General features: G+C 40.1%; 12 protein-coding genes across 15 annotated transcripts; 5 read left to right on the forward strand and 7 right to left on the reverse strand.

Annotated features, from left to right (window-relative positions):
- Nucleotides 1–999: 999 nt before the first annotated feature.
- On the forward strand, nucleotides 1,000–7,363 carry tnfrsf1a (tumor necrosis factor receptor superfamily, member 1a). Of its 2 annotated transcripts, none has more exons than XM_080896127.1 (10): nucleotides 1,000–1,529; nucleotides 2,660–2,861; nucleotides 2,956–3,070; nucleotides 3,179–3,304; nucleotides 3,424–3,579; nucleotides 3,673–3,751; nucleotides 4,476–4,519; nucleotides 4,735–4,922; nucleotides 5,013–5,127; nucleotides 5,234–7,363. In XM_080896127.1, exons 2-10 carry the CDS (start codon nucleotides 2,793–2,795, stop codon nucleotides 5,521–5,523), a joined length of 1,182 nt encoding a protein of 393 aa, XP_080752253.1. In that variant the 5' UTR covers nucleotides 1,000–1,529; nucleotides 2,660–2,792; the 3' UTR covers nucleotides 5,524–7,363. The 2 variants fall into 2 exon arrangements, with proteins under 2 accessions (XP_080752253.1, XP_080752252.1); XM_080896126.1 differs by having other exon boundaries at nucleotides 1,017–1,529; nucleotides 5,010–5,127.
- Nucleotides 7,364–7,892: 529 nt separating this feature from the next.
- plekhg6 (pleckstrin homology domain containing, family G (with RhoGef domain) member 6) lies at nucleotides 7,893–25,879 on the forward strand. Its single transcript, XM_080895750.1, has 15 exons — nucleotides 7,893–8,012; nucleotides 12,446–12,650; nucleotides 13,182–13,310; nucleotides 13,608–13,745; nucleotides 14,155–14,250; nucleotides 14,358–14,408; nucleotides 14,688–14,837; nucleotides 16,779–16,889; nucleotides 18,846–18,995; nucleotides 19,119–19,253; nucleotides 19,784–19,903; nucleotides 20,015–20,147; nucleotides 20,244–20,359; nucleotides 21,805–23,273; nucleotides 25,244–25,879. The coding sequence occupies exons 1-15, from the start codon at nucleotides 7,993–7,995 to the stop codon at nucleotides 25,419–25,421; spliced, it is 3,201 nt and encodes a 1,066-aa protein (XP_080751876.1). The 5' UTR covers nucleotides 7,893–7,992; the 3' UTR covers nucleotides 25,422–25,879.
- A 197-nt stretch (nucleotides 25,880–26,076) lies between these two features.
- lag3 (lymphocyte activating 3) lies at nucleotides 26,077–28,535 on the reverse strand. Its single transcript, XM_080896832.1, has 8 exons — nucleotides 28,417–28,535; nucleotides 28,198–28,327; nucleotides 27,804–28,012; nucleotides 27,365–27,619; nucleotides 26,965–27,300; nucleotides 26,630–26,878; nucleotides 26,399–26,520; nucleotides 26,077–26,279 (listed from the first exon to the last, which is right to left on the reverse strand). The coding sequence occupies exons 1-8, from the start codon at nucleotides 28,475–28,477 to the stop codon at nucleotides 26,184–26,186; spliced, it is 1,458 nt and encodes a 485-aa protein (XP_080752958.1). The 5' UTR covers nucleotides 28,478–28,535; the 3' UTR covers nucleotides 26,077–26,183.
- A 4,718-nt stretch (nucleotides 28,536–33,253) lies between these two features.
- Nucleotides 33,254–38,480, forward strand: mrpl51 (mitochondrial ribosomal protein L51). Its single transcript, XM_080896322.1, has 4 exons — nucleotides 33,254–33,430; nucleotides 33,619–33,721; nucleotides 37,597–37,704; nucleotides 38,092–38,480. Exons 2-4 carry the CDS (start codon nucleotides 33,631–33,633, stop codon nucleotides 38,286–38,288), a joined length of 396 nt encoding a protein of 131 aa, XP_080752448.1. The 5' UTR covers nucleotides 33,254–33,430; nucleotides 33,619–33,630; the 3' UTR covers nucleotides 38,289–38,480.
- Nucleotides 38,481–40,048: 1,568 nt separating this feature from the next.
- Nucleotides 40,049–45,058, forward strand: LOC308406559 (synaptobrevin-like). Its single transcript, XM_080897639.1, has 5 exons — nucleotides 40,049–40,795; nucleotides 41,814–41,961; nucleotides 42,165–42,323; nucleotides 42,733–42,784; nucleotides 43,153–45,058. Coding segments are annotated over exons 1-5 (378 nt in total). The 5' UTR covers nucleotides 40,049–40,793; the 3' UTR covers nucleotides 43,170–45,058.
- A 2,819-nt stretch (nucleotides 45,059–47,877) lies between these two features.
- Nucleotides 47,878–52,268, reverse strand: tapbpl (TAP binding protein like). Its single transcript, XM_080896804.1, has 8 exons — nucleotides 52,048–52,268; nucleotides 51,538–51,747; nucleotides 51,183–51,452; nucleotides 50,887–51,087; nucleotides 49,572–49,739; nucleotides 49,385–49,488; nucleotides 48,759–48,984; nucleotides 47,878–48,305 (listed from the first exon to the last, which is right to left on the reverse strand). Exons 1-8 carry the CDS (start codon nucleotides 52,109–52,111, stop codon nucleotides 48,238–48,240), a joined length of 1,311 nt encoding a protein of 436 aa, XP_080752930.1. The 5' UTR covers nucleotides 52,112–52,268; the 3' UTR covers nucleotides 47,878–48,237.
- Nucleotides 52,269–56,918: 4,650 nt separating this feature from the next.
- Nucleotides 56,919–66,239, reverse strand: LOC308405765 (complement C1r subcomponent-like; the record flags this gene model as incomplete). Its single annotated transcript, XM_080896500.1, has 13 exons — nucleotides 56,919–57,489; nucleotides 57,685–57,899; nucleotides 57,992–58,197; nucleotides 62,443–62,517; nucleotides 62,839–62,973; nucleotides 63,077–63,155; nucleotides 63,255–63,373; nucleotides 63,470–63,617; nucleotides 63,727–63,932; nucleotides 64,259–64,399; nucleotides 64,484–64,667; nucleotides 65,565–65,778; nucleotides 66,139–66,239. The coding sequence occupies 13 exons, from the start codon at nucleotides 66,237–66,239 to the stop codon at nucleotides 57,123–57,125; spliced, it is 2,190 nt and encodes a 729-aa protein (XP_080752626.1). The 3' UTR covers nucleotides 56,919–57,122.
- On the reverse strand, nucleotides 58,280–60,665 carry c1r (complement component 1, r subcomponent; the record flags this gene model as incomplete). The annotated part of the gene is made up of 8 exons (XM_080896172.1): nucleotides 58,280–58,384; nucleotides 58,597–58,715; nucleotides 58,807–58,954; nucleotides 59,045–59,250; nucleotides 59,396–59,536; nucleotides 59,631–59,808; nucleotides 60,006–60,219; nucleotides 60,577–60,665. The coding sequence occupies 8 exons, from the start codon at nucleotides 60,663–60,665 to the stop codon at nucleotides 58,280–58,282; spliced, it is 1,200 nt and encodes a 399-aa protein (XP_080752298.1).
- Nucleotides 66,240–70,845: 4,606 nt separating the features above from the next.
- On the reverse strand, nucleotides 70,846–75,969 carry c1s.2 (complement component 1, s subcomponent .2; the record flags this gene model as incomplete). The annotated part of the gene is made up of 11 exons (XM_080896833.1): nucleotides 70,846–71,669; nucleotides 71,751–71,825; nucleotides 71,912–72,046; nucleotides 72,134–72,218; nucleotides 72,325–72,440; nucleotides 72,541–72,691; nucleotides 74,227–74,420; nucleotides 74,628–74,753; nucleotides 75,312–75,492; nucleotides 75,591–75,789; nucleotides 75,956–75,969. 11 exons carry the CDS (start codon nucleotides 75,967–75,969, stop codon nucleotides 70,846–70,848), a joined length of 2,100 nt encoding a protein of 699 aa, XP_080752959.1.
- On the forward strand, nucleotides 75,792–87,521 carry LOC308405766 (tumor necrosis factor receptor superfamily member 5). Of its 2 annotated transcripts, XM_080896502.1 has the most exons (9): nucleotides 75,792–75,826; nucleotides 76,741–76,828; nucleotides 76,972–77,097; nucleotides 77,881–78,027; nucleotides 78,140–78,233; nucleotides 78,643–78,719; nucleotides 81,763–81,873; nucleotides 84,055–84,183; nucleotides 86,307–87,521. In XM_080896502.1, exons 2-9 carry the CDS (start codon nucleotides 76,771–76,773, stop codon nucleotides 86,483–86,485), a joined length of 921 nt encoding a protein of 306 aa, XP_080752628.1. In that variant the 5' UTR covers nucleotides 75,792–75,826; nucleotides 76,741–76,770; the 3' UTR covers nucleotides 86,486–87,521. The 2 variants fall into 2 exon arrangements, with proteins under 2 accessions (XP_080752628.1, XP_080752627.1); XM_080896501.1 differs by lacking the exon at nucleotides 75,792–75,826 and having other exon boundaries at nucleotides 76,451–76,828.
- Nucleotides 87,522–87,588: 67 nt separating this feature from the next.
- On the reverse strand, nucleotides 87,589–91,251 carry rbp5 (retinol binding protein 1a, cellular). Its single transcript, XM_080896503.1, has 4 exons — nucleotides 90,824–91,251; nucleotides 90,241–90,425; nucleotides 88,690–88,791; nucleotides 87,589–87,863 (listed from the first exon to the last, which is right to left on the reverse strand). Exons 1-4 carry the CDS (start codon nucleotides 90,897–90,899, stop codon nucleotides 87,810–87,812), a joined length of 417 nt encoding a protein of 138 aa, XP_080752629.1. The 5' UTR covers nucleotides 90,900–91,251; the 3' UTR covers nucleotides 87,589–87,809.
- Nucleotides 91,252–93,476: 2,225 nt separating this feature from the next.
- Nucleotides 93,477–113,271, reverse strand: ptpn6 (protein tyrosine phosphatase non-receptor type 6). Of its 2 annotated transcripts, none has more exons than XM_080896959.1 (16): nucleotides 112,598–113,271; nucleotides 112,203–112,228; nucleotides 110,651–110,773; nucleotides 109,056–109,250; nucleotides 105,660–105,843; nucleotides 104,336–104,452; nucleotides 103,929–104,057; nucleotides 102,454–102,550; nucleotides 102,261–102,340; nucleotides 101,986–102,132; nucleotides 99,846–99,977; nucleotides 99,587–99,741; nucleotides 95,878–95,945; nucleotides 95,594–95,745; nucleotides 95,231–95,295; nucleotides 93,477–93,758 (listed from the first exon to the last, which is right to left on the reverse strand). In XM_080896959.1, exons 2-16 carry the CDS (start codon nucleotides 112,208–112,210, stop codon nucleotides 93,662–93,664), a joined length of 1,749 nt encoding a protein of 582 aa, XP_080753085.1. In that variant the 5' UTR covers nucleotides 112,211–112,228; nucleotides 112,598–113,271; the 3' UTR covers nucleotides 93,477–93,661. The 2 variants fall into 2 exon arrangements, with proteins under 2 accessions (XP_080753085.1, XP_080753086.1); XM_080896960.1 differs by having other exon boundaries at nucleotides 112,203–112,280.
- Nucleotides 113,272–122,887: the final 9,616 nt, after the last annotated feature.

Below are 122,887 nucleotides of genomic sequence, written 5' to 3' on the forward strand. Positions count from 1 at the left end.
ACACAAAATATAAAAAGGTCCACAACTGCTCAGGGACCCTGGGTCCCTCAGAACGTTTTTTAACGTTTCAACGTTGTCTTTAATTAAAGAGTAGTTAATAAGCAACCCCGTTTACAAAAAGCAGCTGGCACACCTTAATAATGTAAACAACATGGCCTGCAGAGAGGTCAGTTAAACATCCATAGCAGATGGCAGCACCTGCCTGCAATGATGGTACTTGTGACACAAATGTGAAAGCTACATACATGATATGTAGTAATGTCCCCTCCCTTTCATCACTGTGCTGGCTTTTAAATTCCTCTTTATCCCCTGGGAGGCAATCTTTTACCTTTTCATTCATTAGATCACAGCTCAGGCCCCAAAACGCTTCTGGATCGTCTTTGGTTATGTTTTTTATCTGGGTCCGTCCTTTGGGAGGTTTACGGGCTTGCCCAGCTGTGAGCAGACGCACAGAAAGACCCAGAACCCGTTTGAGACATACATAAATACTGAGCCACCAACACCTACACGTTATTATTACAGCTGTTTGGCCACGCCATTAACTCTGCAGTTATTGAGTCAGCGGAGCGTTGGCGACTTTTCTGCACAGTGTGGCTCAGCACTCTGTAACTTCACTTGGTCTCGGCTTCATAGATAATTTCTGTGATTCCTTAATGGCGCCAAAAGATTAAGGGGTGTTGTTCAATATTTTGATATATACGATGCCCTCCCCCGCAATGACGAAGTGGAAATCGTTGCTGGAGAGAAGACTGTCTGGAATATCCTGCTTAGTCTGCTGCCACTACGATGGAGGACTGATGGATGGATGCCAGATTTTAGCACTCACACTGGTGCGTGGACGTGCAGCGGCTTGCAGTCCTTGCCACTTGTATACAGAGGTTTTCTGAATATGAAAACCTACAATGCAATGCTAGTATGAACTACTAGCCCACGCAGTCTTTCGCACCGAGGTGAACCCCTCCCTGTATTTGGGAAAGACTAAATCACCCTCTCTCCGAGATACTCTTTTTATCCGGTCAAGCTACTGGCCTATCGATGTTTAACTCTATGTTTTAGGTTGTGGATTGTTCCCTTAGATATCTGTGTATATATAGTCTAAAATTTAATTTAATATCTTTTTTTAATGTAGAAATTTCCAATTCATTTTTTTTAAAAAGCTGAAAATGATCGTAGTGTGCTTTTATTTACAGATAGCTCCACATCCCAAGTGTTTTATGATTCTTGTTATTGTCCTTATTGAACTGAAGTTGACTTGTCTGCTGGTTTAACGGCTTTCCTACAGGTTTGTTGTGTTTTTGAACCTCAGGTGCAGTTTTGCCAGTTTGCCTGTGAAACTAATTCCTGTGAAACGTGCGCGTCACAGCATTTCCCGTTTGAGACCGCCTCCCCTCTTCAGAGACTGGGCAGCAGCAGTTCTGTCGCGCTGCTTTCTCTAAAATATATATGTGTACTTCAGTAACTGAAATGCCGATTTCCACGCAAGGAGCTGAGGTTAAGAAATATTCCTCAGAGTGACGGTGGTCGTCCAGGTAAGTGACAGTTAAATATCTAAGCAGTGTGTCTGTGGGAAGGAGCGATTCATATCAGACTGTGGTGGGCGTTTGTGTGGTGGGTAGTTAAATCGAAACCAGTGACAAGAAAAAAGTTAAATGAAAAGTGCAGGTTAAGTTCTCAAACACGTCAGTGTAATCTGTAAATACGTAAAAATAAGACACGTCGAGTTTTTGTGCGCTTAAAAACACTCGAAAAAGTTTCTAATCTCAGCCTTTGACCGCGACAGGGAAGCGAAGAGGGAAGCTGCCCAAACAAGTGGCGCAGATATGCGACCTTCGTTTACTGAGCACAAAATCAGTCTCTCTGTGAATTATTTCTTTAGGGATCACACTGTCTTCACAGTAGTCACACCCAAACTCGTCCTCTTTAAGGTGTTTAAATTCATTGAATTAAGGGCTTGTTAACGGGAGAAGATGCATAATGTGCAGTATTATGTGTAGGATTGTATAAAGCACCGCTCTGCTAATAGTCAGCTTTAATAAAAAATCCAGGCGAAAACATTTGCAGCCTCAGCCCCCGCACGCGTTACATATCCGTATACCTGTGGCGTTACATTTGTGAGATAAATGAGATAAATTATTACCTGTGCAGCGGCTTGGAGAGAGTTTCGTTTAATCTTCTCACCATGCTGGGAAAACCACTTCTGATAATTCAACCTCTACCACACATACCATTTCATCTAATCTATTTAAAATTTCTGTCCAATACAAGTCTATAAAAAATAATTTTTAATAATGCTCCACATCTCTATGCAAACTCCTTCTATGTTATCAGGAGTTGAGCAACCAAACTTGGCAGGTCTAGGGGTTCTTATCTATCATCAGATGTTATGATGTCATTTGGTTGCCTAGCATTCACCTACCAACTGGATTAAATAGCACATTTTTAGCATTTATGCAACCATAACACCTGATAAAAGCACAGTATGTCTTAATGTTATGACACAATACTGTAGCATATGAGTAGTTCTAAAGTGCACAAGCAAACATGGTAGCGGCTGACGCGATTAGAGCTTTAAAATGCATTCTGCTCTCTGCCAAAATCCTGCTTTATGATTTTTGTACTGTGCCTATTCCTAAAATCCTTTTTGTTAATTACCATTCAGCTGACCAGAGAACAGACCGCAATCCTACACAGCAGCCAAGGGGCCAGTGTGAGGATCGGGGGCTGATGGAGTGCAGCAGCTATGCTATGCAACTACACTTCCTCAAATTAGTGGACTTTGGGTCATTTTGATTATGGAGGCCCTTCGGCACAGAGGACAGAGGAGTAAAAAAGCCTCTTTTGGCACCTTACTTTGCCTAATGGTGAGAACACCTTAAAGGTCACTGCATGAAGAAATGAGAAATTCCCTTGTTGGGAACTTCTCTTTGGATATTCATTGTAAATTCTTTGTTTTAGTGCATGTTCATCACCACTTTGGCATCGTTACCAGAGTCACAGGAAGTTAATAAGAACTGTAAACCTGACGAGTTTCACACTGAAGATGGAATATGTTGCAACAAATGCAGTCCAGGTACTGTATGAGCCACTGCATGTCATATATATCCACAGTGACAAGCAAATAATCTGAGACATCATCAAGCTAACTTTTTGTTTTTACACGTAATTTTCCTGTTTTCAGGTTTTAAGCTTCAAGAAAAATGTCATGGTCCCAAAGAGAGATCAACCTGCACACAGTGTCCGGGAGGACAGTACTTAGAATTTATGAACTACTCCCCCAACTGCCTACCTTGCAGAACCTGCAAAGGTAGAGCAACTTTATCCTTTCCTGACTCAGTCTAACATGTTAGATTTAGAAGTATATCTTCAGCTTCAGGTTTGCCTTACTTGATTTTCTTTTGTGTGTGTGTGCGTTCCTTTCTGCAGCTTTAAAGAATGAAATCCAGGTGTCGCCATGTTTAGGAAACCAGAACACTAAGTGTCGATGTAAATATGGATATTACAAGATTAGAATTGACAGCGAAACCTTTGATTGTCGCAGATGTAAAACGTGCAAAGCCGATGAAGTGGAAATGCAGAAATGTAAGCCTTAACTTATTCCAGTACCCACTAAGTCATGGCCCATAATGCATTTCTTCATGTGAGTCTAAATAGAAACAATCTTGCTGTTCACAGGTACACCAGATAATAACACTGTGTGCAGATGTAAGGACAATTACTACAAAGACAACGGCAAGTGCAAACTGTGCGAGAGGTGAGCATACGACTGTTGTATGTGAGCTTTGTGTGTGTGCGCATTGTTCCTATTTCACTGTTTGGGATTGTTTGTTTAAATGTTAACGGGGAAGTGTGTTTGTAGAATTGAAACTCTCAGCACATTTCTCAGTCTTTCCATTTGTTGGCAACAGAGAAGTTATGACACATGAAAACCTGAGATGTGAACAGTCACTGAACAAGTTCTCATTTGTTAAACACACGGTCTGTCTGTCCCACTCAGGGAGGAAGTAAATGTTTATAAGTCTTAGAAACACTCGAGTCAAGCCGATGTAGACAGATGTCTTATGTGGATGTCTTATACTTAAAAAAATAGAATTATGAATGTAAAAATCATGGCAACCCACATTTTGTGTTAGTTAATAATTTAGCATGTGGATAGGTACAGTGGTATTTATCATGGGAAAAAACCTGAGAGCCCAAGGGAACTTGCTGCCCGTACTTTCAACAATCCCGAGCTACATTCTTTCTAACAAATAAATGTAGCAATTAGTAGTGATTGTGACAGCTGAATAAGTGTTAATTCAACACTAATTACTTGCTTAGTGGTAACTTTGAAACAGTACTGAAAGTGTGAAAATGAAATTGCTTGAATTCATATGATGATGTAAAAAAGGCATCTTGGCTGTCATGTGAATCGTTTCCTCTTTAAGATGTGCTACTTCCTCGTCCGTGTTATGAAAAGTGTTCTCTCTTCTCCACAGTTGCTCTCCTCAGTGCAACCACTTGTGTTCAAAACCCACAATAGGTGAGCACCAACCAGGCCCTCTTTCTCACAAAAGAGTGAGCAAATAGAATAATCATAGATGTACTTAAGCATATTATAATATTATTAATAATTTTGTTGACTAAGACATAATGTATGTTTTTTCAATTCTCAACTCCAGTAAAACTTTACATTTTCTGTACATTTTCTTTTCTTATGTTTTAATATGGATCTATTTTTTTTCTGTAACTCTCTAGCTACTTCAAAAGAAAATACGCCCAATGAATCGGACTCTTTTGTCAGTATAATTGCTGGAGCTGGAGCTGGAATATTAGTGTTGATGGTGTCGGTGGTTTTAATGACGTACGTGATCACGAAACGACAAACCAAAAAAAGGCTACTACGGTCCTCCCAGCGATCTGACACTTCCCAGGAATCTTGTGAGGTACGTTGATTTAACTGCCGGTCGTTACTTTTCTCAGTTCGGTCTACAATTTGCAGACAATAAATAGGATCTGCTCTTGTTTTATAGCAGGTCTTGGTGAAGAGTGAGGAACATTTGGAGACCATTGTGACAGAGGTTCCTCAGACTTCTGTGGCCCAAGTGGAGACGTCCAAACTGCCTGACTGTGTCCCGCTGGAAATCAATCGTGAGTGTATAGCTCGTCATCAGAGGTCCAGTGTGCAAGCTTCAACAAAAAGTGCTCAGTTGTATCGCTTTTGCTCAATACCCCTATTCATTTCTCCCCCCAACAGTCTCTGAGCTGATCTATGCCGTCCTGGATCTGGTACCTGTGGTGCAGGTGAAGCAGCTGGTGCGTTGTCTTGGTGTGACTGATACAGAGATTGAACAAGCAGAGATGGATCACCGATCCTGCCGGGAGGCTCACTACCAGATGCTGCGGGTGTGGGCCTTACATTCAGGTGGAGGAGGACGAGGTGGAATGCTGCACAGGCCACTGTTCAATGAATTATTAGAAAAACTAAGAAATATGCACCTGGGGAAAGCAGCTGAGGAACTGGAGACAAAATATGGCATTCAGTAACTCTGTAAAACGTGCCAAGAGGAACAAAATGCTTATGAGCCCAAGTATTGCTGGCTTTAAGGACTCAATCGTGGATGCCAAACTGGCCTGGTGCTACAACAAAAGCAGCAGCTTTATTTCACAGTACACATATGAGACTGAAGACTTTGGGTCCTTCTTTGACAATCACACAGCGAGATGACGGGAAGAAACAACTAAGAACAAATGAACAAATGGCTGAAAGCGTCGCAGAAAACGTTTGCATTCAGATCATTTTCAAAGAGCTTTTTACAATGAGTAGTTTTTTACATTTTGAAAACCAGGATTATTTCTTTATTGCTGAGCAATATCTGAGAAGACTGATGCTACTCTCTTCACATTATATATAATCCTACAGCTATTTTGTACCTTTAAACCAAGCCAAGCTATACTCCCCAAAGCAAACTATATTTCCCAAAGACGCAGACATTCATTAACATGACCAGTGTTAAAGGCTAGTTGTTCCTCTGGCTCTAGAATGACAGTCCTACGCTGCACCAGTAGAGAAGTCCCAAGTTGGGCGTTGAGACAGTTTTGTGACCAAAAGTAGCCTCAGGAACAAATCTGACAACTTAAAAAACAAACAAACCCAAAATGAGCAATGTAAGTGTAGCGTGAGACAATGTGATGGTGCAATTGTAGAAATGCCAAAGCAGACAAATAGATTTTGAGGTAAAACATGCAAAAAGAAATGTTTGAGATTCCAAAAGAAGGTCTAGTTGAGTCATGCCAGGTAAATGTTGGCACGTACGATGGAAGAGTGGTGGAGAAATTGCACTCATTCGTTGTAGCGTAGGATTCAGGAGGCGTTATCACTGTGTGATCGGCATACCTCAAACTTAATATCCTGCTAAAGCTTTTTCCTGCTAAAATCTTGCAGTCTGAATGCACCTTAACCAATGTGTTATTTCTTTATTATCACTATGACAAGTCTCTTAAAATGGTTGATGCATTTTGTACCGTATGCATTTCTATGTAGTTTTTATTAACTTTTAGGGGAGTAAAATGTATCTACTTTACTAGTGTGTTTAACTTAAGCTACCCATTTTTTTTTATTGTAAATAGTTGCAATTAAAAAATAGTTACAAGTTAAACTTATTATTGCAAAACGTATTTCTTTCTAGAGGGAAGTGGTGTATTTAATCCCGGTACCGTTGAGTTAACAGGTAATGTTTTAATAGGACAGTGGTTCACAAACATTCTGTGGCATGCTTCAACTTAAAAATCAATTTATCAACCCCCCCCCCCCACCCCCACCCCCACCTCCTTTCCCTTGCAAGAGCTCGTGCACGGTTTCTTTCTGTCACTCATTAACATCGATGAGGAAGGAACTTAAAAAAAGAGGGACAGAGATTCTAGTTGAATTTCAGTCATATGAAGGTCAGCACAGTAATACTGACAAGCTTTTTACCCCTTGATTGTGCATGTTCTTCCTCTGGTGCTGCACCCACACAGGGAGGCCCACCTTGCAGTTGAGGACCACTGAAATTGTATTGGAAACTTTGTGGTTCCTACTTACAGTAGGGCTGACTGCTGCCACATTCAATGATAAGCTTTCAATGAAACCCTATCATGCAAGCATTATTCATACTGCTATAGAAAAGAGGACACACCTGTTCCCAGTGTCTCTCAGCTGAGCGACTTTTATAATACAGTTGTTTCACCGTGCAGATTCACATAGCAATCAGTAACATTTGAATTGAAAAGTGTATTTTCAAATGGTTTTATACTTAAAACAAAAATATTTACCGACTGGATGATGATTGTCAATCAATGTTGCGCATCAATCAAATGTAAAACTCAAGTTTTAATAAATGTGTCATGTCTCTTTCTCTGTGTGTCTGAGTTACATGTGTGAAAAATGTAATTGTGCATATTTCACTGCAGGCACGCTGCCAGTCTGCATTCCAACGGGGCTTTAATCATTAACACGAAATGTTATCTTTCTGTGGCTTTAAATGGAAGGACGTTTTGCTTTAACCTAACCTGATAGTTTTATAAAAATTCTATTTCTTTAGCTACATTCCTTTGCCTAGACCTCTTCCCCATAACTCCCTGTGCATGCAATATAAAACACTGAATCTCGTCTCTGTATCCCTTATTGGTTTCTCATATAATGAATAGCTGAACGAACACGCACACACTCTGCTGCTGTTTTTAAACTTTCCTGGTTGTTCGGGGTGATCAATAATCCTGATTGACAAGAAACAACAAAACAGATCACCTTCAAAGAAGCAAGGCACCACCTCCGCTTCACTAAGCACCTTAACTGCGACACATTAACCAACCCTCAGTGCTGATTTGTTGACTGCAGAATCCAGTCGTTCCTGTCAGGCCAGTTGCAGAAGGAAGGGGTGCAGATGAAAAGAGTAGGGAGGGAGGGACAAGCAAGCTAGAAAGAAAGGAGGTGGAGAAAGCTAACAGAAACCAAAGATGACTCTGTGAAACAAAATGGATTCAGCCAAGTCCAGGTAAACTTTATGATTTTATCTGTTAAAACAGCTGTTGGTTAAAGGGTAGACACTTCTTTGAAGGAACAGTTTGTTTTATGTGTTGACCACAGCAAGGCCCTGACACGTCAGAGCTCATGTGTAGATTCACGGACTCTGATTTGATTTGTTGGCTTGCTGAAGTTATAAAATTACCAACATGCTTGTCTTTATTGACTAATCATCATGTTTTAAAGAAGATCCAGTGCTGTAATTCCGATATAATTATAATTCACTGATCACTGAGTTACAGTAGGATATAGGCAGTGATTGTAAACAAGTATGACATGGTGATGAAAGCACTTGAGTCAGTGCGCTGATGTTTGACAGTAGAGTGACAGCAGATGCGTGCGGTGTACTGAATCTGTTTGCTCGTGTGAGAATCTTTGCTTTTACGATACTTTCTCAGACTGTCCAAATGAGAGTAGGAATCCTAGTAAAAGTGTTAATGTAAAACACACCTGAAGCTTTAATCCTGGCAGTGTAACAATGACACCGCAGGCTACAGCTGTAAATGGTGCAGTGGGGAGTGGGGGCTTAAGCTACTGCAGGAAATGTTACAAGGTAGAAATAATGACAGATAAGTCCAGGTGTGACACCCTGACCCGCACAGCTGTGTAACGACACCTGGAGTCATTAAAAACTGCTGGTGTCCTGTTTTAATCAGTGCGATCAGCAGTCTGTTCAGACGGCTCACTGCTGGTATTCGCCGTGTCACTCTGATCCTTTAAAGTCAGAATGTGGGTCAGTATTAGAGCATCGCTCACTTCAGACAGGAGCTCACGTGTATTTGACTGGTTTTGTCATCTGGTCTTTTTTTTTTGTGACTGTCCTGCTTATTTAATCTTTTTTATTGGAAGTAAATACGTTTGTCATTAAATCTGCCATGTGTCTTAATAATAATAATAATACATTTTATTTATGAGCGCCTTTCAAGTCACCCAAGGACACTTTACAATAGGATAAAACATTTAGTAAAACAATGGCAGAATAAGAACAATAAAACAAAAGCACAAGATAAAATTAACAAACAGTGGATTCACAGTGAATATGCAGATTTGAACAGATGAGTTTTGAGTTGGGGGAGAGAACCAATGTTTCTTATTTCTGGGGGCAGAGAGTTCCACAGCCTGGGAGCAGAGCAGCTGAAAGCTCTGCTTCCCATGGTGGTGAGGCGGAAGGAAGGTACAGCAAGCTGGATAGAAGAAGAAGATCGAAGTGAACGGGCAGAACAGGTAGTGGTTAACAGGTCAGAAAGGTAAGGAGGAGCGAGGTTATGAATGGCCTTGAAGGTGACCAGAAGAAGTTTGAATATTATCTGGAATTTCACAGGGAGCCAGTGAAGTTCCCGAAGAACAGGGGTGATGTGCTGGTAGGAGGGGGTTCTGGTAGTAATGCGAGCAGCAGAGTTCTGAACCAGTTGAAGCTTATGGAGGGATTTTTGGGGGAGACCATGCAGAAGAGAACTGCAGTAGTCAATACGGGAGGTAACAAGACTGTGGACAAGAATGGACGTAGACTGGATGGAAAGAGAAGGAAGCAATCTGTAAATGTTATGTAGATGGAAGTAGGCAGAACGGGTGAGAATATTGATGTGAGATTTATAGGAAAGTGAACTGTCTAGGATGACACCAAGGCTCTTAACCTGAGGAGAAGGGAAAACTGTGGAGTTATCGATGGTGAGTGAGAAATGGTTCGCCTTCAAAAGGTTGGATTTGGTGCCAATAAGGAGGATCTCAGTTTTATCCTCATTGAGCTTTAGAAAATTAGAGGCAAACCAGGATTTTAACTCGGATAGACATTCTGAAAGGGAGGAAGGTGGGAGGGAGGAATCAGGTTTGCAAGAGAGATATAACTGGGTGTCATCAGCAAAACAGTGAAACTGAAGATCAAATTTGCGGAAAATTGTACCTAGAGGGAGGATGTATATTATGAAGAGAAGAGGGCCTAAAACTGAGCCTTGTGGTACACCAGAGGGGACAAGGAATAGACGAGAGCGGAATGATCTTAGTTGAATAAACTGGGAACGGTCGAGGAGATATGATTGAAACCAGGCGAGGGGTGTGTCAGAGATGCCGAGAGAGGAAAGTCTGCTTAGAAGGACAGAGTGAGAAATGGTGTTGAAGGCTGAGCTCAGATCTAAAAGGACGAGAATGGTGAGAAGACCAGAGTCAGCTCCGATTAGAAGATCGTTAGTGACTTTAAGTAAAGCAATTTCTGTACTGTGACATGAGCGAAAACCAGATTGAAATCTCTCGTAGATGTTATTATTAACCAGGTGTAAATGAAGTTGACCTGCAACCACTTTTTCGAGTATCTTAGAAATGAAGGGTAGATTGGAAATCGGACGGAGGTTGTTAAAGTTGTTAGGATCTAAAGAAGGGTTTTTCAGTATAGGAGTGACTGGAGCAGTCTTGAATAAGGAGGGAACGATATCGGTGGTGAGAGAAGAGTGAATGATAGCAGAGATGAGTGGGAGTAAAGAAGAGAGGCAGGATTTCACAAGCCCTGTGGGCATGGGGTCAAGATGACATGTGGCAGGCTTTGATTTACATATGAACTCGGAAATATCAGATAAATCTGGAAGATGAAAAGTGGAAAATGGCTCAAAAAGGAGAAAAGGTTCTGGAGAGGGCGCAGACACAACATTTGATCTGAGTTGCTGGTGGATGTTATTGATTTTCGTAGTCCAGAACAGCATCAAGGAGTTGCAGGTTTCAGAGGAATAGAAGTGCGGTGGTAAAGCGTTGGGGGGTTGAATTAGTTTGTTGAGAACTGAAAACAGTCCTTGCATTACCCTCATAAGAACTGATAATACCAGAGTAGAAGCTTTGTTTGGCCTTGCTGATGGAGTCTTTATACTGAAGTACGTGATATTTATAGATTTCTGAATCAACAGTTAAACCAGATTTCTTATATTTACGCTCTAGCTGCCGAGCTTTGGCCTTCAGAGCTCAGAGGTCAGAGGTAAACCAGGGAGCAGAGCGAGCGAAGGAAACAGAGTGGGTTTTTACAGGAGCCAGAGAATCAAGGACAGTGCATAGACAATTATTATAATATAACAACAAATCATCAGGAGTAGAATAGAAGTCCGGAATCTGAACATTGTCCAAACTGGTAGCGAGAATGTCCATATCAATGTTCTTGATGTTGCGGAACGAGATGAGACGGGTTGGCTTGGTAGAAGAGCAGCAGAGAGTGAGGTTAGATGAAAGGAGGAAGTGGTCAGTTATGGGGATTTCAGTAGCAGAAAGATTCGAGGGAGTAAGACCAGAACAGCAGACCAAGTCCAGGGTGTGTCCTTTAGAGTGAGTGGGGAAGTCGATAAATTGCTTAAATTCAGAGCCTTCGAGACAGGAGGAAAAGTCTCTGGTGAGCAGAAGGTCATTATTGTCCACGTGAACTTTGAAATCTCCCACCAAGATCACATTTGGGGAGAGAGATGAAAAATGGGTTAGTAAATTAGCAAAGTCACTGAGGAAGACAGGGTTAGGTTTTGGGGGGGGGGGGGGGAGGTATACAGTAGCTATGATGGTGGGAATGGGTCCAGTCAGCTCACATGCAAGGACCTCTAGAGAACTAAAGGAATCAACATTAACTGACAGGACTTTCAAGTGCTGGTGAAAAAAGATCGCGAGACCACCCCCACGACCTGAGCAGCGGGGTTTGGAAAAGTAAACAAACCCCAGAGGAGTAGATTCATTTAGCTGAGAAAAGTCATCAGGTTGTTGCCAGGTTTCAGTTAAGCAGAAAAAGTCAAACTTACGGTCCGATAGGAGGTCTTGGATGAGAGGTCCCTTACTCGTCAATGAACGAATGTTTAGAAGACCGAAGTTGAGTGGAGTATTTTCTTTTTTGCTAATCGCGGTGGGCGCCTTGGGCAGGTGGGCTAGAGATTGATGGTTGACAGCCCAATCAGGGTTCCTGCGAGGGCGGCGAGCAGCAGACCAGAACGACACTTAAATAAACTTAAATTGTTTAAGTTAAATTAAATCTTTAAATAAATGAACACAATTATAAGTTCTGACATGTATTGAGTTTTCTTAATTTTACGTATTTTTTTAAGACTATTTAAAATGAAACAAGGCTCTAAATGGCGTACCTTTTGCTGTGCATTTATGTTGGACTGTTAGCTGTTCATTTGGACTGATTGCTTACACTCAAACTGTGTCACTGATGGGAATCCTGAAAAGTATTTTTAAAGTGGGATTTGCCATGAATGATCTGGAGCTTGCCACTGAGTTTAATGATAATTCAGTTTATCATTATATCTAGGTTGTGAGTCTGATGTGCATTTACTCATTGGATTTAAAAAAAAGTCCTAATAAAAGTCCTGTGAAAGGACTGTTTTCTTTTTGAAGAAGTCATCACACACTTTATAATGGCACTGAGTAACTCTGTGTGCTCCTCTTTAGCCTTATCCCAAACGCACAGCATGTAAACAACGGAGGGGGGAGTGAATCACCAATGGAAGAAACGGTGCTGCAGACTGTGGATGGAGAGAGGCAGAGGGAGACGGAAACCAGAGAGCCTGATGTCGTTGACGGGAAAGCTGCAGACCTAAACATCCACCACAAGAGGGCAGCAGACAAACACAAGTACAGCACAATCGGCTATCAGGCAAGTGGAGTGGGACAGAATTGTAAGGATGGGGCAAGCCTACTGTTCTGGCACCAGTGGGGGTTAAATTAAGTAGATTTACTTGAGTACTTTAATTAAGGTAATTTTCTTGTATATGTTTATAGGCTGAAACCCATTATTCCTTTTTTGTTTTGCAGCTTATTGACTTATTCTGGACAACTTAGTATTTAAAACCAGTTGAAGTATTTTTCATACATTATACTGATTTTTATAGAGATCAGCACTTTATGCAACTTAAATATTAAAAATATGTCATTATGAAAATTATAAATTGGCACTTGAAGCACTCTTACTTTGACTATTTAAATGTTTTATTGATAAAAATCCCTGTACTTTCACTAAGATGTCAAAAACCTTGACTTGTAAAATACTTCTTCTGTACCGAAGTACCGTGCATTAAGTTTAGATTCAGTTCTAGGTGTGTTACACTGTTTCAGTTCATTTATTTTCATTGCAAACCTCTCTTGTGCATACATGCTCACATGTCCCGCTGCATTTTTGTGCTTCCAGAGGCGAACGAAGCAAAAGGTCGCGAATGACTTTGGAACTCTGAGTAAAGGAACTTCTGCAGGAGCCAAACCCAGAACTGCACTCAAACAAGTCCTGTTCAGCCAGGGAGTGTCTGACAAAGCGTCTGAGGTATTGTGCTGTGCTCATCAAACTACATACTGGTTTTCTAAGGAACAGATACAGACTTGCTGTAAAGGCAACCGCCCACTCAAACGCCCACTCAAACGCCCAAATTCACAGCAGCAGTGCAGTTCATTCTGTTCCACTGTCATACTTTTAGATGTACCTGTGGCCAAAACTAACATCTATTTCTATTAAGGAAGGACTGATTCAGTAGAGCGTCATATTTTCCCCTCATTTCCCTGCCTGATTATTTTCTTCTTCTTTGTTATTTATTTATTCTCATGGTTTATGACAACTTCCCAGGAGCGAAGTCAACTGGATGGGTTGAAGCAAGTCCTGGAGGCCTTCTCTCTGTCAGAGGATCTCAGGTGGAGATGGAACGAGGAAAGTCAGGGAACCACGCTGGAGACGAGCTGGACAGATATAGTGCAGTCTCATTCAGTACGGGCCCTATCGTTATATATATATTTCTTTTTCTTACTGCCAACAAATCAAATTAAAAGAACAAAACAGATCAATTCATTGGCCAAGGCCTGACATCCTGTAGTTTATTCTCATGTGGTCTAAATGAAGTCCACAAATTGTTTATTTCAGTAAACCATGCCATTGTACATGCTTCTTATGCACTGCCTTTTTAGGAAATAAAAGCACATTTTACTGGCAGGAACAATTGAGCTTGTGTCCCGTGTGAACTGTTGGCTGTGGGGGTGGCAAACAGTAATAGAGGAACTGATACTCTGTTGGCCTTATTCTGGCTGTGGGACTCGTTGATGGCAATAATCATTACACAATATGCACATTTGACATTCTTTCTGATGACCCTGACATTTCTTCTGCTTCCTCTTTTCAGACAATGTCAAAAATGCAGAGACACCAGCAGGAGGCGCTGTGGGAGTTTGTCTATACTGAACTCACCTTCATCAACAAGCTGCTTATTATAAAAGACGTAAGATGTCACTCTCTAGCTGCTTACAGTCAGTTACATTAAAGTTTCAGAGCGGAGAAAGGGAGTTTCAACAGGATGTATAACAAAGTTGTGTCTGCCTCCCACAGTTGGTTATTGCGGCTCTTGTCCAATTGCACCAAAAAGGATTTCTCCAGGAGGTCAGTGTGCAAAGCATGCATTATCATTTAAATACTAAAAACACAACAGTTTGCTGCACAGTCACTTCACCTGCAGGACTTATTTTCCGCTGTTCTGCTTACCACTGACATAGATTGATTAACAACGAGAACATCCGCTTAAGATGAGGCAAAATACAACTCGAGTGCAAGTGGAACATGTAGCACAACAACACATTTCCACTGAGAAGTCGGAAAATATAGCAAAGCAGGGGAGTTAAACACATGTTTTTATTTTTGTCGCACTTCCTGTTTTAAAAGGTGACCCCCGAGCAGCTTTTCTCCAACCTCCCCTCCATCCTCGAAGAACATCAGCAGTTCTGGCAGGAGGTGGTTTATCCGATGTTACAGGAAGCGCGAAAAACAGGCAAGCCCTTTGACCCCATGAGGTTAGACCCTGGATGTCTCCAGGTAAGTCCCCCCCCCCCCTCCCCTCCAGTCTGAATGATACTGTACGTGCAGACAGTTTATATTACCGGTCAGTTATAGAGTCTCCCCCCTTCATTTGCACCTCTTACATCATGCTTCACCTCTATGTGGGTACAGGTTTTGTTTCCACATGAGTTTGCTTTTCTGCACGTTGTTTTGGAACAAAACATCCACCAGATGTATGACATATAAGCACATTTACTCACGTACAATGAAGTAATACATAAAAGTAGTCCTGCAGGTGGAAACACTTGGGATATGTTTATATATTCTGCCATTTTTCTAGGCCTACTTGTATAAATTTATGTGCATATTGTTTTAGGACAAAGACACAGTTTTTGTGGTTTTGCCTCTGTACACCATCACCGTGGATTTTAAATGAAGCAGTTAAGATGCAATTGAAGAGCAGACTCTGAGCTTTAATTTATGGGTTTTGCAAAAACCTTGCATAAACTCTTTGGGGCATTACAGACATTTGTATACAAAGTCCTCCATTTTTACAAACTTGTAAAAATGCACACCTGACTGATGGACAGTTTTATGGCCAGCTGATATCTGTTGGCTTGTTCTTTCATGGCAAATGAACCAGACACAATTTTTGAAGTGCTGGGTTTTTGTTTTAAAGCTTTTCAAAGTAATTTTAAATATAAGGCCCAAAGTTGACAGTGCAAGTGAGGGAGGCTGTCACTGAAAACTCCACACAAACTTATCAGAGCGACAGTACAAACAGTAGACCGGAAAGACCACAGAAGAAAATGGCAAAGTGCATGATGACAGAATTATTTCCACAGTTAAGACAACAACTAACCGAGTCAAGAACATAGTATGAGGGTGGGGAGTTTGTGAAGTGGGTGGGGGGGTAAGTGAAGTGGGTGAGGGGGGATATCATTATAAAGATCTACGCCTTCTTGAACAATAAACAGGTTTATAACCAGATGCAAACCGCTGGTTATGCGCAAGAACAGGAAGGACAAATTAGACTGCTCCAGAAAGCATCGAAAGTCAAAGAGGTGTCGATGCAAGTGAGGGAGGTCATCACTGGACTGAAAAAGAAAAGAAAACCAAGACAGATAAATAAACCAATAAGTAAAGAAGGTACAGTCTTAAAAATAAAGACTATGTGAACCAGCTCAGCTCAACCAAAAGAAAGACCGAGGAAGATAACTAAAGTGCATGATGACAAGGTTATTATCTTATAATGCTCATTTTTATATTATTACTGTATATTATTATTAGTGAATTACTTCCATGATTAAGAAAAAACAACTTCACAACATCTAACCGAGTCAATAACACTTGTGGGGAGGTAGGTGTACTATTGTCACCGTCTACAATCAAGTGACGCCTTGATGAATTTAAATGCAGAGGGTTTACAGCAAGGTGCAAACCGCTGGGTATACTGAAGAACAAGGTAGCCAGATTAAACAGTACTCAGCATTCATCCATATGTTGTAAAACTGATCAGACTGCAAAAGGATGAGGACTAAAAAAAAGCAACCCGAGGGTTTCTCAAAGCAAAGAAATGGGATATTCTGAAATGGTCAAGTCAGTCACCAGGTCTCAACCTGAAACAGCAGCTTTTACAGTTACTGTAGATAAAACTAAACCAAGTATCCAAGTCTGCACTTCAATCACATGTTTATTATTTGAGTAATAATTCACTGCGGTGGTGTACAGAGGCAAAACTGCAAAGAAATGGTGTCTTTGTCCAACAAACTATGGGCGTAACTGTTCATGCAACAGGGAAATTTGAAGCTCTTCATGTGCGTCACAATGGAGCAAAGTGAAGTATCCAAGGGTTAAAAAGGCATATTTAACTAGATGGCGGCGTTAAAGCTAGCGCTAACCTCTGCATCGTTAATAATAATGATAAACATACTGATGTGACTTTATGGGGACTTATCCTTTTCTTTTTTCCCCCAGTTTCATAAACGCTTCTCTTCCTATCATGAATACTGCCTGAAGGAGGAAGACAATCTTGAATTCTCGCGCAGGCAGATGGAGAACAACCTACATTTCTCCACTTACGTCCAGGTACAGTGAAGCAGCAGTAACATCCATATACAGCCTGTGCATGCATTCTATACATCTGAAGATCAAAGAATTGCTCTCCCACACTAACCCAGTTATTATTTCAATGTAATTCATTTTAATGACTGACTAAAAGTTCAGTTGCTATTGGTTGTGTTTTGTGGTTTGTAATGTTTTCATAAGCTTGTGGGCGACTTCTTAGAGCTGCTTCCTGACGGGCACCAACGTCTTCTCCAAATGATTCAGCCTTAACAGCGGTGTGAAAGATATCTAGTTCACAAAGATTTGTGCAGAAGATTTATGGGAAAAGAGGCTGCAAGAAGAGTGTGACCTACAACACCTCTTACATATTTGGCTAACAGGCAAACGATCCTCACTTTGTCCCTGAGAGAAGAAGCGAAATCCTTGTGGGGATGGTCACGTCTGGTGTCGAAAAAATCAGAATCATCACAAACATCGCTGTGACGAGTCAGAAAGTACCTTTAGATGAACATAATCATATTTAAACTAAAACCAGTTCTATATTTGTAGATATTTCCAGCAGAATCAGCTAGTGCTACCTTGTGTTTAACAGTTAAAGCCTTCCTTTACCAAGAACTGGCGCTTACTGGGCAATGAGGGTGTGGCTGTTAAAACAAAAATAACTCATTTAAGGTTTTTTTCTTTTTCCAGTTATAGTTTCATTCAGAAGGTTTTAGAGGTGGTTCTGATATCAGTCACAGAGTCTTCTGGCAGTTCATTAATAAAATTATAGAGAAATCAGAGACTTCTGTGAATTGTCTTCACCTTCTTGTTTAATCACTGTGAAGTCGATGATTTTATCAAATATATAATTAGTGCATTCGTTAGATAAAGACAGGTTTTTTTTTTCAATTCTGTCTCTCCACATCACCACAGTGGGTTTTTAATCAAATGATCAATATGTGATTGAATTGACTTTCTTTGAATCTGCTCCTTCCATCGATTACTCGTGGTGGTACAGCAGGACTTGCTGTAATTCAAAGGGTTTAACAAAGTGTAGAAGCCATGGACATCATTAAATGCTGTTTCCCTGAGATGCTCTGCCAGGCCTTCAGTGAAGCAAAATTCAGTTGCTGCTGTTTGTGGTTTTCTTTTTTCCGCCTTCCGTTTTATCTTCAGTAACTGAAAAGCTGCTCTGTTTGATGTGACTGACTTGACCATTGCAGAACGTGTCGTGTCTTTGCCTTGAGAAACTCTTGGACTGCTTTTCCAGTTTGCTTCGGGTCACTATCCATTTGCACTGTGAAGCCCTGCCCGATCGGTTTTGTAGCATTCGGATAAGTCTGATATATGTAGCATATGTAGTTTTATGGAAAAATCTAATCTGTCCTTCCTGCTCTTAAGCGTACCCAGTGGTTTGCGCATTGTTGTAAATGTGCTATATTTGCACTCATGGAGGCGTCTGTTGATTGTAGATGTTGATAATGATGCAGCCACCTCCTTGACAATGTTTATGACCTGATTAGTTGCTGTGTTGTTGTTGGTCTTGTTTGTCTTAAACGTGGAAATAATTCTGTCACACAAGACATTGTGACAGATCTATTTCACTTTCCCTCACATCTCTTTGGGCCTCGTATTCAAAATTACTGGGAACTTTGAATCACTTGCAGATATTATGACTGCTTCATTGTGAAGAAATAACAACAGACCATGAAACTGTTTGTCACTCTGTCTAGATGCGTAAAGAAATTTTTTCTAAATTGCTGAATAATTAATTTTTTTTCTTGAACCCATTGAATTGAAGTTGAATGCCTGCTGTTTAGTCACGTAACATCCGCTGTTGTGCTGTACAGAGGCAAAACTACACAAATTCTGCATTATTACAATGAGTCTTGAACTTAACTGGATAGTTTTAAGAAACTTGGTTGTCAGGCTATCAGTTTTATTTTGAAAGCATCAAGTTGAGTTTATATTCTTGTGTTTTTTTGTCCTTTCCAGTGGGTAGAGAATCATCCTCAGGGCGATCGGATGCGTCTTGGAGACATGCAGGCCAAACCCCATCAGAGGATCACAAAGTATCCCCTGCTGCTCAAAGCTGTGCTCAAACACACTCAGGACCCTCCTGTGGAGCACACACTCAGAGGCATGGTGAGGATTAGATACCTTTAAATAAAATCCTTTTAAATTCACCACAGAATGTTTTTCCCTTTATAGATGCAATATGTGAGTCATTGCATCACACTGGCCTCCTTTGTCTGTTCCCCTGTACAGTTGTTCAGTGTAAATAATTTTTTGGAAGGTATCAATGACTACCTGCAACTAAAAGATGAGCAACACGCACTCAACATCTCTGCTCAGAGGTTGGATGGGTATGAGGTGGATGGACTAAATGAGGAAATCGACAGGGTAAAACACATCTTTGTCATCATTTTGTCACTTTTTTCTGTTCTTTGGAGTTATTTTGTAGCTTATGGATTGACCTTTCAACAAAAAATAAACAGACTTACTTCATTCTTAAGCCCAGAGGACATTCTGTGTTGAAAGTGTACTTTTGTTTTACTGCAATAAAGTCTACACAGTGCATTATACATAAAAAGTGCATTGATGTTTGTGTGGCTTGAAATCTGGAGAAGAGAAAAAGTTTAATTCAAAGATGCGAGAGCTTAGATGTCACATCTGTGTTTACCTTGTTTTGTGGATGTAAAGCACGAAGTGCTGTAATGACTAAGTTCTGTGGGCACTGAGTTTATTGTTGTGGTTTTCTAAATGGTGGGATTCACACAAGAGTGGGTTACATATTGGTGAGATGCAGCAGGTCAGTGTTGAGTTTATAATCACTAGTGCGTGTAATGTAGTGAACAGGAAACTCAAAAAGATATTACCTCTATTCTTTTGAAATGCTTTTGATATTTACATGAGGTTGATTTCATTGACAGCATGTCCGAGAAGTCTGCAAGTTTGACCTAACGTGCCCCATCAAAGGTGTAGGTTCTGAAGTTGTACGCAAGCTGCTGCGTGAGGAGAGCTTGAAGGTTCGAGGCAGGAAAGACAGTAAAGTGAGCAAAAACTGTGCACTTAATTATTATGATTTTAATTTGCGTTCCTCAAAACTACTACAAATTACTTTGTATTTATTAATTTTTTCCCCTTTTCTTGGTATGATGTAGCTGGAGTTGGTGGCTCTGCTTTTCTCAGATGTGCTTCTACTCACCAAAGTCCAGAAGAAAACAGAGCGGCTGAAGGTGGTTCGACCTCCTCTGGCTCTCGACAGGATGTACTGCATACCACTGAAAGATGGCTGTGTGTAGCACTTTCTTTTAGACTAGAGTCGAGACACTTGGATGTAGCTTAATTATTATAAAAAGAACAATCTAACTGTCTGTCTGCTTCTCTCAGATTCATTTCTCCTTGTGGAGGTAGGTGAGCTTCAGAGTGCTATGAATGTCGTCATACTTGTCGCCAGCACCTCAGAGAATTGCTCCATATGGGTGTCCACCATCGACCAAGCGAAGGTATCAGAAAATAAAATAAAATATTAGAAATTTTGAAATCTTTGTAGTCTGGCTTAAACTTTATCTGTAAGAGCACCATACCCTTTGCTATGAGAATGACAGTGTCAGGTTTTGGTTTAGACCCCACATAGTTGACAGAACTTTAAAAGCATCTTCTTATTGCAGCCATTCAGTGTTACAGTGTTGCTATTTTAACACTGATATAAATAAGACACAAGCTCAGTGACCTATTTTCAGTCATGACTCTGGATAGTCATGTTTTGGAATCTTTTTTTAAATTCCTCCAGAAAAATATTTAATTCTGCCAGATTTCCAGAAGTGAGAGCAACTCCATCCCTGGCCTTGTTAGCAGAGAAACCCATATCATTTTTGGACACTACTCAGGCAGCCAGCTGTTTAAGGAAAACTAAACATGTCACTACTGGTCCAATTGGGGAGGGGACCAGAACAGCTCAGCTGCTGTACACTGGGGATAAAAGGAAGGATGGATAAAAGTTACTTTGTCGTCACCTGTTAGAACAGAAAGCTGCAAGAATGCATGCCTACTTTTTACTGTCCTGCTTTGCATAATTTTCCATCTTCTCAGTGGAAATGTATCATTGTGCACTTGAGTTATGTTTTGTCTCAGCTTAAGCGGATGTTCTTGTTGATACCCAGTCTATGTCAGTGGTATGTAGAGCAGTGGAAAAAGGCCGGCATGTGAAGTGACTGTGCAGCACATTGTTGTGTTTTTAATGCCTTCCAATATATTTTGAACTAAATCTGAGTTATCAGACTATCTGCAAAGTTGGCTCCAAAAATTAAAAATATGCATATATATAACAAAATTATTTTTTTTTCAGTTATGATTAGAGTCCGATCCTGAACCTCCTGAATTTGGCTTGTGTTGATGTGATATTTTCACTGATATATCCACGGATATTTTCATTTTTGTTGCACAACTTGTCATATTTGGTCTATCTAGCATTTGTTTTTTGATAAAAAAAATTCATTTTAAGTCCTGCGAAAAACTTTACAAGACTGCCTGATTTTTTTGTACTGCCCCAAACGGGGAGATTTGTCCCAAACTGCAGATCCTGGTTAAATTTTATCTTGAGAAAGTCCAGTAAAAGAAATTAAGAATTTAAAATAGGCTTTTATTTTCAAAGGTGCCTTTTCAGTACCCGCCCACAATTCAATCCAGTTTCATAAAACATCTAAAACATAGTATTGACATAGTATTGCTAGTAGAACTTGGGGTACTTCATGTAAAAATGAATGGCAGATAGAATCTGTGGGCTGCATTTGCAAGCCATTTATTAATTTCATGTCGTAGCTCCTTCGTTAGAGCGTGACGGCAGTACTTTCAACATTTTGGTGGAAATGTGTGGAACCAGTAGGTGGTAAATGGGTGTTTTTATGTGTGAACCAGTTGAGTCACTTTTTTTCTTTGGATGGTTTGTTAGGAAACACTGAGGCAGTTGAGAGAGGCAGAGCACCACAGACAGGAGACAGAGACAAACCAGCAAAATGAAAACCCTGTTAAAGAAGCAAAGACAGACGATGTGGAGACAGAAGAACAACCTGTTGCACAGCCAGGAATGGAGACCTCGATGGACGAATCCACTGATGATACTTTTATCTCTAACTTGATAAATGGGTTGGCAGAGCCAGAACCGTATCAATCTCCAGATGAGATGACCACTAATAAAAGTGAGTTACCTTTTTGGTGCACAGAGCCCAATTACACTGAGGACAAAATCGGGCGCAAGAGGCGTTCACCGGCTTTCAGGGGACATGAATGGATAGAATTGGGAGTGAGACATGATCAAAGTGGAAACCAGGGGGAGGATGAAGACAGAATTGTTGAATCTCAGATGACAGAGGAGCAGAGCATGACTTTGAGACAGTCTTTCCCTCCTCTGGATTCTCTCACAAGTGCTGCACTGCCATTTAAACACAACACCGTAAGAAAATACAGTTTTTTACCAGGTGAACTCCCAGATGTTGACTACCCAACAAATGAAGATGACACTTTACAATCTAATTATCAACCGATAATAATGAAGGGACCTGAGTTTTTAAGACAGCAGACTCAACAAGAAATATTAACAAGAAAAGACTCAGATTCCCTCTCCGTGAACCAGGACGCAGGGAGAAATTCCAGTGGCAGTCTGTTTGGAGACACTAAGACACCTCAACAGGCGTGGGTCTCCAGAAATATAAAGTCTCCTGGGATACAACGGAGGAGACCAGTCAGCACAAATCCAGCCACTTTTCGCACATCTAAGGAGTTTTTTCAGAGTTTGGAACAAACTGGGGCTGCTTCAAACAACTACTCTTCCTCTAATTTTGGCTCAGACTACAACCCAAAGCTGAAAAGAAACTCTCTTCCTATCTACATGCCCTGCCAATCTGATCCACAGCAGACACTCAAACTGGGCACCCTGAAGTCAAACCCAGACACGTTTTGGAATGATAGAGTCTTTTCTGATCCCCAAGCCTTCTCTGAATCTGAGCTGCCTGACAGGAAGTTGGAAAACAAAAAGCCCAAAATAAAAACCCACAGAAGTTCTTCTGTTTCCAACATGAAACCAAAAGGAAAAGCCAAACTTCGCCCCAGTAGCTTACACACGCCACCCCAAACAGACGATGAACATTCCTCACGACTGGAGGGCCTTTTAGAAAGAGCGAAAGACAGAGACAGGGGGAGAGGAGGATTTAAAAAAGACAGAAATTTAAAAACAACAACTCTGAGGTCAAGATACCCTTCTCCTTCTCCCTCATTTTCTGCCACATCTTCGCCGTCACGCAGTGATGGAGACAGAGACACAGACTTGGAGGAAGTGGAAGTAGCAAGACCCAAGGCCCTCAGCGTGAGTCAAGGATGGAAGGAGCAGCTGGTAGATGGAGATGAAGATGAGCAGGGGAACAGGTCAGTATATGGCAGTGATAAGTTCCCTTTGTTTTCATTCTTATTCACATTTTATTTAAAAGGGACCTTTTATCCTCCTCCATTTTCTGTCATTTATCTAATCCCCGCAAATGAAAAGCTCAGGCTTTTGTTTCGCTCTAAATGTTCGTTTCAACCTACGAATGACGTCAAAGAGGGGCCATATCCCTAATATGGTCTTCTCAGGCACACTGCACTGACTGTAAGAGCGTGCACCCCACCCACCTGCTGTTCAGAAAACTTTTATTTTTTAGAGGCATTAATGAGAAGAAAGCTGGCTTATTTCAGCCTGAGGCTGGAACAAAGCCCATTACAAGATAAATTTTTGAACTGTGAATCATGCAAAGCTACTCTAGTAGAGTCCGAGAATAAACACAGAGCTGTAAACAAGCACTACCAGGACTACTGAACATTTAAAAACAAGTGATTACTGCCAGGCAAGTGATTTTCATCCTCTAAGAATAAAGACATAAGGAATACATGTAAAACAACAGCCCTGAACATTTACTGTCACACACAGACAACAATCAGAGAAAACATGCACCTATCATATCAACTCAAAAGATTTACATATTACATATTTTATCTTTAGATCGTTATGGGTATAAAAGCTTTCCTCAGAATAGCTAAGTTATCAAGATGAAACAGAGCAAATTGAGCCTTAAAAGCCACAGTTTTCCATAATGTTCAAAGAAGATTTGTTACATTAAAATTTCCATTGACATTTGAAGTCACTTGTGGTATTACAGTATTTGTATCTTCATAATGCTTTGCATTGCTGCTGATTTCTGCTGCATACTGCACTTACCACAGTAAAGACCACAGTGGGGTCGGGTGGGTTGCTTTCTCTCATGTGCCCCACATACTGACAGACTGAGTTGAAGCAAATAGTTTACGCTGTAGTGCAGATCAGACATTTAACTAAAAAAACTCACTGACTTAAAATAGTGGACAGAGTTAGCACGCATCACTTTTAAATATATCTTTAAGCCCATAAAGCTTCTAATCTTTAAATGAGTTTTCAGTGAGGTGTAGGCTGGTAACAAATAGACCGTTCTGTTACAGTGGAAATGTTACTGTCTCTAACCTCAATGTGCTATAAGCACGCTTAGGTTTTGATTAACATAATGAATAATAATGAAGCAAATTTCTTTCTCACAAAACACTGAGAAAAAAAAACATTTTTCTTGTTTTAAAGTTCGTTTTTTATGCCGGAGTCAGCAGCACTCCTAAAATATCTTTATTTACTTTTTTCTAAATTTAAATATTGTTCTTTTGGTTAGTAAAAAGTATGTATAATTCCTCAATTATTGTTGGAACATTCATTCTAATTTAGTGTTCTTACAATATTGAAAACTGTGGATCTTTATACATAACATTATACATAATGCTTATGCATTATACATTATAACAGGTATTATGTAACATATAATATCTATATAATATGTATTAATATATCATTCTACATGCTATAGAAAACAGAGATATAAGTACTGAAGTATAGAGTTACTTTTACTGTGTTTTTGTTTTTACTATTTTGAACTTCTTCTTCACTACGCCGTTAATTAAAATAGCCTCCTCTACATCAGTTTAGTAACATTAGTTGCAACTCTTCAGAGTCAAATTAGTAATATAAAATGTAATTTTAATCTTTTTATAGACTCAGTTAACACTTTAAGCCTGTGTTTACACAGCTTTACACTCGGAGCGATGTGCACCTTAAAGCATCAATAAATATGTTGTACTAAAAGCAACATAATGGTAAACATGGACATTCTGCATGTTTATCTTTAATGTTGTCACTGAAAGCACATTGCTTTATATATATGTGCTTATTAAAAATGCATCATCCGACTTGAGGTAGACTAAAAGCTCTTTAAGGGGTCACCTGATTGTGACCCGGTAAATGTTGAAAGAATGATGACCTTTGACCTTCTGTTTCCCCCTTTCAGTGTGTTTGCAGAAGGTGTAAATGTGGATTGGCCCGGCTGGTGCTTTGATGACGAAGAAGTTAATGATCATTTACGTCCTTCCACAAATGGTTTTCTGGAGGAAATCAACCAATCTTTGGCCTTGTGTGGTATCAGCGAACTGTCGGAGCAAGAAGATGGCGAGTGCAGCCAGGTGTAGCGTGAAAGCGGCATTGCAGCTGTAGCCACAGAGTGGTTTCAGCGCTAAACTGCCAGCCAGCTAGCTGAGGTCAGTCGCAGTGGGTTGGCTAAAAACTGTCGGAGCAAGAAGATGGATGTGGATCTTAATTTCAGAGCGATGAATTGACAAGGATGGTAGACTTTTTATAAAAAGTTGAAGCAACCTAAGGAGGGAAAGGAGATTTACAAAAGATACTTCTTTGCACAAATATTTTATTTGTAGCACATCGGTCCTCACTGTCTGAATTTTGGACCATTAATTATTCTGAAGTGAATGTAAAATAGCGATAAATGTAGTCAGTGTTTGGTTTATAGAGCTAGTGTTTGATGTAAATACTGAAACTTGTTTTCTAAGTTGCTGTGTATTTTATTTATACGAGCACCAATAGTTCTCTGCCACTGACCAACAATAATTCGACTGTGCATACGTGTAATAAACAAAAATCGATGTATTTCTGTTAAATGCTCTTTATTTGTCAAGCAGTTTGTTCTCAGTTTGTCATTTAAAAGCAAATGTAAATCGTCACACATACAACAGTTTAAAACATGCACAGCTGAAACACAGGATATAGTGCATTTCATTTTTGTTCGAATGAAACAGCATTGCTACAGTATCTGCTCTGAAAATATTTACAAAATCTGTGTAAACAAGAGTCTCTCAACATATTGCAGGCGGCAAGAGATTTTGCTTCAATTTAGTGCTCTGAAATTCTTCCAGCGAAGCCTCGAATTTTATGTGTCCTTAGATTTTCTCCCGGTTCCTTTCTCTCTCCTCCCGCTCGTTGGAGATGGTATGAACAATGGTCTCCAGGGCGGGATACTGAAAGATCCTTTTCCTCTGTGGGGAAGAGATGTACAGCGTTATTTGAGGTAATCTCTACAGATATAATCTGTGAATGCACGCTTTCATATTTATTCTATGCGATTTTTCAAAATTACAAATTTTGTTTTTTTTACCCTTTGGCGGTTCTTGTACATCTGAGCCACAATGAGGAGCAGAACAATGAGGAGAAAGCTGAGGCCGACCACTGTGGCGGTGTTATTTGATGCGCTTGAGGATTTCTGTCCGCTCAGACCACCTGCAAAAATATAAAATAAACATTTAAAAAAAGGTTTTAATGTTCTTTATAGTTAATATTTATTTTTTAGCACAGCAGAAGTAGAAAAACACCAAAAATGAGAACTTACTCATCAGATGAGTATTGTATGTCACATTCCCCAAAAGGCCATCTTGCCCATAGAAACTACATGTCCATTCGCCCCAGCTCTCCTCTGACCCGTCGGTAATGATTATATCCTTTCCCTTCTGGATGGACCCAACAACCGCGGTGCCATTTTCATCGTAGGTCACATGAGCCCACTCGTATTCGGTGACCTCGCTTGCATCGCTCAGCTGGCAGGTCAGCGTCGTTGAGTATTTTTGCTTTAAGCGGACGACTGAGAAAAGAAACAAGAGAAATGATTTTATATCAAAAATACAAGTGCATTGAATTTTCCCTCAAACTGAAAGATCACAAACTTACTTTTAGCAACAACGAGCTGCAAAGTCCGAGTCAACCTTTGCTCTCCTACATTCCCACTACATCTGTACTTTCCCTCGTCCTCGTATGTGACCTCATTAATACGGATAGACCTATCCCAGCGGAGCCGATCAGGTGAGGACGAAGCCAAAGAAAGCAGTTGGAGATCGCGGGTGGATGGAGACACAGGATTGATTTTCTCCCAGCCTGCGCTCAAAGTTCTTAAACCAGAGGAAAACACACAGGGGAGAGTGACCGGAGACCCCACAGTAGCGTAAACCTTGGCGTTATCTTTGGGTGGTTGGATGATTCCTGTGCAGGAAAGAAAGAAAGAAAATTGTTAAGAGCACAAAATGCTTTATCCAACAGCTTCATAAATCAGTTGTCCAGCTTAATATTTCACCTTTCACATCCAGAGCTGCTGAAGCTTGGCCCTTTTCTCCTTTGTACGTCACGACGCAGGTCCAGGTTCCGCTCTCTTTCTCGGTGACTCTTAAAACCCTTGAAACTTTGTCGCCGTGCAAGCCGGTTTTAGCCTGAGGCAAATATGGATTGTTGTTTAACATCCACTCCACAGAGACGCCATGACGCCAAGGTTTCAAAGCACAAGACAGTTGAGTGTTGCTCCCAGAGAGGGGAGCCGGTGGAGAAAAGGACACTGTAAATGAAGAGAGTGAGATTTCTGTCAATTTACAGTAAATACTACATATTACAAATGTTTAATATTTATTTTATTGGTCACATTTTTATATCACAAATAAATATTACTTTTTTATATGGTAAAAAGCTCTGTGGTCTTTTGTAATTAGTGAGTGTAGGCGTGCTCAATTAGTGCTTCTTACCTTTAATAAGTCTGAGCATGACCTGCTTTTCAATCACTTGGTTTCTAAGGTCCACTTTACAGGAATAAAGTCCAACAACGTCCTCTGTCACGTTGTTTATCTGAATGCTGAATGTGCCACTATCAAGCTGGAGGTGGGGGCACTGCACACGTTGGGACCATCGAGAGCCGCGGTATTCCAGACCGCTCCGTTCCTTCCTCCAAATAGTGCTGTAGATGAAAGGGAATCACAACAATCCAGAGTCATCAACAAATAGATACAAGTCTTTTATTAGTGAATGAGGAAGGAGTTTGTTGTTGTTTAAGGGGTTAAAGCTGATTAATCTGCAGATGAAAAGTGAAAGAGAATAGCAAAAATGTAAAAAAAAAAGAAAAAAGGAGAAGTTTCATCTTACCCTTTCTCCTTATGACTCCAGACAATCGCAGGTGGACTGCTGATCAGTATTGCAGGGTATTTACAGGGTAGTACAACATCCGAGCCTTCTGCAGCAAATACTTCACTGTGTATCGCCTCACATCTGGAGCCTGTGTGAAGAAAAACATGAAATTAACTTCAATTTTTTTTTAAATTGCATTTTAGCGCAGATTTGCTTTTGAGTTGATCACACAGTTACCTGTTATAAGAATGGAAACCATCCCAAAGATAAAAAAATCCAACAAGTTTGTTTTGTTCATTTTGGTTTTGTATCCACAAACTCTTAAACTCTGCCTTTCTCTTCAAGCGCTGCCTTTTCTGGTATGTTTTTGCGATGTGGGTTGAAGAGGTTTATATATCAGCCCGTGGGAAGGTACCGAAGGCAGGGCGTCTGGTAGTTCCTCTGCTGATCATGTGACTTCAGCTACACGCCAAGCGTTCTTGCGGTCTTTCTTTGTCAGCCTGGAAACTATAAGACAGAGATGTAAACAGGGAGCCCCACTTCCTCCCACGGATTCTCTCTAATGTATTTCCTGTTTCTTTTGCGTCAATCACTCTGTAAAAGTATGTTCGATTATTGAATTTCTAAACCAACGAATACACAAGAAACATACAGTATGAAACCATGGACGGTAAGATATTCTGTATTTATACCTCTAAAAGTCACTTATGTTACACAAAGTTTGGGGACAAATAAACAATAATGTGTATATACAACATTTACTCCACAGCAAGTGTTTAGAATATCTTCAGCATCATTCACGGAAGCTCGAGTTGCTGTTTTGAAACCGAGATGGCAAAACTGCAACACCAAACTACTTGTCATGATCTCGTCACTTCCAGTTAGTTTTGTTTACAACCACTAGTTAGCTCCACTACTCACGATCATCATCATGATCATCATCATCTCCAGTTTGAGAATGAGGACATTTATGGTATCTTCTTGTGAAGGATATTCATGAAAGTGAATCATTCCCTCCATTCTCATTTTTTAGTGGCTCTCAGCTCAGTAGAAACGGGCCTACACTGCCAGACAAACACGTACCGTTTTAGCATATTCCATTCAATATCAAGATGAAATGCTCACAGGGAATACTGTCAGGTTAGAGGAAATACACCGATTACAGCTCTTCCCCTGAATCTCGTCAGAGGAGTTAGACACTTGTAGGAGATCATTAAGATAACGTAGAGGTGAGACGGTAAAGGGAATGTCTGCCTCACTGAATACTTCAGCCACCTGACAAGTGATGCTGCTAAACAGGGCTTGCTTTGACAAAGTGTGGTTTATATTTTTGTTCTGTTTGATGTCGTGTGTAAATACATTTAGATGTACCACACAAAGAATTGCTGCTGCGGGTGTGGTGTCAGTAAAATGTCAGTATAATAAATATATACTATCTGTTCGTTTTACCTTTAGAACTATTTCTATGTGTTGTTTTTCACTCTGCTGTATAGTTAAATAATTACACATTTTCTGTTTAATTATTCATTATTCAGCACGTCAGTACATGACAACAGACAATACAGAATACAGGCTAGGCTCACATTAAACAAAGAAAATATCACCAGGCATCAATCCACTTGTGTGTGAAGCTACCTGAATCTCCTTTTATTAACATCAAATACACTGTATTAAAGTACAGGCTAGATAGATAGATAGATAGATAGATAGATAGATAGATAGATAGATAGATAGATAGATAGATAGATAGATAGATAGATAGATAGATAGATAGATAGATAGATAGATAGATAGATAGATAGATAGATAGATAGATAGATAGATAGATAGATAGATAGATAGATAGATAGATAGATAGATAGATAGATAGATAGATGCGTGCATGCATAGAAAGAAAGAGAAACTCAGACAGTTACCCAGATATACCTGAGAACATGTGGGTGAAACCTCAGGGCTGTTTTTCTTCATCTTGGTAAGACATTTTCCTTGGTGAGAGCCATGTGACTTTTGTGTGACTGATATTGTAATCCTTTCATCTCATCCACACTGAACTTCCTTTGTCGGCCTTCAAATTGAAATCACTGTTTTGTTTATTTGATCTTGAGGCTTTGGTTTGAAAAACACCCTGAGAGAGCAGGGGGCACCTCTCAGCGTGTTACTCAGTGCTGTGAGGTGGTCTTTCCCTCAGCTGTCGTTTATTCATCTCCACCGTATCTGAATATGTGATGATGTTACCCTGAAGGAAAACACCCCTCACATGGAAACTACTGCTCTTTGAGCTTGAAGGGATGCAGACGAATATGCTAATAGAGATTACTTTGGAAAATAGTCAAATCAGACTCCTTCTGTACAAGTACGGCAGATGAGTAGTTTGTTCCCGTGTCAAGAACAATTATCTCTCCTCGTTGTCCATTTTCTAAACTCACAGCAGCATTTCACAACCTTTAGTAGAGAATGAATGTTTTCTGTTATTGTCGATAGTTCTGCGGTTTAATTTCAGTAACTGACTGAATTATAGCAGGGTCACATATTCTGTATTTGCTTATGCTGAAATATCTTTGCACTGGGTTTTACTGGCAGGAAGCAGAGTGCAGATAAAACATGCGGCTCTGCTGAGAAATTCTTTACATTTTCTTATGTCAGCATTTTATTTGCGCCGGCATTCAGAGCAACAGTGTAAGGGAACTTAACGCTGTACTGCGATGCAAAAACCGAGTGCGTGGCAAAATATTTTTCCAAAATTACACTTCGGGCTTGCTGAAAAATATCTGATTCGTGTTTTTTAAGCATTACCTCAACATATATACACAAACAAAGCTGCACTTTTTGACACTTTTTTAAAAATTGTTTTTGGGTTTTGTTTTGTTTTTTTGCACATTTAATCTAAATTGAAGTCAAAGTTAAATTAAGGTTGCATGTTTACAGTAAAGCAGTAAGCCTTCTCTGCACACAGTATTGCTCTGTGGTTATGCTAAATGTGAATGGAATCTAATGTTTGATGATGTTTTGTTTGGGCTAAATTTCCACATAGTGTCTGCCGCATTACCAATAATGAAATACAGACAAAGATCAACTGTGCTGGTCTTATTTCTTTGAAAAAGACAAATTATTCCATTCAGCTCTTTGCAACAGTAAGACTGAAAGTATCAGCATCTGTCACTGATGTCATCTGAGTGCGTATGCGTGTGTGAATGAGAGAGAGAAAAAGGCAAAATAGGCAAAAACAGCCTGAATGTTTGCAGCTGCAGGCTCAGCACCAAATCTCATCAATCAATTTGTGGTTTTTGCCAGTTTTTTAGGCACACCAACCAAATACCACAAATGCAGAATTCCTGCAGTATGTTTGTTAGTTTTTAACCAGACTGTAGATTGTGTTGCTGATGACATTTGTTGTGTTATATTGGGGTTTTTTTGTTTTCATTTACATAAATGAGAAAAACTAAATGATATTGAAATTTGCAATGGGCTACTCAGCCTGCATGGATTGTCTGATTTGCAATAGCACTTATGAGGTTTGCAATAAAATGTATTCTTTTTTCCCCCAGATGTTTTTCAGTGCAAGAATTCACCTGTCTTATTTTCTGCTTTTCAGTCCCTTTTTACCGTAAAGTCCAGTGTTGTACGAACTTATAGGAGGGCGGCTGAATGTGAACATCAGGACACATATATAATTATGTTGCACATAGACTTCACATGCAGATGTTTCATAACAAAACAGCAACAGTTTCCCAGCACAGAAGCCCCTCGGGGCTGAAAGCTAAACACACTTCTCTACTCCTTGTGCACCCACGATTTCACACCAACCCACTGCACTCAGCTTGCAGATGACACCACAGGGTTGCACGTAATTGTTATGAGGCTGTTTACAGGCATGATTTGCAAAGCGACTGATGTTGTTCCATCAATAACCTGGCGTTTAACACCTCCAAAACAAAACAGATGATCATCAGCTTCAGCAGACAGAAAGAGAATCCTGCTCCATTGAACAAAGGTGGAGACAATGTGGAAAATGTTCCAACTTTAAATTCCTCAGCACAAACAGGACTTTAAGAAAACCGTGCAGAGCTGTATCTTAAGCACAGTGAGGAGAAACAAGCTGACCAAACAGCTGCTGGTGTTATTCTACTCCACTATGGCATTTTGGTGTGAAACACCATCTTCACTGGAGATGACAAAAAGGCCGTTGACAGAAACAAAACATCAGAAAAGAAAACCACTGTCACTCAGCTAGAAGCACAGCTACAAGTCGTGCCACAAACAACAACAAGGACTCTTCTCATCCTGGCAACCACCTTTTCTTTCTGTTGCCACTTGGATGGTGCTAGAGATCAATAAAGGCCTGCATTAAACTGCACACTGCCGCCACGCACAGCATCCTTGTGCAATATCGCCAAGGACTTCACAGGTGATATTTGCGTGTGTGTTCATAAATTCATAAATGTGTATGGTGTGTGTGGATTTTAACTTATACCTGTCCTATTTTTCTAATTTCTATCCCGTTTATATATTTTTAAATTTTGTTAAAGCAAGGCTTTTTTTAGAAGTTGCTTGAAGTTTTTCTGCTTAATGTGTCTCACTTGTGCACGGCTCAGGAAGACGCTCGTTATCTGTAGAAACACAAATAAAGGCATTCAGTTTTATTCTGTTTTGTTCGAAAAGTAAATACAAAAGATGTTAAACACATTTCACATAACTAAATCCTAGTGAGTGCCATTCTCTCCAACTTCTGATTTCTCCTCACCTGGCATTTAACTTTTAATTGAAAATTACTTTTAGATATATTAAAACATGTAATGCTCTGTAGACTCCTTTAAGAACAAGGCTTATCCAGGCCTTCTATTGATGTTCTTTTGTTATTATTTGTATAACTGTTTTTTTAATTCTCTATCACTTTTAACAGTTTTAATGTTTATTGTGATTATTCCCAGTTTTCTGTATAAAGCGCTTTAAATAAACTTAACTTACCTATTTACTCGGGTATCGACAGGCCTATCTCCCCCTACTGGGTAGAATTCGTAGTAAAAAGTTGCAAAGACAATAATAAAACTCTTCCTTTGCGCTTCTCTACAGACAACACGGTACTGCCGCGTTGAATTATGGGACACAGAGTAAAGATGGAAGCCGCCACACAGAGCATGTCGAAGCGTCAATAACAAACATTTTAAAGCGTTGCATGTTCGTAAGTGATCCTTAGCTGCGATATAAACAAAGGACTCGAGTGGCATAAGATTCTGAACACGCGTGGAAACAGGTAATGGTCGAAACACTGACTTCAATGTAATGTGCTAGCTGAAGCTAAAGCTAAGGGTCACCGTAAAGATGGTTAAAGAAACTGATGCCGTGTTTAAAGAAGGAACAGTAAACTTTAAAAAATACTCTGAATTTTATGAGCGTTGACTTCAAGTTTCATCTAAATGATCTGTTAACAACTTCTGGCAGAAAACTGTGGACATGTCTCTGCTGGGAGGTCTGCTGAGAGCTGGGGCGTCCTACTGTCAGTCTGCTGGGACGCTGCTGCACACCGTCAGGACCATTTCTACAGGTGAGTTGTCTCACTGGTTCCAGTAGCAACTGGTAACCTGAACTCAGGAAGTAAAGCAAGTCGTCTATTACTCGGAAGATTTCTGGTTTGACCCCTGATTGCTTCGGCCAAAGTATCCTTGGAAATAAGACAGCATGCACTTGGCGCAGATTAAAACATGTTTGTACGAATGTCGGTGTGAATGTGACATTCTGCGTGTGCCTGCATGAATTTTCTTGATTTCAGTAACAAAAAACAAGTTAGACTCAAACTATCTTAGGGATGGGATCTCATGAAATCAAGCTTTCAAAGTTGTATAGGGATTTTAACTCTTTCCTCCTTGGACCCCTATTAGCCCTGTTTCTCTTTTCTGACCCGAGCGGTTTCTGTCATACAGTGGGGCAAAAAAGTATTTAGTCAGCCACCGATTGTGCAAGTTCCCCCACTTAAAATGATGACAGAGGTCAGTAATTTGCACCAGAGGTACACTGCAACTGTGAGAGACAGAATGTGAAAAAAAAATCCATGAATCCACATGGTAGGATTTGTAAAGAATTTATTCGTAAATCAGGGTGGAAAATAAGTATTTGGTCACCTCAAACAAGGAAAATCTCTGGCTCTCACAGACCTGTAACGTCTTCTGTAAGAAGCTTTTCTGTCCCCCACTCGTTACCTGTATGAATGGCACCTGTTTGAACTCATCATCTCTATAAAAGACACCTGACACAGCCTCAAACAGTCAGACTCCAAACTCCGCCATGGCCAAGACCAAAGAGCTTTCGAAGGACACCAGGAAAAGTATTGTAGACCTGCACCAGACTGGGAAGAGTGAATCTACAATAGGCAAGCAGCTTGGTGTGAAAAAATCAACTGTGGGAGCAACCATCAGAAAATGGAAGACATACAAGACCACTGATAATCTCCCTCGATCTGGGGCTCCACGCAAGATCTCATCCCGTGGGGTCAAAATGATCATGAGAACGGTGAGCAAAGATCCCAGAACCACACGGGGGGGACCTGGTGAATGACCTGCAGAGAGCTGGGACCAAAGTAACAAAGGTCACCATCAGTAACACACTACAACGGCAGGGAATCAAATCCCGCAGTGCCAGACGTGTTCCGCTGCTGAAGCCAGTGCATGTCCAGGCCCGTCTGAAGTTTGCCAGAGAGCACATGGATGATACAGCAGAGGATTGGGAGAATGTCATGTGGTCAGATGAAACCAAAGTAGAACTTTTTGGTATAAACTCAACTCGTCGTGTTTGGAGGAAGAAGAATACTGAGTTGCATCCCAAGAACACCATACCTACTGTGAAGCATGGGGGTGGAAACATCATGCTATGGGGCTGTTTTTCTGCCAAGGGGACAGGACGACTGATCCGTGTTAAGGACAGAATGAATGGGGCCATGTATCGTGAGATTTTAAGCCAAAACCTCCTTCCATCAGTGAGAACTTTGAAGATGAAACGAGGCTGGGTCTTCCAACATGACAATGATCCAAAACACACCGCCCGGGCAACAAAGGAGTGGCTCCGTAAGAAGCATTTGAAAGTCCTGGAGTGGCCTAGCCAGTCTCCAGACCTCAACCCCATAGAAAATCTGTGGCGGGAGTTGAAAGTCCGTGTTGCTCGGCGACAGCCCCAAAACATCACTGCTCTCGAGAAGATCTGCATGGAGGAATGGGCCAAAATACCAGCTACTGTGTGTGCAAACCTGGTAAAGACCTATAGTAAACGTTTGACCTCTGTTATTGCCAACAAAGGTTATGTTACAAAGTATTGAGTTGTATTTTTGTTATTGACCAAATACTTATTTTCCACCCTGATTTACGAATAAATTCTTTACAAATCCTACCATGTGGATTCATGGATTTTTTTTTTTTCACATTCTGTCTCTCACAGTTGAAGTGTACCTCTGGTGCAAATTACTGACCTCTGTCATCATTTTAAGTGGGGGAACTTGCACAATCGGTGGCTGACTAAATACTTTTTTGCCCCACTGTATATAGGGCTTCCTGAACAAAATGACTAGATGTCCATCAGAAGTTAGTGGGGTTAATCTCTTCCTACGTGGTATTACTAGGGCTATTCATTAGAAAAACCTGGAACACATTTTAATGGTTGTTAAACTTAATCTTTTATTTTATGTGCGTATATATGGGATTCAAAACACATACAGGTGTGGGGGAAAGAGTTAAGATAGCTTGATAAATCAGAAAAAGGGGATTTTTGTCCAGTCAGTGCATAACCTCTCTAAATTTGATTTGAGTGGGAATTTCACTGTAATTTCACCCAAAAAAATGGGAGTAGGGGTTAAAAAGGGGAGGCATTTCTGTTGTTTGGGTTAAATTATAGTGACATGAATTGAACTTTTATTGTATTTATTTTTATTTTAAGGCATTTTAAGAGTTATAAGTTTGACAGATTTTTCTTTATATATTTTTCTCCAAATGCAGGGTAGTTTTAATGTAGGCTGGCCTCATTTAAGCACTGTTTTTGAGAGTAGTGCACAGACTGTGGATTTTATGTCACTCTTTACACTGTTAGTGTAATATGTGCCACTGTAAGGTAAAAAGTATGCACAGTTAGCATAAAATAAAAAAAGACCAGAAATTGTCCAATAGTCCAAAACTGCATATCTATCTATATCTATATATAAAAAAACATTTTCTCCACACCGAGTGTTTGTTGTTCAGAAATATCATCAGTGTCATTTACAGAAGCCTGAGTTGTTTCTTTGAAGCTGAGGCGGCAAAACTGCAACCCCAAGCCACCCTGTCATCACTCCGTCACTGCCAGTTAGTTGTGTTTACAACCTCTAGTTAACGGCACTACCTCTCATGATCATCAACATCATCATCAGTTGTGAGAAAGAGGACATTGAAGCTATGATGCTGATGCGTGCTGTGATGGATATTCATGAATCATTCCCTCCATTCTCACTTTTTAGTCGCTCTCAGCTCAGTAGAAATGGGCCTACACTGCCCGACAAACACATGGTGTGTTAGCATATTCCATTCAATATCATGATGAAATGTTCACCGGGAACAGTTGGACACTTGTAGGATATAATTAAGATAACTTAAAGATGAGCTAGTAAAAGGAATATCTGCTCTATCTGCCTGCTTCACTGAACATTCCACATTCCAACATGTTTTTATATGAGCATTTGTCGCATCTGATATTTTGTGTAGAAACATTTATGTGGACTCCAAAAAGACGACCTGCTTACTCTTTGCACTGCCTCATTTTATTTGTTCAAATAAAGTCACGCATGTTCGAATCATTTAAATGTCGTCCACAAGTCAGACCAGCACGATATGAACACGACCTTTTTAAAGCTCTAAGCAATTACACGTTACCAAATAAACAAGACAAAAAATTAGGTTCACATAGAAATTGAAGTCGTGAGCGACCTCTGCTGTCAAGAACAACAGTTATATTTTCCTCAACAAGAAACAGAACAAACTCAAACCACCCCGGACCTGCGGTGCACGAATCACACTTTTCCCATGAGTGTGTTTAAAAAGTTTCTCTGGTATCTATTGAGTCATTAGTAAACATCTGTTCCAATATGGCTACCTGGTAAAGTTATTCTTATAATTTTCTAGTAACCTGGATGTTAAATATTTTCAAATAATTTAATTGTCTGGGAGTAGAAGAAATGTTATGTGTTTATTTGTACTGTATGTATGGAGCCATATATATGCTGATTCATTGAGTCTGTGAACAACATGGTGCATAAAGTGTACATTAGCTTTTGTATTTGATACCTTTGATTTGAATCATTTAATGTGAATGAGCACATCGAGTAATCTGCAAATTGTTTAGAGAACAAAATAGACTATTTTCCCCAAATGTGAACAAGCACTTTGTGCTACTGTGTGCTGTTTTCAGGTACATGCTGTCAGATCAGGATGCACGCCATCCCTCAGCCGAAAAAGGTGGACAGATGGACTGAGAAGAGGAGCATGTATGGAGTTTATGATAACATAGGAATCTTGGGTGAGTATCCTCAGCATCCAAGAAAATTAAGAGGATGTACTGTACAACTGTTGGATGGTTAGTTTGCTGTTTCTAAGTCATAATGAGTAACTTAACTTGTCTTAAGGGCTGACTGTGTGTGTGTGTGCGTGTGCGTGTGCACGTGCGCGTGTGCGTGTGTGCATACAGTCTTACAGTATTCTCAACATCCGCACAGTAAATTGGCAGGAGATGGTGTGATAAGATAAGCTGGGTATGAGCGTAGGTGAACAAATCTATGATGATCCGACATTTAATCTGATATGGTGCCTTGCTTTGCTGTTCATTTGACCAGTTTTGCCTCTCCCACAGCACACTTTTTTTTTCTTTCACATAAACTGTCTCTCTCTCTTCGTGCTCTTTCTACAGGGGACTTTAAAGCTCATCCTAAAGACCTAATTGTTGCCCCCTGCTGGCTGAAAGCTTTCAAAGGTAATGAACTGCAGCGGGCAATTAGAAAAAAGAAGATGGTGGGAGACAGAATGATGACTCAGGACAGGCACAACTTGGAAAAGAGGATACGCTTCCTCTATAGACGCTTCAACCGCACTGGCAAACATCGCTAATGCTGAACAAAGTGCAGAGCAGCCAAGAAGGACTGTGTCAGTCTGTTGGTGTGATTTCATGCTGTCACTGTGCTCTGTTTCCATTTTTCTAGGTTATTGTGTGTTTCAGACTGAATGTGCATTATTCATTTCTTATCAGTAACTGATTCAAAATAAATGCTACTAAAACCTGAAAATAAATTTTAAATGGACTGGAATTTGTGGCTTTTTATTCCTCGAGACCCAACGAACATTCAGATAAAGCTGAACTAGTCAGTCTGTAATTAAAAATGATATCATGGGATTACTTCGTGAAAATAGGCTCTAGTGCAAAAGTCAGAAAAAGCTTAGGATGAAATGACCTGTTGAAGTAACTGATAAATTCAGACGTTTAATACAAAAATCATTTGGAGGGTTTCTTGAGTTAGTTTGAGGTCTGAGAAACTTTCAGAGCTTTAACTTTTATCAAGTGAAGCGAGTAATAGTTTCACCTTGTAAAGGACCTTGAATGACTAGTCTTTGTGCTGTGTGAATACATTTGCCTCGCCTGTTGATCATCTCGTTATCGCAGTAAGCTGATGGGTAAGTTTGGGTCCTGATTGTACTATGATGTTACTTTGGCATGTGCCACCGAAGGTATTACATTGTTACAAACCAAGCTTTTAGCCAAGGTCCTCCACAATAGAAGTGTTAGTGTGCTCTGCAAACTTGCTCCCCAAACTCCCCCAAGCTAATCCAATACAGGTTTCACAGAAGCCACAGGACAGCCTCAGAGTTTCTGTGGGGTTGGTGTTTTTTTGTTTGTTCGTTTTTTAGGATCAAAATATTAGGCAGATGGTTTTAATGTTATGTCTGAAACAATGGAAATGCCTAAACATAATGCACATGATCTACCATTTCAAGGCTAATGGGACTCCATTGTCTGAGAAGAGTTTCAGTGAGACAGTGGACTCTGCATGCAGCAATTTTCTCCTACTCCAGAGCACTGCTGAGCTCGCTCATTGGTGTTCAACCATAAGAAGGCTTTTTCCCACACTCCAGTTCACTCCCAGGGTGTTTGATAGGGTGGAGGTGGAGGCTCAGTGCAGGTGAAGTTCCTCATGTGGGCACTTGTGTTAAAACAGGGAAAGCACTTCCCCAGTGTGCAAAAAAACATCTGTCTCCATAGTGTCATGGGACAAAAAGCAAATGTATTTGCAAAACAGATTACTTCTTAATTTTTCTCCATATACGTCATCAAATTTTGAATAAACTCTTCAAAGCTGTTCTTGCAGCTTAGACAAATGCAAGTTATTGTAAGGAACCTTGAAAAGGTCACATTTAGTCTCAATGAGACTAAATGTGACATCCTAAACAAGACCTTTTGGACATACTGCTTAACTGTAATTTTCTTTTTAACATCTGAAGAGCGTCACATTCTAGTATGTTTCACTTCATTGCTCTACTGACCTTTTTTATTTCCCGTGAGGCTTTTTCTAACTCCGCTCACTTTAATATGCATAAGATTTGATTCAAAATATAAGCATAGTAGAGGTAGGCTCAGATGTAGGACTCCATTAGTTTTCAAACGAAAGCCGTTGCAAAGGGAAATGGGATACAGGATCAGAAAGAGGAGGGAGCTGGGAGAATCCCAGGCCAGGGAGGAAACAGTCGAGTCAACACTCTGTAGGCATTCACGGTACCGCAGTGTCGTCCCGCCGCCCTATCCGACACAGAGCTGCAGTACTGCAAAGTGTGAGGGGAGAGAGAGGGAGGGAGGGGAGGGGGTGCCGCACTGTCGTTACGAGTCCAAGTGGTGAAGGCAGGAGCAGAGACGCATTATTGCAGTTGCCCACAGAGCCACTTTGCACGGACAAAACTCGCGTACCTCGCATACAGCGCGCAGTGAGAGAGAGAGTGAAGGAGGCAATCAGAGACAACCGATTTCTCTGTGACTGCACTTTCCCCCTTTATTGTTGTTATTATTATTATTTTATTTCAATCGCAGGTATTCTGTCAGTAGCTTTCAGAAGAGGCAACTCAACAACCAGCCAATCAGTGCTGCGTCTCAGGATCTAGGAGGGGAGCATCACTTGGAGGAGCCGGATGCAGCTCTGCAAGAATACAAACATCCGTGGATTTCTTTTGCATGGATTATAATTTGGAAGTACTTCCTTCCTGAGCTGGCATCGCTCCTTTTTCATTCCCTGCCCACTAATCTGGTCACACAGTGAATTATCACCCGACCTGTATACGTGTCTCAGTACTGCAGTACTTTTGGTGACGGCTTGCAGTATAAAAGCATCGCTAGAAGATCGGCTCCACTGCGCCAAGAGCCTCCGCCTCAGTTTACTGTCAGTGCGCCACTTCAGTCTGTTTACTAATTAAGCATCTGGACTTTCCTTTGCACACGTGCCTCCGCTTTTTCGTCTCTTCTGTCTTTTTGGGGTTTTTTTCTCTCTCGCTTTGTACTTCAGACCCTCCTGCCTCACAGCCAGTCACCCCTCCTCCGCTGCCCGTGAGTCAGTTCAAACAGCTGCATAGAAGATGTGAGTATTAATGCGGCTTTTCCATTGCGCTCTTAAAAAAATGAAAAGAAAAGAAAAAAAAAAACAACAAAAGCAGATATCTAATATGTGGTGGCGGAAGAACCCACATTGAAACGTGTTCATTTCTTTATTTTCTTCCACTGGCGGTCCGAAGTGAGATGATTTACTTTCAGCTTGAAGGGTTTTTGCTGACGCAAGCGAAAAATATTCCATCACTGCTTCGCTGAATTATGTATTCAGAGGTTGACTTCTGTCTCATACAAAGCCCGAGACGGGGCTGAATGAGTTGTTTTGGATGTTTTTGTGTCAGATTTAATAGAAAGCAGCGTGTTTTGTGGTGCTGGATGAGTTACAAGGTTTTTGTGGGACTTGGGGGTCATCATCTGTTTAATGCTGTAAAACGTGAATTTTTAAAGGAAACTGGGTTATCAGTAGCTTCCTTAATGCAGAATTTCTCTTAAAAATATTGTAAATTTTCATCCTGCAGGAGTTAGTTTATCATATATTAAACTGGCAGCTGCCTCTGCAGAGGTTTTTTGCTCAGGTTTAATTGTCCTTCCTCTCCCCTCCTGCTGGATTAACCGTTTCCTCAGTTCTGCTTCACCTTTTCTTTTCACTTCCAACCATCTCTCTGTAATCCATCATGAGCAACATCTGCCTTCTCTTTTTCTTCCTCCCCAAAACGTTCTCTCTCTTTACTCATCCACCGCCATCCTGTGGCCTACATAGCTTTTTTAAAAACCTCTCCCCCACTCTCTCTTATGCGCCCCTTTCTCACTGACCCATTAGTTCATCATTTCTTGCTAACATCTCTGCCTACGTTTGCGATTTGCAGGTTCCCTTCCTGCAAATTACACTCTTGACTCTTTCAAGCCTTTAGACAGGGCATTTTTCCTTCTCAGCATATTTCAAGTTTCTTTTCAGATTTTTATAAAAACCTATCCATTGTTGAATGTGAAATGTTCTGACTTCATCCAATTCTTTCTCTCACAAAACTCTCATTGTTGTGCTTGGTCAGGTCTGCCCCAGATGCTGCCCCACCAGCTGGAGCTCCTGGAGCTCCAGGTGCCCCTGGCGCAGATGGAGCCCCAGCTGGCGCACCTCCTGGCCCTCCCAATACCAGCAGCAACCGCAGGCTACAACAGACTCAGGCCCAAGTGGAAGAGGTGAGCTGTTCTGAGCTTCTGGGTCAGAATGCATTCTGTGTAGAAAGTCACTGATGTAAAATATGCATGAGCAACAAACTGCAGAAGAATTACCACTTACGAAAACGACATTCCCATCTATTTTCCTCCTTTACTACCCCCCCCCCCCCCCCCCCCCCCCAAAAAAAAAAAAATGCTCTCTCATCCTTGCTGGATTGGTCTAGGTGGTGGATATCATGCGGGTGAATGTGGACAAGGTTTTGGAAAGGGACCAGAAGCTTTCAGAGCTGGATGACAGAGCGGACGCTCTCCAAGCTGGAGCCTCCCAGTTTGAAAGCTGCGCAGCCAAGCTAAAAAACAAGTACTGGTGGAAGAACTGCAAGGTGGGCGCATTACTCTGGCTCCTTTACACAGATTGGTAAAACAGAGAGAAACCTATGGTATCATCTGACTTAGAATGAACAAATTCCTATTAGTATGTGTTCTGGCATGCAGAGAGAATAGAGGACAACATAGGAATTTGTTAATGAGCTGCTGTAGAGCACTGAAGTGATACCTCAGGGGAAATGGGAGAAAGGCATCTGCTATTGTGGAGTTTTCACTCTAAACACTGAGGGGATTGTATAACTAAGCCACAACAAACACAAAGAGCCTTTTAAGTGTCATAATTGTTTTGTTTTGTGGTTCAGATTGGTTTCTATTCTGTTTGAACATAGTGAAACCCTAAAAACACAGCTTCGTGTATTCTTCTGTAAAAGGATGAAGTCTAAAATTTTCATCTCTTTTTTTCAGATGATGATCATGATGGGTATCATTGGAGTTATTGTGGTTGGAATCATATTCTGTAAGTAGTTTCATTCTGACACCGATGCAAAAATTTCCACAATTAACTGATTACTTTCAAAATGTAGATAATCATCATGCGTCGACTTCCCACTCAGCATGGCTATTTCCACTTGCACACGTGAGAAATTTAGAAATCACTAATACATCAGTGTTAGAACTGATACTGATGGGGTTTTTTATTAATGTAAAAAAAACCCATCAATATTATACATATAAGACAACACTAGCATAATATTATTTCGTCTTTAACAACCCCACATTCCTGCATAAGGAGAGGTCAGTGTGTCCTCTGCCCGTTTAGTTTTAATGACGTGTTGCCAGACCCATTAAACTAATTACTTCTTTCCCTCTCTCTTTAATTCACAGTATACTTCTTCCACTGAGCTCAGCTCATCAGTACAGATGAATATGGACTTGAGGATAATATGAGAGGGGAGAGGCAAAAAAAGAAACCCAAGCGCTGCTCCTCAATTTTGTCAGTCCTCTCCTTCCTCTCTTCACACAGTCTTCCATCAAACCATCTTGCACTTAAACATTACATTAGTGTTTATAGATGTCTCTGCTCTCTTCGTCCTCTTTCCCTCCCTTTCCTTGCTGCTTTCTTCCACTGTTTTGACTTGAACTCTTGCTCACTCTCCGCTGCCTCTGCACCTCATGTATTATTGAAGGACACAGCAGGCAGAGTCAAAAGAGGAAGGAAGGAAGAAAAGGAAAGAAGGTAGAGGGAGAACACGTGGGGCTAAGCACGCTGGTGGGGGGTGTACAGAAGAGTCTTTCTACACCGAGTACGCCAAAGCTTATTCATATGACGTTTTTTTGAGAGTTCAACATTTGTAAATTGATACTGACATGCATAACTAACACACATCTTCTGTCTGCTACTTCCACAGTTGCTACTTACTAACACAAGGTCATGTTAGATTAAGATTATGCTAGTTTCTGTTGTTTGTGCTTGTGTGTATCTGTGATCCAAAGCATTGTAGCTAAAAGCTTTCTTCCACTTTTACCTGGTAGGCTTTGATTGGTATTTTTTTCCCTTTCCTGTCTAACTTTCACTCACTTAAGTCTTTTTTTTCTGCAACCTCCAGTGATAACAAGAAAAGAGAAATGCAAAATAGGGAAAGAGACTGTGTGAGAGTTTAGGAAAGGAGGAAGTGATTCAGGGAAAGGTAGTAGGAGTACTGCAACACATTTCTACTGCATAAATAGGTAAAAATTTAAATCCGGACTGAAAAAGCAGAATGTTTATACCACAGGCATAGAGGTGGCATTTTAGTAATAATATGCACAGCAATTAAGTCACACGAGCAGGCACTTACAGACAATCTAACGAATACATGAACTAACTGCTTCAGTCCAGAGGAAGGCCTCTTAATTCTGATTTGCAGAGAGTCCCAGCCATAGACAGATGAATGTGTAGCGCCACATTTCAAACAGGTAGAGACATATAGTTATTTTGAGAGTTGTGCTGTCAAAGTGTTTAATTGTTGTTTAAGTTGTCCAGAAAGCAGGAAAAGAGGAAAGAGGATATGATTTTAGAAACCCTGAGCCACCTGGTCGTCCCACCGTCACTGCTGACTCACATAAAAGCACCCATCTGTCATCGACAGTATGATAACGGCCAGTGTGAAGCTTTTGTTTCTAACCTGCATGGCAAACGGTGTCCGTAGTTTTGCCTTTTTGTGTAACCTGTGTATCTGCCATGTCTGAACCTTACTGCCGACTGTACATTTTTTTTCTTAGTGGTTTAAAGGACCTATGTACAATGTCTTTCTGATCTGATAATTACTGCTTATGCAATGCAACAATGCTCAAGAGTTTGCCAACATTTTGTTAAGATCACTTGTGTTGGACAGTAAAATAATATCCAGAGACTGCAAACAAACTGCTACTGTAGTGAAAAATGAAAACTTAGTATTATTCGTGTTGTATGAGTAGAACTATAGTACACATCTGTCAGTTTACGCTCCTGAAAACAGGTTTATAAATTCTTTCAAGTTTTTTGAGGGGCTGTAGGATATGAAGTTTATTTTCCTTACTTTGGACTGATATTCAGGGTTGATAAAACGCAAAGGGCATTTATGCATAATTGTAGCGGTTAGCCAAAATTATCTAATGATACTGTGCAGTAATATTATTAGATAGTTAACATGGTTCATGAGAAGATGTTTTGTGATTTACTTGGAACTACTGGAAGAGATGCAACTGGATTTAGGAGAACAAATGCATGTTTACCACTTTTTGCTGATGCCAATAAAGAAATCATGAAGTGACTACATACTGACTTTGATTATATCCTTTGGTCGTGTTATAGCATCTAAAAAACTAAAAGACTATAATGAAAAGTTTTTTCCTCAACAAAATCAAAATTTTCATAATTTAATTTCTTTATATATTTGACATTAATTGTAATATTCTAAGCCTTTATCGTTTTACTTTTGATGTTTAGGTCTCAAAAATCAGAAATCCACTTTCACAAATTATTAGAATATTTCATTTAGAGTTTGAGTAAATTATTAGTCACACAGTATACTGTAAATAATATGCATCTTTTGTTCTAGTTCAATACACACAACCACAATCATGGGGAAGATTGCTGGCGTGATTGTTGTCCAGATGATGATCATGAGCAGCCTCTATACGGAGGGCAAGCCACAAGATGTCACTGCTGAAAAGGCTGGCTGTTCACACAGTGCTGTAAAGAAGCATCTTTATAGAAAATTGACTGCAAGGGAAAATTGTGGCAAAAGCGACAGAGGTGACTCCAGGTTTGAGAGGATTGTTAAGAAAGGTTGGTTCAAAAACCTGCAAGAGCTTCACAAGGAGTGGATGGAGGTCTCTGTCACCACACAGATGTCTTTAGGAAATGAGTTCCAATGTCAAAAGTGTCTTTTTGGTCTTCTGGTAAAAAGAGAAGAAATGGACTGTTGCTCCGAAGTCCTCTTGTCAGATGAAAGTCAATTTTCCAGTTCTTTAACACTTGCCTCACAGGATCTGGGTTCGAGTCCACTGTCTGACCAGGGATCTTCTGCGTGGAGTTTGCATGTTCTCTCTCTGTTTATGAGGATTCTCCCAGGTGGCTCCCACGTGGCTCCCACAGTCCAAAGACATGTAATTATTGGGGTTAGGTTAATTTGGTGAGTCTAAATTGTCCATAGGTGTGAGTGTAAATGGCTGCCTGTCTTTCCGTGCTAGCCCTGTCCAGGCTGTACCCAACAACTATGGTAGCTGAATAGGCTCCAGCCTCCCCGGGATTCTGACAAGGATGAACAGAAGAGAATGGATGGATTTACCTTACAAGATAAAGCACCTTGAGACTTTTGTTGTAATTTGGTGCTATAGAAATAAAATGTAATTGCACTGAGGGGTTTATTATGAACAGCATGAAGCTTTTCATGATGTTGTATTTTTTTAATGACTTCAATCAATTCCACAATGTACAAAGATTGATCAGTGGAAATTCCTTAACCATTGTCACAGTATTACATAATCCTTCTATATTACAGGTACAATAAAATAAAATAAAATCATACAAAAACTGAAGGGAGGATAAAACAAATATATATATAGTACCAAAAATAAGAAGTATAACAAAAACCTTCTCAAATTCCCACTTTAAGTATAATAATCTACATTTATTGGGTCTATGTACCATCTTTCACTGACGTTACACACCAAGTCACACATTCAAACTAAGGCTTGTATGGCAGCATCACTCCATCCTCCTTAAATGTCACAGGGAGCATCAGGATCTCCACTAGAATATAAAACAAAGTTCTGCCAGGCTTCTAAATTATTGAATGCACAGTAAATTCAGCAGGTAAGTGGGATTTAAGAGGCTGTGATTGTTTAAATAGTCATACCAATTTTTCAGTAGAGTCACAGAAAAAAACAACCCTTTCCCACTTTATATTGATCAAAAAAAAAAAGTCTAAATAAGCCCCAAATACTCAAAGCATAATTTTACATTCAAGGAAAAACAACTTTATGTTCATTTAAGGTGCTTTCAATATTGTTGCTCTTTTAAAAAAATAATTTCTGGGCCTTTGTGGGCTCCTGGGAAAAAATATAAAGTAAATAGTTTACAAAAATATTACAGAGACCATGTCTCAGGTAATAAATACTCATAGTGCAATTGCACTATTAGCTGCTTTCAAATACAAATCGTGTGGACCTTTCATGTCTGCAGAAGATGAAAATGCCTACTGCCCCTACACACCATTATTTTCTACCTGCAAACAACAGCCCCCCCGACAACAACCATACTGAAAGCTGTGAAGGGAATAATTCCATGTAAGGGAGTTTGCTACTGTATAATTGCAGTGTTATCGTATATGAATAAAATTTGTACTGTTGGTGAATAACATAGTTTGGGATGTGATCTGTGGGTTTTAATGCAATTTAGCATATTGCAAGCTTCAAACTTGCATAGTGCAAAAATAGGTTGGTATTAAAAATAATAAACAAAAAATGTATCATGTATAGAAATTTCACAGCTATGTCATAAATAGATCGGTTACCATATGCATAGCTTTCACCCCCCCCAAAAAGTTTTTTGTACGGAGCAAAATTTTTTCCCAAATGTTTACAAATGATATATAAATTAAACGTAAATTAAGATTTACAAATGTGCACAATGATTAAATTTTTCACTACTTGGGTGCTCGATCCACACATAAATAAACAGAACAGCTCATTACACTGGACTAGGAAACATACATAGATGCCATATAGTAACCTAGATTGTTATCCATATCAACTTAATCATATATAATCAAAATATACAAGAAATTGTCAGCACCTGTGGATTCACTTCAGAGGACGAGCCATAGAGATGTCTCTCCACCCTACATAATCCATAGTAACTAAAACAAGCACACATATGAATCCACTGGAACCCCAGATGTACCAGTTGTTTTCTCTAGCACTTGAACACAGCTTACATTTGTGGAACTATGTGAACATCACAATGTGAAGTCTCAAACCCTCACTGTGCATATCAGAGGATTCATGCATGCATATTTAAAGATCTGTATGTGAGAATATAAAGAATGTTACAGGAAACTTTCTAAAAGTACAAATTATCAAATTTATAAAGTCGAACTGTAAAATTTGTGTCCTGACTGTTTATTCAGGTTTGATATATCCATTTGTAAATTAGTTTTCCATGTGTTCCAATTCCTCTGTATTTGTGTGTGGATTAGAGCATGTGAGTCTTCAAAACTTACAAATCATTGTACACATTTATAAATTTTAGTATACACCTGTTGATCACATATTACACATTTGTAAACCTCCTGAGACTAATTTTATTCTATACTTTTGTTTTTCAGTTTCTAGAAAGCTGGAAGAGTTGAACAAACCAGTGGAATACCTAAAAAAAAATAACTTAAACACTAAAATGACACAAAGAAACTTTCTAGTCTCCAGTCACGATGATGTAAGTGAAATTTATCCCATGACCTGATAGAAGAAAAGTACAGTGATGATCAGGAAGCCCAGTATCCACCAATAGGAATCTGCGGAGACACACAAAGGTTTTGTGGATAAGGTTAACATCAGACATAAATACAATCACCCTCATAATAGAAAAAAAATGTTTACACTGTTTCTGAAATAAATTGTCATGTTGAATTCATCCACAAAGTCAACCAAAGTGTTGTGCATCAAGGGTGCTAAAAGTGATCTGTAAATTGTTACATTTGTAACACGTCAAGGCCCCAAATGCCAACTGAAAATGTGGAAAACACCTGGTTTAACTACAACTGCCAGTTTCTATATGATTGAACCAAAACTTCCACTGTAGGATTTTGTTAGCTCAGGACCGAACCAGAGTTTTTTTCTATAGAAAAATATAAAAATAGCAATGTCAGACTTGTCATCTATTTATATTCCACTCTCAGCAAGATAATGAAAACCCTTTGATAATGGTAAAAAAAATTTTTTTAAAAGTGTTAAATAGATATACATACTAGGCTCAGGAGGTTCCACCACCACACTAACAAAGAGCGGTTCTTCTAGAGCTGTGTGGGAGACCTTGCAGATGATTTTGGTTCCTGGGACGGTGGTGGGAGGCACAGCTATGTGAGAGGACAGGGTGAACGTTCCATCACCGTGCTGCCGATGACTGGACAGGGAGCCCTGATCTATAAAGAGCTGTGGCTCTGTGTCCGTAGGAGAGAGGGAAAACCACTCAATCTAAAAAACAGAAAAGAGCAGAGAATTATGACCTGTCATTCAATTAAATGTAGCCTTAGGAGCTAGTGCAATTCAAAAGGACACAAATGAATAAATATGGAAGATAACTTATTATCAAAACAGCAAATAAAGACACTTTTCATTAACAAGATGAAGAGCATTGGTACGTTTAAAAATATCTACACTTTCAGGCGTCCTTAGAGAGACTTTGAGAGAGAGGCTGGTTTAAGGCCTGCAATAACTTCTCTATTAAATTCCTCTATTTCATTGTGATTGAGAAAAAAATCTCCTTTCATAAACATGATAATATATTAAAGTTACTAATAAGATTGGTGTTTAAAAGGATGGTGTTACAAAACAGTAATGGGTAACAGTTACATCTCAAAACACAGTTACTGACGTGAGAATCCAGTGGGTAGTATTTACTGCTGTGACAACTTAATTTCTGGGACGAACTTGACTTTAAAACCAACTTCTCGACTGAGAGGGAAACATCTGGAGGTTCTATGGGGGAAAAGTAAGAGAGAAGAATTAACAGAATATCAAAGAAAACAACGGCTGAGGATTAAGATCAGAGTGAAACTTACGAATAATGCGAAGTTGAACGACCTGCTGGGAGTGGAAAGGACCAAGACTGACTGTACAGATGTAGGTCCCCTCATCTCCAACCTTCAGCGTGGTCAGAGTCAAAGACGCGTTACCCTCACCAACAACCTGGGCAGCATTTATGCTTGAGCCCGCCCTCTCACCGTCCACTAAACAGACAGAATAATAATTGTTTGATGTTTCTTCAGTTCGTGCTCTTCACATCATCTCCACATGTGTGCTTTAATGGCATCTGCCTGTCTGTCAGTAATTCAGCAAGACTAAACTACAGAGCAGAATTTCATGAATACACAGAGGTGAATTGTGGGTAAAGGACGAAGATATTTAATTCCTAAATGACCTCCTTTAAAACTATAAGATAAATGTATTTTTAAAGGAGGCATGTAAAAGGCATGTAAAAACTTTATGTAATTAAAATCCAAATCTAGTTATATGTACACTGACACTGGAGCTGGTGCAGGACTGAGATCACCCACTGTCCCTGTGATTTCATATGTTTTAACAGTTCTTCTGAGGTCCTGAATTATTTATAAAATAACAAACTTGTACACCTATTTAAAATCTATTTATTCAAATACAACTACAAGCAGCAATGTGGGGTACAAAAAGGGTGAAGGTGAAATTATCTTCATTTTACAGGTGGCAATAGTAGTAAGACAGATGCATTTTGTTTTTTCAGTGGTTTTTTGTTTTGTTTTGTTTTTTGTTTGTTTGCTTGTAATCTTTAAATACATCCATAAAGTTTGGTTCCAATACCATAAAAATCTTTTCATATGACCTCACTTCCTGTTTGCTAGCTTCTCCACGGATGAATATTTTTTAAAATCTCAAATAACTTTTGAGTTAACTTTCTGATAACTTTTTGTGGCAACTTTACAGAAACATAGTAAAAATGCTAAGATGCTAAAGGTCATCTTTGGTGACAACAGGCCTGAAATAAAAGTCAAAAATTGACATTATAGTCTCCTTTCCACTTGTCTCAATACCATTATCTAAACAATTAATAAAAATCAGACATTTGGTTCAAAACTTACATACATAAAGAAACCCATGGCTAGAAACTCACTGAAAACATTCAGAAGACTGTCACTAAAATGATCCTCCTAAGATCACTAGAAACAATCATTCAAAGCCCCTTTTTTTAAACATATATTTGTAAAGTGGGATGCCACTATTGAACTATCACCATCCTGAGTAGCATCAGTCTTAAAGCCATTAAAATAAACAGTGTAGGTTCTCATTGCCAAACCCTGCATTACACATGCAGATACACCTGCTAACACCTACAATGCTCACCTATCGTGCTGCCTTCTGTATCATCCAGCGCCCTCTTCATTTCAAGCACCTTCCTGCCTTTACCTCTGTGCTGCAGACGCCACTCAATGCCCACTTCCTGTGCTAATGGCGTGTCCTGCTGCTTGAAGCCACAGTTGAGGAGAACATCACTTCTCAGAGGGGCAGACACAGACTTTATGTGGGTGAACACCACAAATATCACTGAGGGGTAGAAAACATTTGAGGATGATGTGTAATCTAAGAAAACCATATAAAGCTCCTTCGTATAAAATGTGATATTAAACTATGGATCTCACAGTCGGTAAGCAGAGTTCCTGACTGGCTGAGAGGAAGAGCCAGCTTGCTTTGCATCAGGGTTGACTCGTCTTTCTCCACCTTCAAGGTCTCCAGAATCAGCGCAGTGCTGAAGTCAACCTCATCCACACTGAGGGACACCATGAAAAAGACCCGATCTGAGTTTTCCTCGAATCCCCGAGGAGAGTAACTACTTAATTCGCACATCACTTCCTGCTCATTGCAGTCTGCATGGAGCAGCACGTTTGCATTGGGGATCTCAGGAGATGATACTGTTACAAAGAATAAGAGAAGTTCATCACAGAGTCCTGCTTACATTAGAGGAAACTTTGCACAAAGAGGTGGCAAGGGAAAAACCTTTGGCCTCAAACAGGAGGAGGTCTGGATCAGGGATGGAGGGAGGAACAAACGGAGTGAGTTCTTCGAGTGATTCGTCCGGGCCCACAGCAACATCTCGTAAAATAAGAGTGGCTGGAGTCCGAGTGAAGTGACCGCCTCCCATTCCACCAAGTCCAGCTCCCTCCTCCACCAGAGTGCAGGTGAGTACCACATCTGCAACTCCATCAGCTGAAGAAACAAGAAGAAGAACAGTTCTTAAAAATCTTAGTGCACCAGCATTTAAGATAGAACCACTGTCTGGACTAATAGAGAGAAAAGATCAGAGAGCTCAGGTGTTTCGGTATATTGAGCCCTTCTATTATTCTGCTGCCATTTTAACCTAAATACTGTTAATTAGAGGTTCAGAAAATACCCACTTTTCTCAGAGCTCTTCGGTTATCAGCAAATACTTCTGTTAAAAGCTTTAATGTCGAGCTCACAGTCACGTCTCTACAGTCAGTGCTTAATCAATGAGATTTATGCTCTTACCATAAACGCACGTCATGAGGTATCCAGTTAAAATGACTTTAATAACCATCATCATCCCCACCATAGTGCAAGTGTTCCCAGTTTTTTTGTAAATTAAAATTAGAAGGATATCAAATAACTGCTGAGTGCACCACAGCACTTTCACTTTTGATTTCAACAACTACCACCGCATTATTCAGGAGTTTACTGCCTAGAGTTGTTTATATCCGTTCTTCACTCCATCGATGGCGATCATCATACGTGCTGGACTTTAAATTTAACGCAATCTAAAAGTAAACAATAAAGGTAGTTCAAGAGTCTGTGCAGCTGTTTCTTTGTCAGGAGCATGCGCACTGTAGCAGTGGGTGGAATGAAAGTGAAAGCGAACAGGCAGGATCGCCCAATGACAGAACAGAGGTCCGTCATCAGTCAATGCGGAAACAAGCACACACGCTCATTTTAACGTAAATCGACAACATAAATAAAATATATGGATGAATGAATTAATAATTAAATAAATAAATCTTCTTTTGTCTGTTTGGTTTTAGGGTTACCAAAGTGGATCATGGATAGGGACAGGGACTGGACATCCATGCTTTGTCCAGTCCACACAAGCATGTCTCCAAACCGTTCAACCAGAGGTGTCTCCACTGTGTCCCTCTGATGTGTCTGATTTCTTATAGACCCTAATGAAGACTTAGATTCTAAATGTATTGGTCTGTTTTGTTTGCTGAATTTCTCCAAGAATAAATTGTTACAGGATTTTATCCTGGGCTCTGTGTTGGCCCTGCGACAACATGGTGACCTGTCCAGGGTGCACCCTGCTTCTAACCTTATGGTACTGTAGCTCGGATAGGCTCCAGTGTTGCTCAAGTTCAGATAGTTATAGACACAATGTGCCCCCTATGTTTTTCTCCTAAGCAAAATGATTAAATTCCTGCATGTCTCCTGCTTCACCACTGAGAAATGCACATACTCCAGTTTGCTTGTTTGAATCTGCCTGTTATCCATGTTTACAATGCAAAAGCAAAACACCAAAGCCTGAAACAAAAGTACAGTGGGATGCAAAAGTTTGGGCAACCTTGTTAATAGTCATTATTTTCTTGTATAAATTGTTGGTTGTTACAATAAAAAAAATGTCAGTTAAATATATCATATAGGAGACACACACTGTGATATTTGAGAAATGAAAAGAAGTTTATTGGATTTACAGAAAGTGTGCAATAATTGTTTAAGCAAAATCATGCAGGTGCATAAATTTGGGCACTGTTGTCATTTTAGTGATTCCAAAACCTTTAGAACTAATTATTGGAACTCAGATTGGCTTGACCTACATACACAGGTGAATCCAATAATGAGAAAGAGTATTTAAGAGGGTCAATTGTAAGTTTCCCTCCTCTTTTAATTTTCTCTGAAGAGTAGCAACATGGGGGTCTCAAAACAACTCTCAAATGACCTGAAGACAAAGACTGTTCACCATCATGGTTTGGGGGAAGGATACAGAAAGCTGTCTCAGAGATTTAAGCTGTCTGTTTCCACAGTTAGGAACATATTGAGAAAATGAAAGACTACAGGCTCAGTTCAAGTTAAGGCTCGAAGTGGCTGACCAAGAAAAATCTCGGATAGACCGAAGCGACGAATGGTGAGAACAGTCAGAGTCAACCCACAGACCAGCACCAAAGACCTACAACATCATCTTGCAGCAGATGGAGTCACTGTGCATCGTTCAACCATTTGGCGCACTTTACACAAGGAGATGTTGTATGCAAGAGTGAAGCCTTTTCTCTGCCCACAGCACAAACAGAGCCGCTTGAGGTTTGCTAAAGCACATTTGGACAAGCCAGCTTCATTCTGGAATAAGGTGCTGTGGACTGATGAAACTAAAATTGAGTTATTTGGACATAAGAAGGGGTGTTATGCATGGAGGAAAAAGAACACAGCATTCCAAGAAAAACACCTGCTGCCTACAGTAAAATATGTGGTCATCAAGACAACGACCCAAAACACTGCTCAAAATCCACTAAGGCATTCATGCGGAGAAAAAAGTACAACGTTCTGGAACGGCCATCTCAGCCCAGACCTGAATATTATTGAAAATCTGTGGTGTGTGTTAAAGAGCGCTGTCCATGCTCGGAAGCCATCAAACCTGAATGAACTAGAGATGTTTTGTAAAGAGGAATGGTCCAAAATACCTTCAACCACAATCCAGACTCTCATTGGAACCTACAGGAAGCGTTTAGAGGCTGTAATTTCTTCAAAAGGCAGATCTACTTCATATTGATTTCATTTCTTTTTTTGTGGTGCTCAAATTTATGCACCTGCCTGATTTTGTTTAAACAATTATTGCACACTTTCTGTAAATCCAATAAACTTCATTTCACTTCTCAAATATCACGGTGTGTGTCTCCTATATGATATATTTAACTGACATTTTTTATTGTAACAACCAACGATTTATACAGGAAAATAACGACTATTAACAAGGTTGCCCAAACTTTTGCATCCCACTGTATAACTGAGACTTATGGAAAATTCAAAGCATCTACAAGTATTTCATGTTGAAGCCGAGTGAGATCTATAGGTTGGCACTCGAGTGGAGAAAAGCATAAATTGGCGAATGTGTTCACAAGAATCAGCATCTTCTGCTGGCAAGCATATGGACATAATCATAATGAATGAGGTGAATATGATCAAGTGTAGAGGTTTGATCAAGGTGATGGCATTGTTGTAGTGTGACCAGAAACATAGGGGAGACCTGGTGGGTTCTGATATTATTAGATCACATGAAAATCTGCAAATCAACACCATAAGAGGAAGGGGGGGAAGTATTCAATAAGCAAATATCAAATAACACATGCAATTGAACCTGTTAAATTTGATACAGGTTGCCCGTTACAACATAACTATTTGAAGTTATAATTAACTGGTCTTGCAACTATGCTTGCTCTCCTGGCTCCATTTATACTCATGATATACTCTTACACTTAAGGGATTTTGCTGTCTGACAACAGACTGAAGACTTAAATGTGTGATTAAATGCCTTTATGCTAACAACAGATTGTTACCTGGTATGCACTCAACCCACCAGCTGACAATCCCAGCAGCCCAGTGTCTCTGTCACCCTGGCACGAGTCCTTCCCACCTTCAGGGAGTTCAGCACAAAACATGTTATTTGTTAATTCTGGTATTTCATGTGTCTCCTTGTGGAAATACACATGCTCATTATTGAAAGACCAAAGCCCGAAACCAGCGTGAAAACAAAAATACAGCAGTGACTTCCTGTAAATCTTTTCCACAAAATTAGTGAAATTTATACATGTTGTTACTTAGGGGAGAAGAACAAATTCAAAAATTTATGAGGAAAATGTTTACTCCTTTTAGATAAATATGATACTTTTAAAAAATCTAATGTATTTATTTGCCTCTTATTTCAGTTATGTGTGTAGCACCCTCCTCTGGCAAACATATGGGCATTACACATGAGATTATGAGATCTACTTTTGCACTCTGATCAAGTCAGTACCATTGCTGTAGTCTGTACTGCTGGAGTAGTTGTACTCAGGGTGAAAATAGACTGAGCTGCTTACTGAAGAGAGCGCTGAAATGTTCTGATATCATTAAGTTACATAAAAATCTGAAACCAGTAGATACAGAGGTCCCATTGCTTTTGCAGGATGAGAGGATAAGGTTGAGAATATTGGGGAGACTGGATTTGTCCGTGCATGACAGGCTCAGTGTTGGAGAGCTGCCGGCACTCGCTCACTGAAAACCACAGACACCTGGAAAAGTGAAAAAATCAGAGCGCTGGAGCTGAGTCAGTCGTCCAAGGTTGATGCAAACAGAACAAGAGCAAATAAAGTGATGCAATCGCTGATTTTTATTTTAATTTTAACATCAACTTTCTTCTAACACCAAACTGGTTTCTTCTATATTACTAACAATTTGCTCGCCTTGTTCAATTTTAACAGCTTCATGTCTAGAACATTGGTTGTAGACGGAGCATAATGATTAAAAAAAACACCATATAACAAAAAGCTCTAAAATCTTGATAGGCTTTGTGAGCTAAATTGGAAATTCACAAAAGAAAAAGAAAAACAGCCCATGTCTGTAAAGCTCTGGCATTGATTGAACTTCCAGAAGAGATGTCTCAGACTGGAATGAACCATGACTGTCACACAGAAGATGATTAGCTATATTTAGCACTGGAATTTGAACTGGACTTTTTGTGGTAAATGGTAAATGGCCTGTATTTATATAGCGCTTTACTAGTCCCTAAGGACCCCAAAGCGCTTTACATATCCAGTCATCCACCCATTCACACACACTGGTGATGGCAAGCTACATTGTAGCCACAGCCACCCTGGGGCGCACTGACAGAGGCGAGACTGCCGGACACTGGCGCCACCGGGCCCTCTGACCACCACCAGTAGGCAACGGGTGAAGTGTCTTGCCCAAGGACACAACGACCAAGACTGTCCAAGCCGGGGCTCGAACCGGCAACCTTCCGATTACAAGGCGAACGCCCAACTCTTGAGCCACGATCGCCCGTCTTCAAGCTTCTTCTTTTTTTCTTTGTTTGCTTTGGTAAAAACAAGTAGAAACATGATTTGTATGGGAGAAAAAATGCCAATAATGCCTCGAACATGGTTGCACATAAAAGCCGAAAGAATTTAAGTTCGTATCAAGTACAAACCTGTAGAGAATGAGCCGAAGGAAAAGCACATGGAAAGAGAGCGGGCCTTCTTTGTTAGAGCGGGATGAAATGACTGATGATGTGTTTATCATTTTCAAAGTGGGAGGATTTGATTAATCTTTGACACAAGAAAAAAACACATGCAGATCTGCATTAACTATCTTTATTCAAACGTAGTAAAAGACAGGCGTTACAGGGATTTAAAGACTATGCACCGACTTTCAGACAGTATTTTGTGGTTGTTTCCAGAAAGCGGAAAATCAAAAACTGAGCTTTTAGTGAAATATAGATTAAAAATTCTCAAATCAAACTCCACAGCAGAGCGAAAATAGTATAATATTTATTGTCCAAATGTTTTGCCTCATCGTGTATTTACACCGTGTTGTACTGAATTACTGTAACTTTAGTTCTCCTGCATGGTCTTCTTGATCCAGTTCAGGTAATTAGCGACTCTGGTATAGACTCCATATGTGCCCTTTCTTCCACACTCAACCCCCCAGCTGACAATCCCAGCAGCCCAGTGTCGCCCATCTTTAGTCAGAGTGAAGGGGCCCCCAGCGTCACCCTGGCAAGAGTCCTTCCCACCTTCAGGGAGTCCAGCACAAAACATGTTATTTGTTAAGTCTGGTATGTTGTTACGTCTTCTCCTTGCCGAAGTGACTGAATCCCTGCATGTCTGCTGGTCCACCACTGGGAGATAAACATACTTCAGTTGATTTGTTAGAATGCGACGATTATTCTCGTTTGTAACACCAAAGCCAGACACCAGCCTGAAAGAATACAAAACACATTCATTGTGGGCTCAGTAAAATTTTTACTAATCCAGAACCTTAAAGATAATAGCTTGTCAAAATAAAGTGGTTAACAAACAATGAGAGCACTTAAAAGTAACATCAAATTTTATACAGTGTAGATGACATTAAAGAGACTTCAAAATCATTATGACACAATAATAGTTTGTTTACCCCATCACACCAGTATCATATGTGGCTCCTGGTTCTGGCAAACACACTGGCATTACAGATGAGTCGAATGTGAGTGTGTCTTCCAGTTTGATCAGGGCAATGTCATTGTTGTAGTCTACATAGTTGGGGTTGTTGTACTCAGGGTGAACATGGATTGAGGCAGCAAACAGAGGAGATTTCTCGAGGGCTTTTACCTCATTAAGTCCCATGAAAATCTGCAAGTCAATATCATAAAAGGAAAGATTTACCAAGGGAATCCCAATCAGACAAAGATCATGCAAAGTAATCCTCACAGTCAACTACTTACCCGTAGAGTTTCATTTGATACCACCACTCCCCTATTTACTACATAATGAGCTGCTGTCATAATCCACCGGTCTCCAATCACCATGCCTCCTGCCCTGTTTCCACTTACACTCAGTAGCACTTGCCAGGGGATTGTATTATCTGGAGCATCCTGGCCTCCAAAGATCCTCTGATACACATTGATGTGATTTGTTGGCTGACCACAAACTGGATAAGATGAACAGAACTCAGGTGTAAGCAAAGGCTTCATGCTTTCATTTTGAAGTCCTAAATTTGTTATTAGAGTATTTTATTTTGACAGCACATCAGTACCTGCTATGCAGGTTGGGAGAGGGAGTTGCCACTGCCCGTCGCTTTGACACATGGCTGAGAATGTCTTAATCTCTTGTTGTCCCTGAAAATATATGACTGTTACACACATTTTCTAATTGACAAATTCACCAAAGAAAAAACCTAAAGAAAAATGAAGAAAGATCTGCTTCTGTTGCTCAAACACAGACACATGGAGATAGCAAAAAAAACTCTATAAATATCCTGTGAGGGAAAAGAGGCTGTTAATAAAGTTCACTGATGCACACTGTAGTAAACAATGAAATGTCATATTACCATCATCAACTTGTATTCTTGGTCACAAGTGACATGGATCGAGTCTCCACTAAAGTATTCATTTAAATCAGGAGTGATCCTGCCTTTTGTCACACTCCCTGGGTGTGGACATTTCACCTCTGTAAAGAACGCAGCAACCAAACATGAATGAACAGCATGAGAAAAATAGTTTTAAACTGCTAACGTGGAAATGCCACCTCTCCTCCTCACCATGTGTGCTATATTGCAGGCTCCAGCCGTTGCTCAGACCTTCCTCCTCAGTGTGGTAGTCCAGCCTGACTGTACTTGAGTTTGTAACTATCAGACCAGGACTCTTTGTTCCACAAAATTTCATAGCTAATCTGCCTGGAATGGTCACCTATGAGGGGAGAGATAGTGGAAGGCTACATACAGACCAGAGGAGCATGGTTTGTAACTTTTAATCCCTGTGGGTACCGCGAGTCGTTACCTGTAAAAAGTGACCTTGGCAGCTTGAACCATGCTGATTATCTTTATTATCAATGTGAAAATTGTCTCTGAAGTTGAGCGTCACGATGAATCTGGGCTCCACAGAGATGATGTACTTGCAGGAGAGAAAAGGGGGTGAGGGTTTAGGATACCCTGGACTGGACAGATGTCCTTCATGCTTGTCAAAAACACACCCACCACAGGACACTGGGCAAGAACCAAAGGTCAGTATAATAATAACAGTAAGAGAATCAGTAATCAGCATACCACCTCAACCATATTCTAGCGACTGAGCTTCATATGACAAGTATTAATGTACAAAAAGGCCTAATTTCTTGTATTCGACACTTACACAGACATGTGCGCTGGTCTAAATGAAGCTTGTAACCACTGTGGCAGGAGCAGTGGTAGGACCCAGCAGTGTTGATACAGATTTGAGAGCAAAGCGGACCTGAATCCAGTCCTGGGTCTGTTTTGGAACACTCGTCTATGTCTATTTAAAGAATATTTACTGTGTTAAACTTTTCCTGAAGCTGTTGATGAAATAGTACATTAATGGGAGTTGGAAAATTTCAGGAAAACTGTACCTATTGCCTTATACGTGGCAGAAAAACCAGTATGTTGTTGATGCTCTGGTGTAGAGTCACTTGTTTGGAATACGAGAGTCAGTTTGTTGCCTGGAGAAAGGATCGTCTCGTCACCATGGTGATCAGTAGAGTTTCCCTGGCCACAAAACTTTCCCAAAACCTTATCATCATAGAAAAACTGGAAAATTAAGTCAAAACTCATGTTAACAAACTGCTTTTGTAAAAAAAAACAAAATTCTAAACCAACGTCTTAATTCAAATTAACTTCCAATCAAACTGAATGAATGAATACACTAAAATTGAAAACTGCAATATAAAAAGTTTTGTATCTTGTTTGAAATATTTTTTAAATTCAGATCTAATCAAAGCTCTGACTGTGAGAGAGTCTTGACTGCAGTCTGCAGAAACTTTAATATCCAGATGTGTTAAAGACAGCTGGATCTGGTAACCCCTGGGAACCCAGAGGTCCCATTGCTTTTGCAGGTGGGGAGGATAAGGTCGCGGATATTGGGGAGACTGGATTTGTCCGTGCATTTCAGGCTCAGTGGTGGACAGCTGCTGGCACTCGCTCACTGAAAACCACAGAAACCTGGAAAAGCAAATAAACAGAGAGCTGGAGCTGAGTCAGTCGTCCAAAGTTGATGCAAACAGAACAAGAGCAAATAAAGTGACACAACCGCTGATTTTCACTTTAATTTTAACATCAACTTTCTTCAATCACCAAGCTGATTTCTTCTACATTACTAACAATTTGTTCAACGTCTTCAACTTTAACAGCTATATGTCTAGAACATTGGTTGTAGATGAAGCATAATGATTAAAAAAAACATCATATAACAAAAAGCTCTGCAATACTGATAGGCTCCATGAGCTTAATGAGAAATTCACCGAAATAAAAGATTCTTTAATACAACGAACAAATTAAAAAAATCTTCATCACACTCACCAAATGATGCAGTGGGTCCAGCCCATGTTTGTAAAGCTCTGGTGTCGATTGTACTTCCAGAAGAGATGTCTCAGACTGGAATGAACCATGACTGTCACACAGAAGATGATTAGCTGTATTTAGCACTGGAATTTGAACTGGACTTTTTGTCTTCAAGCTTTTTTATCTTTGTTTGTTTTGGCAAAAACAAGTAGAAACATGATTTGTACGGGAGAAAAAATGCCAATAATGCCTCGAACATGGTTGTACATAAAAACCAAAAGAATTTAAGTTCGTATCAAGTACAAACCTGTAGAGAATGAGCCGAAGGAAAAGCACGTGGAAAGAGAGCGGGCCTTCTTTGCATATAAAAGTATTGCTTAGTAATGTTAGAGTGGGATGAAATGACTGATGATGTGGTTATTGTTTTTAAAGTGGGAGGATTTGATTAATCTTAGACACAAGAATAAAACACATGCAGATCTGCATTAACTATCTTTATTCAAACGTAGTAAAAGACAGGCTTTGCAGGGATTTAAAGATAATGCATTGACTCACAGACAGTAAATCAATAACTGAATTTATAGAGTTTTTTAATGAAATATAGATTAAAAATTCTCAAATCAAACTCCACAACAGAGAAAATTTAGTTTATTATGCAATTTTTTTTCTCATCGTGTATTTACACCGTGTTGTACTGAATTACTGTAACTTTAGTTCTCCTGCATGGTCTTCTTGATCCAGTTCAGGTAATTAGCGACTCTGGTATAGACTCCATATGTGCCCTTTCCTCCACACTCAACCCCCCAGCTGACAATCCCAGCAGCCCATTGTCGCCCATCTTTAGTCAGAGTGAAGGGGCCCCCAGAGTCACCCTGGCAAGAGTCCTTCCCACCTTCAGGGAGTCCAGCACAAAACATGTTATTTGTTAAGTCTGGTATGTTGTTACGTCTTCTCCTTGCCGAAGTGACTGAATCCCTGCATGTCTGCTGGTCCACCACTGGGAGATAAACATACTTCAGTTGATTTGTTAGAATGCGACGATTATTCTCGTTTGTAACACCAAAGCCAGACACCAGCCTGAAAGAATACAAAACACATTCATTGTGGGCTCAGTAAAATTTTTACTAATCCAGAACCTTAAAGATAATAGCTTGTCAAAATAAAGTGGTTAACAAACAATGAGAGCACTTAAAAGTAACATCAAATTTTATACAGTGTAGATGACATTAAAGAGACCGCAAAATCATTATGACACAATAGTAGTTTGTTTACCCCATCACACCAGTATCATATGTGGCTCCTGGTTCTGGCAAACACACTGGCATTACAGATGAGTCGAATGTGAGTGTGACATTCAGTTTGATCAGGGCAATGTCATTGTTGTAGTCTACATAGTTGGGGTTGTTGTACTCAGGGTGAACATGGATTGAGGCAGCAAACAGAGGAGATTTCTCGAGGGCTTTTACCTCATTAAGTCCCATGAAAATCTGCAAGTCAATATCATAAAAGGAAAGATTTACCAAGGGAATCCCAATCAGACAAAGATCATGCAAAGTAATCCTCACAGTCAACTACTTACCCGTAGAGTTTCATTTGCTACCATCACTCCCTTATTTACTACATTATGAGCTGCTGTCATAATCCACCGGTCTCCAATCACCATGCCTCCTCCCCTGTTTCCACTTACACTCAGTAGCACTTGCCAGGGGATTGTATTATCTGGAGCATCCTGGCCTCCAAAGATCCTCTGATACACATTGATGTGATTTGTTGGCTGACCACAAACTGAATTGGATACAAACTTACATATAAATCTCACACATCAATTTCCCATTAAATTAACCATTTGATCTTCATCAAGTTTTGCAGGATGGAAATGTATACCTGGTAAACAAAGTGGACTGTCAATAACTTCATGGGTTGATCTCCATTTCCTGTCTGCATCACATGTGAAGTTAACTGAGGAGCAGAAGAAGAAACAATGTGACTTTTACATTTTTTTTTGCTGATCCTCAAGAGTTTCAGTTCTCCCCCTTGTGGAAGAAATGTAAAGGGTATATATTTCCAGTTAAATCATGTTAGCATTTAAATCTTATTTAAGTTTTGAATCATGGTAGTATATATCATGTATCATCATATCAGTATGCCATGATGGTTTGACTGAATGAGAATCGCACATTATAGTTAATGGAGCCTGCTAATAGTAAAGTTTCAGAACTGTGCAAAAGGAAAGTAATGAACAGTAGGAATCCAAAACAAATTGCACTATTAACATCTCACCGTTTGCATCCCCAAGGAGAGAGTAAAATGGTTCATTGCAGCGATACTGAATAACAGAAAGATACTGATTCTGAAACCCAGAAAGGAAGGCCACGCCTCCGTTCAGCAAGGGGTCAGGTTCTCCGCAATCAATTACTGCAGAGGAACAAAACAAGAAAATACAACAAAATGCACTTTGTCTGTGAACACTAGTATGGATGGAGAAGACTTTGTGTATATATGCTTAGAGACGACCTACTGTGGCATTCTGGCAGAGGAAGGTGCCACTGCCCATTGCTTTGGCAAATGGAAGAGAAACTCTCCATCTCCCGACCATTCTTTAAAGAAGGGTATAAAAACCATGTTTTACATTATACACAGTAACCAGGAAACAATTATTTTGTTTTTCACTGTTAAAAAACACAATTTCAGCTAACCATCATCAGCTTGTATCCTTGATCGCAGCGTACATAGATGTAATCTCTGAAGAGATATTCACTCAAATTAGGAGTGACCCTGCCTTTAGCTACACTTCCAGGTGATGGACACTTCACCCCTGGAAACAGCAAAAACAATCAAACATATATTTTACACTGAGATTTAAACCCAGAAGGACAAACAGGAGAATTGCAGTTGCTTGATGACATGTTACTGTGTGTGCTGTAGTCGAGGCTCCAGCCATTGCTCTGTCCTTCATCATCAATGTGGTATTCCAGCTTGACCATGTTTGAGTTTGTGACTATCGGTCCTGGGCTCGTTTTGCCACATAGCTTTGTGGGCTGTTCGTCTCTGACAGTCAACTTTTTAGGAGAGAGTAGTGCACAGTTTATTAATTGTATGACATATAGAGACATTTTTATTTCCTGTGATTTTGATGAATCTAGGTGTGCTGAAATCGCTCGCCATTACCTCCAACCAGTGATGGAGACATTGCGGGCCCTCTGGGCTGTCCATGCTCTCAATTTGGAAGTTGTCAGTAAAGTTTAGAGTAATAGTGAAGCCCTCTTGTACAGAAATGACATACTGACAGGACACAGCATGAGGTGGGTGATTAGGATATCCCGGACTGAACAGATGCCCCTCTGGTTCATCAAATATACCACCGCCACAGGATACTGGGCATGAGAGAGAGGAAAGAAACTGAGAAAGTTTACCCTCTTAATGAATTGACTGAAGTGTTTGAGGATAATTTGGGGAGTCCTTACACAATGTTTTAAGTCCAGAATCAAAAAAGTGATAATAATTAGTGCTGTTTGATGACCCAACTGCCTCCAACATTAAACCCAGACTCCCCATCCTCTCCTCTTTTTTATAGTGCTTTTGGTAATCTTGAGATCCTATATGTTTGAATGTGTTTGTGAAGTGGAGCTAAGTTCTCCCAGCAGACTCCAGTTTGATGGTCTGAGCGCACATTCATTGGAAGCATCTTCATGGTACTCACACACACAGGTGCGCTGATCAGAGCGAAGTTCATAGCCATGATGACAGGAGCAGAGATATGAGCCAAGAGTGTTGAGGCAGATCTGAGAGCAGAGTGGCCCTGAGCCATCTCCAGGCTCTGGTGCAGAACATTCATCTATGTCTAATAATGAGAAGTCATTACGTTAGTGTGAGTTGGCGCAGCAGTAAAAGAAGGAAGTGCAAGAAACAGAGGTGGAGGAGCTACCTATTGCATGGTACTGGGCAGAGAAGCCCAGATTCTGGTGGGCCTCCGGGTTGTTGCTGTCTGATTGAAAGATGAGGGTGAGACTGTTTCCTGGAGACAAGATGGGCTCGTTGCCTGGGTGATGCCCATCAGCAGAATTCTCACTGCCACAAAATTTCCAGAGGGCCTTCTCTTTGTAGAAAACCTAAAGGATCAAAGAATAAAATCCTACATGAAAATAAGGCAAAATCCAGAAGATGAAAATTTATGTTCAGTTCATGGGTTCTTCATTTAAATGTCTAAGATGGTTAAAAGTGCCAGAAAGGCCAAACATAATCCAATGACCCGCCAGAACTAATGCTAAGTTTAGTTAAGTCAACATCAAACTGGATATAGTAATGCAGAGAAAAAAATCTGTTCAGTTATGTGTCCCTCTACCATTTTAAATTCTGTGCAACGTCACAGTAAAGACTGACTCTAAAACTTTTTGTCATAGCAGCAGCGATACAATCTGCTGATAAGCTACAGCTATCTGTTGCTGTTGTCTCCAGTGGTTATACACTGTTGTAAATTTTTAACTTACAATTATCACAATCAACAAGATGATCACGGTGATTACCAGGGTTATCATAGTTTCAGTTTAGTCTTTTTTAAGTATTATTGTATGGATGTATATTTCAGAGGCAAGATTTAGGAAAATCAAGTACTACAATAAAAACACGCATTTTTGAAAGCAGTTGACTGACAGTCCTCTAGATATCCAAAGTCTCATTAAACATGTTTGGCAACATCTCATCAGACAAGTGTCGATAAAATTTTGTGACTCTGCAATTATATTTTATTTTAATTTCCCAACTTTAAAAAATAATTTCAGTTAGTTTTAATTTTATTCAAAAGTTTTTCAAAACTTTTACATCTAGTTTTAACTATAATAACCTTGTTAATTACCTTGACAGAAACATGAAAACATATGTAAGTGGTAAACTCAAATCAGGTTGTCAAGCGTTACTCTTGAATCATATTTGGGTTTTCACCTTAAGCTATTTATTAATATTATGATTTTTAGGGTAATTCTGTATATGTATTGAAATATGGGTCTGACTGTAAGTGAGTCGTAGTAGCAGTTCGCAGAAGCTTCAATATCCAAATGTGTGAAGGTGAGTCGAATCTGGTAGCCCTCAGGGACAACGAGGTGCCACTGCTCCTGCAGGTTGGGAGGGTAAGGCTGAGGGTACAGAGGAGATTGGACCTTCCCGTACATTTGAGGCTCTGGTTCTGGCAGAGGTGAGCACTCACACACTGAGACATACAGAAACCTAGAAAGGTACAAAAAAGGAAAGAGTTTGATCTGTTTATCAGTCTGCAGTCATCTGATCTGCCAGTCCAAAGTTGATACAAACAGAGAAGAACAAACACAGTGGCACAATCGACACCACTGTGCAACTAATATAATATTGTCAAGACTGCATATATATGGCATACTGACTGATGAATAAAAATATAAAACACTGTTCATCTAAAGTGAATTCTTGCAGATTATCAGTATAAAAACACAAGTAATTCTCCACTATTTTCAGCTACATGATTTGAAAATTTCTGCACAAAAGTGGAAATTTATGACCAAAAAAGGGATTTTAGGAGATATTTGACAACTTGAAAATGTCTAATCCACTTACCAGATGATACAAGAGACCCAGCGCATTTTCCAATTAACCGTATCCATGAGTGAACTGGTCGGCTGCTGCGAGAGCAAATGTCTCACATTCAAGTAAAACATTAATGTCACAAAGTCTGTCGTTTCCAGTGTTTAGCAACTCTCTACGTTAATGCCAGGAATTGTTTATCTTGGCAAAATCAAGCAACTCCAAATTGCAGATAAACAGGAAAAATTTTGTTCTAAACTAGAGAACGAGACAGACTTTGCAAATTCTACATCTAAAAAATATAACATAAACTCATGCAATTTTTGAGCACAATTATCACATTAGAATAATGAAGCGATCTTGATTTATTTCACTGTCTAATCCACTCTTAATCCTCATCCTACCACCAGAGGGCGGCATTAACAGTTTTTTAGGCATCCTTGATCACAGCAAGTGTTTTCAGAGTTTAACTTGAGGCCAAGCAGACATGCCGAAACGTCTGGATGTTAAAATAGCAGGTGAAGCAACTGATTTCCAGAATGAGGAATCAGATTCATCAAGTATGTGGATGTGTTTGTTGCCTGTCATTATTTATATCAGCATGTGGTTTATTTCTGCCCTCAAAATAGCATCAGTGTTTCAGTTTCTGAAGGCGAACTGAAACAACCTGTTCCTCTCTGCTTTACCTTAGAATGTTTTGCATTAGTTCCCATAAGTCTGACGCTCTTTAGTCTTGTGTTCTTGTGTTTGTTTAACCTTGTTAGTTGCCAAAACGGACTGATCTGAGTGTAGGGGCCGCCACGCTGTTATTTTACAGACCACTAGAGGGGGCCACCAACAAAAATCTACTATTGAAAGGTTTACATTTTTTATCTGGTCGCAACAACCATGTATATTTCTCAATTTTATTTAATTTAGCTCCTCCCAGCAAAAGCATCCTAAAACTTTAACTGATCGAGGCATAGAAAATCTGTTATTTTAAGTTGACAGAGACAGGAGTCAGCTATAATTTGATACAAAATTAGAAAGTCTGTTACAATGATGCTACCTGGCTAACACATTTTAATACAGATACATTTAATACACATTTTAATGAAAACAATGAATATTTCTTAATGTTTTTTATTAAAAAGTAGTACAAAGGATAATTCATTGTTATTAGTAGTAGTAGTAGTAGTACAAACTACAAAGGGATAAACCCATGGGAAAGAGTTTTTGAAGCTAGGCTGACAGGTGATGGTCACTGAGCAAGAAAGCGAACTACAGATGCTATTTTTGTTTTGATGGAGAAGTCTAGAAAAGGTCAGGAGGAATTGCACTGTGTCGTTGTTTATCTTGAGAAAGCATAAGATAGAGTTCAAAGAAAGGAAGTGTGGTTCTGCATGAGGAAGTGTGGCAGAGTGAGGGTGAAAGTGAGGGTGGTGCAGGACATGTATGAGGACAACAAGGCAGTGGTGAGGGGTGTGATATGGGTGACAGACTGGGGTGGGATGATATCAGGGGTCAGCTCTGATCCACTGGACAGGTTGACAGATGAGGTCAAGCAGAGTCTCCGGGCCTGTGATTGTATGATGCTTGCAGATGACATAGTGAGGAAAATGGAAGATTTCCAAGATAATAATGAGACTTACGTGCTTGAAAAGAGAGCAACTGGGCGTTCCTTTCTTGTCTTTTTTAATTGAAAAAAATGTCTCCTGTCATCCAAGAGGCTTGTCCAGTTCTAAGACCAAAGCGTGTAGAGCTCCCAAATATTTAAACCCTTGACCTATACTTTCAATCATGTGCATCATCTCATGAACCAAGGCAAACTCCTAATCAGAATATTTTATTAAACCCAGAGAAAATTCTGTGGTCCCAGTTGGTCCAAGACAGTAAAAATAGTAAGAAATTAGTTAAAGTACTATATTAAATAATACATGACATTACAAAATATTGCTCAGTAGCTCCAATAATACAAATATCTCTAATATATAAAGGTATATGGCGTGCAACGTCTGCAGTGTGTACCTGTGCTTTTAAATGGAATCCTGTTTGCAAATGACCTTAAAATAAGGGGAATGGGTCAGAGGTGTAGATGACACCATCGTGACACCTTGAACTACCTTATCACATGATCTATTGAGGTCACCTGGTGTAAGATGTGAGTCGGGGTTGAAGTGTCTGGGAAGGCATCTAAAGACTGAGAGCGTGTGAGCCACCCCCTCTGTTCAGTGATGGTCATTTACAGTTTTAAATCATCTGTTTTCTCGGTCCAAAATGGGAACTCATTCCTTGAAAGAGGGACCTTTATACTTTAGGTGTAACTGTATAGCGGAGTCTTGTACTGTCGAGGTGGCTTTTAGTAGTGAGAGCTGTTATGATGTACAGTTTGGAGATGGTAGCAAAAAGACAGGAGGCAGAGCTGAAGGTTTGAAGACTTTCACTGGGAGTGACCGAGAAGAACAATTTGAGGACCAGCTCAGGCTGAGTTGGTTTTGACATCTGCGGAGAAGGGATGGTGGACGTATTGGACAGAGGATGTCAGACAGGAGGAAAAGAGGAAGACCAGAGAGAAACTTCATGGATGAGCTGAAGGAGAACATGCAGAGAGCTGGTGTGGTAGAGGAGGTTAGGTTTAGATGAAAGCAGATGTTGCACTGTGGGGGGGGGGGGTTTCAGCCGTTCAGCACTTTGGTCAGCAGCTGGCTTTTTTTTAATGTGGTATACAAATAAATTTGACTTGACTTGAATTAAATGCTCACACTATTTACATTTATCGCGTCATTCTTTGTAACTATATTGTTTTCAGTGCATGCCAACCAACCCCATACAATAATTTCATTTGTGTCATTTCTAAATATTAACTGGTTCCTGTGATTTACATAAGCTTTCATAGACTTCACTATGAGAAAAATGAGCAGGACATTGAAATAAGGCCAAATCTATCATGTATTTATTTATTTTTAGGTCTGTGTTTTTTAAAGTATATGTATTGCCTCCATGAGCTCTGACTCTCACAGTCTGTGGTCTCACATGCAGCTGGCTAGTTTGACTTGTGGGCGTTTAGCTGGATGTTTGATTCTCCTTTATATCATCTTAAGTTTTCTGTCACAGTGTAGTTCGGTTTAGGAAGTAAAACCACTCGGCTGAATCTAGGACGTCTCAGAAACCTGTGTGAGAGATAACCAAAAATTCAAACTTACCCCATGTGCACCGTCTACAGCTGCCAACTCCGGCTGTTGCTGTTGAAGGCCAAAGCAAAGCAACTGAATTCTGTTTGTTTTTTAAACACAAGCATCTCTCTCTCTCACCATTTAACTCAGTTTCTTTGGGTCTTGCAATCATCCGATTGGCGAGACGGCCTCGCAGTTTGATCATGTGTTAAAGTATGCACATTCATGCATTGATCATTTTTGTATTCGGAAAAGAAATACAGGTGAATGTATGGGGAAAAAACATATAACGGGCAGTTAATAAGTTCAGTTTTGTTTTGGATGGATGGATTTACAGTAAGTAATATGTGTCACCACTAAGCGGCAGTAGAGCATCACTACCCCTAATGAGGAAGTGAGACTGGAGCCATGATTTGTTTTCGTAATGAGCTGAGGGTTGTTTTTAATTATAGTTTAGTTTTTTTTAAAGAGCATATTGGCTGCAGTATTAATCAGAACAACTTTTATGAAGATTGCACTGCTGTGACTCTAGAACATGCTTCTCATACTGATGTTAAACACTGCAGTGTCAGGGATTAGGCCGATGGTTTGTGGCTGTCTAAAAATAAGTGCACTTCTCCTGTGTGGCTCTGTCAGGCTGTTGGTTTGAGGGCCTTGTTTTCAGTTGTCATGCACTATTATGCAGACACTGTCATGCAATATCGGAAAAATACACCACTTCTTATAGAGTGTGTCTGTATGTTATAACAGTAGATATCATAGCCAGACCTCTGCCACAAAAATAACAAATAACTGAAGAATTATTTTGAAAAAATAAATTGTTTAAAAAAAAAATAGGCGAATTGGTTAATTAATTCAATACTGAGAGCAACATCTGGAGCTACTGGTGTTAGTTTTTTAATGTGAGAAAGCTTGTTTGTCTGTAAAGCACTGTGATGATCCTCTAATTTATGGTTCTAACTACATTAGAAATGAGTACATCGGAAGGACAGCTCAGGTTAAGCGATTTGAAAATAAAGAGGGACAATGGTTTGGACATGTGCAGAGGAGGCGTAGTGGATATGTATTGGACAAAGGATACTGAAGATGGAGCTGCCGGGCAGGAAGAAAAAGAGGAAGGTGGATGTAGTGAAAGAAGGACATGCAGAGGGTTTGTGTGACAGAAGAAGATGCTATAGACTATAGAGACAGGGTGATATGGAGGCAGATGATCTGCTGTGGCAACCCCTAAAAGAAGCACCGGAAAGGAAAAGAAGATCATAGCCTGCTGTCACTTATAGGGAAAATATACTGATTATACAAGAGTTTTTAAAAATGCAGCTTTGTGTGTCTCTTAACTAATAGGGATTAAATAATTGAAAACATGCACACACACACAGATTGTCTGCAGATGATTTGCAAACATTTCTCTTTAATAGGAAACAATGTAGAAATAACAAGCTGTTCTGATTGTGTTATTTATTTTGGTACATTTGATTATAAGGTTGCGGTCTTTATTTTATAAGCAAAGTAATTTTTTAAAATGTGAATCAGCCCTGAAAATGATTTTATTATCGTATATAACAGAGTGTTTTCTTCAGCATTTATTTTACTTTCTCTCTGATTCTTCTGCCTCTACTCTCTCTATTGTCTGCTTAATCCACTTCACATAATTCCCTACCTTGGTATAATAACCCTTGTTCACTATTGTAGTTGAAACCCCCGTGGGAAGCTTGCATTCATCTCCCCATGACACAACCCCAGTCAGATAGTAAGGCCCACTGCTAGAAGACAACATGGGCAAAACAAAAGGACCTCCACTGTCTCCCTGACAACTGTCCTTCCCGCTGTCTCCAGCACAGAACATGTTATTACTGAAACTCATAGGGATATCATTCAGTCTCGGTGTATTCTCACACTCGCTGCGTGAGTAGGCTGAAACATGAGCATATTTTAAAAAAACTGATGGCTTGTCTTTCTCTGTCTTCCCCCAGCCTGACACTGTACCTTGTTCATTTTCCAGCACATCACTGTTTTCTTCTGGCAGACAAATGGGAAGCAGGTTTGGGCCTAATGTGATTCTGGAGGTGAATCTTATAAGAGCAATATCATTGTTAAAATCAGTGCGTGCACTTCCAGTGATCCCCTTTCTGTAGCCAGGATGAATTATGATCCTGTTAGTGATCAAGGTAGGTGCGCTTGGGGCATTTGTTGTCCTTCTATCTATCAGTCCACCAAAGACTCTCAAAGGGCTGTTCTCATGCCCATCCACAACATGAGCCGCTGTCACAGCCCACTGATCATTTATCAGGGATGCTCCTCCTCTGCTGGGCTCTTTTATGAATAGCTGCCATGGTATTTCTCCCAGTTTTGCATCCTGACCTCCCAAAATTCTTCCTGTACCTGCTATCAGTGTTTCAGGCTGCCCACACACTGAAACAAATAGAAGTCATCATTAAACCCAGAGCTCCAAACGAATAGTGACATTGAAAAACAGAAGGAATACATCCGTACCTGGAAGACATTTTGGAAACTCTGCATTTCCGTTAGTTGATATCCATTCGCCACTGGCACCGCAAATGAATGTGTCTGAAAAGAGTCAAGGAGAAATTTGCAAAAGGAATAACAGATCAGTGATACTAGAAAAGGTATGAGCAAAAACGTCCTGTAATCACCATCTCCTTCCAGCGTGTAGTACTTTGAGCTGCAGCTAAACTGGATCTGGTCTTTATATTGAGTTTGTGGGTCATCTGAACCCACCAACTGAAGAATACCATCTTCCGGTATATCAGGAAGTCCACAATTGACCACTATATATGAGAAAAAATGATACTGAGTGTGAAAAAAACAAGTAGACACAAACAGAAAAATCTGAAATTAATTGTAGTCAGACTCACATCCACAGGTGTAGCTGGGAGTCCATACGCCTGTGCTATGGCACATTGCATTGAACTCTGATTTCACATCATGGATGCCTTTATCCTTAATAAAATGAGAATGTAATTTAATTTAGAATTCAATTTATTTAATAAATTAAATATTTACATCAAATGTCAAGGATACACTTCAGATTTCTTTCTGCACTCACATCATTTACAACATAGCCCTCTTCACAAGTGACCTTCACTTCTTCACCACGATTATATTCTGCTTTCTTGGGAGTCACGGTGGAGTGTGAGGTCACCACTGCTGGACAGACCTTATCTGCAATTAAGATGTGAGAAGAAGAGTCACAGTCGTTTCCAACAAACATCCAAACAGATGCTCTTTACCAGCTGTGTCTGAGATGAGGAGGCTGCAGTACCTCTGGTCCTGAAGTTGAGGTGGAATCCTTTGTTGGTGCCAAAGTCGTCAGTGGTGAAACGGATCGTGAGCTTGTTTGCGTGAGTGAGAAATGGCGATTCGGGAGGCGTGTTGCCACAGAACGGTCCCAGAGTCCCAGAGGGAGTCTCAATCTGCAAACAAAACAACACAGGCACTGTCACCAAGTTCAAGTTTACAGACTTTCTTTAAGATGCAGACGTGCAGCACCTGTCAAGAATTTGAACACAACTGCTCGATGGATGTGCGAGACTATCCGTTTATAGCATTCTGACATGGACGTTTAAAAAAGGAAAACCCTTGTAAAAAAAAAGAAAAAGAAATCATTAGGCCCACAACAGTGTGTTGTCCTCCCAGCTACAGAGGAAGACCAGCCTTAGAAATCACATATTATAACCCACATCAATGCTTTCCAGACATAAGGTTGCACTTAAAAACTGGATTTATGGTTTGCATCTGCTTATGTGGTTACTGATACAAGTCTAAGGTGTGATAGTCTGTTAACCAGCATGACTACCACAGTATCCTGCAGTGGTTTGTGCTCAGTGGGATGATTATTCATTTCTGAAAAAGACCTAATGACCTAAAACACACCTCCAGGCTCTATGAGGGATCTTTGACCACAAACCTCCACAGCCTCCTGTCCTTATTGTAACTGAGACTACACAGCAGCAGCCAACAAGATCGTCAATTTTAGAAGGCGACAGACTTAAAAAAAAGTCACAACATTTAAGTAACATGTTGCCAGAAAATGCATACAGGAGGCTTTCAGATAAAAATGATTGAAGTCAATTACAGAGAAATCCTGGAGGAAATTCTGACAGTGCATACAGCAGGGCGGTGACGTTGTTAGCACCATTTCCTCTGAATGTGCTTACAGCAGGTTGGTGACGTTGTTAGCACCATTTCCTCAAAGAAAGAGGGGCCTGGGCTTCAAGCCCCAGCAGGGCCCTTCTCTCTCTGGAGTTTGCACATTTTTCCCACCGCTTTGGGGGTTTTCTTCTGGAGCTCTGGTTTCTCTTGGTAGCAGCTGTACTCACCCTCCCTCCCCCTTTTGGTTAGCGCTTGTCTCAGGTATCTCACAAAAGAGATTCTGAATCTCGAATAGTTTCACTTCCTGGTTAAGGGCTAAAAAACTGCTGTTACTTGGTGAACGACATGGGCTCTGAATGTAAGAACTGAGGCCTGATATGACCTTAAAAATATCAGCCTTAAAGTTCCTGTGTAGATGAAAATGACAAAAGACGTGATGTCTAACACTGACAAAGAACTACCCTAACTTATATTTCTAGCACTTATCCATTTATTATTTTATTATTTGGGAGAAAATTTATCTCAAATGTCATTAAAGACTCTTTTTCTGTGGCTCTGAAACAAGAAACAACAACAGTACAACAACAAAATAATAATTAGGTTATATGTCAAATTGAAACTAAACAAGATGAGATCAATGTACACAGGAATGGTACACAAAGAAAAAACCCAAATGTGTAACACAGAGAAACCATAAAACGTCAAAAATAGGATGACTGTCTGTTGTCAAATCCATGGTTACAACACTTTTTTTTCTGAACTTCCTCTTTGTTTATTGATATGCAAAGTTAAAGTTTCTGGGGGGAACACACACACAGCTTCGAGGGGTATTTGCATATTCTGAGTCATCACTTACTCTCAGTGCATCTATGCATTGACCATTGGGGCCTTGTTCCACATCAAAAACGTCCGAGAATTCGAGCTCCACCTGAGACTGGGAGTCGACGAGCAGCGTGTACTGGCAGTTTGCGTTCTCTGCATACGAGTTGGGCCAGGAAGGACTGGATATGATACCGTTGCTCTTTCCTGACAGGTCCTTATTGCAGTTCACTGTGAACATGAGAGATCATTGCCATTACCTTCATTTTAACAAAATCATAAGTTTTACACAATCAGTACCTTCCCAAAAATCTCCCCACAATACTTCTGCTTCCTCTATTTTCCCATTTTCACTTCTCTTTGTGTATTTTTGTCTCCTTCAGACGTGTTAAATACTGATTCTGTTGAATGTTTGGAAGCAAATTTGATTATTTGTACCAGTGCAAGTGTGGTTGTCCACATCCAGGTGGTAGCCGTGGCGACAGGAGCAGTGGTACCCTCCGATGAAGTTGTGACAGAACTGGGTGCATTGGTTGATTTCGTTATCCTTGCATTCGTCATAGTCTAACAGAGGGAATGAGCTAACGGTTAAACGCAGAAAAGCATTAAAAAAAAAAAACAATTCCTTGGAATGACTTGATAAATATATCAATCATGCTATCTATCGTAACATTTTAACAGAAGTCATAACTCAACAAGTGATCAAACAGCAAATGTTTGTTCATCTCGACAGAGTGACAACAAAAATCCTTGACATTTTGCATCTCTTGCATTAAAAAAAATCAGAGAAAACCACAGTTTCGCATCAGTTCTCCTGGTTTGTATTCTAGGTAACATGTGTGGCAAAAGTCTTCAGTAGAGGAACAAGAGTCTACTGATACTAGACGAGGTTTAGGTGAAACATCAGTCACGTTAGTGTCGTCAGCACTTTTTTTTTGCAGTGCAAGAAGACAAAATCTTGCACACAAATGTTTTTTAATCTTATGTTTTCTTTATTAAACAAAAAGCTTTTTACACTGTGATTTATTCTCTAAAAATGACTTCCTTGAAATATGATTACAAAAGTATAAGTATATTTCCACAAGCTGAGCTCCTTCTGCAGATTTCTACTCTGATTCTCACCTTGGGTTGTATAAAAGCCTCTAAAGCCGGTGTGCCTCTTTATGTTTGAGTAGTCCGAGTGGAACGAAAGGGCGAGGCAGCCACCCGGGGGCGAGAAAAGCGCAGGATTTACAGTGGACTGAAGCTCCTCAAATTCCTTTGTGCCACACAAAACGGAAATTAAGTTTCCATTTGAAAAGATCTGAGGGGGGAAAAAAGATGAGAGGCATAATGAGACAATAGTATGTGGCAGGTATTAACAAAATTTAATATTCTTGATATGGTAAGATATCCTCTTACCTTCACTGCATCATTTTCACAGTCGATACTGTCCTCCAGGTCCAGGTGGATGAACCTTATGGAGAGGCTGTGACCTTTGGGGGCGCACCTGCTCCAATTTAGACTAGCATGAGGTAAGTACCCATTGGGATAACCTGGAGACTCCACCCATCCCAGCAGCATGCAGTACGTGGAGTGGAAGAGCGGGAGAAGCAGGAGACTGAAGAAAATGGTGCAAAGCAAAAATAAATATAAGGGTAAAGAATATTTTTTTTAAAAAGTAGCGTTAAACAGAAACAGAAATTAAGTAGTTGGATGTCAGAGACAGACACTCTGTAATCACTCTTTGCACATCTATTGTGATAATTAAACAAATCCAAACCCACCTTGATCTTAACATCTTGTCCTGATCAAATCTCTTCTCAAATAAAGCATTTGAACATGTCTCCTTCCTCTTTTCATATTAATTTCTATTTCACCCTCTTCCTGCTGCCCCCTTCCTCTCTTGCTTATGTTTTGCACCCGTAAGCATTTATAAATCTATTTCTAGATAGTTTCTTTATGCATCTACGGCAACAGGAGGGTGACTGTGGAGCAACAGGAAGACAAACCGAGCCAAAAGCTTTTCAGCAGCTTTGCACTTTTCAACTCAACACCGATCCTTTGTCAGCGGGACAAATATTGTATTGAAACAATGGTGACAGGATGAAAGGAAAGGGTGTAGTGGATGAAGGAAATATTCCTTTGTGCACTTCGAGTGCCAAAATCAGCATTTAGTCCTGTAGCTACAGTACGGAAACACATTTACAGTTAACATGAGAAGGCTAGTACAGGAAGGAAATGAGGAACGACAGAGCTACAGAGAGGCGAAGGGGGAGAAACAGCAGATGAGGGTCACTGGGGCTTTCCACTGTGTAGGACTAGAAAAGACATTAGAAGTAGGTAAGACCGAGTGAGGAGGGGGAACAAATCAGAGACAGTACGTCAGAAATAGAGTGGAGGCAGATGAACCTGAGCAGCAACTGCTTGATCATCAGAAAAGCCAAGGCGATCGACAGAGTTCACTTCTGGATTTTATCTTCTGAGCTACCATACCGATTTAGCCAATTTTCAGGTATAGAAACAGCTTGAAAAGACGCAGGCTTTTACAGTTTAGAGAGTTTACACGCAGGTGGAGGGCTGTTGACGAATAGGATATAAAATGTGCAAAGAAGATCAGTTCGAGTCTAGTGGGAGATGCTGTCAACGCTGTAATGCAGGTCAGTGAATACGACAATGCTTCAGTTCCTCACGTTTCTCCTCGGTTAACAAACTTTCTTTACAGGCTGCACAGCAATTTTCAAAAAACGTATTTTCATTAACCAACATCTAATATACAAGTCTGTTTGTTTCACCTTGTCAGGAGAGTACATGAAGACAGCATGCGATGGCACAAAAGAGACCGAGTGTGCCACATGTCAATATGGGTTCTACACAGACTCTCAAAATCATGTGGACAAATGCCATCGCTGCAAGCAATGCCTTCTCAGTAAGTTACACAGGCATACACGCAGCATTAGTCTTAGAAGCTCAGTCAAAGAAACACAGAACCACAATTCAGTCTATTTCTAATAGAAATACGACGATATAGAACTAGAAAGACCGTATTTGAACTCTACTATGCAAAATACAAAAAAGCTAGCAGTGCTGCTTTCACAGCAAAAGAAAGAAAGAAATATACTGTTGGACAGCAGGAAACTGCGCAATAATGATGTTGCAGATTGTGAAAGCTGATGGCTTTTGATATCTATACTTATGGAGTAATAATACCTGCTTTGCTGTTGTTTGTCCAAGTCAGCACCACATGCTCACAGATCCACTTCTTTAACATATTCTTTATTTCTCACAAGGGGTCGTTTGACTGTTGAAGTTTCTTTGTATTTTTGTGTTTTTGCAGCGTCCAAAAGTGTTTTGTGGCAACTGTTGTTGTCATTTGGCGCTATTAAAGTTCAAGGGAAAATTGAATTAAACTAAATTTCCATTTTGAACTAATTGTAAATCCCACAGAGCTTAGCTCAGATTTATGTTAAGATAATTGTGTTAAGAGACGATTTTGAGACAATAAAGGAACTTACATTTTCAAGTTCAAGACTTTCAAAATGTTTCATAGCGCAGAAACTGTGAGGTGGGTTTTTACTGTTCTTTATGTTCAAGCCACTTTGACACTTTGAACTGGCGATCAACGACCCCCATCTATACACACACACACACACACACACACACACACACACTTAAACGCAAAGAAAAAAACGTCTCTCCCTTGCTCTTTCAGGTATCAAACAGCAGACACTCAATGAATGCAAAGCTGAAGCAAACACAGTGTGCAAGTGTGTGTCAGGTTTCTACTGCAACGATGCTGAATGTGAACACTGCTTGCCTGTAACCCGCTGCCAAGTGGGTGAAGGGGTCAAGACTCCAGGTAACCTTGAACTATAAAAATCATAATGGATGATAATTTTCTCCAGTGATGTTTCACATTCTTAGCTAAAGTGCCACAAAGTCAGGTGAATAAATTTCACTCCTCATTATAGGCGACGGCACGAGTAACGTAATCTGTGCTCCATGTGGAAAGGGGACCTTCAGCAACGTAACAGATTATGTGTCACCCTGTAAACCTCACACCAGGCAAGACTGCATTACAACTATTATCATTGTTATTATTATTATGTTATTATTAAATCTGAAGAACTGTGTGTTTTATGTAGACTGTGAGTGAATTAGTCATCCATTGACACAGAGCCGAAATTAGTCTCTTGGTTTCGGTTGGTGCCCTCAGTCTACAAACTCGAAACGTACAACATCCCACATCCTACCTACTGTAAATATTTCATCCAGACTGTAAAAATTGTGCTGAAACAGTTTCCCATGCTTGTAGGAGGCCTTTTTCTTTAAATCCCTTTAACACCGATTTTGTAGCAAAAGCTTGTCCAGTTTTTTTTTTTTAAAAACAACAACTATAAATTGCGACTTTTATTATTTTATTATTATTCATATTTATTGTGTTCACCTGTTGTTGGTGGTAATTTTTTTTTAGATGTGAGGACTACGGAGGAGTGCTGAAAATTCCAGGAGATAATGAAAGAGATGCAGTTTGTGGAAACTTCAAATCTGGTAAGTTTCTGGCTTTATCAGTGTTTGAGATCTTGTTAAAAAAAAGAGAGAGATGGAGTTGTCAGCGGATGCTCTTATGCCGAGTGATTCACTGAGTTCCTGTTGACATTATCTTCCTGTAACAGGACCTATAATTAAGAAAGGAAGTTGAAGATGTATTGATGCAAAATTACTAATATATACATTTTTCATGTAAAATTAAAGTAGTAGCTATAGTTTAGCCCACTGGACCTCAATATTGCTCTAGTTCACGCTCACTACATCTATAGCTTGCCTTAAAAACCAAACATCATATCTAGTCAGAGGCTGTGAGCGGCAAATAACACTAAATTAATGTGCCACTCAAACAGCCTCACAGTCAGCCAGCGTAAAATTCCAACAACTAAATGCGAGACAAAGAGTATTTGTGTGGTCCATTTAACTAATCTGAAATTTATATCCTCAAGCTTAAAAAAGAAAAGTCGGAAGGTGAGTGGTACACTCACAAACTTCTCCAGTCAGTTTGTTGAAGCAAGATGTTGTTCTTGAGCAAGATATTGAAGCGTCAGTTCGGTCTTTGTACCATGAGTTGGTGTAGTTCTCTGAAGAAACATGGGTTTAGGGCAGATACTTTCAAGGCACTGACAAGAAGAGAGTAGTATTTGTTAGGTAGCAGAGTGCTGTGGTGTATGGCCACATCAGTAACCCTGTAAGGCTGTATTTAGGTATTAATTTTTGACCTGTTAACACCCTGATGTTAAGAACGTATATTGCTTAACTAGCTCACCACCTTAGATTTTAATTTTAGAAGGTTAAGAGGTGCTTAACTTTCTTTCAGAAACATCTAAACCACAAACTGAGCCTAGCATTACTTCAGGAAGGCTACTAAGCTGAGCTCAGCCCACAGTCCCAGTAGATCAGCTGATAACGGCTGATCTTAATATCAGCACATGTCAGCTGACACTCTTCTGTGCTTCAAACTGACAAATCTTATGTAGGGTGTCCTATTTAGACTGCTTTAGCCTGTTTATAGCTGCAGTGTGAGCTATTTTGCAACCCCAGCTCCCTCTTTTCACACTACGTCTGACTCAATTCATGTGATGTTTGTCGTAATCGACGTTAGTTTTGTTCTGTGAGGGGGTCCTGCTGCTGCTCTTTTCACCGTAGGCTTTCCCCATCTGAGCATGGAAATGCAGAGAAGTCCCAAAGCAGAGCCACACCACCAAATATAAGTAATGGCATATGGAAATAGTCATTTTTCTTTTGGCTAAAGTTTTTTGGATTAAAAATCAGTTTGATGGTGGTGTCAGCAGAAAACTTTAAAAACCATCAAAGTTTTTAAAATACCTCGTGTGAACATCTACATTACCGCGAAAAATGATTTTGCATACGACCCCGCCGAGCCTTATTTTTCAGTGGTATTTCTTTTTAATGAAACCAAAGGAAGACATTCTTTTGCTTCAGTACTAAAAACAAATTCACCTATCAAAGTCACTTCTGGGAAAGCATGAAGCCACATGCATTGTTTAACAGGAAGTGTTTTTGTGAGGCGCATTGAATTTTGAGCAGCTAAAAAAAAAAAGAGGGGGCAGAAGAAGCACACAGACAAAGAATACAGACATACTGAAATGTCTAAATATACTCCAGACAATGAATCAAGTCCAAATATCGCATGAGATGACTTCTTTTAACTACTGTGATATTTGCTGGGGTGATACTGAGAGGGGGGTGGGGATGTTGAAGATGGTGAAGATTTCCAGTGTTTATCACATTTTAAATATAGTCATGTTATGCAAGCTTTAAAGCCTACTTTCAGGTTTCATAAAATGCATATTTTGCCCCTTAAATACTTATTTCCATTAAATTGAGTCAAATCAGTAGTGAAACTCACACATAAGTCTAATGTTGAAGTCTAAATTTAACCTAAAACGGTTTAAATTAGAGTCCGATTTACCTTTTTCATCTTCTTAGGTAGAAAAAACAGCATAAATTATTATTTAATCCAATATATTTTAAAGTATAATAGTGTATAACTCTATAATGCATTGCTGCATTACCATAAAGCTCCTACAGGCTGAGGAGGGCTTCCCAAGTGTTTCTTCTTCACTCCCCTCTTTTTACTCTCAGTGTTTATACACCACTTTGTGTTTAATGATTAGTTTTCATTCATCTCTGGCTCTCTTCCAAGTGTGTCTTTTGTCCTGTTTCTGCCTGCCGTGGCAGATGGCTGCCCTGAGCCAGGTTTCCTCCTGTTAAAAGGGAGTTTTTCCTTCCCGCTGTCACTAATTGCTTGCTCATGGATGGGGAAGTCATCTGATTGTTCTATTACCTTATTTGGCACTATGCATATAAAATTGAACTGAATTGAATGATGAAGCGGCTTAACCTGCTGTACAGTCAGTAAGTGAATGCTTGAAAATATATTGAACTGACGTCTTTTGCCTTGGCTCCCTCCCTTAAATAAAACTGATTTAAATTGAATACATATAATTTATATCTTTCAAAATATTATTTTAAACATGTATTCAACATATAATCAGCAATGTGATTAACAAATATGCGAGTCATATTTATACAGCACATTTAGACCTTATGATATTTTGTTGTAGATATCATTGCTTTATGAACACAGTACGTAAAGCTGTATGTTACAAATGATTGGACTGTTCTGGAGTGGATTGCGGCCATTTATTAAGAATTAATGCTGCTTAGACATGTTGGCACTTCACCAGAAAGAGTTTTCTTTAAGTGAGCTTCCACGGATCATGAGTCACCACCTGCAAATTCAAAAAGAAATGCATATAATCTTTCACTAACAATAATCAGTCTTTTTATTTCTTTGATAAAGTCAGAAAAAAATCAAGTTTCTCCTCGTCACAGTCATTTCACTCACTACCTTATTAATGAAGAAACATGAGTTGTAATCAGTAATCACTCCCTCCCACTTTAAGTTTCCCAGAAGTTATATTACGCTTGTGAACATTTATTGTGCAATCAGGTGAATAACCCACTGTAGATGTACTCGGCATGGCCCTAAGAACATTTTCTTCTCGTTGTTTTCCAGATTGTTATTGGATGTTGCCAGCAGGTTTGTGGTCAGGGCTCGTGTTGACCGCAATCGTCATCGTGTTGATTTTCATCCTCTGGAGAAAGAAATGCAAAACGTACAATGCAGGTGTGTACGACACGTCACTCGGATGGGCGTGTTTGCCACTTTTTCTCACACTTGTTCTCATAATTGTCTTCCTGAAGAGGCGGCAAAATGATGTGCGTGTAAGCCCACCCACTGGCAGTAACTACTCATGCTTTAAGCCACAACAGTGAGAGGGTACTGGCTTTGAAGTCTTACAGTTGAAGGTCACTGCTTATCTCTCTCAAACATGGCCTCCCACTGTTTCCTTGCAGTGTATTAATAACAAAACCTCAGGGAAACCTAATATTACATTTGCAGACTGGATTTTTTGAATATTAAAATGTGATCTTTCATGTAAAGTAAGTTGAATTTCTCCTTTTCTTTTCGCTTGAAAAGGATATGATGTAGTTGAACTCTCTGACAGATTAAGAAAGCAGCAGCCGAGTCTGATGCTCGAGGAGCTTTAGCGAACATGACTGTCTCAATGAGGAAACCACATCCTGTACATATTCAGGCTGACACAGTTATTTGGTGTAATGTGACGCACTCTTCACGGGCAGACAGCTCATACTGAGAAACAATTCCTACGTATGTGACACAGTCACACAGCTTATTATTTTGGCTACCCTTCTATTTCACTGACATTTCTTTTATTTCCACAGAAACAATGTGCTAGTACTGGAAATCACTGATGAACTCACAGAATATAATTATTGTCTTAGAGAGCGTGTGTGCCGTTTTGCTAATATTACAGGAAGGGGTGTGTGTTACTTTTAAAAGCACCAGTTGTTACTCTTTGTACAGTCATGTGGGAAAAGTTTAAGAGTGATAAGATTTAACAGTGATTCTGAGCCAATAAGATCCTTTGATTTCATGACATAATGCCTGTATTTTCCACATATCTGCACGTGGATATATCAAAGGCTTATTACTAGAGAAATTACCAAAATGCAAGTTTCCTTTTTCATAGCCTCATAATATCCTGCCATGCAAACAGTTTCAGTTTTATCTTCTGAGGTTTGGAGATACTTATCTTTAGGATTTTTACTGCCAGCTCAGTACAGTAGATGGTATAAATATACTGTATATGTTGGTTTGTGCAGCTCAAAGTTTTGTTTTCTAGTAATAATTTATTGCTATGTTTTTTTCAGTATGTGATATAAATTGGAAGTTTCTCTTTGCTCAGAAAGTTTTTTTCTTAATGCCACTTGTTTGAGTCTCGTTTTAGAAACACTTCAGAGTAATTATAGTTTTGAATTTATTTTAATTCTGTGGGTTTTTATTTAATCAGTCGTTTCCTGAGTCTCGTTACACACTGGTTATTTTTATTGGCGTGTATGTTGTTTAAAACTGTTTAGTTTTAGTATTAGTTTTCCTTTCTTTCGTTGTGAAATGGTCAGTATTAGTCAGGGGCTAGTTTACAGCAGTTATTGCAACATGCGCAATTATCTCACAGTCATGTAGAAACCCCGGTCTCAGTAAACAAGCGTAATTAACACGCCTTCTCGAGCTAGTTGTGTTGACAAACTGAACAAAGCTGACAAAGACTAAAAGTGGATTAAAAAAAAAAATCAGTAATGGTAAATGGCCTTTGTATATTTGTATAGCGCTTTACACACCCAGTCATCCACCCATTCACACACTGGTGGAGGCAGCTACAGTTGTAGCCACAGCTGCCCTGGGGCAGACTGACAGAAGCGAGGGTTAGGGTTATCGCGCCATCGGCCCTTCTGGCCAACACCAGTAGGCGGTAGGTAAAGTGTCTTGCCCAAGGACACAACGACCGAGACTGTCCGAGCTGCCTTGTAACCTTCCGATTACAAGGCGAACTCCCAACTCTTGAGCCACGATCGCCCTAGTAACCTGCTTATGGCTAATGTTCTGTTTAGTCTCGGGAACTCTAACAGCCTTGGTGTGCTTGTCTGTATCTCAGAGCTGTTCTCAGAGCTGTTCGGAGCTGACTCAGAACAAAGTTCACACAGATGGTCAAAAGACAGTGAAGGGACTCAATGTCGCGACTCTAATGACCAGTGGCTGGTGTTTTTTTTTTACATGGAGGTGCTTTGGTCAAACTCAACCCCTTGGATTTTGGGGGTTTTGGGGAGGCTTTAGTGCCATCTAAAGTCCAACTGGTGGAATTATTTGTATGTTTTGTGCATGTTTGTGAGCATAAAACTAAAATGCCTTTTTTTTCCCTTGTGATTTGTGATGTCTGTGTGACAGCTCGATCCAGTATTTGTGTTACTCCAGTAGCAGTGGTTCCCATTCCAGATGTAATGCCTCGAGAGCAGCCTTCTTACTGCCAAGAAACCTGCATCATGCCCGACTGCAAGTTACCAATTTTTAACGAAGGTGAAGAATCACATCGACTCTTTTACATCATTTACACATAATGTTACCGACTTGTTCTCAAACAGCAGGATTTAAGTTTGAAACAAAGTCACTGCGTGCAACAAAAGTGCCCCAAGACTTTTGTGTTGGTGCAGCAGTCCACTTGTTTAGGCTCGAAAATCATTTTCTGTAAAACATTTTCACCCGTATTTAGTGCCATTATAAAACCTTGCTCACATGCTTGGCTTGTTGAAACATTATTGTTATTAATTTCACTATAATGATTGTTTTTCAACACTGTATCTACTCTAAGCACAGCCCCATAATGCCTAGAACAACTCAGTTATCTCTCCACACACACTTAGTGTTTGACATTGGAATTAGTGATTGCAGAAATACAAGAACAATGTATGTAAATAATAAATCTCCAATGATCTCAGCTTAATTCAACACCTAGGTGAGACTGTGGCAGCCTTGGTTGATAATCAAAACAGCATTTCCCCCTAAAATCGTCAAAACACGGCCTTAATTCATGTAGGACGAGCCTGCTTCATCTATGCTGGGGATGTGAAACTCTTTTTATATCGCAGGCCACGACTTTGATCTTATGTGGGCCAGATGGGTGAAACTACAATTTCTGTCAGTGTGAAAAGTTGAACTACACATTTAATCAATGAGATAACTTAAAATAGGACAAAGAACCACAATTTCAACAGTATGACTCATTTTTCCTACATGGTAAAGAAGTGCTGCTCTGGTGTCACCGTGAGTTTTTGAGCTTGGATCGTGAGAACGCGCATAAAATTACACAACTCTAGAAATCAATGATCTTGGTGTATTGTGAACAGTGTTGGTCAAGTTACTTCAAAAAAAGTAATCAGTAACGAATTACTGATTACTTCCCCAAAAAAGTAATCCCGTTACTACTTAGTTACTTAGTTACTTTTTTAAAACACGATTTACAACCTGAAGAGGTGATAAAGCGATAGATCTTTCAGCCCAATTCTACTTTTACTGCATAATCCATCATACAAAATGTAATCAAATGGAAAAGTCTCTTTTTTTAACTTGTTTTATCAGTTTTAATCTTTTAACTTTATGCATCAAGCAAAAATTTAATTATATGCAACATTCTCTGAGTTGAATAAATTAGTTTAACATTTAAACCTATTTTCTACACATTCCAGCACATAAAATAAAATATTTTTTGTGTTTACACTCACTCTTTCAAATAGATGCAAGTAAAACACAGCAGAACATAAATAAAGTCAAAGACTCAGCGGTCCTGTGCTCTATTTTCACCTGTAAAGCAGGACTGCAGTAGGCGGAGGTTTACCCTGGTGCAGGTGTGCCGCGGTCAATTGAAGAATCCGCGAGTTTCTCTGTGAGTTTCCCATTACATCGTTGCGCACTCGGTGCTTGCTTGGAAGTTTAGGGGTTTTTTTCGCTGTAAAAAGAAGTTTTCTTCCCACGCACGATGGACGCTAATGTTTTTGTCACTTTTTATGGAATCAAACTCAAAGTAAGGTCAGTACTTCCACGCTTTAAACGCTACACGCTCATACTCTCTCCCGCACTCGATATGTGATCCATTGTTGATCTGCACACAGCTGTTGTCACTAACGCTGCACTCGCGTCCGTCATCTTCGTGAGACATTCTCGCAAAAAATCACGGTTTTAGTAACGCAGTAACGCAGCGTTCCTACGGGAAAGTAACGGTAATCTAATTACCGTTTTTGCAATAGTAATCCCTTACTTTACTCGTTACTTGAAAAAAGTAATCAGATTACAGTAACGCGTTACAAGTAACAATCAGAGATGGGCAGTAACGCGTTACTGCCCATCTCTGATTGTGAATGGCGATGAGGGAGGGTTTTATGGGTAGAAATGGTCTAAAAGCTTCCAAAGCCATCCAGTGGGCCAGATTGGGGTCTTTCCTAGGTCAATTCTGGACCTGGGGCCTTATGTTTGACACTCTTGATCTATGTGACACAACACTAAAGCTGGATGCTATATGTTGGTCATTTCTGCAGTTTCTCAGGAACTCATTTACATTCATCTTACAAACATTGCAGCTCATAAAGTGCAAAACTGCATTTCCAGTGAGGAATGGTCATACTTAATGATTTTATCGTTCTCCTCAGATGATCCTTTGGTCATTTCCTGCACAGAGGACACCTTGAACACCAGCCACCCCATAACTCCACTGAAAGCTTCCGTTTCCTTTGTCGAATCCAGTAACACGAATGGAAACGCGAGTTACTGCAACAACTTCTTCAGGTCGCAATCCGAGCCACAGGAGGACGAGTACTGTGGGACATAATCCAGTGTAACGGCATACTTACCCAACCTCAGACCCTCACTGGATCGGAGGCAATGCAGTTCTTTTCAAGACCTTTAAACCCTTTTAATACCAAAAGAGAGAGACTGGGCTCTCTTTCAGGTCCCTTGAAGGTTGACTGATGCCACCTGCAGGACACTCATGAGAATTTCCTCTCAAATGAAGTGACATTTCTGTGCTGTCCTGACCACACAGCTGAAAAAACACTGGTGATGCACAGTGGTGTCCTGTTCTCAGGAATAATCTGACATGTTTTGTTTTTGTTTAGTTTTGTTACTACAACAATTCTCACGAAATGACCAAAAAAAATTAAGCGGTGATAGTAACAAACAGAGCCTAATATAGTTTACATTTTAAGTGAGCCAAAGTGACGCAGTGCGTGATATCATCCTTCATCATCCCACATCCTGCTGCTGCTATGAGTATTTTTGAGCAGTGGGAATAAATCCTACAAAAATAGCATTTCCACCCATTTCAAAAACATTTTTAGGTATCCCGATGACCAAAGGCTTTTTCTTTGCTTTTAAAAGATTTGCTTTCTTTATAGGAACAAATCGTTTTATTGCTGATAAGATAGTGAAATCAGAAAATACATGAATCTTTGTAGCTTTTCCTTGGATTTGTTGATAGTGGGAAATCTACTGCTATCCTGACCGTTTAATGGAATCTGTATATATTGAGTTGTTTAACTTATATTGTTCCCACTTAAGTCAGTAATTCAGATTTGAATGTATTGTATATGTAAATCATTATAATGCGCATGAACACACTGATTCAAGTTTTCCTTTCTGCCATGCAGCACACATCAGTAAATAGTCGGCTTCACATAGACTTTGAACCAGGGAACAGGAGGTTAAAGGCTAATGTCTGAGCTGACTCTGTCAGACTGTTTTGTTGTTTTGTTGTCGTTTTTGCATTTTTTTTACTTTGGTACTTTCTGTAAAAGTTCAGGGCTGCAGTTCATGAGTGAAAATGACTTTAGATATGAAGCAGCAACACGCACAGACACACACGCACACGCACACACACACACACACACACATTTTGTATAATTTAAAACACGGAATAGAAACACGACAGATGCATGAATTATGACTTCTTTATAACATTGTGCAATATGGGGAAGGACGCAGTCATTCTGCTAAACTGCTCTCTTCTCTTTGTTAAACCCATCAGACATATTCAGTTCATATTCTGTTTTCAATATTCAGTACTGCTGATTATAATAAAAATGCTATAAACGTGACTCTTGTACCGGCTACTTTGTTTTAATAGGATTATTCGCTGTAAAACATTTCCTGTGACTTCAGTTTGCCTTCTTGAAGACTTGCTTGGCTTTGATTCCTTGGACTCTCATCTCCTGCAGAGAGGAAGTGGAAAAGACGAGGAGAAAAAAAAAAAAAAAAAAAAAACACAAAGTGAGAGGGTGTAAATGAATGGTGAGAAACAACGAGAACATTTGGCACATTAAAGACGAGCACAAAACTGGGATTGTGTCCAGGACACCATTTCCACCCCACCTCTCTCCTTCTCATCCTTTGACCTCGTAATCCGTCTTCTACTCTCTCACCATCTATTCATCAGGTCTTTTCAGCCCGCTCTCTACTTTCCTCCTCCGCCTCTATATTAGTCCCTCACTGTTCCCTTCCCCTGCTTTGTGTAACCTCTAAAACCCACCATTATAAGTCTTGATCCTAGCTGGCATTTCTTTCCCAATTCTCTCTTGAGTTTAGCATCAACAACACATTGTTTTCTCCCGATTGCAACAAAGGTATTAAAAAAACCTCGTGAGAGCTTTTTAGCGGAACAATGTAGATCGTTTGAAAACGTAACCAGTAATGAAAGATAAGCTATGAGCTTGAACTGTTTGAGCTCAAAAGTGCCTCTGAGCTTCACTCCATAAAGACGTGCATTCAGGGCTCCTCTGCCTCCTTTGTGTGTACTCCTTTGTCAGGTCGTAGTTTGGCCTTAGGCATGTACAAACTCCACTGACCTGTTAATAAAAACCTCTTCACACAAAGACGGTAACAGAAATGAATAACTTCTAAAACCTGCCTTATTTGAATACCCTCCCTCATTTAGCATATCAATTTCTCCATCACTTCCCTTTAAGCTTTCATTTTCCTTCTTCCCTCTTCCTTGCTTTCTCTCTGCACTGGCCTCTTCTTCCCCTCGTACATCCTTACCAAATGCAGCTTGTCGCCCTCCAGCCAGTGCGTCCAGCCTCGTCCCTCTTTCTCGCCTCGCTGTACACAAACCAGCTTGTCGCCGTCCCAATCTACTGTAGTCTGTGTAACCACAGAGATGCCGTTAGTGTGAGACATTAGCATGTACAGTAGCTCACACAACGCTTAGCCACACAGAGACAAGAAGCTTTGTGCAGCGCAAAGAGGGGAGACTAATACAGTGATCCGTGAAAGGTCATGAACCCTTTAAAATATACTTCATTTGTTCAAACATGTGACAAAAAACATCTGATTTTTATACAAGTGGATTTAAGTTTAAGATTTATATGTATTAGATTATTTAAGTCTGACTCTGGTTTGTTTGCTGAGAAAAATGATCTCTGAGTGGAAAAAATTTATGAACCTTTGCATTTTTTTGTATCATGTAGACAGCAATGACTACAAAAAATACATTTTACATCTTCATTCTTCTTTGCCTCACTTTGATGGGGGAACTTGTGAGTTTGAGGCCATTATCTTGTTGTATAACCCACATTCTCGTGGGATTTAGTCCACGGACAGGCATCCTGTTACCTCCCTGAGAGTTTGCTGGTATCATTCAGAATTCATTGCTTCATTAATGAGAAAAAGACAACTAAGAACAGCAAAACAAGCCACCATCAACATTTCCTTCATTTAAACTGGTTTCTCATTTTATACCAAAAAGCTCTGCTTCAATATCATCTTTACCTGAATTATAGTTCAGTGTCCTGGTTTTTCAATTAGATCTTTTGCAAGCTGCAAATGGAGATCAGCAGCTTTCTTCTGGTAGCCCTACTCCACACCCCATTGCTGTTTAAAGTTCTGCTGATGTTAGACTCAGTAAGCTGAAGATTGTCACTGTTAGAGAGGCCTTTAAGTTTTTGGATGTTGCTCCTGGAGTGATATTTGTTGGTTGACTACACCTGGGGAGGGCAACAACAACCTATGATTTCCATCATTTGTCTGACTGTGTTTTGGTGTAGACCAAACTCTTTAGGGGTGGTTTTAGCCTTCACAGCCTGATGAGCATCAGCAAATCCTTTTCTGAGGAGCCGCATCTATTCGGGCTGTGATGCACGTTCGTGTTTTGAACATCTGACCTTCGATTCCCGTCCCACTCACACCTGAACATCATGCAAAGCAATGAAACCTAACCCAGTTTCACCTTGGCAAGTGAAAATACATTACATATTTTTCCACAGCAGATCTGCTTTAAATGCTTATGTGACAAACATATTTATTTAGAAAAAAGTTCAAACTTTCAAGCACAAGGTCTCCTCCTATCTTGGACCTTTTCAAAATCATTGTGGAGTTAATGTACGTTACTGCAATTCTTAAGCCCTCCTCTAAGCAGCAAGTAGCAGCTATGGAAAAAAAAACCTCAGCAGGTGTGTTGACTTTGTTTGAACACTAAGCATGCAAATCAAACTTGTATAACAAGTAATGACTTAATAAAATCAATGTAATGTTAAAACTGCGTGCATGTACAAACATGCCGATGTGCACATTTGGAAAAACCAAAACACGTACCTGACACACACGGCCATCCACTGGCCCAAGGTCCTCAGTAAATTCTTTTCCAATAGTGAAATCCATGTTGAAGTTCTTGAAGGTGGTGAGTGTGCGGATTTTCATGGTTCCTGTGGCCGGGTCATGGGTGACCTCTTTAGTGGGCTTCAACAGACAGACGATCTTCCTCAGAGCAAAATTAACATCTAAGAGAAGAAAGAGAGAGAGAGATGTTGTAGCATGAGCCACAGTCTGTTACTTCAGTAAAGCAGGTTTTTTTGTGTCTCACACACACTGCAGGCAGAGGGGACGCACAGTGTGAGGGAGTGAATGGATCCGGGGTCACACAGAGGACAAGGTGGTGATTTCATTACACTAATGTGCTTCAGCAAATAAAGATGGTCCTCACCATTAAATCAGACACTTAAGGTTACCTTTTAAAGTAACCTAATGGCAACGAGTCAGTGAACATATGAATACTTAAAAAAATAAAAGACATGAAAGATTATTGTTACATTGGAGAGTTTTAACTGCACATCTGTTACAAAAAGCAACGCACTTGAAGATTACAAAAGTATTTAAAATACTGTATAAAGATTTGTACCCAAAGCTCCGAGGTAGGAATCCATATTCTCCTGTTCCACCATATGATAAGTGCCGCTGTAATTAGGTTTTGCCATTTTTTTCTTCTTCTTTGTTGTTTCCGAAACTCCAGAAATCCCCGTTTTTCCTCGTTCTTGCTTTTCCTCCAGTCCCGTGTGGATCTCACAGACAAGCTGCCGGTTCCTGTGATATCACTTTCAGTTGCGCAACGTTTTGGACAATGGACCCGGATTTGACGGGAATGCGCGTGGAATGAGTGCTGCCTGTTGCAGATTGTTGCTGGAGTTTGGTGCTCGGTTATGCTGCAAGCTGCTCCAAATATGCAACTCTGGTGGTGACTCACGCTCAGTATATGCAATCGTTTCCAGGGAGGGAGCGGGGCCTTTTCTGCAGGACCTCATGCAGGGGGAGGTTCATTCATCTTTACTAATGCTTTTCTCAGAGGGATCAGTTGCAAGAAGAGGCGGCGCTTCGGATCCCAGACATGCAGAGGGTTGGTTGATGCACTAAGTAAACGGGTATGCTCGTGCACTAGCAGCTGAGCAGCACAAAGTCAAAGCGAGGAACAAAGAGACATCAAGGATAACCTGATATGCTCATTTCCAGCGCCATCTTTTATTCTTTGACCATACTAAAGAAGTTTTGCATGTTCCAAATCGTCCTTATTTACTTTGATGTACAGACCTCATTTAATCATTCCTCTCAAAAAGGCTGTTTTCTCCGTTTAAGCCAGCTTTCCTCTGATTGGTTGGTTTTAATGAAAGTCCTCTTCAGTACACATGGCTAACTCTGACCCTATTTATACAAAAGAAAACTCACAGAGGTTTTTCATGTTTTACTGATTGATGCTTTTGTAGGTGTTTCCTTGTTGGTAGCCTCCCAACTGGTACTGATGAAGTTTAGTATACATAGTATAGCAAGTTTTGTTACGCCAACAGGTGAGAGGCAGGAAAACAAGTTCATAGTTAACCAATGAAACATTTTAAAGGGCCAGATTGTGTCTCTTACCTGTGTGCCGCCTTCTCCCAAGGGTGTTCCATCCAAAAAAGTGCAGATCAATCCAAATACCTATAGTATCAGTGCCAACAGTGGATTGAACTAGTTCATATACTTGAAACATGCGCTATAAAATGTCTGAATGTTTTTGTGTCTATTTTATTTACAGCCTATAGCAGCGGTCCCCAACCCCCGGGCCTCGGACCGGTACCGGGCCGCGAGGGTAGAGGCTCAGGTGTGAAATGTATGGTTTTCAGGGTTTTTATCGGTTTTCAGCGTTATTTTGTTATCGTTTTTATTGTTAACTCGGTTTTCCTCGGTCTTTTCACGTGTGTTATGAATAAATCTTATTTTTTTCGATACTGGTACTAGTTTTATTTTGTTGTATTTATCCGTGACACCTTAAAGGCCGGTCCGTGAAAATATTGTCGGGCATAAACCGGTCCGTGGCGCAAAAAAGGTTGGGGACCGCTGGCCTATAGCACATTTAAACAACTGAAGTTGACCCAGATCACTTTTAAATTCCAGGTCAAACTCAAAATACTTGAAAAGCTGAAAGGTGTGTTTTGTTTTATTAAGTCATTATTGATTCTGATTCAGTGGTTGCTACAGTTTGTTCAGAATCTACCTCATAACAGTGATTTATCTTATATGTCATGACACACTACTCTCCTCTACAACTGCCTTTATAAGTTAAAAGTATCGGTGCTGGTATCGCCAATGCTGGGCCTGTATTTACTTGGTATCAGATCAATACCAAAGTTAGCTACATAATCAGTATCAATTTGAGATTTAAAGGAGGTCTGAGCAGTCTGTTGGTTTCTGCAAACAGAAACTGGGTAAATGTAAGAAAAAATGAAAATAGAAACTAAAACAATTTTTTGAACTCAAATAAATAATTTTAGAGAAAATATCCTTAGTTTTAGGATGTGCTAATTTAGTAAGATTTTCTATCATGACTGCATGACTGTGAGTCAAATGCTTTCAGTAAGTTATGTGATTTGTTGCAATGGCTGTGGGGATTTTCCTTAAAATAATACTTCAAAAGACTAAAAGTAACACTGAAATGAATAAAAACTCATTTAAAACGAAACATTTTCAAACAATAAGAAGGAAACTGAAACAAGCAAAGCCACTCTGACATTAAACTGAATTCAAAACAAAAATTAAAAACAAAACAAAAATAAAAACTAGAGTAGAAAATACAAATTCAATAACACCTGCTGTGGGCGAAACTTCCAGAGAGGCAGAAAAAGTCTGCTTAATGCTTCTAACTGAAAATGAATTTGATGAGTTTATAAATGGTCCAACCCAGAGAAGCTTTAGAAATTGAATAAATGCAAAATAAAATAAAAAATAAATAAAAACAAAAGAGAATTTTTATGGTTTCGTATAGTTTTGCTAAAACTGTGTGAGATTCATACTACTACTGCTCATGTTTCGCTAAAATTAAAACCTGACACCAGTTTTCTTTATGCAAACAGAAGTAAAGCGAAATTAAAAATGTTTTTCCCTCCTGAATGAAAACCAGTGCTGAATCCCTCCTGCTTGAACTGCAAACAGGGAGAAGCTCCCATCGGTGTTGCATGCCTTATAGCTTCTGATGTTTCATCTTGGAGAACAGACATAAATAAAGATGCAGCACAGAAAGTGTACACACAGCCCGCCTTTATTTTGAACAAACATTAGCCAAGCAATCATGTAGCATAGACGATGTCATCAAGTTATGCTGTTTTTCTGAACCTTCCTTTTATTTTGCGTAAGGCTTCAACAAATAGATTGCATTAACAAGGGTGTCTGCATAAATATAACATGACATACTTTGATAAAACCTCCCAGTCTTCTATCTCTTTTTCACGGAGCCACTCTTCTTGTCCGACTTTGACTTTTTCGCGTCTTTCTTTCCTTTTGACAGATTCTCGTAAACGTCCTCTTTGTTTCTGGAAAGAGACGAAGAGAAAGCTGATTAGTGATTTCATCCTAGCCGCCAAGACTGATTAAACACAGATCTGTGAGAAACGCATCAGAGAGAGTGGAGAGATTAATGAAGGTCACGCTGCATGAGAAACGTTTAAACAATCCATCACTCAAAGCTGCAGGCCATCTATTCAGCTCTCCAAGTGGGTCAAAGTTTACAGCGTTACAGTGAACCGGCCAATGTGTGTCTGCTTTCTCCTAATAATTAAGTTCATTAAAAGCCTCGTCCAGTATGAGCATCTCATAGTCCAGAGGTCACAACAGACAACAGGTAAACAATATGACTTCATTCATTCACACAGTGCAAAATGTAAAAAAAACATTTTTTACACTTTTTTACACCTACATCCATTAAAAGTCCTCTTTGCATTAAGTCATCATGATGGCTGAAAGCAGCTTTTAGCAGGATACTTGTGCTTCAAGCTCATAAAGCAGGATGTAGCAAATGTAGGATCCAGTGTTTTTGGAGTTTGACCAAGTGGCCAGTGCAGTAGAGCCAAAAAACTGCACTTTCTCAAACAGCCACTTGGGGCTGGTTTCTAAAGTGTTATGAGGGGCAAAAAGCTCAATGTGAGGCTTCAGAAGAGTGTCTGTGTCCATCTTTTATACACAACCTGTGTTTGACTAATAGTCAGATCAGCTGCTTTGATCTTTAATCGTTCCTTCTTAAACTTGTCTTTGGACTTAACGCTAAAGACCAAATCAGCTGAATTCTACTTTTATTTTCTCTTTACAGGTACTACATCTATGAATCATCTATGAAAAAACAAGATTGTGGAAAGTCTTTTATGGCTCCAGAGAGAGCTCTGAAACCGGCCTGAAAAAAACCCCAACAAATAAAAAGGTCAAAGGTCTACTGATGTCGACTGAAAACTAAACAAGTGTTTCTCTCATTAGTATTTTTACATTGCAGAGATTTTATCTCCATGAGGTTAGCACCTGTCCTTTTTTGCACTACCTACACAGGGAACTACACAATATTTAAATAATGAAATATTTGGGTCGAGCCCTGCCTATTTCTCGATTTCCTCTCTGTATCTTTTCTAACATAATAAAAAAAAAAAAAGGCCAAAATTGCCACAAAAAATCTTTCAAAAGTAAAATTCTTTCTAATTTCCTCTTGTACTGATGTCCCTTTATTAAATTAAAATGAATCAATCTGTTTTTCTAAGAATATTTAAACACATAAATCAGATTTTAATTGGTTAATTAATTGGTTTAACTGGTTTAAACTAGAGTACGAACTACTCGCCGATAGCTCCCCACGTTAATGAAACAAGACTGTAAATCAGTTCTTCCTCCAGAAACTGCAGACATGAACCCGAAGACGGATCGTGTTTTTAAACAAAAATAGGGTGGCAGTGTGAGATTTAGAGGAACAACGTGAGTGCATTCGGGACACTCGATTCACAATCACACACACAGAGTCACTCACTTTGACACCGCTCTGCCCGCTGGTTGGTGTTTGATTTGGAGATTTCCATACTCGGTCTCGGTTTCCTGAGGAAGAGAGAGGCAAAGACGTTTCACAAGTGACTGAGAAAGAATTAGTCAAACAGGGAGTGAGGTCACGTTGCTGGATCAGTCTGCGTGGTCGACTGTTTTCGCGTCTTTGGATCAACGTTCATCTTTCATGAGGGACTCTGATAACTTATCATTCTGCTGGCATTGAACTGCTCCGCTGTAGTGTTTAAATCAATGATGAAATGAGCCAACACTCATTCACAGCCTCTTTTCTATGTTTCCCAATTTTAAACTATATTTGAGCCACAGTGACTAGATTCTCTGCTCCTCTCACCATTGAGGCGGAGTCTTTGGCCTTGGCGATCTGTATGTACTCAGCCACAGCCAGGTAGATGAATTTGTACTGGGCCTCAGTCTGCACCATACCGGAGCGCTGCTCTCGCACCATCTGAATGTATTTCGCAATGTCAATATCAATGTCCAGACCTGCAATGAAAGGGAAGTGAAAAAAAGGAAGGGGGTGAACGGAGGCACAGCAACAAAGAGTAAAACACGTCGAATGGTTTCATTTTTACTTGACTGATTTATCAAGAACATATTTCTTTACTGTATTGTTACCTAAAGTATCAATGGTCTCGATGATCATGTCAATTACCACGATTGTGCCCGTTCGACCAATACCAGCACTGCAAAAATCACAAAAGAAGCAAAGTTAATCTCACCCACGGAGACAAACAGGTCAGAAATTTGGACCAGAAAAGAAAGCACAAATGGATTAATGATGCAAAGTCCATTAAGTGTTCTAGTAAGCGGCGATACTGAACCAACATGTGCAACAGTAAGATCTCTTCTAAGTGCAATACAAACATCAATAACAATGTGCTTTGAGAAGTACTTACCAACTTCCCAATTTCTTAGTCTGTCACTTTCATGTTTCAGATCATCAAACAGATTTTATTATTAGACAAAGACAACCCAAGTAAACACAAAATGCTGTTTTATTAACCTCTGGGTGGTCTTGGGTCGATTTGTGCCATTTTTCATTGTTCATTTACACGCCATTTGCACTGTGTTGAATGGAATATAGCGAAAGTCTGCAAATAAAAGTTCGGTCACATTTACTGTTAAAATTTCAGTATGACTTCCGGAAATTAGCTTCAGTGGCTAAGCTACAGACAAACTTACACTATCGGTCCTAGTGGTCGATTTGTGCCCCATTGAAACCCATTATAAACGCTATTTTTCACGGCAAAAAAATTACGGTCAAATCGATCGTGATCGGTTATGTTTCCGTTTCCGTTTGCAGTACTGGCCTTAGAGTTGTAATTTTTTATTTGTCCACCGGGTGGCGCCCTTGCTCCACATTTGACCCCGGGCTGGAAAACAGCGGGCTGCTTAAACAGACCTGCGGGAAACGAAGCCTCATTTCCGGCGTGCAGCAGCGGCTTCGCCCGCTGATCGGGCGGGACCATTTTCGGCCCCTAGGACCGTTTGAGGGTGCTTTTTTTTTTTTTTTTTTTTTTTTTAATCAACAGGAAATGACGTATTTGTTGTGACGTGGTACCGGACGTGTGTGTTGGAAAAAGGGGTCCGACGCAACATGCCCCGGTCATCGTCGGGAGTTAACCCGGGAGGATGCACTGATTTCGGCCTAGAGGAGGAGCATTTGCCGCCTGGAGACCATTTTCTGGTCCTGAAAAAAAAAAAAAAAGGCGATCGAAATGAAGGTTGGTGCCAATCTTTAGTCCATCTAAAGGCCTAATTATAATAACAATCAAATATTACTTCAAATGTTTTTTTTTTTTTAAATATTTCGTTTTGTTTTGGGGGGCTAAAAAAAACGGTGCGCTCATGTAATTAAACTGCGATTAAAAGGGTTAAAATCCGCGAAATGTAATTAAAACTTGACATGAATATTTCAAGGAGAAGTAGGTCTAAAAGATTGGCTAATTTAAAGTGGAAAAAAATATTAATATATAAATTTTTTACAGCGCTTTTTAGGGCGTGGTCGATTTGTGGCTCTAAGCCCGATAGTGTATGCATTTTTCTAGGACCCCCCAGAGGTTAAGTGGAAAAAAGAGATCCAAACCACCAAGCCCCTTTGTGAAAAACTAGTTTTGCCACCTTTGGCAGCAAAAACTGCAATCAAGCATTTGCAATAACTGTCAATGATTATTTCAGATCGCTGTGGAGGAATTTTGCCCCACTCTTCTCTAGAGAATTGTTTTAATTCAGCCACAGTGGAAGAGGTTTGAGCATGAAACAGTTGTTTAGGTTATGCCAAAGCGTCTTAATCCGATTTAAGTTCAGATTTTAACAAGGCCACTCCAAAACTATTGTTCCTTTCTTGCTTTCTTTTGTTTTTGAGACACTGAGAGGTGGACTTGTTGGTGTGTTTCCAATATTTGTAGTGCTGCATAACCTGACAGCGACTGAGCTTTAGGACACAAACTGATGGCCGGACACACTCTGCTTCAGGATTTTCTGGTAGAGAGCAGAATTCATGGTTCCATCAACTGCAGCAAGTCATGCAGGTCCATCACACTATCAGTACCATGTTTGACTGCTGATATGATGTTCTTTATATTAGTTGCTGTGTAAGTTTGTAACAGGATTCAGCTTTTGTCTCAGTCTGTCCACAGAATATTTCTCCGATTACATTTTCACACAGGCAGCACTGACCTAGAGGCAGTTACACTCACAGCTCAGTGAGATGCCAACAGGCTCGCATTACTCAATCAATACTGGTGCTTACCATGTGCAACACGTGCAACATTTATCATCTAATATCTGGCTTACATACAGCAAAACCCAATGCAAAGCTAAAATTGGTCATAAATCAAAGTAATGCACACCATAATAGTAGTGAACGCTGGGAAGGGACTGGCATAAGAGGACTAAAATCAATGCAAATCTATTCAGTAGTTATTGAGACGTTTCTCCAAGAACCACAAATGTCAGCCTCATGATGCTGCAAGAGAAAAACTCATCTTGTCACAGCACCATTAATGCCAATTATAAACTTCCCGACAAAAACAGGGCACAGATAGCTCAGTAGGTAGAGTGGTCGCTCCATGATGGGAAGGTCAGGGGCTTGAATCCACTTAACAGCTACCCTGAGGTACCCCTGAGTAAGGCGTCGTCCCTACACATTGCTCCCTGGGTGCTAGATTGGTGGCAGCCTGCTGCTTCACTGAGTGAATGGATTAAATGCAGAGAGAAATTTGTCCCCACAGGGATCAATAAAGTATACATTATTATTATGTTGTTTCTGAATCACTAGTCACAAATCTATATTTATTTCTCTCTAAAGAAAAAATACACATGCAACCATTTGTGAATATTTTTTAAGCCATTTTGTTTTTGCAGAGCCTCATGAGAATCATACAATTTTGATCCTGTTACTGGATTACTATATCCAGTGATCTGAACAAATGGCTCATTTGTGACTCATCCACGGCCCTGTGCAGGGGAAAGCGCACAGGATTTTACAACTAAACTTACACTTTTACTAGTTTGAAATATGTAAAACTACAAAAAAAACAAACAAACAAGTTGTTTCAAAAAAAAAGAAGAAAGGCCAGGATGAAGCTTTAAAACAAAATTAAAATCAAGTGTTAAAATCATTTGTTATTAATTATTAATCAGAAAAATATTTTCTAAATCAATAGGTTTGTCTAGGAAATGTCAGAAATGTGGACTTGATGCTATATTATTAGCTGATGAGATAGGCACTCCCAAATAACCAATCTGAGAGTAGGAGAGATTTTAAAAAATTAATTTAAAGTCTTTACTTGTTTTCATTTGAAAATATTCTATATTTATACATTATCAGGCAAAAATCTAAGTGAAGGAAACATCATGCTGTTGCATGCAGAGTCCTGTGTTGGGTAAAGTATTAAATTCTTCATACTTCATTTTTTAAACATGTCTGTATCGTTCAAAAATGCTAACACGGGGATCACATAATCACTTGACCGACATCCAAAATCTCTTTAAGGAAGCACAAGCAGCCTCAGCATCTTTTAAATCACACTGGGAAAATTCCAGTAGGATAAACTGTCAGTAAACTTGAAGCCTTTTGTTTAGTTACTACTAATCTTAATCCAGAAAATGTGCTTGTTTTAATCTTAAACCTCTAAGTATTATCACCTAATTAAGGATTATGAAACCCAGCACTTTGCAAAAAAAAAGAAAAGAAACAGTGTTGCTTTGATATGTCTACTGTATTTAAAATGCAGATGTTTTCCACATCACTTGTTTAAAGTAGAAAGGATTTGAGAAGTGAAATATTCAGTGAAGAGTGTGGGTTGCAGCTGTTAGGTACCTGCAGTGGACGATCATGGGACCGGCGTTAGGAAATTCAGCCTGTTTAGAGTTCACTTGAGTGAGGAAGCCGAGGACACCGCTTGATTCCTGAGGGACGCCGTGATCTGGCCAGCTGAGGTACTGGTAGTGCCACACTTTGCGAACATGTTTTGGCTAAGAATGGGGGGGGAACAAGAAAGGTCAAAACCTGGAGAAATCATTAGGTGTGCAGAGATGAGGAACCACAGTGAGGTGAGAGTTTGGTGTTTGTAGGTCACCTGGTCCAGGGGTGCGATCTCCAGGACTCGGATTTTATAATCACCAGCTTCCCTCTCTAGCTCGCAGCTCACCACGTAGCGGCCCACCTCCTTAGTTGAGTGGAGCTCAGGCCAGTATGGAACGCATTTATTCTGCACAAAAATGAAAAATAACTTCACCTTAAGCGTCACTTCAAAATCAACTAACATCTCAGGCTTTTTAAAAATCATGGTTGTCTTTCCAATTATAGTAATTTTTTTTTTCTGTGCTTCCACTTTTAACTTAAAAGCCATGCAGACAACTATTTAAAGTAGTTTCGCGCTGATCATTGTTTACCAGTCTTCTCTCGAAGGACAAACGAGGGTTACTTTAAGAGGGAAGTAGTCAGATGACGCATGCTTTTGAAGTGTTTTCACACATGAGCATAAATGGACCGTGTCGGGAGACGCAGGTCAGGGTGATGTATGAAGGTGGCTTTTCTCACACATAGCACACAACAGGAAATTGTTGGCTTCAGCCACTTTCTCACGCCCAAGATTTTTTTTTTTGGGGGGGGGGGGGTAAGGGATAAAACATGGCGACCAATCACACCGTGAATTCACTCAGTAGGTTAAAGGCTTAAGATCAGGGCAGCATGGTAAGTGTGAAAACCACTTACAAATGTTGGATTTAAGTTGTCAGTCAGTTGTCTAGCACCTAACATGCACACAGCAGCTAATATGTGAGAGCTGGATAATCAGTGTATTTTACATCAAAAGCCACATACACATAATGTTAAGTGGCACAGACCAATGAAACTATTACCTCATACTATTAAAAATACCCTCCAAATTTGTCTCTTTTCTTTCAGCTTAATGATACACAATAATTAATTACTTGTAAATAATTGTTTGTTTTAGCTAATTACTTTGGGACATGATAGGCACAGATAAAAGTCCAAAATTTCTCCTTCTTTATAATTTTCACATTACAATCACACTGAACTGTCTGGCCGCTCATTTCCGGCTCTTGGGCCTTATGTTTGACACCTCTACTATAGATCATCAGTTTTACAGGTTCCAGCCAACAACACGCAACAGGTGTGAAACACAAACAAGAATCAGCACACTATAAAAAACTGAAATAAATGTATTAGAGTATAATTAAATGTCTACCAGTCACTTTATTAGGTATATCTGTTCAAACACCTGTAACCCCAAATGCTTTGACCTGATAGGAAGGCAACAGATAAACCTCATAAAAACCTCATTACAATGCAGGCATGAAGAAGGGCATCTCTGAATCTGTAACATGTTGAACTTTGAAACAGATGGGCTACAGCAGCAGAAGACCACACTGAGTGTTGCTTCTGTCAACTAAGATCAGGAAATTGAGGCTATGATTCACACACGCTCACCAAAATTAGACTGGAAGGCTGGAAAAACTTTGTTTGGTCTGATGAGTCTTAATTTTCTGCTGCATCATTTGGATTGTAGGGTCAGAATTTGATGTAAAAAAACAAACAAAAAAAAACACGAATCCATGGATCCATCCTGCGTTTTCATCATCAATTCAGACTGATTGGTGGTATAACTGTGTGGGGGACATTTTCTTGTCACACTTTCGCCCCCTTAGTACCAATTCAGCATTCAGCACAAGCTACCTGAGTATTGCTACTGAACATGTCCATCCCTTGACCAGAGTGCAGTGTTCTCAAACTAGTTTCCTAAGATGACAGTAAGCTCTCGGTACTCCAATGGCCTCCACAGTGCTCCGCGTAGAGCACATTTGGGATACAGTGGGACAGGAGATTCACATAATGCAGACAAATCTGCAGCAACTGTGTGATGCTTTCATGCCAATGTGGATCAAAATGTCTGAGGATCTAGCACCAATCTATGAAATGAAGACTTAAGGCCATTTTGAAGGCAAAACCCGATGCTCAAATTAAGCGTTTAAGGATGTCCTGATCAGCTCACAAATTCATTCAAAAAGCACAAAAAAAACCCCTCAAAACAAAAATGTAAAAGTCCCTAATCTGCTTTTATTTTATTATATTAATTATTCTGATACTTTTCGATAGATTGGTAACATGTCCAGGGTGTACCCTGCCTCCAGCCCAACTGTGACCCTGTATTGGATAAGTGGAAAAAAAGGATGCATGGATGTTGCTATACTGACCCGTCCTTTCTCGACCTCTCTTGTTGTCATCACGATCACGCTGGTCCTCTCTTGCCATACCATCTGCCAGAAATCATTAACTGTTGTTGCTAGACACCCCTGAGTGGCAATGTAAACTTTCTGATCTTCGGATTCCTGCAGTTTGTTCTGCAAACACAGAGCGAATCAATGCACACTCGGAACCAAGAAAGACTTCAAAGCAACAAATATCACAGTTTTCTTCTGTGTCTTTGTCACGCTGTGTTTCTATGAGCTCAGTGGCTTTGGATTCTTACTTTCACATAGTTGCCGTTGATGTAATCTGAACCCACAACATTGGGATCACTGTCCTCCAAGATGACCCTGGTGTCATTGACTTGTGAGAGGAAAAAAGTGGAAAGAAGTTCATTGAGAAACAGTGGGAAAGTTAGCTCTGTGTTGATTTCTTTAATTCAGAGAATAATAATGATAAAATAAAAATGCGCTCACATGGAAGTATGTTCTTGTATCTGTTTTTGCTCTTGTTTTCAGGTCTTTGGCCCTCATCTCTGCTCTTTTTCACCTTTGCCTCCAACTTTTGAAGAGCCTGGCAGGAGAGAGGATGACAGCGTGATGCCTGCTGTGACCTGTGCAGTATGCTCCATATACAAACCAACGCATGTTACAGTTTTATACTAACACGAAATGATAACAACAGCTGTTTTCACAGAAAAATGAGGTCAGCAGAAGGCCTGAACATGTCCTTTCTCACATGGAGGACATGTTAATCTAGCCTAGGCTACACCCACTTTGTCAATAATAACCCATTAACTCATGTCCTGTACTGCAGTCCTGGACATGAGTTCATAAATGTATCTACAGGAATTAATGTTTGTCCATTTTTACATTTTTTTTGGATGACCCTTCCTCCCCAAAAGACACAAATCCATCTACGTATGGTGATCTTTATGCACCATCAGTCACATGACTGACATGGGCTGCTTACTAGAGTGACAGCATGCTACAAACAAATGTCTTTTTCCTTGCACAGACAGAAAAGGATTACTTGGAATGGGAATAGTTTTCTTTTCTTTTCCTTTAGTTTCCCATGCGTACTTTGTCACTGGCCTCTTGCATGTTTATTACATTCTTAGTCATTTAAAAATGACTAAGGTTTTTCATACTACACCAATGTAATTAAGTCGTGGCTAAACAATTAACTGACAAAGGTTTCTGTTTTTTCACTATCTAACATAAAAAGTTTTGGGTTTCTAGTGAATTCACAATTAAAAACACGAAAATAGAACATTTTCTGTGAATTAACAAAAAAGTTCTGTTTTATAACTACAGGGACAGTCTGGACATGAGCTACTGCTTTTACACATTCATTTTATCATGTTCAAAAAATTAAATATACTGCTGAAACTGCAATGTTAAAATACCTCATGGATCAAAGTGGGCCGTGTGCGGTCCACGATGATTTCACCACTATAGGAGAAAGTTGAAGGATAAGTTTAGTTCTCCAGAAAATCCTTTGAACTGATTTTTCGATTAAAATGTTCTTTTGTAAAAGAATTTCTGACTCTGGTTTTGGAAATTAGTTTACAATCTTTCCATTAAGTATTTACATTTTAATGAAATAATGAAATAAAGCCACGAGGGTTTAAATTTACTAATATTCTTTACCTGGTTTGACAAGTAAATCAACAGAAGTTCAAAATGAATCGATGAAAAGAAAAGAAACACTTAAATGTTCTGCTTGTGTGGTGATCAAAGCTGCAAATGAAGCTTTGAATGCCCCATATTTAGTGTATTCTCCAACCACAAGATGGTAGCATACTGCCTGTACAGTTGTTTAGGCCCCACAAGGAAGTAAAATACCAAAGCCTGATGGCAATTTCTGTTGGTTTATAAAATGCTGATGTGTGGTCTATTTTATGCTAATGCTTTGTGTGAAACAGCAATAAGTTTGGATTAAATCTTACGTCGAATTCCTCCCAGAAGCCCGCCTTGCTCTTCTCTCCCTCGCCATCCTGCTGCTTCTGTGTGGTCTGGTCCAGCTGTTTCACTCTGCTGTCAATATCTGCTGCGTTCACTCTAGTGGAGTAATACGGCTGAGGGAGGGAAGGAAAATTTTATATTAGAGATTAAAGGAAATAAGAAGCCAATGAGCGCGTTACACATCGTCATAATTAAGACAAACGCAAACAAGTGAGTAATGTTTCCTATCTGTGGGCTGTGCTGCTCGTCTTTTAAAATAATTTACAAAGAAGACATCCTGCCCTCGTTTTATAAGATTCAAACATGGTTTCATGTGACATTTACCTCAGACATCACTCACACTTTTAGAGTTTCTGGTCTATTGACATAATTTGTCTATAGTTTATCTCACCTGTTTGAGGTAAACCCAGTTTCCAGAGATCTCCTCAATGCCTTTGCGTTTGTAGTGCTCCACCAAGTCTGTCAGCGTGTCAAACATGTCTGAGCCTCCGATGGTATACCTGTCACTCTGCACACACCAATCATGTCAACGACAACAACAACAAAAAAAGTTTCAAAGACGGCCAAGTGAAAACCCACAATTAAAGACAAAGCAAAATTGGAGTTCAGTCAGACAACCCGAGCTTAAAATGTTTAGAGTTTAACATCTAGGCTCCAAACTCTTTCATATTTCAAATATGACACATAAAGTTATGTGTCATAAATATAACACATAAATTGGGAAGTGATGAGTAGATATTGCCCCGAAACCTGCAGGTGGATCCTGGGGCAGTGTTTGACATGTCAAAGGGAGACATGGGAAATTCTGCAGAAATTCTGTGAATAGGTCACCAAATTGAGATGGCCTGTATGGTACAAGACGGTATAAGAGTGTAGAATAGGTGTGTATTAAGGAGCATACACGATTCAATCCAAAGTAAATAAGAAAGGTTTGGGTACAAAAGAGCTGTCAGAGAGCATCCCTCTGTGACATGCACATGCAAACAATATTCAAAGCATGTCTACAAAAATGCGTCAATGCTAGACTGCCCAAAATTCTCAGTTTTACAGTTGCTACAAAGCCGATTTCCTCAGGCAGCGAGCAACCTTCTGCAGCAGCCGACGATTCAGAGCAGTGTGGCCGGCAAACTCGCCTGATCTCTGCCACGTGCTTGTGAAAAGCCCCTTTGTGACCCCACCACTAATCTTATATTAATCTTGTTAACCCCAGCAGTGCACAAAACATGTAACCAATTTAAATGCAGGCCGAGGAGTGTTTTCTGTGAGGTGTGCCGTGGTTAAAAATAACATGCAAAGGCCCTGATAGTGACCAATGGCGGAAAGACACAATCTATGAAAATGAGTCGGCCATGTGAGACGTTTTTGTGAGTATCATTGGCAGTTGTTTGCTGTGGCTGTGTAAACAAAGACTGATATCAGGATAAGGTTGGGTTTCATCTGTTTGTCTATTTCCACTAAAACATGACACTGCTTTTTTTTTTTTTTTTTTTATTTCATCAGTAGCTGAAGTATGAGAAAAAAGTCTTTTATTACATAAGAAGGGGAAATGAGACCTAAAACCTTTTTTCAACGTGAGTTGCACATATACGGGAATGTCCCTCAGTATTTTTGTGATGGGACGCAGTTTCAAGGTCTCTTGTTTCTGTACGTTTACACTAAGACAGTGATAAAGAAAAACAATACCCTGGTTTCATGCATTCGTATTTGCCACCCACCTGGCACATTATCTTTATGTGCGAGACCCTCTTTCCTCCGCTTTTGCTGATCTCGTCCGTCAGAACAGAGAGGACAAAGTCTCCAGGTTTGGACAGCGACTCTCTGACCAGGAAGGTCCCTGGCTCGTCTTTCACAGAGAGCAGCTTCTCGGCGTTGGGCCCTGACAGGTGACCGTGGTACCACCTGAGACACATGCACACTTGTTTAATATTAAAATGGCAACTTGTGTCTCCTGCAGATTTTTGGCTTGTGAGCACTGCAAGATAACTTTGACATTTTAGACACAAAAATAAAAAACAAAAAAAAACCTCCTTCTTACTGCTTTCTACACGTGAGCTAAGAACCGGTAGCGCCATGGGTGCTGCATTAAAGGCATTCAAGCCTGAGCGGTTGTCAGAGAGACACTGATGTGGTTCACTGGGCTGTTATGCGTACCGTACAGTAAAATAGAAATAGAAAGCCACAACAGAATCGGGAGAATTAGAGGAGTTATAAACAGCGAGAGAAAATACACAGATGTTGCCGTTATAGAGCAGGTCAAGTGTATTTTTATGTCCAACACTTACTTCGTGTGTGTGTGTGTGTGTGTGTGTGTGTCAGTGCATGCTCAGTCAGGCTGCGCTGTGACTTAATTTTAGGCACAGTTCTCGATTTCTTCGTCTAAACTTCCTGCATTGCGGTCGGAAAATTTCTGATGACAGATTTCGTGGCTGAAGAGGACAAAGTATTTATAGACTCCCTCCGGTTTATCATCCACAGATAAGTACGCTTTGTTTTTTTTTTCTTCTTTTTTTGTGTGTTGCAAGTAGTTTTTGCATGCTTTTAATAATTCCCTTCTTTCTTTTTTTCAAGATTTACTTCTTTGCCAAATCACACAGCATGCTTTTACAAAGAAAAATAAATAGAGACTGCACCTGGTGATTTTTATTTAAGGCAGTGTGCAAGAAAAACAGCAAAGACAGAAAAAAAGAGGTCGTTTTGGCTCCGTTTTACAGACGCTGTGCAGCAGAAAACAGCAGCTGTGCGTGTGAGTGGTCAAAATTTTTTTTAGCACAGTTTAAATATGCATGTGTTGTGTGAGGTTGAACATGATAATTGTCCTCAGAGCACTTTTGTCCTTTTTCTAGGAAGCGTTAAGCTTCTAGGTAAATAGGAACTCTCATATAAAGAGGACTGCATCACAATGCAACCTGGTGAGGTAACTGTGCTCTGCAAAGAGCCGAGAGAGAGTTCGGGTTAGATGAGGAAGATAGCAAGTGAGTGAGCAAGAACATGATGGAGTGTGCAATAGAGGAAGGCAAAGCAGGGTCTGGCCATTGCTTTCAAAAGTGTCAAAACTTAAAGTTTCCAACCGCAGCAACAAAAGGGAAGTTAGACAACCGACAGAGAGAGAAGGACGGGGAGGGAGGGGGGGCACAGGGTAGAGCATCTAGTTTGGGTGAAACACACCATAATACACACATACAGAAAGCAGTGTCCTCCTTGAGTCATAAAAGGAGTCAAAGTGTACAACTTTACCACTACAAGTTGGACATTAACCCACTTTAAGCAGCCTAGAGTCGCACAATGTTTCCAGCTTGGAGGAATATACCGTCAATTAGCCGCCACCTCTAGCAGCAATGTCATAGCGTTCAAAAGCCTGCGCATATAAGCTCTAAGAATATATATATGCAAGCTTTCTGATGTTGTTTTTGTCAAACAATACATAGATTAAGATTTGGATGTGTATAGCAGAAGGGCAGATTGTCCTTTGATGTGAACGCAGACAAAGACGTTAGAAAATCTGTATCATCTGTGGCTATATTTAGCAGACACGTCAGACATCAGCAAGAATGAAATAACGGAAAAAAAGTGTTTTAGGAAGAACATGATAACTGCTACAAACTCTGCTACGCGACTAAAATTCCTGCATTTGAAAACACATTTTTAGGTTAAATTTAAAAGCAGTCGTTTTAGTGAAGAACTACTCCTGTTACAGCAATGACTGCAATGCTGATTTGTAACCAAACCACTCAAAACTCAAGCGTTAAAAGGCAGGCTCTTCCTTATGCAGCTTCTCGTAACAAGATCCTCTCCAAACGGTTCGAAATGATATCCTCTATGAGTTCATTCCATCCTAAATAAAAATAAAAATCTTTATTTACATAAACTGTTTCAAATTATTCGTTAATATTTCTCTCAAAAAAATGGCTTTCGTGGACGATAATTGCTGGTTATTTTTTCCACATTCACTTACTTAAACTGCTCTGTTCTGGGAACAAAGATAAACAATGCTTCCGGCACTGCTGCGTAAAGTACTGACAGAATCTCTCGGATACATGGGTGCAAAGGTTAAAAATAAATCTACGCTATCAGAAGAGTCAAAGTCTGATATCACTGCATATTTAAATTCATGCCAGATATTGATTTCCCTTCTTTTTTTTTCTCTCTTTTTTTTTGGCACCTCTGATTAAAAATAGAAGTAATTTTAGAGGGAATTCTGGTTGACTTTGATCTATTTCTATTAAGAGGAAAAAATAAAACCAGTGTTGCAATAATCTATTTATATGCAACAAACACACCACCTGAATGTTTGATCATCACTGTGCGTGTGATGCATGTCCGGAGCTGGGTTAAAAGTGTTTTTAAATACTTCTGGAGGAAGTAAAATGTTAAGCCGAACTAAAAATCTGAGCTCAAGAGAAGCCCTAGGAGATGATGTTTTTGGAGTCGATCATGGGTGAATACCCCACTTAAAACAGTGTCATGCAGCATTTAAACCAAAACACGCAGAATATTTGATCATATGTCAGGATTATGGATTATGAATAATCAGGGAGGAAGGATGAGGTAAAATTTTTTGAGTCTTCTTAGTTTTTTGGGGCCCAAAGCCATATCCGATTGTTTTGAGGGAGCTACATTTTTTATATGTAACCTGTGGGGGTTTCTCTGAAGAAATACTTGAATTGCAAATAAAGTTTCCACCTGGAAAAGAATACATGCTGCTCGTATGTAATCCACAAGCTGCGGCAGGGGAGACTGGCGTAGGAATAAAGTCTCGACAGCTCGACAGCGTGGGCACTTGTTTTTACTGACTCATACGGTAAAAGAAAAGTTGCTATTACATATACATTTTTTTTAAAATTGGCCACAGATCAAAAGTGTTTCCCACAGAGGAAAAGATTAAAGCCGAAAGAAATATTGAAACAACAAATGATGCCTGTTATCCCAACTACAGAGGAAATATACCTGGTCACAGTTGACTATATTTGACTCAACCGCCTAACTAACCACTGTTTTAACTTAACCCGAAAGTGTAGGTGGAGCCAGCGCAGAGAGGCCGGTGACTGTGGGCCACATTAACCGGCTGGGGCTTGAACAGTGAACACAGAGCTGAGACGTAATGATGCACACACCTCTCTGTGGTGGGGTCGGAGCAGTTGAGGGGATATTTGAGCTCGATAACGGTGCCGTCCTTGTCCTGCAGGATGCCGTTCTCTGCCGTGTAGTAATCCACCAGCTCTGACAGCGTGGCAAACTTCTCACCGCCATATAAGTCATAGTAGTCTCCTGTATTTTGGATGCGGATGTGGGTCACCAGCTCACCCACCCTGAGAAGATAAGGCCACACCAACTAACCGTCAGTGTTTTCCTGGCATAAAACTTCCTGTTGACAGTGTGTAATAAAAATTGACCTGCACAACAAATTTTATGTCGTTTTTATCTGTCAAAAAAAAAAAGATCAAGGGCGCTCGGCCCACAAATTACTCAACCACAATCTCACAGAGCATTTCACAGATTCTGCAGCCAACAGTGCTGTATAGTACCTGTGTGTGTGTCAGTGCATGCTCAGTCAGGCTGGGCTGTGACTTCACTTTAACACATGGTGTATATATTTTGTATTCTCTGGTTGCCTGAGTAGTAAAGACTTTTCTAGATATATTGTGTTTCCTGTTATCACTTTGGACCAGGAATCTTGCCAAAGTCTTTTTCTTTTTGCATTTAACAAGACTTTGGCTTCAAGAAATAAATACCCTTTAACATCGACTGAATTTAGGCTTGGGACAAAATTTTAAACTGTTATCTTGGCACTGGAGCAACTGGATGTTACCGTTTCGTGTCTATTCAGTGTAAAGGCTCCAATCTGCAAGACGTGTCTAAGATGGAAAAAGAAACCTGTGTAACTAAAATGTGTTTTTAAAATATCCTCCGATGGTGGTTAATGGGTTTAATGTACTTTGACTTGGTAAATGAGAGGAGCTGTGGTTTTGATCACCAACCTTCAACCCAAAAAAGACAAAAGCGCCAAAAGTGTTTTTTTTTAACGTGTAAAAACTGGACGATGGTTTCTGAAATATAAAAAAGCTACAATTTATTCCATCTTTTTGTCTCTTAAACAACAGATTTTACCCCTCGGATCATCAGTGAACAGATGTTTTATGTCATTTCAGCTTTCAGGATTATGAAACTGACCTACATGGTAGTTTTACTTTAAGACCTGCTTATAGGAAATGACCACTGACACACTGCAAAAGCATCTACAGAAATATTGTCTTTGGAAAAAGTTCTGACATGTGACCTTCACAAGTGTGAGTGTATCACACTTCTACTGCACAGTCACAACATAAGCCAACACTGTGAAACAAGGTTTTGCTACTCAGGATGATTATTTCAGGTATCAGATATATTTATCTGTACTATTTTAACAGGAATAAAATGGTAATTTACAATTCACAGTTTGACTTTGTCACGATCACAAAGTGTGGCGGGTGCTTTCATTTACACCTGCAGTACATGGAGTCCTCAAATATTCAGCATCTCTTTTTGTATTTAAAAAGAAAAAGACAAAAAATAGAGAAATACTTTATATTGTAGGAATTTAGGGATTTAAAGAAGCTGGGAATGCAGGAATCCAATTTTTGCGCTGGGGGTATCTTGAGATGAATCATGCACATCAAGCACGAGCTTTAAAATTCACAAAATCAAACAAAGATTTTGGGTGCTCTATTACCTTACAGACAGGGAGAAATCGCCAACATTTTTCTTACTGGGCCGAGCCAAAAAGCTGCCATGAATGCCTCGAGTCTTGAGTATCTCCTCGGCCTGCAGGCCTGTGATATCTCTGTGGAACCATCTGCATAGACATAAATATAGTGTGTAAAACATAGAAATGCACTCAATGCGAAGCCGCCACAAAAGACTTTACGAGATTAATGTCGTATGCATATTAACACGCAAGTAACTGTGCACAGGATCGCCGCGAGTATAAGGTAAACTGATTAAAAAACACACAAAAAAAATGCAAAATAGCTGCACATCCTCACAGAAACTTTGAGGCTGATCTCACCGGTCTACAAAAAGAAAAAGAAAAACTTAGTTCAGCCTTTCGAACACCAATTTTAGCACATCTCTGATCTAATTGCTGCAAACTTCTGTTACTATTTTTAGATATTTTTAGATTATGCCAATTTTACAGTTAATATGTTATGGTTCACAGTCAAAACGGCAGTTTTTGCTGTGCATGCATATTAATCACGTTTACAGACTTTAATCTTGATCAGAAAATGCAAAATTACTTTTTCCGCTCATTCTCGTTATCATTTACTATTAAACAGGACATAATGACATCTGTTTAAACGTTTCAATAAGGCATTTCAGAATGGAATAAAACAGCAGCAGAAATATTGATACTATGCAGCACATCTGTCCAAATATAACCCACAAATCCACAAACTCTCCGGACCAAAACGGTGTTTGTCATTTGTTTGCTTTAAAGGTGTGATACACGTTGGCTAACACTCTGTGGCTAACCACAAAAAAAATTCAACAGACCTAACGTTGCTTTTTAAAGATTTTATGCACATTAGATTAAAAATGCTTTTTTTTTTTAAAAAAAACAGCAAGAACATTTTGAATGTCGCTGCATCAGGAAAAGTCACCTCACCAGCTCACTGCAAGAGCATGGCACAAAAACGGGCCCCAGAAATGTTGGAGAATCCTAACTTTGGGTTTTTCGCGACAAATACGGTGAACTAGAATTAGTCAAGTTTGAATACATCACTGTCAAAAGGGTAGGGTGTATTCAAGGTTCATAAAACTACACTCACAGATAATTAAAAAAAAACCCAACTTGTTTTAAATGATTACATTTTCCATTTTAATCAAGGAAATCTTTAACTTTGGGATGCCAAAAGTGATCTTTATATGGGAATGGGTTGAAAAGGAGAACATCTGTAATACTGTTACCAATACACACTAGTGGCAGCTCATGCAAAGGGAACGTGATACAGAACCACTAAAGAAGGCAAGTGTTGAGGCTAACAGGTGTTTTACTCAAAGCTCTGAACTTAAACATCATCTATGACACATTTTTTTAGAACAAACAGACAAGACAAGGCAACCACATGATAGGGGAAGAGAGCAGGACGAGTCGGCAGCTGGAGAACGACACAGGAGGAAGAATGGAAAGAGAGAAGTTGTCTTTACGGCTTGCACAAAACACAAAGAACACGACCAGAGCTGGCTAACAGAGTACTACAGTGTCCAGCGGGGGACTGACTCACCGAACCATGTTGTCTCGTCAACGTTTCTGGGACCAAAGAGAAGAAGAAGAGCGATTGGTGAGCAGGAGCCGCTTGTACCTGTGTCACATGTGTAAACTCAGAAGTATACGTTTCTTCTTTTTTTCAAATCACTAATCTAAGACAAAAACTAGCCTTCCTCACTTCACGGTCGCTAAAACTGAAATTAAGTCTGGTTCATTCGTGTGCGTTTACTCTTTAACTTACTTACTCGACTTCAGACACCGACATTTCCCATCTAATGTTAACCTCTGCATAAGGCCACATTCACAAAACAACCATCAGCCCATGCCATTCTCCTCCATCTACTCTTGCCTCCACCCTCTTCCTACATCCTACTCCCCTCAGTCTCAGTAGGAAAACAGGTAAACACTTACTCTCCTCGGCTTCCTCGGCAAACAAGTGACACTCAACAAGACGTACAGACTGTATACGTCTGCCTCTCCTCCTCTCTGTCGATCTCTCTCGCGCTCCTCTTCCTTCCTTTTTACGTCTCCTTTCACAAAATAGTGAAAGCAAGACAGGAACCAAAATAGCTGACAGGCCGGAATTCCTCCACCAGATAGAGACTTTTTTAGACGACAACCACAACAGCAACCAAAAAAATAAAACTTGTTACATTTGACAACGGTGTCGTTTTAAGCTATGAACATGTGCCCTCTGGCGCTCCATCGCTTAGTTTTCTGTGCAGACCTCGACAAAAACGGCAGCAGGCGAGATTCAAACGGTTCCATTCGGCAGCGAATCACAAGCCAGAGCGACACACCAGTAATTCCAGCTCAGTTACAGGAATAAAACATCCACCAAATAGGCAGTTTGAGCTTCTCGTGCCAGCGTGAACAAGCCCGCACTTTGTCTCTCACTAAGCATTTGCAAAGCTTTTCCCCTCTGCCTGCCCACCTGTCTGCAACCACTGTTGACTGTTTGTGCTTTACTTCCAGGTGTGTATATAACACACAAAGGTCAGAGTCACAGATCGCTTCCTCATTCACAGTTTAACCTTCCCCCCTCGGTGTGCAGAAATGTTTATACATAACTGTGTGTGTGTGTGTGTGTGTGTGTGTGTGTGTGTGTGTGTGTGTGTGTGTGTGTGTGTGTGTGTGTGTGTGTGTGTGTGCGCACATGTGCTGCTTTCAGCTGCAAGCGTGAGCGCCTTTCATTATCAGACTACAGAGGCAGAAGCACCAAACCCGAAGCTGAAAACTGGCATTAGGCAAATAATTTAATGCCACATGTTTATCTTTGCTCCATAATTTTCAAGGAGAGGCCAGGTTTCTTGCAATGCAACACAGACACACATAAGAAATGTCTGGCTACTCTGCAAACACATGAAAAAAAAAAGTTAAAGAACCACAGATAATCTGAATCTAATTTGCATGTCATATTTACCTATAACAGGCTTGAGAAGGCAAATTTGAATTCAAAATATTTAATTCCTTTTCCCAAGAATATATACCCATGGGCCATGCTGAAGTGTGAAATCAATTCTAACGGTCTTAATTTAAGATCGTTACAGATAAATTTGCAAAGCTGACAGTGAAGCTGTGCTTAAACTCTGGGTGAAAAAAAAAAAGTTAAGACAAAGTGGAAGAAACTGCAACATATAGTTCACCTCACCCCCCCTATAGACACACACACACACACTCTCTCTGTCTTGCACACACACACACACACACACACACACACACACACACACACACACACACACACACACACACACACACACACACACACAGAGCCCTGCAGGTGCTGCTGGTCGTGGTTAACACAAGCTATTGCAGTTTGCATTATTCTGCGCTGAGGTTCTCATGTTTAACAGTTGAAGCTGGCTTCCCCATCTAACATCACAAAGCTTCAGTTCTCAGGCTGGGGGACACAGGCAGAAATGTGCACACACACTTTGTCTTTGTACCGCCTCAGAGTGACAACAAGGATGTTTCCCAGATTTGGTCAGTCTGCTGAGTGTTGCAATGCATCGGTATGTTGCAATGCATCAAACTGTTTCTGTTTAGAGGAATTTACAGTACACGCACTTCTGCTCTGTTCATTAAAGGCCTGAAGAGCGAAGATAATATTAGTGATTGGTGACAGAAATTGTTATTTTAGCCTCACAATCACAACTTCTTTGTTTCTAAATGTGAAGAGTTGTTCCTCTCTGTTTTTGTATGTTTCAAACTAAATGCCACCGCTTTGATTGGGGAACAGTCAGGCAGCATTTAGGCTGCATTTCCTACCAATTATTGCTTTGAGCTTTTGCCTTTAGTGCTGCTTTAATTCTTAGTGGCTTAGACTCAACAAGGTTCTGGAAAAATTCCTCAGAGATTTTGGTCCATATTGATCTGACAGCATCACACAGTTGCTGCAGCTTTGTCAGCTGCTCACCCATGATGTGAACCTCTCGTTCCAACACATCCCAAAGGTGCTCTATTGGATTGAGACATGGTGACTGTGGAGGCCATTTGAGTACAGAAAACTCATTGCCACGCTCAAGAAACCAGTTGTGAGCTTTGTGACATGGCACATTATCCTGCTGGAAGCCGACATCAGAAGACGGGCACACTGGTCATAAAGGTCAGCAACAACACTCAGGTAAGCTATGCTGTTCATGCTCACTTGGTATTAAGGGTCCAAAGTGTGCCAAGAATCATCCCTCACATCTTTACACCACAACAGCCACTTTAAATGTTGATACAAAGCACGATGGATCCATGCTATTGTGCTGTTTACACCCAATTCTGACGATATCATCTGAATTTTGCAGCAGACTCATCGCATGAGGCGACATTTTTCTAATATTTCATTGTCATTAACAGTGCATTTAGGTGTAAACTGTGTGAGCAGCACCTGGTTGTAAAGGCCAGAATGCAGTTTTCAAAGTTTCCAAAGCGAACTTTGGTAGATGATGCTTGGTCAATGTGTTGTAGATATGGATGAAAGGTTTCTCATCAGTACCAAGAAAAGCAACACTTTTTAAGCCTCAACAACACAAAGCAGATGGAAAATATCAGCAGGTACTGAAAAGGCTCAGAAAAGAAAAAAGAGAAAAAAAGAGAGAGAAAAAAATTTCATTGTCTGGTTTTTGTGACCCCATGTAAATCATAGCCTCAGTGTCCTGTTCTTAGTTGACAGGAGTGGGAACTGGGTGTGGCCTTCTGCTGCTGTAGCCTATCTGCTTCAAGGTTCAGCATGTTGTGCATTCAGAGATGCTGTTCTGTGGCTGTAATGAGTGGTTATTTGAGCTACTGTTTCTTTTCTGTGAGCTCAAAGCAGTCTGTCCATTCTCTTCTGAACTCTGACATTAACAAGGCTCCACAGAGACGGTTGTGTGGGAAAATCGCAGTTTCTCTCAGACCACTCAGACCAGCCCTCCTGATACCAATAACCAAACCATGTTCAAAGTCAATTAAATCATCTTTCTTCCTCGTTCTGACGCTCAGTTTGAACTTTAGCAGGTCATCTTCACCACATCTACATATAAACCTAATAAACTGAGCTGCTGCATTAAGAATTAATTAGACAGGTTAAGAAAGTGTCTGGTGAGTGTATGCGTAGACCTTTTAATTTCCATATGCGTGTTACCTGATTTACTAAAAAAAAGTACTTAAAAAAAAGGAAAAGAAAATAGGCAAATCCCAATTGGACATCTTCAGATATTTTCCAAGATTTATGAACCAATGTTTATTTTCTATAGGCATTTATTACCCTTTATCTAACCAGGAAGTGATACTCTTGAAATAAAGAATCTCTTTTGTGAGAGTGTCATGCATCCATACAGGCAGGTTAAGGCAGGTTTTTCAATGTAAAGTAGAGAAAACCTGCACGACTATGGTAGAAAATGCAAACTCCATACAGAAGTAATGAAAGCACAAGTGACAGGTAATGGACTAAAGTGAGCAAATGCTTGAATACATTCGATCTGCATTCAGAACTACACTGAATTATGACCCACATTCTCTTCAGCCAAGTCCAGAAGCCTGAGTTCAGTTATAAAGCTACCACACAACATTTAAATCTTGCAACTACAATTCAAGACCCGTTAAATACTCAAGATATTTCTCATATACTCTAACCTTTGCAGATCTGCTTTCAGGTACAATGCACCACAAAGACTGAAGGAAATCCAAACTGTCCTAAAACTACAGACTTTCACTCTCCTCGGGGATCTTGGAGCTTTATTACCTGTTTTTTTTGGTTTGTTTTTTTTGTTCCTCCTGCTCATAATTTCCTGCTGTGTTTACAGTCAAAGAGTCAAACCTTAGATACTGATCTGTATGTGAAGGTTTACGGTACACATCAGCTTTTAGATGTCCCCCACTGATGGAAATCTCAGTAATAAGAAGGCTAACCTGCCACTTTTCATATCCTCCCTGGTGAATTTGATGTCGGTCCACCGAGTTAATGTGATCCGTGAATTAAGGTTTGACTCTCATCATCCAATGGAGCATAAACTGAGTGCCATCAGGACGCTACAACACAGAGCGAACACCATCCCCACAGACGCAGCGGCCAGGGAAGTAGAAGAACATCACATCAAGGAGGCCCTGAGTAAATGTGGTTATCCCAGCTGGACATTTGTCAAAGCTGGGAAGGCGCCTAAAGAAAGCTTCAGCCGATTCAGGAGAGAAGGACAACCGCCGCCTAAGCAAAAACCTGCAGTTATCCCGTATGTGTCAGGAGTATCGGATCAGTTGAGACTCTGTCTCTGTGGCTTTTAAACCTCAAAACACGCTGCGCCAAAAACTGGTCCACCCCAAGGATCAAACAGAGTAACATAGTGTACGCTGTTAAGTGCCGGGAGGATTGCAGGATTTATACATCGGGGAAACCAAACAACCTCAGTGGTCTAATCAGCGGGTGTTGATCAATGGTCACGAGAATTTGCATAATTACGATGAAGGAACTGACCACCCGGCCCATTGTTCCTTCACTGGGCTGGTTTCAGTCATTATGCAAATGAACTGTTTATAAAATGCAGTCAGCTGAGACTGAAGAAGTCACTTGGATGAGTGACAAAACGTTTCTTCCACTGAAAAACGCTACGTGAGATGAACAGAATCAACTTATGGAGTGCCACTGTGATATTTTTAATCATAAATATGCCACCTGCCATTAATTTGTCGACTTCTCCGACAGCTTTTTGTAGTTTTCATAGGACCATGCCCCTTTGCACTGCTTCCAAGCACTTTGCTTTCTATTGTGTGCCTTTCTCTTGTTTTGTGTGTGTGTATATATATATATATATATATATATATATATATATATCTTCTGTTTGCCATTTATTCCTAATTTATTTATTTTTTTACTATTTGTTTTTGCACCCGCGAGATGGCGTGGAGCACCTATAATTTCGTTGTACATGTACAGTAATAGTAAAGAGCTAATCTATCTATCGACCAATGTGGCAATTTTTTAAACATTGTAATCTCTGACTTTACTGTAACTTTTCACTTATAATTATCACATTTTACTATTCTATTGTGAACTAGCAAGTCTGTTTACGCAAATACTGTTTACGCAATTTATGTACTGTTTCCGCAAATACTCATAAAAATGATGAAAAACTATAATTAATTACATTAGGACAGCTCAGAATATCTGTCATGGATTAGGGGACCCGTATAGCTATAATAACCACAAATAAAGCCATTAAAAAAGCATTCTTGTATAATTTTTTTTTTTTTTAAAGTCAGTAATTTTATCTGTTAACTCTGCTTGGTCGTTTGAGGGTTAAACATATCCTCCAAAGTCTTCAAAGAGACAAAAGAACAGACAAAGCATAAAAAGTAAAGTAGCAGCAGTAGAAACAGGCAACAACGAAGCTCAATGACAAAAAAAAAAAGTATTGCAAAGCAGCAGCAGAAAAAGAAATATTTGTCACATATGCACAAGAAACTTACCCACAAGACATTATGTGGACTCTCCTCTTTGCACTAAGCCTAGATTAGTCTGTACGAGGAAGTGATGGTGGGGTAAATCCCGAAGTCAATATTCCTCCGTCTCGGATCAGAGTAAAACTCACAGAAAGCATCAGGTTACTTTAACATTCTGCTCATGAATTTTGAGCGCAAGTTAAATCCCCTTTTCCTTACACCCAGTCAGGCTCAAGTTTAGCCTTCCTCTCTGGCTCACTCTCTTTCATGATAAGATATCAGGCTTCATTACCGGCCCAGTAACCCTCCCGCCCTGTAATTTACTCCAATTTTCTTAATTAGGATTCTATCTGTGGGAGAAAATGTGCCTGTTCCTGTCCCTTCTTCTTTGCTCTTCCTCTAACAAACTCTTCCATATACAAATTCTCTCGGGTTTTTCCGCCTCGCTGCATTTGCTTCCATGTAAATTCCAATTTGTCTTTCCAGGTTTGCATGCAAATTATGGCATGCTTTGTGTGCGAGAACAGTATCAGGCTGTTCTGAACGTGTACTTTTTTGTGCATGCAAGCGTGAGAAATTAAAGAAAAACCTGCCTTAATGGAAGTTTTTAACGCCCCTTTATAAAAAAAACAAAAAAATGGTGTCATGTATTGATATGGCTATGTCTTTTTTTTTTTTTTTTTTTTTTTTTTTGGGTTTTTTTTTTTTTTTTTGGGTTTTTTTGGCCTGTCCCGTTTGGCTCTTTTGCCATCAGAATTGTTGTCTAAAGGCAAAGAAAGCTGCCCAACGGATTTACTTTACCAAACTGACCATCCCAGCCTTGCCGTAATGGTCCATTTGATTCACCTTTTATTGTTTATTTTATTTTCACTTACTGAATATGGGACAGACTTGACTGGGGGAAAGAAGGGGAGAAAGAAAGAGGGAAAGAGAAACAGCTGAGAAGAGGGACGGGGGAGAAGGGCAAAAGACAAAAACCAACAGAACGGGCAGAGAAAAAAAAAATGCATATATCAATCACCTGGATCACCTGCTGAGAAAGAAAAAAGAAAGCAAGCAGAAGAGAACAAGAGTAATAGAATAAACAACATCACAATGATATATGGGAATATGACAGTAAATACTAAATATTAAACATTATTGTGCAGCACATAAGATCAACAGAACACAGTGTGCTTTGAGGTAGGAGCCAAAAAGGGTGTAGTTTGTGGGTGTGATCACCCGTGTGTACACCTGTGAGCATGGACGCGCTTGTTTTTTGTTTTTTTAAAAGGTTCCTTCATGTAATAATCTGCTAGAGGGTGTGGGGGGGCCACAGCCCCGTCCTCCAGGGCGTGAAGCAGGTGTGGAGGAGATCAAAACTCCAGACATCCAGAGGCCCCCAGAACACGAGAGACCAAGGAAGACCAACAGAGGGGCAGCTGCGCCACTGTCCCGGAAAGAGCTGAGGAGAGTCCCAGATGAGGGCTCACTCAGCAGCCGCGGAGCAGAAGCCAGGGGGAGTTGCAGTGACGCGCCCGTGAGCTCCGCCGGCAGCCAGCTGCGCCTGAGTGACCGAGCCCCAGGCCGAGAGGCCGGGGGCACCCCACCTCCGAAGTGGCCCGAGCGAGCCCCAGGCTCCAGGCCCCGATAAGCGGCCGCCAAGGAGTGAGCCGGTGTGTACCTGGACGCCCATCCCCGGACACGAAGAACCACCAACGCACCGATGTCTGAGGGGGTCCGCCACTGGCAGGGGAAGTGGTGGTAGGGGGAGATAGGCCTCCAAACCTTGGAGGGCCTGAGATGACAAGAAGAATGTTCAGTGTTGGAAAAAAAAAAAAAAAGACATCAAAGTTATTACAACTAAAGTTTGAGTCTAAGGAAAAGGGGGATGTCATGTATTGATATGGCTATGTCTTAAGGTGATGACCTTTGAACCAGATGTTGTTGTCCGAAGGAAGCCCCGTTAAGTGGCTAGTTGTAAGATGGACAGTGTTCAATAAAGCAACATAAAGACCGTGCTTTATGTCCTGATTCAATTCAGAGTGCTCTGCCTAATTTAGTAATAAGGTGAGCATACAACAATGGCGACGAGGACGACACGGACCTGGATTTGTTTTTGTGAGAAGTAGACCCAGCGGCGGCACGGTGTTAGCGAAAAAAAAAAACTTGTGGGCTAACATGGAAAAGTCGGGTATTCAACCGTTCGCCTGCTACACGGATCCAGCTACGCTCGGACCGAGATGGACGCGCTGGTTAACATCCTTCGAGTTGTTTGCTGATGAGAAAGGTCTTATTTTGACGGATGATGCTACAGACGCGATCAGACAGCGGAGACGCGCTCTTCTACTGCACATGCAGGACGTCTTCTCCACTCTACCACAGACGGGAGAGGCAAAGGATTACAGCGCTGCGGTGACTGCGCTCAACACTTACTTTGTTCCTCAAGTGAATGCAGCATACGCACGCCAAACTTTCCACAAATTGTCCCAAACACCAGGTGAGACTGTGCAACAATTTTGTACACGTTTGAGGCGAGCTGCAAAAGACTGTGACTTTCAAGCTGACAATGATAACCAGATACGGGACGCTATCCTGAGTAAATGCACTTCTGAATATGTACGGAGAAAGCTGCTTGAGGAGGGTCCAGGCTTAACTCTTCTTATTGTATTCTAATTTTTGCCTCATAACTTTTGCACTGTCCACTTCCTGCTGTGACAAAACAAATTTCCCACGTGTGGGACTAATAAAGGTTATCTTATCTTAACTCTAAATCGCACGTTAGAGGTGGCTTCACACTGTGAACGTGTGGAGGAGCAGATGGCGGCGATGAGCGTCACCGGGGAAAAGAAAGGAGAGGACACGGTCAGCCGGATTTTTACAGCAAAGAAAGAGAAGAACAACAGACCAAAAGGAAAAATGAAAGATGATAATAAAACAGAAAGACAGTGTTACAGGTGTGGTTATACTGACCACATGGGCAAAGATCCCAAATGCCCAGCACGAGGACAAACATGTCACAAGTGTAATGGTAAGGACCACTTTTCAAAAATGTGTCGTACAAAAGAAACAAAATGTGAATGCTGTTGAACAAGATGATTATGCATTTACTGTAAATGATGATAATATACCTGAGAAACTTACCTTTTCTGTTGGGGGAATAGAGTTGAAAATGTTAGTTGACTCTGGAGCTACAAGTAATGTGATGGGAGAAAACATATGGGAAAAGCTAAAAGCTGAAAAGATAAAATGTCACTCATATGTACCCAAAGAGCAGAGGAATTTATATGCATATTCCTCAGCACAGGCACTCACGGTTAAAGGCGCATTCAGATGTGAAATCAAGATTGGTGACAGGACTGAAGAGGCTGAATTTATTGTGATTAGAGGTAATGGTGAACCACTCCTGGGGAAAAAGACTGCCATAAAGTTAGGAGTGTTGAAAATAGGTGAAAATGTGGCGGCTGTCACAGATTTAAAGCACACTCTTAAAGAAAAGTATCCAAAAGTGTTCAAAGGAGTAGGAAAACTAAACACCAAACAGATCAGCCTGTACATTGATCCAAATGTGAAACCAGTAGCACAGCCACTGAGGCGCATACCTTATCATTTGAGGGATGCAGTGGAGAAAAAGATCAATGAACTAATTGACATGGACATTATAGAACGTGTAGAAGGACCTACACCTTGGGTAAATCCTGTAGTGGTACTCCCAAAGAAATGTGACAAAGATATCAGAATGTGCTTAGACATGAGAAAAGCAAATGAGGCAATAATCAGGGAAAGATACCCCATACCCACTGTGGATGAAATCTTGCAAGGACTAAACGGCTCTGCAATCTTCACCAAACTCGATCTCAAGTGGGGATACCATCAACTAGAGCTTACCCCGGAGTCAAGAGAGATAACTACATTTGCAGTGCACAACGGAGTATACCGGTACAAAAGGCTAATATTTGGAGTCTCATCAGCTAGTGAGCAATATCAGCATGAGATTGCCAATGTACTAGCTGGCATTGAAGGAGTTGAGAACATTTCAGATGACGTAATCATACACGCGCCAGACCAAGAAACACATGATAAGCGCCTGCATGCTGTGATGAAGAGACTCTCTGACTGTGGCCTGACACTAAACTCAGAGAAGTGTCAGTTCAACATGGACAGACTCGTGTTCATGGGAATACTGCTGACACAGAAAGGCATCGGCCCGACTGAAGAAAGAGTGAGAGCTGTGGTGGAAGCCCGAGAACCGAAGAATGCTACTGAGGTGAGAAGCTTTCTTGGACTGGTAGGCTTCAGTAGCAGGTTCATACCACAGTTTGCTACACTCTCTGAACCACTAAGACGTTTAACTCGAAAAGAAACTATGTTTACATTCGGGCCAGAACAAAAGCAAGCATTTGAAAGACTAAAGACTGAGTTAGCCAGAGCAGGTACCCTAGCCTATTTTGACAAAGAAGCCCCAACCAGAGTCATAGCAGATGCAAGCCCTGTAGGCTTGGGCGCAGTGCTAATACAAATACAGAACGGAGAAGAGGTACCAGTGTGCTACGTAAGTCGGAGTTTAACAGACTGTGAGCGAAGATATTCTCAAACAGAAAGAGAAGCCCTAGCACTGGTATGGGCATGTGAGAGACTACATCCATATGTGTATGGCAGGAAGTTTGACCTCATCACAGACCACAAGCCATTAGAGGTCATATACAGCCAGAAATCTAAACCTTGTGCACGCATGGAAAGATGGGTTCTCAGACTGCAACCATATGACTTTAAAGTAGTGCACATTGCGGGAAAGCAAAACATTGCGGATTCACTGTC

This window comes from Rhamphochromis sp. 'chilingali' (genome assembly GCF_963969265.1).
Source record: "Rhamphochromis sp. 'chilingali' genome assembly, chromosome: 11".
Lineage (NCBI taxonomy): Eukaryota > Metazoa > Chordata > Actinopteri > Cichliformes > Cichlidae > Rhamphochromis > Rhamphochromis sp. 'chilingali'.

Excerpts from the sequence above, each read along its gene's own strand:
- tnfrsf1a (XM_080896126.1), top strand. The coding sequence starts at position 2,793 with ATGGAGGCCCTTCGGCACAGAGGACAGAGGAGTAAAAAAGCCTCTTTT. Across the intron at positions 3,071-3,178 it reads TTGCAACAAATGCAGTCCAG|GTTTTAAGCTTCAAGAAAAA; the intron begins GTACTGTATGAG and ends TCCTGTTTTCAG. Across the intron at positions 5,128-5,233 it reads TGTCCCGCTGGAAATCAATC|TCTCTGAGCTGATCTATGCC; the intron begins GTGAGTGTATAG and ends TCCCCCCAACAG.
- plekhg6 (XM_080895750.1), top strand. The coding sequence starts at position 7,993 with ATGGATTCAGCCAAGTCCAG. Across the intron at positions 13,311-13,607 it reads TGTCTGACAAAGCGTCTGAG|GAGCGAAGTCAACTGGATGG; the intron begins GTATTGTGCTGT and ends ACAACTTCCCAG. Across the intron at positions 13,746-14,154 it reads ATATAGTGCAGTCTCATTCA|ACAATGTCAAAAATGCAGAG; the intron begins GTACGGGCCCTA and ends TCCTCTTTTCAG.
- lag3 (XM_080896832.1), bottom strand. The coding sequence starts at position 28,477 with ATGAACAAAACAAACTTGTTGGATTTTTTTATCTTTGGGATGGTTTCC. Across the intron at positions 28,013-28,197 it reads TGGAGTCATAAGGAGAAAGG|CACTATTTGGAGGAAGGAAC; the intron begins GTAAGATGAAAC and ends TTTCATCTACAG. Across the intron at positions 27,620-27,803 it reads CATGCTCAGACTTATTAAAG|TGTCCTTTTCTCCACCGGCT; the intron begins GTAAGAAGCACT and ends CTTCATTTACAG.
- mrpl51 (XM_080896322.1), top strand. The coding sequence starts at position 33,631 with ATGTCTCTGCTGGGAGGTCTGCTGAGAGCTGGGGCGTCCTACTGTCAG. Across the intron at positions 33,722-37,596 it reads CGTCAGGACCATTTCTACAG|GTACATGCTGTCAGATCAGG; the intron begins GTGAGTTGTCTC and ends TGCTGTTTTCAG. Across the intron at positions 37,705-38,091 it reads TGATAACATAGGAATCTTGG|GGGACTTTAAAGCTCATCCT; the intron begins GTGAGTATCCTC and ends CTCTTTCTACAG.
- LOC308406559 (XM_080897639.1), top strand. Across the intron at positions 41,962-42,164 it reads CTCAGGCCCAAGTGGAAGAG|GTGGTGGATATCATGCGGGT; the intron begins GTGAGCTGTTCT and ends GGATTGGTCTAG. Across the intron at positions 42,324-42,732 it reads ACTGGTGGAAGAACTGCAAG|ATGATGATCATGATGGGTAT; the intron begins GTGGGCGCATTA and ends TCTTTTTTTCAG.
- tapbpl (XM_080896804.1), bottom strand. The coding sequence starts at position 52,111 with ATGGTGGGGATGATGATGGTTATTAAAGTCATTTTAACTGGATACCTC. Across the intron at positions 51,453-51,537 it reads CCTCCTGTTTGAGGCCAAAG|TATCATCTCCTGAGATCCCC; the intron begins GTTTTTCCCTTG and ends TCTTTGTAACAG. Across the intron at positions 48,306-48,758 it reads GGTGGAACCTCCTGAGCCTA|ATTCCTATTGGTGGATACTG; the intron begins GTATGTATATCT and ends GTGTCTCCGCAG.
- LOC308405766 (XM_080896502.1), top strand. The coding sequence starts at position 76,771 with ATGTGCAAAGAAGATCAGTTCGAGTCTAGTGGGAGATGCTGTCAACGC. Across the intron at positions 78,234-78,642 it reads CCCTGTAAACCTCACACCAG|ATGTGAGGACTACGGAGGAG; the intron begins GCAAGACTGCAT and ends ATTTTTTTTTAG. Across the intron at positions 84,184-86,306 it reads GTTACCAATTTTTAACGAAG|ATGATCCTTTGGTCATTTCC; the intron begins GTGAAGAATCAC and ends CGTTCTCCTCAG.
- rbp5 (XM_080896503.1), bottom strand. The coding sequence starts at position 90,899 with ATGGCAAAACCTAATTACAGCGGCACTTATCATATGGTGGAACAGGAG. Across the intron at positions 88,792-90,240 it reads TGGATGGCCGTGTGTGTCAG|ACTACAGTAGATTGGGACGG; the intron begins GTACGTGTTTTG and ends GTGGTTACACAG. Across the intron at positions 87,864-88,689 it reads AGGGCGACAAGCTGCATTTG|GAGATGAGAGTCCAAGGAAT; the intron begins GTAAGGATGTAC and ends TCCTCTCTGCAG.
- ptpn6 (XM_080896959.1), bottom strand. Across the intron at positions 102,341-102,453 it reads ATACAAGAACATACTTCCAT|TCAATGACACCAGGGTCATC; the intron begins GTGAGCGCATTT and ends TCCTCTCACAAG. Across the intron at positions 95,746-95,877 it reads CGAGACCATTGATACTTTAG|GTCTGGACATTGATATTGAC; the intron begins GTAACAATACAG and ends CTTTCATTGCAG.